The sequence below is a fragment of the Homarus americanus genome, unplaced genomic scaffold, assembly GCF_018991925.1.
Source record: "Homarus americanus isolate GMGI-L3 unplaced genomic scaffold, GMGI_Hamer_2.0 scaffold46583, whole genome shotgun sequence".
Classification (NCBI taxonomy): domain Eukaryota; kingdom Metazoa; phylum Arthropoda; class Malacostraca; order Decapoda; family Nephropidae; genus Homarus; species Homarus americanus.
The window spans coordinates 1104921-1219751 of NW_024731675.1; the positions used below are offsets into that span (position 1 = coordinate 1104921).

The 114831-nt window shown below is 41.3% G+C and overlaps 4 protein-coding genes across 9 annotated transcripts; 2 read left to right on the plus strand and 2 right to left on the minus strand.

Moving 5' to 3' along the window:
- Positions 1 to 3844: 3844 nt before the first annotated feature.
- LOC121867719 (probable glucosamine 6-phosphate N-acetyltransferase) lies at positions 3845 to 12280 on the minus strand. The gene is made up of 6 exons (XM_042367762.1): positions 12132 to 12280; positions 10784 to 10946; positions 9031 to 9093; positions 5428 to 5558; positions 4633 to 4700; positions 3845 to 4202 (listed from the first exon to the last, which is right to left on the minus strand). Exons 1-6 carry the CDS (start codon positions 12153 to 12155, stop codon positions 4055 to 4057), a joined length of 597 nt encoding a protein of 198 aa, XP_042223696.1. The 5' UTR covers positions 12156 to 12280; the 3' UTR covers positions 3845 to 4054.
- Positions 12281 to 13031: 751 nt separating this feature from the next.
- LOC121867718 (probable cardiolipin synthase (CMP-forming)) lies at positions 13032 to 25455 on the plus strand. Of its 4 annotated transcripts, XM_042367759.1 has the most exons (8): positions 13032 to 13388; positions 14313 to 14438; positions 16896 to 17033; positions 17621 to 17734; positions 17797 to 17812; positions 19688 to 19773; positions 20243 to 20403; positions 23081 to 25455. In XM_042367759.1, exons 1-8 carry the CDS (start codon positions 13035 to 13037, stop codon positions 23181 to 23183), a joined length of 1098 nt encoding a protein of 365 aa, XP_042223693.1. In that variant the 5' UTR covers positions 13032 to 13034; the 3' UTR covers positions 23184 to 25455. The 4 variants fall into 4 exon arrangements, with proteins under 4 accessions (XP_042223693.1, XP_042223691.1, XP_042223694.1 ...); XM_042367757.1 differs by lacking the exon at positions 17797 to 17812 and having other exon boundaries at positions 17621 to 17750; XM_042367760.1 differs by lacking the exon at positions 17797 to 17812 and having other exon boundaries at positions 13032 to 13382; positions 17621 to 17750.
- Positions 25456 to 34531: 9076 nt separating this feature from the next.
- Positions 34532 to 84420, plus strand: LOC121867720 (transportin-1-like). Of its 2 annotated transcripts, XM_042367763.1 has the most exons (22): positions 34532 to 34652; positions 47766 to 47841; positions 49823 to 49917; positions 51366 to 51527; positions 53397 to 53527; positions 54369 to 54450; positions 61977 to 62120; positions 62913 to 63071; positions 63410 to 63598; positions 63977 to 64094; positions 64287 to 64489; positions 65188 to 65337; positions 65631 to 65792; positions 65949 to 66056; positions 66659 to 66817; positions 67275 to 67362; positions 68146 to 68244; positions 68757 to 68852; positions 73633 to 73708; positions 76812 to 76986; positions 77183 to 77295; positions 77942 to 84420. In XM_042367763.1, the coding sequence occupies exons 1-21, from the start codon at positions 34554 to 34556 to the stop codon at positions 77288 to 77290; spliced, it is 2679 nt and encodes an 892-aa protein (XP_042223697.1). In that variant the 5' UTR covers positions 34532 to 34553; the 3' UTR covers positions 77291 to 77295; positions 77942 to 84420. The 2 variants fall into 2 exon arrangements, 1 of the variants encoding a protein (XP_042223697.1); XR_006089225.1 differs by lacking the exons at positions 73633 to 73708; positions 77942 to 84420.
- Positions 84421 to 86056: 1636 nt separating this feature from the next.
- On the minus strand, positions 86057 to 90993 carry LOC121867721 (heme-binding protein 1-like). 2 transcript variants are annotated; one of them, XM_042367764.1, is made up of 7 exons: positions 90894 to 90993; positions 88674 to 88781; positions 88455 to 88523; positions 87924 to 88056; positions 87506 to 87677; positions 87053 to 87163; positions 86057 to 86922 (listed from the first exon to the last, which is right to left on the minus strand). In XM_042367764.1, exons 2-7 carry the CDS (start codon positions 88746 to 88748, stop codon positions 86856 to 86858), a joined length of 627 nt encoding a protein of 208 aa, XP_042223698.1. In that variant the 5' UTR covers positions 88749 to 88781; positions 90894 to 90993; the 3' UTR covers positions 86057 to 86855. The 2 variants fall into 2 exon arrangements, with proteins under 2 accessions (XP_042223698.1, XP_042223699.1); XM_042367765.1 differs by lacking the exon at positions 90894 to 90993 and adding an exon at positions 89760 to 89872.
- Positions 90994 to 114831: the final 23838 nt, after the last annotated feature.

Genomic DNA, 114831 nt, shown 5'->3' on the forward strand with positions numbered 1-114831 from the left:
TAATCATCAAAGATAAGAAATAAACTAGAGGTGTCTAATCTTCAGGTAAAATAAACTAGGGGTGTCTAATCTTCAGGTAAAATAAGCTGGTGTGTCTAATCTTCAGGTAAAATAAACTAGGGTGTCTAATCATCAGGTAAAATAAACTGGTGTGTCTAATCTTCAGGTAAAATAAACTAAAGATTGTCTAATCATCAGGTAAAATAAACTTCAGGTGTGTGTCTAATCTTTAGATTGAAATAAATAGGGTGTCTAATCTTCGAATTAAAATAAACTGGTGTAATCTAATCTTCAGATGGAAAATAAACTAGGGTGTCTAATCGTCAGGTAAAATAAACTAAGTGTCTAATCTTCAAAATTAAAATAAACTAGGGTGTCTAATCTTCCAGGTAAAATAAACTACAGGTGTGTCTAATCTTCAGAATTAAAATAAACTAGAAGATTAATACAATGCTTCAGGTAAAAATAAACTGGTGTGTCTAATCTTCAGAGTAAATAAACTAGAAGTGTCTAATCATCAAGGTAAAATAAACTAAGGTGTCACAATCTTCAGGTAAAAATAAACTAAATTGTCTAATCTTCAAGAATTGAAATAAACTGGTGTGTCTAATCTTCAGGTAAAATAAACTAGGTAATACAATCTTCCAGGTAAAATAAACTGGTGTGTCTAATCTTCAAGGTGAAATAAACTAGGGTGTCTAATCTTCCAGAGTAAAATAAACTAGGGTGTCTAATCTTCAGGTGAAATAAACTGGTATTAATCTAATCTTCAGAGTGAGGAAATAAACTAGGGTGTCTAATCTTCAATGTGAAGCAAGCTAGGGTGTCTAATCTTTGAGTAAAATAAACTAAGAATTGATAATCTTCAATTGAAATAAACTGGTGTGTCTAATCTTCAGGTAAAATAAACTAGGGTGTCTAATCTTCAGGTGAAATAAACTAGGGTGTCTAAGCTTCAGGTAAAATAAACTAGGGTGTCTAATCTTCAAATTGAAATAAACTGAAGATTGTCTAATCTTCAGGTGAAATAAACTAGGGTGTGTCTAAGCTTCAGGTAAAAATAAACTAGATTAATCTAATCTTCAAGTGAAATAAACTAGGTGTCTAATCTTCCAGGTAAGAAATAAACTAAATTATCCTAATCTTCAGGTAGAAATAAACTAGGGTGTGTCTAATCTTCAGGTAGAAATAAACTAGGGTGTCTAATCAACTGAGTGAGAAATAAACTAGGGTGTCTAATCATCAGGTAAAATAAACTAGGGTGTCTAATCTTCCGTTAGAAATAAACTGGTGGTATCTAATCTTCAAGTAAAATAAACTAGAATTGTCTAATCTTCAGGTAAAATAAACTGGTGTGTCTAATCTTCAATTGAAATAAACTAGGGTGTCTAATCTTCGGTAAAAATAAACTAAGGGTGTCTAATCTTCCGTTAAAAATAACAACTGAATTGTGTCTAATCTTCAGGTGAAATAAACTAGAATTGTCCATAATCTTCAGGTAAAATAAACTAAGTGTCCTAATCTTCAAATTGAAATAAACTTTAGTGTGTCTAATCTTCAGGTGAAAATAAACTAGGTGTCTAATCTTCAGGTGAAATAAACTGTTAGTAATAATCTTCAAGGTAGGAAATAAACTAGGGTGTCTAATCTTCAAGTAGAAATAAACTAAGGGTGTCTAATCTTCAGAGTAAAATAAACTAGGGTGTCTAATCTTCAGGTGCAAAATAAACTGGTATTGACATCTAATCTTCAGAGTAAAATAAACTAGGGTGTCTAATCTTCAGGTAGAAATAAACTGGTGTAATCTAATCTTCAGAATTAAAAATAAACTTCAAAGATGTCTAATCTTCCAAGTGAAATAAACTAAAAATTGTCTAATCTTCAGGAATAAAAATAAACTAGGAATTTATACAATCTTCCAGGTAAGGAAATAAACTAGAATTGTCTAATCTTCAGGTAAAATAAACTAAAGATTCATCCTAATCTTCAGGTGAAGCAAACTAGAATTGTGTCTAATCTTCCAAGATGAAATAAACTAGAATTGTCTAATCTTCAAAATTAAAATAAACTTGAATTATCTAAGCTTCAAGGTGAAATAAACTAGAATTGTCTAATCTTCAGATAAAAATAAACTTGGGTATTAAACTCAAATTAAGAAAATAAACTAGAATTATTAATCTAATCTTCAGGTAAGGAAAATAAACTAAGTGTCTAATGTAGGAGTAAAATAAACTAGGTGTCTAATCTTCAGGTAAAATAAACTAAATTGTCTAATCTTCAGTAAAAATAAACTAGAGTTATCTAATCTTCAGGTAAAATAAACTAAGGTGTCCTAATCTAACCAGGTAAAATAAACTAAGGGTGTCTAATCTTCAGGTAAAAATAAACTAAGTGTCTAATCATCAAAATTAAAAATAAACTAGGGTGTCTAATCTTCAGGTAAAATAAACTAAGTGTGTCTAATCTTTAAAATTAAAACTAAACTAAATTAGTCTAATGCTGAGTAAAAATAAACTAGAGGTGTCTAATCTTCCAGGTAAAATAAACCTGAGTGTAAATCTAATCATCAGGTAAAATAAACTAGAATTGTCTAATCTTCAAGGTAAAGGTAAACTAGAGATTGTCTAATCATCAGGTAAAATAAACTAAGTTGTCTAATCTTCAGAATGCAAAATAAACTAAATTGTCCTGATCTTCAGGTAAAATAAACTAGGGTGTCTAATCTTCAAGGTAAAATAAACTAAGTGTCTAATCTTCAGGTAAATAAACTAGGGTGTCTAATCATCAAGGTAAAATAAACTAGAATTGTCTAATCTTCAAGGTAAAATAAACTAAGTGTCTAATCTTCGAGTAAAATAAACTAGAATTGTCTAATCTTCAGGTAAAATAAACTAAGTGTCTAATCTTCAGGTAAAATAAACTAGAATTGTCTAATCTAAAATAAAATTAAAAATAAACTAAAGATTGTCTAATCTTCCGTTAAAAATAAACTAGAATTGTCTGATCTTGGAGTACAAAATAAACTAGGGTGTCTAATCTTTCCAGGTAAAATAAACTAGGGTGTCTAATCTTCGGAGTGGGAAATAAACTAGGGTGTCTAATCTTCAGAACAAAATAAACTAAGTGTCTAATCTAGGTAAAATAAACTAGGGTGTCTAATCTTCAGGTGAAATATTCTGATATTAACCTCACCTAACTTACACCTGTCCTATGTTAATCTGACCACTTTTAACATTATCCTCCACTAACTTAACCTTACCTAGCCAAGAAACAACATGTCTGTAGCCATCTTCAGATAAATAAAGGATATTTGCCTCCTGTTCTACACGAGATATTATTGTTTACTCTCTAAAATATTCAAGTAAAGATATTTCATTTGTCTCTATACTCTTTATTTTATTCTGTTTTCGTTTTTTTGGAGGTTATAAATTATCTGAACCTAACTCTTCTTCTAACCTAACCTAACCATACTACCTGTCTCATAAACATGGTGGTTTTATTATGCTTCACTGACAAAGCATAATATTTAGTTTATTGTGGTTCCAACTATAATACTTTTGAGGTTAGGTTAGGTTTGGTTAGGTCAGGTCAGGTCAGGTCAGGTCAGGTTCAGATAACTTATGACACTGTATTATGTTATAGTCAGTGTTGATTTAATATACATAATGTGTTACTGAATTCATGTATGCTAACTGAAGTGTACGTTAACTAGTGTTATGCAGCTAACTGGTGTGTACGTTAACTGAAATTATCGTTAACTAGTATATGCGTTAACTGGAAGTGTACGCTAACAAATTATACGTTAACTGGAAGTATGCGTAACTAATGTGTACGTTAACTGAGTGTACGTTAACTGAAGTGTACGTTAACTGAAGTGTCACGTTAACCGGTATGTACGTTAACTGAAATATTACGTTAACGGATATATATATATCAAGCGAACAGTGGCTACCATATCTTGAAGGCATCACATGAGTTAATTTGCAATCAGAGAGCATTAAGGAACACACAAACCCCCCCCCTAGAGGTGTGACTTATTAACGCCAGGTCTCTGTCAGAAGCGAATAATCATCGTGTTATCATTGCCCTTCTCACTACTGTAGCCGAGGGACCTGTAGAAGAGTTTCATCTCATCTTTACAATCCAATCCCATCTTGTAGCATCCAACTTCTCCTGCTAGTAAGGTGATGGTGGTGACGATCCTGTGTGAGGAGGAGATGGGATTAGTATTCGATCTCTTATTGGTGTTTTTTGTTTTCTTATTGGTGTTTATTGATCCCTTATTAGTATTCGATCCCTTATTGGTGTTTTTTGTTTCCGAATCCTTATTGGTGTTTATTGACCCCTTATTAGTATTCGACCCCTTATTGGTGTTTTTTGATCCCTTATTGGTGTTTTTGATCCTTATTGTGTTTATTGATCTCTTATTGGTGTTTTTTGATCCCTTATTGTTTATTGATTACTTGACACTTATACTTTATTACTTATGGGAAATAGACACAGACAGAGAGATAGAGAGAGAAGAGAACTGAGAGAGAGAAAGAAGAGACTGAGAGAGAGCAGAGAGAAAAGAGACATAGATAAATATTGAGAGTGCGCGAGTGTAACCAAGACAGTATTCTTTTAGTTCACAGTATCATACTTTTTACCCGCTGTTTCCTCTGTTCATTACTGACCACGACATCTTCTAGCCGACCTCGCTTAGGAAGGAAAAACATTGGTTATATACCTGTACTGTCTAGGTTCATTGTTTGTATACCTGCACTGTCTAGGTAGGCCTACATTGTATACCTGCACTGCCTAGGTAAATGACCACACACCAACACCCACCTTTAATTAACCACAGTAAGTCACCACACCACAGTAGACCATCATGAGACTACAGAACAACACGAGGTAAGTTACCCACACTGTAGACAAACTCACAAGGTTCATATTTCTCACTTGTTCAGCCTTTATTTTGAGTTCATGGTATATTTTATTATATTTTCGCTGTTCAGTCTATATATCACCTTATCTCTGTTTATTGCGATACTTACTGATAATAAAGATAATAATAATAATAATAAATGTGCAGACAAGACGGGGGTGAACATGTAAACACACTGGCGGCAAGTCTCACAGCCAAGGTAATACTGAGGGAGGGAGGGAGAGAGGCATACAAGTGTTCAAGTTTTAATGCAGTTGACTCTCTCTCTCTCTCTCTCTCCTTCATAAGTGACTACGTACTGAAAATAGATAGATACATACTTATTGGTTACATGTATCAGGTGTGTAACTCAACTGTGAAATTATATACCTGTCAATTATATATCATAGACACACCTGTACCACACACACACACACACACACTTGTATCACCACACACCTGTACCACACACACACACACGCACCACCACCACCACAACACACCTGCACCCACCCTACCTTAGCACAGTCACGTATAAACTTCAGCTCACAGGCCAAGGTTGCTGAGCCAACTATCTGTCCCAACTGTGTATCCTCTATAACAGTAACGTAATAATGACCTGGGCAGCTCCTCATGGCTTCGAAACGCTCTGAAACGGGATAAGAAGCACTGAAACGGGATATGAAGCACTGAAACGGGATATGAAGCACTGAAACGGGATATGAAGCACTGAAACGGGATATGAAGCACTGAAACGGGATATGAAGCACTGAAATGGGGTATGAAGCACTGAAATGGGATATGAAGCACTGAAACAGGATATGAAGCACTGAAACAGGATATGAAGCACTGAAACAGGATAAGCACTGAAACGGATATAGAAGCACTGAAACAGGATATGAAGCACTGAAACAGGATATGAAGCACTGAAATGGGATATGAAGCACTGAAACGGGATATGAAGCACTGAAACGGGATATGAAGCACTGAAATGGGATATGAAGCACTGAAATGGGATATGAAGCACTGAAACAGGATATGAAGCACTGAAACAGGATATGAAGCACTGAAACAGGATATGAAGCACTGAAATGGGTATGAAGCACTGAAATGGGATATAAAGCACTGAAATGGGATATAAGCACTGAAACAGGATATGAAGCACTCTGAACCGGGGATGAAGCACTGAAACAGGATATAAGAAGCACTGAAACAGGATATGAAGCACTGAAATGGGGTATGAAGCACTGAAATGGGATATAAACCAGAAACGGGATATGAAGCACTGAAACAGGATATAAACCGCAAACAGGATATGAAGCACTGAAACAGGATATGAAGCACTGAAACAGGATATGAAGCACTGAAATGGGATATGAAGCACTGAAATGGGATATGAAGCACTGAAACGGGATATGAAGCACTGAAACGGGATATGAAGCACTGAAACGGGATATGAAGCAATGAAATGGGATATGAAGCACTGAAACGGGATATGAAGCACTCTGTACCGGGGGATGAAGAGCTGAAACACGAAATGAAACGCCATGAAACAGGCAATCACTCACGCCAATAATAAGAATGTTAAATGTAGTTTAGTTGCGTTTCCCCTGTAATATGAGGTTCCATTTTCTTTTGATACTCTCTCTCTCTCTCTCTCTCTCTCTCTCTCTCTCTCTCTACACACACACACACGCTACCACCACCACACGCACACACACACCACTATCAGGTAAGGAGAGAAGGTATTTCACACCTGTAATCAGCTGTAATCAAGACAAGTGATAAGAAAAAATGGCAGACCACCACCATGCCACTGACCGTGTGTGTGTGTGTTAACTCTCTCTCTCTCTCTCTCTCTCTCTCATAAAAGGATTTTGGTTAGGATAGGGTAGTGGGGCCTAATAGAACTGGGGCCTAATAGAACTGGGGCCCACCCGAACACGTCTCACATAGAAAAGCTTTGACCCACATTATTGCAGATAAGAATTTTTCATGTTCGATTCAGGTTAAGTAAGACTGTGGTTGAGTTAGGTTAGGTTAGGTTAGGATTAGGTTGGGGTTGGGTTGGGGTTGGGTTAGGTTGGGTTAGATTGGGTTGAGTTAGGGTTGGGTTAGGTTGGGTTAGGAGGGGTTAGGGTGGGTTGGGTTGGAGGTTAGGGTAGGTTGGGTTGAGTTGGGGTGGGAGTAGGTTAGGTTGGGTTAGGTTGGGTTAGGGTAGGTTATGTTAGGTTGGGGTAGGTTGGGTTGGGTTAGGTTGGGGTAGGTTAGGGTAGGATTGGTTAGGTTAGGGTGGGTTATGTTAGGTTAGGGTAGGTTAGGTTAGGTTAGGTTAGGGTAGGTTAGGGTGGGGTAGGTTAGGTTGGGTTAGGGTGAGTTAGGTTGGAGTGGGGTGGTTGGGGTAGGGTGGGTGGGTTAGGTTAGGTTAGGTTAGGTTAGGTTGGGTTATGTTGGGTTGGGTAGGGTAGGTTAGGTTAGGTTAGGGTGGGTTAGGTTAGGTGGGGTGGGTGGTTAGGTTAGGTTAGGTTGGTTAGGTTATGTTGGTTAGGTAGGTTGGTTAGGTTAGGGGGTTGGGTTAGGGTAGGGTAGGGTGGGTTTCTGGATATGGGTAGGAGAAAATAGTGTGCACGTGGGACAAATGTTGGACACACACACACACACACACCTGTTTTGGCCACACACGCTAACACCAACAGTGGCCAGATGAGGAACCGCTTGTGGCCACATGCAGAGACAGTGGCCCACCTTGAAGACTGGACCAACAGGTAGACCCACCGTCTCGCCCCACCATCCCACCCACCCCTAGCCCACCTCCTTACCCCACCATCCCACCCACCTCTAGCCCACTAACCCTCCTACCCACCCCATCCATCTACCACACCTCTTCCTAGATCTACCTGTATCCCACAAAGCCTATCTCTGCCTTTCTGTCTGTCTGTCTCTGTATGTCTGTCTGCCTTTCTGTCTGTCTGTCTGTCTGCCTTTCTGCCTGTCTGTCTGTCTGCTTGTCAAGAAAGTTATTAGTAGTTGGTAAAGTCACTACACACGACCAAATGTCAGCATCTCGACCTTGTGTGGGGAGGGGTATGGACAAGGTCACCCCCAGCAGGGAAGTAATCAGGTGTCCTACAGGTGTCTAGGTGTCACATGTGTCTAAATAAGGTATCTTACTAAGGAAGGAACTACTGTATATAAGGCACCCGACCCTAGAGAGAGAAAGAGAGAGAGAGAGGCACAAAACTTTACTCTAAATATTAAATACTTATAAAAACTGGTCATAGGAATTTAGAAAGGTCACTTGTAGTCCTACCTTATATCAGAGAACATTAGGCCTACCTTATTTCAGAGACCACTAGAGCTATGTTACTTCAGATACCACGAACAACGAAGCAATGATAAATAACTACTTTCATTTTCGACAATTAAATGGTAAATTAAATATACGTAATTAATTATTAGTTCCATGACGTAGTTTAATATTGATAAAAATAAACTTTGTCTAAGTGAATTTAACCCACTGGTGACGTAGGGCCTAACTATATGACGTCTCTTAATTCTGACTTGTGTTCTCTCGTTTGGGATTAATTAATTTTATCTAATCACAGTTATCTTGATTAATTAAAGTACTGGCCGGAGGTGCTTACTATATTCTAATCAGTTGTTATAGTAATTGTGTTGTTATTAAAGTTTTAATTAATAAAATGCAGTAATAATATAACCAGAAATTCTTAAAATGTCAAATATTAAAGGATTTTGTAAACATCAACATCAAGGGACTTTATAAACACGATATATAGTCTAAGGGCAAGTTAGACGCCATATTGGATTAGTGGTACCATAATTAAACCAAGACCAACTAATTTTAACACACTAATCTATGGATCACCTGATGATTAACCATCCTAATCCAAGCCTAGCCTAACCTAGCCTAGCCTAGCCTAACCTAACCTAACCCAATCCAAGCCTAGCCTAACCTAATCCAAGCCTAACCTAACCTAATCCAAGCCTAGCCTAACCTTACCTAACCTAACCTAACCTAACCTAACCTAACCTAACCTAACCTAACCTAACCTAACCTAACCCCAGCTACAATGTTTACAGAACAAACAGTTGCCACTTACCATTAAATTTCTCTCGAGAGATGTCACCGATTTTCGTCAGTTGGCCCAGCAGCTGTAGGAACCCTGTAGTGAAGATGAAAATAACAGCTACAGATTTACGAATTAAATTACAGATACGTAGATTTTCGTGTTAAATTACAGGTACAGATTAAGAACATAAGAAAATAAGGAGTCTGCAATAGGCTGGCTGACCTGTGCATGGCAGCTCCTGTCGAGAGTTACTACCACTCTCTATCATCCATGAATCTATCTAGCCTCCTTTTAAAACTTTCCAGCGTTCCAGCACTTACTACAAAGTTGGTAAGCTTGTTCCACTCGTCCACCACCCTATTTGTGAACCAGTTCCTTCCTATCACCCTCCTAAACCTAAACTTATCCAACTTGAATCCGTTGCTCCGAGTCCTATCCTGCTCGGATATTATAAGAACTTTATCTATATCCCCTTTATTGATTCCTTTCACCCACTTAAATACTTCTATCATATCTCCCAGCACTCTTCGTCTTTCTAGGGAATGCAAGTTAAGTTTCTTTAACCTATCCTGATATGGAAGGTTTCTAAGTCCCGGAATCATTTTTGTCATTCTTCGCTGCACCGACTCTAGTGAATTTATATCCATTCTATAATAGGGGCACCAGAACTGAACCGCATAATCGAGGTGTGGCCTGACTAGCGCAAGATATAGTTGCAATAAGACCTCTGCACTCTTGTTACTTACACTTCTAGATATAAAACCCAATACTCTGTTTGCCTTATTTCGAACATTAACGCACTGTTTCTAGGCCGTAGGTCCGGGCTAAGTACCCCTAAGTCTCTTTCACAAGTCGACTTCTCTAGGTTGATGTTGTTAAGGCTGTATACATTGACAGTATTTGTTCTTCCAATATTAAGTACGCTGCACTTGCTGGTGTTGAATTTCATTTGCCATTTTTCAGACCACTCCTGCAGTTTATTTAGATCCTCCTGTAATGCATTTGCATCCTGCCCTGAATTAATCTGCCGCCCTATTTTGGTGTCATCCGCAAACTTGCTTATGTCACTGCTGATCCAAGTATCTAGATCGTTTATGTAGATTATGAACAAGAGTGGGCCTAGTACTGACCCCTGGGGAACCCCACTGGTTACACGGCCCCACTCAGATTTAACACCATCTACGCTGACCCTCTGCGTTCTATCGGTGAGCCATGATTTTATCCAATTTAAAACTTTCCCCTCGATACCATGAGCCTTAACTTTTCTCAGAAGCCTCTGATGCGGTACTCTGTCAAACGCTTTGCTAAAGTCTTAAGTAAATAACATCGTAATTTTCGTCATTATCTACTACCTCGAAGACTTTCCTAAAAAACCTCAGCTGATTTGTTAGACAAGATTTTCCCTTTGTAAACCCATGTTGAGAGTCGTAGATTAATTTGCTTTTCTCTAGATGCGATCGGATGCTATTTGCTATAATTGATTCAAGAAATTTCCCCACTACTGACGTCAAACTGATCGGCCGGTAATTTGACTCTGATGCTCTGTCTCCCTTTTTGAATATGGGTACTACATTGGCCTGTTTCCACAACTCTGATTGTAATTATTCGTGTGTGTGTGTGTGTGTGTGTGTGTGTGTGAGAGAGATTCCAATAAGTGACTCAGAAAATCTTACGATATTTTGTGGGTTACACTTTCTACACTCCACCACACACACACACACACACACACACACACACACACAGCCAACTAAAAAGACAGACAGACAGACAGACAGATACTCACCGCGGTCATAATCAGCTTTACACAGCGGCCGCACGAGCAGACCTTCTCCCGGGGTGGCAGAGGTGACCCCGTTCTTCATATGGGTGACCTTTGACCAGTCCAGTTTGGTCAAGATATCGGGGTCATACAAGGTCACCTCCCCTTCCTCGGGTCCTACACTCGGCTGTCGGGACCAATGGTTAGGTTGGGTTAGGTTTGGTTAGGTTTGGTTAGGTTAGGTTAGGTTAGGTTAGGTTAGGTTAGGTTTGGTTAGGTTATTTTCTATTTATCTATATTTCCTAATCTATCTATCTCACAGTAAAGTACACACACAGTAAAGTACACACACAGTAAGGTACACATACAGCAAGGTACACACAGTAAAGTACACACACAGTATGGTACACATACAGCAAGGTACACACACAGTAAAGTCCACACACAGTAAAGTACATACACAGTAAGGTACACATACAGCAAGGTACACACACAGTAAAGTCCACACACAGTAAAGTACATACACAGTAAGGTACACATACAGCAAGGTAATACTACTACCAAAAGCACACACACAGGCACACATACAGCAAGGTACACACACACAGTAAAGTACACACAGCAAAGCACACACAGTAAGGCACACACACAGTAAGGCACACATACAGCAAGGCACACACAAGGCACACACACAGTAGCACACACACAGCACACACACACAGTAAAGTACACACACAGTAAGGTACACATACAGCAAGGTACACACACACACAGTAAAGTACACACACAGTAAAGTACACACACAGTAAGGTACACATACAGCAAGGTACACACAGTAAAGTACACACACAGTAAGGTACACATACAGCAAGGTACACACAGTAAAGTACACACACAGTAAGGTACACATACAGTAAGGTACACACACAGTAAAGTACACACACAGTAAAGTACACACACAGTAAGGTACACATACAGCAAGGTACACACACAGTAAAGTACACACACAGTAAAGTACACACAAATACAGTACACACACAGTAAAGTACACACAAATACAGTACAATACACATACATTACACTACACACATACAGTTCACTACACACACACAATACAGTACACACATACAGCACACTACACACATACAGTTCACTACACACACACAATACAGTACACACATACAGCACACTACACTAATACAGTACACTACACACACTAAACTACGTACAGTGTATTACGTAACGCAGCTCTGTAACACCATAACGAAAAAAATTAGTGAAAGTAAAAAATAAATTCCTAAGTATTGCACAAACACACACACATACACAGGTTCCTTAGCGTCGTTTAAGAATATTTAATGGAAAGACTTACCAGTTGTACATCCGGAGCACCCATGATGAATGAGAGAGGGTCAGCAGGTGTGTAGCAGGTGTGTACAGGTAGCCTTACACAGCTGGTCTGACGTCTAGCCTCCACACTGCTACCACAATCTGACACCTTGCACTACCACACTAGATGCCAGATACTATTTCCATTAACAATCTGGTTATTTTACACTTTTACACCAAACACTGCGCCATAATTAATTTTTATATTTATTTATCCTTCTTCAGTGTCTTGTATTGGTCAATTAATTGTTTTTATCTGATTTTTTTGTGATAATTTAGATAATAAAATAAATTTACTCCAAGTCAACACATCTTGTCTGACCATGAAATTCCGTTACTTCGCGTATTTCCGTTTTTATATCTCTCTAGGAAGTAAATTAACTCTCATTTCCTTATTTTTTTTACTCCATACTGATGTTAGGGATATTTGTCGTTTATTTAGAGGTAATAGAAGAAAGGTTACTACATATAGAGGCAAGACCACTGACACTAGCCATCATCTGTTTACATACTGCTGGGTCAAACATAACTAAAAATACCTATTACTAGCATTAATAACTACAATCCTATTTAAATTAATGTTTATAAATGAATTAGAATATTATATTAATTTTATAAAGATAATTGTGGTGGTGTGGGTATAATAATTTGTATATTAGTCTGAATTTATCTTAAGCTCGCGGACGCCTCAATAACATAAGGGAATAAGTATGTAAAATTATGATCGTATTTATGATTTATTAATTAAATATTTGATTATTTTATATATCTAATAAATTAAATTAAATGATTTACTATAATTTAAGTGATTTAATTAATATATTTAAAGGATAATTGATAAATGTTTGTTAATTTAGGTCATTGATCCCTAGAGCCTGGTGGAGACATGGCGGCTCACATGATATCGTCTGCTCTAACAACACTCCTCATTAACGAACCATTTACTCATCACCTCCTCCGCCACAACCTCCACCGAACCATCCAACAACGGAGAAAAACAAGAGGGATAATCTACACAAGTTTTGAGTTATATTCATCATCATGGCCGCTAAAAACAGACCATAGAAAGACATTGGTTACTGATCGTCTCTCTTCTCCTTTATGTCATTTCTCTCACTCTTATATCAGTGAGGGAGGAGAATTATACACCTACAGGAGAGATAGTTGTTTATCTCACCCCAAGAGAACTTTAAGGTGGTGTGAGAGACAGAGACAGACCAGATCCTTAACGTCGGTAACTGTAATTTCCTTAGTGTTTCCTCATAAGATAATTCCTTTTACATTTCCTCTAAATATGTTCAAGTTTATAAGGGATTCATTCGTCCTAACTTGGAGTACTGCTCTCATATCTGGGGTGGCTCTTCAACTGTTAGATAGGGTGGAATCAAAGGCTTATTAACTCTCCTCCTTTAGTCGACAATTTCTCTCCCCTTTCTCTTCGCCACAATGTTGCTTCACTCTCTCTCTTTTACAGGTACTTTAACGGGCAATGTTCAGTGGATTTGGCATCCTGTGTACCGCCGGCAAGGCCGTGGGCCCTTAACACTAGTCTTGCCCGCGGTGCACACCATTTCTGTGTGGATGTCGGTCACACTATAATAACCCGTTACAGTACCTCCTTCTTTCCTCACACAGCCAAACTGTGGAATGCTCTGCCTTCTTCTGTGTTTCCAGGCTCTTACAATCTGTCTCACTTTAAAAAGATGGTTTTCCGGCATCTTCGTGGTGTAGATTAATACAGTATCACTTTTTTCTTTTCTATTTTTAATTTATTTTTACTCCAACCTTGTCGCCCCCGGGCTCCGTTGTGGGTAGATGACCTGTGCCCGGGTGGACTAATCCCTGTAAAAAACAAAAATAGATTAGGTAAGGTTAGACATCCAATCCAGTTGTTTTTCTGATGGTTTTTGATGTGTTTTGGACTTTTATGTTGGTTGATGATCACTTTTTGTGATTTCCTCGACCCAAAACCCCGGGTTCCCACTGGGGGTCCCCTATTACTGTTGGATAAGGGGGGGGGGAGGGGGCGTATCTCAAAAACTAGTGATTCCCGGTAGAATGAAGGACAAAATCATTCAAAATACGTCAAAAATCATCGAAAAAACAGTTTATAGTTTATCAAATTACAACGATGACTGCAACTCAAATCTTACCTTGTTTACAGAGTGTTGCATCGTGGGAGGCGGTGAAGGAGGAGAAGAAAACGATAAGAGAAGCTGGTCAGGACCTTCTCTTTGACCTCAAGGAGAGAAGGGCAAAAGTCAGGGAGAAGGTCGACGAAATTATTGAGGTCAGTACACAAACGTCTTTTATAAGGGTTTTGTACAGTAAACAATTTTCTGTACAGGTTGTACCTCTCTAGTCCTGCATTCTGTGGTCCAGAAACTCCCGTGGTCCGGAATGATTTTAGTTTGTCCAATAGGTAGATAGGCAGCTTTTTTTTTTTTTTTTTTACTTATCTGAATTATTATTATTATTACAGGAGTATTAAATTTTTGCCCCTCAGGCCCCAATGTGGGTCAGTGACCTATGCCCGGGTGGGCTAATCCCCTTAAAAAAAAAAAGCCGCGGGAAATTAAGGTTTGTTTACATCCGGCAGTTCGGCTGCTCTCTCTCTCTCTCTCTGCTTGTCTATACAGAGTACAACATTTAACCCTTCAATATATATGAGCAGTAAATAAGTGTTGCTTTCATATTCTTATGTAGAGTAATGACGATATGTTTTCACATGTGCGCACTTACATACGCGCAGTCTCACTTTTTTTTTTACCATTAATGGTTAGCTACTTATATTGTTCCATTTATTAACATTAAATAACATTACAGGTACTTCAAACAACCATATTAATTTTTTTACATTAATTTTACTACAGCTAAAATCAGGGTCTTATTTTCTTCAGTTTTATATGTAGAACCAATCAGTCACTGGTTTTGTAAGCTTTAACATAAACAATGCCGGCAGCCGTCTCGTGTCTAATATTCCACGTCTTATTAATAAATTGTATTGTTAATTTTGCACACACAAACATTAATTCAATAAAAACAAATTCAGAAACATTAATTAAAATATATACAGTAGAAGTCCGAAAATCCGGACTGCCCGGGGGTTGGTCGGTCCGGATTTTCGGAATAAAGAAGAAATGAACAGGTAAATTTTGATAGTCTATTCATTAGCAAATACTGAGACAAGGCTGTGAATTCTGGAATTTTATTCTATGCCTTTTTTATATCGTAAATTGTAGACTTTCCGATGTCGTATATTTCCATTAGATCAGTATTGCTCACACCACGTTCTAGTTTCTTAATTATTTAAAGTTTGTCACTCAATTTCAATGTGTTCTTCTTTCTCTTCACCCAACGAAGTTTATCTACTTTAGGAGCCATTATTATGGGCTTGTAAATACGTATGCTATATGTGGTAAATGGAGAGAGTAGAGACACAATATTACCTACATTGTCACAGTTTGATTGCTCGTTTTAAAATGGCGACCGCGTGGTCGCTTGTTGTCGCTGTGCAGCTGTGGCGCTCACGCATGCGCGCGCACACAAAAGCCCACCAAATTAAAAAGTTTAAGTTTTCAAACAGTCCGGATTCTCGGGCGGTTCGGATTTCTGGCATCCGGATTTTTGGACTTCTACTGTATGAACAGTAAATAAGTGTTGCTTTCATATTCTTATGTAAAGTAATGACGATATGTTTTCACGTGTGCGCACTTACATACGCGATCTCTCTTTTTCTTTACCATTATCGTTAGCTACTTCTATTGTTCCATTTATTAACATTAAATAACATTACTTAAAACAACCATATTAATTTTACTACAGCTACAGCCAGGGTCTTATTTTCTTCAGTTTTATATGTAGAACCAGTCAGTCACTGGCTTTGTAATCAACGAAAACAATGCTGTGTCATTTCCTCGTGTGTTTTAATATTCTACGTATTATTAATGAATTGTATTGCTCATTTTGCACACATAAACAATAATTCAATAAAAAAGACATTCAGTAATAAACAATAATGAATCTTTTGTACATAAGAGAAATGACGCTGTTTACACATTATGCACGTCGTCTGCACGTTGGCGGGCCGTTCAAACCCGTCGAAATTCAAGTTTCCGCCGTCAAAATTTTTATTTTTTTTTTTTTTTTGTGTTCCAATAAAATACGTTAAGAATTAAAAACTCGCGAAATTTGAGAAGCTACTATATGACATTTAACCCTTCAATATGTCTTCAAAGAGACCATGATGCAGAGAAAGTGGTGCTAGTGCTTCCAAGCATAAGCACAAGTCACCATCTATCCAGGAAAAGGGTGAATTTCCATGGTCCGGCACCGGTCAGGTCCCGAGGTTGCCGGACTAGAGAGGTACAACCTGTAGTACATTTTATCGGTCAGGAAAATTTAGTTCTGGGAATGAGGTTTCACAATGGCATTAAATTTCTACAAATGGTGGACACTTATGACGGCTGATGTGTAAAAAGCATAAATAAGTTTCATATATGATTAAATACAGCAAGTATATGAGTTAGTCGTAATTAGGTGACAGATAGACGGAAAATAGGAAGAAAATGTGATAAAAGTGTATGAAGAATAGGGAAGAATAAGGAAGGAAAATAGGAAGAAATATGATAAAAAATAGGAAGAAATATGATAAAAGTGGAGGAAGAATGTGAAGAATAAGGAAGTGTTATAACATACCATTGTCTTCCTCTCCGGTAATGCCTAACACTTATCTTGTATTTTACAGCGTGAGAACATCTGGACGGTGCCAAACTTATTGTGTGTGAGCCGCATAGCTTTCTCGCCTGTCCTTGTCCATTTAGTCGTGTCCTCAAACTACAGCTGGGCCCTCGGACTGTTCATGCTCGCTGGCTTCACTGACTTGGTATGTTCCCTCGATGAAACTCAACACTTGATTGTTTATTTTATTTATGGACTTATTTTTACCGTTTATTAGACGTTCGAGTCGTTGGTCTCTCCAGTGTTAGTACGAGAGGAAACTAGAGTGTGGGAAACCTTATGTGTCTGGGCCATGGTGCTGTTCAGAATGGTGGAATAAATCCTGTAATGCTTAAATAAACTCACCATCAGATAAATGAACCGAATTGCAGTACCGATTTGCAGCAAATATTCTTGGCTAGACTCCTGCATCCTCTCTCCACTTGCCTCAACCATCTCAGTCTGCCTCTACTCAAAGCTTCACCAACACTCAGTACTCAGCCACTCTCTTAACTCTCAACAGGACCTCCTCTCACAGTGTCACATCACACATCCACCCTCATTCCACCTCCTCACAATAATTACATAGTGAATTGGACTCCAGATGCTTCCCTCCAGAATTGTATCTTTTAATTATATTCTTCTGGTAAAATAATCATTCCAGTGAGGAAATTAATGATGAGAATGATTCATTGTTGTCTGCCCACAGCTTAATTGTTGTCTGCCCACAGCTTAATTGTTGTCTGTCCACAGCTTGATGGTTGGATCGCCCGGACCTTCCCTGGACAAGCCTCTAACTTGGGGAGTTTTCTGGACCCTCTGGCTGATAAAGTTCTTGTGGCTCTCCTGTTCCTCTCTCTCACCTATGTTGGCCTTATACCATGTGAGTATGTTGTATGTTGGCCTTATACCATGTGAGTATGTTGTATGTTGGCCTTATACCATGTGAGTATGTTGGCATTATACCCTGTGAGTATGTTGTACAGGTATTCCTTGGCAACTGACACATAATGGAACTGTGAAAAAGTCGTGAGTTACTGAAGTAATTAATTCCTTAATAATATAACAAATTCTGGGCTAAGAACCACCCACAACACTCCCATCTAGCTGTTGTACACACTGTCAAGCAAGAAAATAAAGCAGACATAAAGCAAACAATGTAAAGCATAAATGGAGACTGTTATATGTGCTTGTGAAGGTTCAGAAATATTTACTGCTTACCTCTGAAGAGTTAGGTGCTGTCTAGACACTAGTACAGTAGTCTTGGATTATTATCATCAGTACACTAGCTTTAATATTACAATAATTGCTTGTTTGATTAATTACAAGGTCTTTGGCTGGACTCATGTATAATAACTTAGTAACAACAACCTTGCCTGCTTCACCCCTAGATTGTTTATGACTCAGATGAAGATTTATCGATAATTTTCTTTTCATTTGCATCTGTTAACATCGCTGGTGGCATATCTTCACCCCGCTACCCCTTGTGCTACCAGTGGCTGTCTGCTATGTTATGGTTCTTTATCAACTCATAATTTTAGGTGGATGTACATAACTTTATTTATTAATTTATTTATGTTTCAGCTAGGTACAGTATACACAACAGCACAGTACTCGTCTATGATGTGCCACTGGGAAAGATAAACGGAAATATTCACAAGTAACTGCCGTAGTATATTAAGTAGTAAACATATATATATACTGTACACAGAAAGGTGAACATCAACCACAACTGAGAAACAACACCAGGGACAAAGAGACAAGAACCTGTCATGTTACACGTGGAATAAGTGCGAACTGTCACGGTATACATTATAATTATATTCCTTACCCATATAGACAAAGTAAACTAAGCTGTGAGGTGACCACTCAGTAACACAAAACACTTGATAGGTGTACACAGCTCAGGTCAAGAGGCTGGAGGGGGTCAGTGACTGGTACACCTGCCAACTAACCTCACAGTTGCCAGGTTGTTTATTACTCACTACAAGGATGTAAGCACTGACACAAATAATACATAATTTATAATACAGCAATACACTATATAACCTACACTGTATCACAACAAACATAACACAACACATGTAAGATGAAGAAAGAATAAACATGGTGAATAACTCCCTCCTTGAACCACCTGACTACCTCGTTCCCATCACACTGTACACACACAATGTGAAGAAAAGTTATCATAAGGTGTAGGAGAGGGGCGGCGTGAGGGAGCTTCATCACTGGGTGTAGGAGAGGGGCGGCGTGAGGGAGCTTCATCACTGGGTGTAGGAGAGGGGCGGCGTGAGGGAGCTTCATCACTGGGTGTAGGAGAGGGGCGGCGTGAGGGAGCTTCATCACTGGGTGTAGGAGAGGGCGTGAGGGAGCCATCACTGGGTGTAGGAGAGGCGTGAGGGAGCTTCATCACTGGGTGTAGGAGGCGTGAGGGGCTTCATCACTGGGTGTAGGAGAGGGGCGGCGTGAGGGAGCTTCATCACTGGGTGTAGGAGAGGGGCGGCGTGAGGGAGCTTCATCACTGGGTGTAGGAGAGGGGCGGCGTGAGGGAGCTTCATCACTGGGTGTAGACAGAGGCAACATCCCAGCTGGCCCGTGAGTGTTCAGACCAAGGTTATATCTGGAGCCAACAGCTTCACATATAGGACACAGGATGGTGTTGTAGCCATATTTTAGGGATAAAACCTGCTTCTTATATGCTATTAAATACAGTAAGTAAGATACATAATGATAGCAGTAAGAGGTGGAGGTGAAGTACAGTCTGTGGCTGCTGGTGACTCAGTGTCTAATTCTGGTGATGTTTCTCTCTACCACTTGCAGTACCACTGACGGGCCTCATCATCTACCGTGACGTGTTGATCATCGGAGGAGCTTCTTATGTCCGCTACAAGAGTCTCCCGCCGCCTGTTAGTTCGTCTCTTTACCTTTGTTTACCAGTGATTTACGTCGGCACACAATATGATTTTACGCCACACGAGAATTAGCACCCGAGTTTAGTCCACCCGATGAGTTAACACCTTACTCCAACCTGGGGTGTTAAGTTAGACTGGATTAGATTAAATAAGGATACTTAACCCTGACACTATCGGGGTATTAGGTTAGGGTTGAGTAAGTCAGGTCAGGTCACTTTAGGTCAGGTTAAGTTAGGTTAGGTCACTTTAGGTCAGGTTAGGTTAGGTTACCAATAATATTCAATATGATTATAACATTATGAGGAAGTATGCTGTATCATCTTCTCGATGGTCACCCGTTATACCTACTGAGTTTATTTTCCCGTTTATTGCTCGTCGTAAAATATAATAATCGTTTATGGTTCTCGAGTTAAAAAAACCAAATCCCTGTATTAAATATTAAACATGACTAATATTCCAACAGCGAACGGTGACGCGGTACTTCGACGCGACCCACGCCACGGCCAAGCTCGCCCCCACGACCCTGAGTAAGGTCAACACGGCCATACAGCTGAGCCTAATCACGGCCTCCCTCGCGGCCCCGGTCTTCTGCTTCACCGACCACTACTTGCTGAAGGCCATCTGGTACGTCAAAGAGGTTGTGTTGATACAGTAGTTGTGTATATAGAGTCAAGGTATTTACTTAACCCTTAATCAGTGACTCAGGATTCCCCACTCCCCCCTTCCTCCCACTCCCCTTCCCCCTTGCCTCCCCCACTCCCCCTTGCCTCCCCCACTCCCCCACACATACAGAAACAGAAGACAATCAACCCATAGCGTCCACTCATAATGGCCCCCGTCCCTATAGCTGCTGTTTGAAGATTAATGGTAAAATTTCGTAGGTAAAAATATTGAGATTACTTTTATTAATGGAGTTAAGTTCATGTTTTTATTATTGTATATATAACTAACTCATAAAAGACACTTAAAGGTTCTTGAGTGTTGATAAGATATTCAATAGGGAATTAACTTAACCTTGCATTAACTTATTCTTTACAGTACCATAGCAGTTAACTTGTGATGAAAACTCTGTGCATAAAATAAACAAGGTTAGAGGAATTAATAAAATAGTCTATAGAAAAATATTTATTGGAGGAAAACAATTACTGGGCCTTGACTATTTGTACAAGGTGTGTAATAATTGTGTAATGTAAACACCTCCCCCACACAAGGAAGACTCAGCCACCTCCCCCACACAAGGAAGACTCAGCCACCTCCCCCACACAAGGAAGACTCAGCCACCTCCCCCACACAAGGAAGACTCAGCCACCTCCCCCACACAAGGAAGACTCAGCCACCTCCCCCACACAAGGAAGACTCCCCCCCCCCATGAGGTAGTGTAGATGATTGTCACTTTGGTTTAGGATCACAAGACTGAAAATTTTCTGTCCCATCTTAAGCAAAACTGTCATGGGCACTCACTTGGTCTGCCTTGGCTGAGGTGTAACACAGTACAGCAGTAAACTGATGCACTAACGAGGTGGTCACGTAACTTTACATATTGTTACAGTCTCACGTCACATAGTATTCGTGTTTCAGAAATACGTTTTTTTTCTGTATATCCGTGTATTTTCAGGAGCATTTCTCAGTTGCCCTGTTTGTCACTTACCTGCGCTCGTTTGAGAAAAATATAAAAAATCTAATCATTAATCTGTTATGGTTTAGAAATATTAAGAGCATGAGTGTGTATGTGAGAAGTGAATGTGTGTATTGAGGCAGTAAGCTATAACTGTGTTCCCAAGTCTCTGTCAGTTATTCAACTACCTGGCTGAGTTATGTCGTGTCGCCCTGGGGATGGTTGGAGTCTACAGGTGATGGACGGCATTGATAACATTCTGGGGGCTACTGGGAGTGGTGACCCCCAACACTGCTAGGTCCATGTGATGTGGAGGAGCAGCTTTGGGGGGAGGAATCTGCTACACCTTTATCAGTCAACATCTTGAAACAGCTCTCATCAATGTCCATGTTACTGCTGGTTGGATTGTAGAGTAGCATGGTGAAGCTCTCTGAGACTGCACGTTCCTCCGGTGACACCACCTCTGGGGCTTCTCACAATGCTGGTAATGTGTTCTAAAGTTTGCCAGGTGCCCCACACAGACTTTTTCTCCTTGGTTGTGAATGACGATGTGTCTGGTACGAGTGATGTGGCTATCTCATGGGCAGGGATGTACCATAAGTCCTGACACATCCCAAATGCCACACACTGTTCCTTAATGTTAATTGTAGGGACAGACACAAAGACCACTACTAGTACATCAGTATCTAATGTTTATGGTGTAATTTTCTGAAATCCTTGGTTCATGGAATCAGCTGCATGTAGAAGCAGACGGGTATCTGCTTGTTCGTGGTTGCAGGGAACAAGCTGACTTGTATCGTGTGGAAAGTTGCACAAAACCTTGGGTGTACATGTTGTAACCTGCCACAGTCTATCCAACATGTCTTGTGAGAAAGGCAGAATCCTGGCTCGTTTTCTCTCACCCGAAGAAACTGCCGCTAGTTTGTTGGCTGGGGGCTGTTGACCCTCTCACTCTTATTCTGATGCCTTTTCCACGTTGCTCCCTCTACCACACAATGTCTGTTGACGTAGGAAGAAACACCTTCACTGTGTAGTGGTCAAAAGTCTTGGCACCTCTGGGTTTCAGCTCCATTGATAATGATAACATCTGTCTCTGGGCTGTCACTGTGTGTGTGTGTGTGACAACCTTTCTTGAGGCGTCACAGAAGATCAGACTTTATCCTGAAACGGAGACTGCCATTACTTGATATCGATGATGGGTAAACCTGGTTCCCGTGTTTGAAGAAATCGCCAACATTACCATCCAGTGTCTGACGAGCAATAAACAGCTGCGAGAATAAAACGCAATCACTTTTTAATGATGTTTTCTTCAGCTTTGTGGTGGACAGTTCCCTTGCAGGTGGACGATTGAATAATTGAAACTTATTTTCCATGATGGGGCCAGAAATGTGTCTCTTGACCAACAGTCTCTTGGTTACATTGTCTTGGTTCTATCCCATCGTCTCCACCATTCCACTTAACCTTACAACATCTGCATCACATATTTGGTGTCTAATTTCAACAAGTCATTACTCTATCAATGTATTACCTTGCTTATCTTCCAACACAAGAACCATTACATTAACCTGTTCACCAGACCTGCAGTGTATACTTAATGGTGATGTGTTTAATGTGACTCATCTCATCACAGTAGATTAATCAGTAGAGGGACTATCGGCTAAGAGTAAATGTGATGGTCTGTTTCAGGTGGGTGACAGCGGCTACTACCCTCAGTTCTGGCATCAGTTATATCTTCTCTCGAGACACTTACAAGATCCTCAGTAACATGAACAAGTCGCCTCAAAAATAACAGCAAAGGGTCGCCTCAGAGTAACAGCAAAGGGTCGCCTCAGAGTAACAACAAAGGGTCGCCTCAGAGTAACAGCAAAGGGTCGCCTCAGAGTAACATTCACCTGATCATAAAACACCCCATTTATTGCACCTGATTATTAAACGCCCTGATGATACTATTATATATTTTAATATAACCTAACCTAACCCAACCCAACCTAACCTAACCCAACCGCTTAAGATAACATCAGGGTATTTAATCATCAGGTGGATTAAGCTGGGGTGCTATTCTTCAGGTGACCCAATGCTCTAATCTTTAAGTTCCTTGTATATTATTTTTATAAGACAGGAAAGACGATGAAGAATTTTATATTATATCTTAACGTTGAATAAATCGTCTTAGGTTATGTTAACAGATGATGACCACTAAAATTTATAATGTGTTAAATGTCATTATATAGAGGTCTCCCAGAGTTAGTATACAGCGAAACCTCTATATTACGGACTTTAGTTGGCTGACTAACATCTTACATATACTGTAGTTTGTTAAAAGGCTTCATATAGAACGGACGACCCTCTCTCTCTCTCTCTCTCGGGGTGTATTCAAGATCGTTTTACATGGGCTCTCCTCACGGTGCCCAAGCCATGGTTGTTGGTCATACTCTAGGTGGTACAAATAGTGGTGTTTGCGTGGGACTTACTCCAGGTCTGTCAACATAGGAAACTAGAGAATGTTGGTACACAAACAGCTGTTAGTTGTGGCCGGTAAAAACCAAATAAAGATATAAAGAATCACTAGAATTATCATATATACTGTGCTGTACAAAGTGCAAATCTTGTGGTAATTTTTAAATGTGTCTAAAGTCTGTCGAGTCACTGAGTGGTGTTTGGTTACAACCGACCTGCTTGGACCGAGTGTACTCTCGTGCGTACATAACATGTAAAATTACCCCATGACGCTTCAACAAAGTTGCTTTCGTTGGTGCCAGATAACAAAATAAGTATTTCCTGTTTAATATGGCGAGGGTCCGTCCCCCAGGCTAGGAAGTTAGGCAAGGTTACGTTAGGTTTCTTTGGTTGGTTAGGTCGGGTTCTATTACATTCACTATTACTATATTCAGGTTCGACAGAAATGTATAAAATGAAAGGTACTCAAAATGATGAGATATATCTAGAACTGGACCCAGAAATATTGTGGGACATTATGGACATCAGTACTGAGTCCTAGGCTAATGTACTACAAGTATTGAAATATTTCATTATTTTCGGATTAATATATGACCATTAAAAATATTGACAACTAAAGATAAATATCCTGGAGTGTGTCAAACAACCCTTACTGTAATGTTAGTTATGGTCAATAAAACAATAGACGTTTTAAATGTATCTTCTATATTAGAGGCGAGTGAGTCGACACATGTGTTAGATTACAGTTGGTCTAAACACATCAACAAAACTGAAGGGACATTTCTATAGTAAGACCTTCCTCTATATTTACACCAGACTCGTCAATGGGTTTCATATTTGGCCGTCTCTGATGTTCGGTAAACAAACGTGAGATATAAAATGTTGGAGGTGAAGTGTGAATGTGTAAATGCCACATCCGTCCTTGTTCATCAGTGAAATTCATCATGTATGTATGATGATTATTTTTGTCGACTATACTAGAAGCATTGTAACATTTGTCATTATCTTAATAGTCAACGTTGATTTATCCTTGACGTAGGGCTTGCTTAGGGCGCCCACCTCCCCTCTCGTGATAATTCCAGTAGTATCAGTGAACATTCTCCGCGCCTCTTGAATGTAAAACGTGAGGATTTCTCTTGATAAAAGCCCACATAAAATGATCTTCAATACAGCCCACACTACTCTCATGTAATCCATTACATAGAAGTTGGACTCTATTTCTTAATAAACACATTTCTTCCAGTTCAAGAAGATAACAATGGCTGAATTGTTAATATTTTATATAATGAACACTTTATGGGGTGAGTGATTGAGAGAAACATTTTGTATCCCATCAAAAAACACGGTAAGTTCTCAGCCAATGTGGATTCACCCGACAAGCTGTTTTTGAGAGGACAACCCCCTTCTTCCCCTCAATGTTAAAGGAGAGCTTACAGTAGTCCACAAGCTATGGGGTAAAAGTATCGAGGATTTTATATTTATTTATTTTCTTAATATGAGAATTTTATCTTGAAGCGTTTGAAATTATCTTAAAACAAATGGCATTAAAATTACAATATTATTCTTTATTTATTTATTTGTTTATTTTATTAATAATTATTGTCCAAAATTTAATGGTCATAACTGAGTAATATCCTGAGGATGAATTACCATAATGCTAGTGTTAGCAGGGACAACTATACTATGTGACAGGCAACAGGTGTGTGTGTCTATAGAAGTCATCCTTATCAGCCAGACTGTCTAACCCAAGTACCAACTGGAGTATTACTTATGAGAAGCTAGAGTGTGTTGGGTGTGTTGAGGATGTTGAGTGTGTTGGGAATGTTGGGTGTGTTGAGTGTGTTGCAATTTTTGTATATGGCTACAGTATATTTACCTCAAGGGAAATAAAATAGTTTGTTCTAAAAGTTCTAGGTAAACGATATACTCTCTTAAAATAAATAATAATAACTACAATAAAAAACTAAATCATAAATACACAAAATTATAGAGAATATCAGATACATTTCCTGAACATTGTATAGAGAGCAAGAAGGGCATAGGTTAGCGTTTGTTGACATACCTTTACCCTCATTCCTCCCGAGCATTACTTCCTGTACGGCACCAGGGACGAGCAGTACGTTATGTATTAATACGTGTTTACATTGTGGGAATTAATATTAAGTCATAGTTGATAATGATGGAGATTGTATTTCTCTTCGTTACTGAGGGACAGGCAGGTAAATTATACATCAGAACGTCTCTGTATATCGGAAATCGGCTTTATCGGACTGGCCTTCCTCCCCGATATAGCGAGAGTTTAATCTTGTGATCTATTTTACAGTGTTTAAAATGTAAGATCAAATTACATATTATTTACTCCCATAATGAACTGAGATTATGTACACAGATGCATTTGGTATATATTTAACAAGTAAGCAATAGAGATTAATTAAAGGGTATTTTAAGACCATTGTAACACAGATTTTGATTAGTTATTATTTATTTCACGGTAATAAACGCTCACTGTAGGAATTAGTTAAAACAGATTAATTACTAGTACACAATATGAGGAAAACTGGACACTAAAAACATGAAAATAATCTCAAATCTTATATGTTTTTTGAGGAAATTTTAAAGTTTTATTTAATGAAAAAATAATACTGAAGTAGATATGTTTTTTAATACTACATGCAAGGTGAAACAAGGTGCATTAGAATAGACCCCAGAGTTAATGGACCCCTGTCCTAATAGACCCCAGAGTTAATGGACCCCAGAGTTAATAGACCCCAGAGTTAATGGACCCCAGAGTTAATGGACCCCAGAGTTAATAGACCCCAGAGTTAATGGACCGCAGAGTTAATAGACCCCAGAGTTAATGGACCCCAGAGTTAATAGACCCCTGTCCTAATAGACCCCAGAGTTAATAGACCTCAGAGTTAATAGATCCCTGTCCTAATAGACCCCAGAGTTAATAGATCCCTGTCCTAATAGACCCCAGAGTTAATAGACCCCTGTCCTAATAGACCCCAGACCTTAATAGACCCCAGACCTTAATAGACCCCAGACCTTAATAGACCCCAGATCTGATGGTTAATGGGGAAGACTCACAATTAAATCTCGTAACGTGAGTTTAATTAATGATGATAGTACTCAACGCTTGGTCCTCTCTGAGTCCATTCTTACACTCTACCACCCCTTGTTATTTTTAGTCCATTCTGAGTCCATTCTTACACACCTCCCTGTTAAACAACTATTGTACTATGCAATATTCTCATTAAAATACCTTGATATACTTGTATTATTAATGGTTTTGTAAGTTAGTTCAATTAGCAGCATATTATTATTATTAGTAGTAGTAGTAGTAGTATTTTATTATTATTATTATTATTAGTATTTTATTTTTAAAGATGTTAGTTCGGGTTTTTAAATGAGGTAATGTTTATTCAAGTTTAATTATTTATAAACATTCATCATTTAGGAAGACCTCAATAAACTTGCCAACGTCCCGAGAACTGTGTCATGTATAAAATGTATCGTAATAAACACAAGATCATTTATACTGTACAGGTTTATGTATACTGTATAGATAATTAAGATTCAGGTTTATGTATACTGTATAATACTGTATACATAATTAAGATACAAACTTGACAGGGTTTTTTAATGATCATCTTAAGGTATTAGTTTGTCTCGGTAGTGTGAGAAACAAGTGTTAATCATCCTATAGTGAGGTGATTATGTAGTTATGACGGAGTGTAACAATGGTTTACACTCCACCTGTCTCTCCATAGTTAACTTCTCTACTGTAGCTGCTTGTGGTCAGATACAAAGGTGATACATAATATATTTGTAGCTACTGTAAGTTATTTGTGTAATTGTATATATTGTAAGTTTGTAGATAAATGGGGGTTAATTTGTGATATTGGGCATTTGACAATTTGATAATAAAAAATTCTACAGTATGGGGTGTTTTTTTTATGATGCACTGTACTAGTAAATTGCCTTGGTTGTCATAGTGTGCCCTTCCTAACCTAACAATGCATAGGTCTTATAAGAAGGTCATTCAGATATTTAGACAATCCTTCCCACGTAATGATCAACAAGAGTGAAGTGCTTCCCCATCTAGAGTACTGTCACCCCGTCTGCTCCATGAGATATGCCAGGGACTGTCAATTGGTTGAAAAAAATCTACAAGAACTGAAGGTTGTTTGGGACAAATTTGAGGTGTTGGTCTGGCCTTATGTGGGGGATGGTTGGGGTGAAGGCAAAAGATAAGTGCTCCTATGATTAATGTTCCTTGTAATTAGAGATGAAGGATTCCACTTAACTAGTTTGATTACAACACCAAAATGGAGTCTAAATATCGCCTCAAGAATACACCCAGACTCTTAACTTAATCTGATAAGTTAATACCATATAAAGCTAAGTTAATACAGGGTTGCTTTAGTTAATGTTCTGTAAGGTATCATAACTTAGGCTTCTAACTTAGTTTTATTTTTGTACACGATAGTAGTTGTGGTTTAAATTGGTTAATTAGATTTTTTTAATACATCATAAATGAGGTAATTATAGTAGTCTTAACCCCTTGAGTATGATGATTCAACCCCATAATTTAGGTTAGATTAATTTAGTTTAAGTTAGATTAGGTAAATTTAGCCTCCATAATTACTGGACCAAACTCCTAATCATTAGCAAAGTGAGGACTGTGACCCAATTCAAATCATTAGTTTAGGATGAATTAGGCCATAAAGATTGGAAGGCGGGGGTCCAATCATCCAGCTTGAACAGGATTGGATAAGGGTTAGGTAGGTGGGGGGTCTCTAATCATCCAGCTTCAACAGGATTGGATAAGGGTTAGGTAGGTGGGGTTTCTAATCATCCAGCTTCAACAGGATTGGATAAGGGTTAGGTAGGTGGGGTTTCTAATCATCCAGCTTCAACAGGATTGGATAAGGGTTAGGTAGGTGGGGTTTCTAATCATCCAGCTTGAACAGGATTGGATAAGGATTAGGTAGGTGGGGGTCTCTAATCATCCAGCTTAAACAGAATTGGAGTGTTGGGTTATGGCGGACGATAAGTTGGTGTTTTGGCCAATGATTTATTAAGACTGTAAGTACTATGAGGAGCCTCTTACCCTGTGAAGTACTGCTTGGTTGAGGGAATGGCTGTCTGTCTGTCTCTTTCTCTTTGTTCTTCCTTTTTCTCTCTCTCATTCTCTCATTCTTTCATTCCTTTATGCACGCACACTCTCCCTCACTCTCTCATACTGTACACACACTTTCTATGTGGGTGGTAGACTCTCTCTCTTTCTCTGAGTGGGTAGCAGACTCTCTTTATCTGGGTGTGTGGCAGACGCGCTCTCACACTCTGGGTGGGTGGCAGACGCGCTCTCACCTCTGGAGTGGGTGCTTAGACTCTCTATCTCTCTCTCTCTCTGGGTGATTGGCAGACGCACTCTCACTCTCTCTCTGGGTGGGTGGCAGACTCTCTCTCCTCTCTCTCTCTGGGTGGGTGGACGCGCTCCAACTCTCTCTGGGTGGGTAAGCAGGGCAGCGCTCCTCCTCTCTCTGGGTGGGTGGCAGACGCGCTCTCACTCTCTCTCTGCTGGGTGGGTGGCAGACCTTGCTCTCACTCTCTCTCTGGAGTGGGTGGCAGACGCGCTCTCTCTCTCTCTGGGTGGAGTGGCAGACGCTCTCACTCTCTCTCTGGGTGGGTGGCAGACGCGCTCTCACACTCTGGGTGGGTGGATGTAAGATATACTTTATCTCGACTACACAAACACACAAAGGCCACACTGTTCTATTTTCTCTCGAAGTATACTGGCATGTGAGGGGGATACTATACCAGTTTAACCAGTGACTCCATGTGTATATACAACTTAACAATACATCGGTTGTACACATATCTCCCAGGGGGATATATTCTCAAAGACTCTTAGTTTAATATTTCCTCGTAACTAGAAACGAAAGATATCGTAACTAATAAAGAAATTGATGATAAAACATAACGAAATTGCTACTTGAGTTGGTGAGGTAACTAAGCTAACGTGTAGGATTCACTCACAAACAACATACTGTACATCAGTTTATTTAAAAAAAAAGTCGTAATATGATATAGCTAATGACAAAATGGCTTCTAAATTTCACCCAGACTCTACTAAAGGTTTTGATATTCTTATACTTACAGGGAAAGATCAATAGGGTTTAATTGTCATCTTTTATTGGTTAGGATCGTGATTCTGTAAAGTTTCATATTTATTTTTTTACTTTTCTAGACTTGACAATCCTAACACAGAGCAAATACTGTAGATATAGAGACGGGGATAAAGAGGGAGAGAGAAAGAGAGATTTGTATTCAATAAAGTTGTCATGGAAGGTCACACCGACTCATCAGCTCACCACCACCTCACCCCGCCCTCTCTCACTACATCCTCACTTGCCCTATGACCTCCTCCTACAGGTCCCCAGCCGTTACCAACACCTCTTCCCTCCCAGACCAGATATCCCTCCTCCTAGTCACAGGCCTGGCACTTGACATTATTAGGGACCTGCCACGCTTTGCCATAAACAGATGAAATGTACCGGGAACTTTCCCCCCCACACACTCATCATTCTCTCACTTTATGTAACTTGCTGACAAAACCAATGACCCTTCAGGCTTTTACGCCCTTAATGCACGAGTCATGAAGGCAAGCATGAACTCCGCATGCTTCCCAGATGGGCGCTGTAAATGCTTTTGAGCTTCACCTTGCACAGGATGTAAGGGGGTGCCCAATAAACTAGCTCCCTCGGGGGCAATCTAAAAAAAATCTCTCTCAATCTATCTCTCTATCTCACTCTCTCTGACCCCCTCACTCCTCACATCACTCTACCCTGAGATCGAACTAACGTCCCTTAAGATAGGAAGCGAAGACAGTATTCACTCATCCACTATTCCCATTGGCCAAGGTTATCAAGAAATCTCTCTCTCTCTCTCCCTCCCTCACTCTCTCTCCCTCACTCACTCTCTCTCCCTCACTCCAATCTATATTTCACGATGAATTACTGTGTATAAGAATGCTGGGGCTGTCTGAGGTAGATTTTAATACTGTATTCCTACCAAACCTCGTTATCTTATCTTATATAACTCGAAAACAATCCAGCAGTCCTTAGCAGCCCTTTGTGTTAGGTGGGAGAGAGGGGCGTCATCTACCTCTTGTGTTGATACCCCTTCCACCACAAGTCTTCATTAATACTTATTCTCTTCTTTATTTGGGATATTTTCTACCAATTATCATCTAGATTAATATAGATAAAATTGAATTAATATCGATGTGTTTTGAAATGCTGATAAAGACGCCTACTGAATGTGAACAAGGGAGTGAAGCTCTGTGATTTGTTTCAGTGTTTTATTGTTATTTCTGGTGTTTTATTGTTCATTATCTTATTCATTGGTTTATTTATTATTTTTTATATTATTTATTATTCTGAGTTTGTTCTGTATTCCGTCTCTTGCCTGGAAACTTACAATCTCTCTCTCTCTCTTTCTCTCTCTCCCTTACTAGCTTACTAATCTCCCTTACTGACTTTATCCTCCCTTCCTCTCTCTCTTCCCCCCCCCCTCTCTCCCTCGGCTCTGTTTGTTTGTGTGTGTGTGGCGTCTTAAAACAAACAAACAAACACACGGATGTTAGGCCAAGACAGTGTTGCCAAGGATGATTGAGTTGGGTAGACACTGATATACTTGTTCTCTCGTTGGCAGCACTGATACAGCCTTGTGTGTGTGTGTGTGTGTGTCGAAATATTTGTGTCTGTTTTTGCGTGTGTGTGTGTGTGTTTGCTTTCGTGTGTGGTGTGTACGCGTGTGTGTGTGGGTGAACGCCAGTAAAGATGAACGCCAGTGAAAATAAACGCCAGAGAAAATGAGTAAACATGAGAGAAAGAGAAAGAGAGAAAAGAGAGAAAATAGAGAAAGAGACAAAGATACAGAGAAAGATAAAGCAAGAGAGAGAAAAAGACTATCTCACATGATTGGTTGGTGTACAGTATATGACGTCACATCTCTTTGGTAGATTGAGCTCTCTGATTGGTTGGTGTACAGTATATGACGTCACATCTCTTTGGTAGATTGAGCTCCCTGATTCACATCTCTTTGGTGTACAGTATATGACGTCACATCTCTTTGGTACAGATTGAGCTCCCTGATTGGTTGGTGTACAGTATATGACGTCACATCTCTTTGGTAGATTGAGCTCTGATTGGTTGGTGTACAGTCACATCTCTTTATGACTGATTGGTTGGTGTACACATCTCTTTGGTAGATTGAGCTCCTTGATTGGTTGGTGTACAGTATATGACGTCCCTCTCTTTGGTAGATTGAGCTCCCTGATTGGTTGGTGTGTACAGTATATGACGTCACATCTCTTTGGTAGATTGAGCCCCTGATTTGGTTCGTGTACTGTATATGACGTCACATCTCTTTGGTAGATTGAGCTCCCTGATTGGTTGGTGTACAGTATATATTACGTCATCTCTTTGGTAGATTGGGCTCCCTGATTGGTTGGTATACAGTATATGACGTCACATCTCTTTGGTAGATTGAGCTCCCTGATTGGTTGGTGTACAGTATATGACGTCACATCTCTTTGGTAGATTGAGCTCCCTGATTGGTTGGTTTACAGTATATGACGTCACATCTCTTTGGTAGATTGAGCTCCCTGATTGGTTGGTGTACAGTATATGACGTCACATCTCTTTGGTAGATTGAGCTCCCTGATTGGTTGGTGTACAGTATATGACGTCACATCTCTTTGGTAGATTGAGCTCCCTGATTGGTTGGTGTACAGTATATGACGTCACATCTCTTTTGGTAGATTAAGGCTCCTGATTTGGTTGGTGTACCCGGTATATGACGTCACATCCTCTTTAGTAGATTAAGGCTCATGATTGGTTGGTGTACAGTATATGACGTCACATCTCTTTGGTAGATTGAGCTCCTTGATTGGTTGGTGTACAGTATATGACGTCACATCTCTTTGGTAGATTGAGCTCCCTGATTGGTTGGTGTACAGTATATGACGTCACATCTCTTTGGTAGATTGAGCTCCCTGATTGGTTGGTGTACAGTATATGACGTCACATCTCTTTGGTAGATTGAGCTCCCTGATTTGGTTGGTGTACAGTATATGACGTCACATCTCTTTGGTAGATTAAGCTCCCTGATTGGTTGGTGTACAGTATATGACGTCACATCTCTTTGGTAGATTGAGCTCCCTGATTTGGTTGGTGTACAGTATATGACGTCACATCTCTTTGGTAGATTAAGCTCCCTGATTGGTTGGTGTACAGTATATGACGTCACATCTCTTTGGTAGATTGAGCTCCTGATTGGATTTGGTTTACAGTATATGACGTCATCTCTTTTGTTAATTGAGCTCCTGATTGGTTGGTGTACAGTATATGACGTCACATTTCTTTGGTAGATTGAGCTCCCTGATTGGTTGGTGTACAGTATATATTACGTCATCTCTTTGGTAGATTGGGCTCCCTGATTGGTTGGTATACAGTATATGACGTCACATCTCTTTGGTAGATTGAGCTCCCTGATTGGTTGGTGTACAGTATATGACGTCACATCTCTTTGGTAGATTGAGCTCCCTGATTGGTTGGTGTACAGTATATATTACGTCACATCTCTTTGGTTGATTGGGCTCCCTGATTGGTTGAATTTTATTACTATGTCTATGTCTACTAAATAGAATTTTTATCGTTAATTTAATGTATTATTGCCATTATTTCCCCACCATGACGTCATAATGTTTAACCAATCACAAACTGGCTGACGGACGCTCTCTAACCAAGTATTATTGTTAGTATATTTCTAAACCATTTTATATATGTACGTCACTTTAATTTATCTTATATATATTAATATAAGTGTTTTTATACGTATATTTTTTGTATAATAATGTATAGGTGTGATAATGGCGTCTTCTATGGTATTTGAATCGGGGTTTATGATGTGTGATAGTTTAGTGTATTTTAAGGCGTAGAGAATTAATGATAGCGTTTTTATTGGTGATATTTGAGTTAATAGGAATATTTTTAATGAATAAGTTTGTAAATAATGAATAATAGATGAGGATTAACAATGAATAAAAGGTAAAACAAGACCTAACGGCCTGAGGGTAAAGCACGTGGCCCCATCTTAGACATAACTACCGATATTATAACATCTGGTGTATTTTACTCCTATTAACCTCTATTATTAATTAACATAAACCCATATAATTATAGTTAGGTGTTAATAAGTTAATATATATGGTTGTAGTTGAGGTAATTTGTGTTTATTAGGTGTTTTAAGGTAATGGTACACCTGTTTATTTACCTCCATCAGACCGAGGCGACCGATCCTCCAACACAACCATAGTACGAGCTCTCTGATTGGTCCATGTCAGAATGTGCGTGTTCGAAGCAACCAATAGCAAACCAGTATACAAAATAACTCTCTAATCAAATGAAGACTAAGGATAGATCAAACGCTTCCGTATTTCATCGATTATTTAATACACACAATAAATAATTATATAATATAGTTTTTATATAAGGATATTTGTAGTGATATATAAATAAATTAATAGATATGAGGGAAGAGATGGGTTTTATATTTTAATTATGTTGTTCCCATTTGGTATGATAGAGGCTGAGTTGACCCCCTAGAGCCTCCCTCACCGGCCCTAAACATGGGGTGGAATCCAGACACTGATGCTTTAACCCAGATTTTAGGATTACTACGCGAATCACAATCCCCGGACACGGTAGTTCAACAATCAGTGCAACAGGTAGAATATATTTAATTAATAGTGAAGGTGTAATAAGGAGGAGATATGGGTGAAAGTGATGGATATATGTGAGGTGGGAGTGAGGCAGCACCAGCAGCCACCTTAGACCCCCTACAATGTGTTGAGTATTGATTTTTTTATTATATTTAACGATTTATCTGTGTTTTTTTGGGGTTTTATTATTATATTTGTATTATATTTGATTGTGTTTTATAGTATGTTGGTGGGTAGTGTTGGAGGAAGGATTAATGAGGGAGATATTGATGAAGGGAGTAACCCAAGATGGCCTGTTGTATTTAATATATTTTTTATGTTTTTATTAACCTGGGGAATTAATTATAGATAAATGATTAATTATTGGTAGGTATTTTATTATTTTTTATTCTATTCATGTAACGAGGTGAATGTTTTTTTATTTTAATTATCTTATATAATATGAGATTTTGGTTTTGAATTGTTTTATTTTTATTTGTTTTTTTTGAGGTAATTTAACAGTTATGGGGTTGTGTATAAGTTAGGGTGGTTCTGTCATAACGGGAGCTAATTGGTTGGTTATGTCATTACCGGTTCAATATCGCCGAGTGTAGTGGTTATTGGGGTAGAGTCAGAATCGATCAAAACGCATCAAAAACCTAACCTAACCCATCATAACCTAACCTAACCCATCATAACCTAATCTTAACCTAACCTAACCCATCATAACCTAACCCAACCCATCATAACCTAACCCCCTGTAACCTGACCCATCATAACCTAACACAACCCATTTTTCGAATGGTCTGAAAAATGGCAGATGAAATTCAATGTCGACAAATGTAAAGTACTCAGTATAGGAGATGTAAACAGGGAAACCAGATACCAGATGAACAACGATGCCATAGAGAAATCCGACTGCGAGAGAGATTTAGGAGTAATGATAAGTAGGAACCTTAAGCCAAGTAAACAATGTGTTTTTGCTCGTAACAAGGCTAATAAAGTACTTGGGTTCATACAAAGGAGTGTTAGTTACAAGACTAGCGAGGTCATCCTAAAACTGTATCTTGCTCTTGTGAGACCACACCTGGATTACGCAGTTCAGTTCTGGTCACCGTATTACAGAATGGATATAGAATCCTTGGAAAGAATTCAGAGGAGAATGACAAGACTAATCCCGGGCATTAGGAACCTTGAGTACAGAGACAGGTTAAAGCATCTTAATTTGCACTCCCTTGAGAGACGTAGAGCGAGGGGCGACCTGATAGAGGTGTATAAGTGGAAGGCAGGGCTAAACAAAGGGGACATTACAAAAGGTACTCAAATTATCAACCAGGAGCGAACTCGTAACAATGGTTTTAAATTAGACAAATTTAGATTTAGGCGTGAAATAGGTAAACACTAGTTTGGAAACAGAGTAGTGGATGAATGGAACAAGTTACCAAACATCATCATTAACTCTAATACGCTGAATTGCTTCAAACATAGGTTGGATGCTCATATGAGCAATAGGGGTTGGGTGTAAACGGGACTGCCCAGTATGGGCCAATAGGCCCGCTGCAGTTTCCCCCATTCTTATGTTCTTATGTTCATCATAACCTAACCTTAACCTAACCTAACCCATCATAACCTAACCTTAACCTAACCCATCATAACCTAACCACCGTAACCTGACCCATCATAACCTAACACAACCCATCATAACCTAACCTTAACCTAACCTAATGTTTACTAGTGTCAGAAGGCAGTACTCTAGGTCAACAGTCATTACTAATGAGAGTGAAGGTCAGATACACGGCAGTGATGAAGGTCAACCACCGGATAAGTAACTTGGTATAATAAATAATGGACGCCACTGAGTCATTTGGTGACAGTCTGCAACATTGTCCTGCCTTAAGGAGTTAAGTTGGGGAGGATTAATATAGAACTTGTGGTCAAATTTTAGTTTCTAGTCATCCTTGTATTTAAGATATCCAAACTAACTTAACCTAACCATAACCTAACCAAACCAAAGTCTAACCTAACAATAACCTAACCTACTTTGCCTTACCAGAACCTAACTTAACCAATTCCCCAGATGACAAACAAAAATAATACCCGTTGAGCCACTTGTAAAGGCCTGGGACTTGGTGATAAAAATCCCTTACCAGCCTAATGAGGTTCTTAAAAAAGGAAAGTCAAGGACCAGGGTTTTCTGAGGAATAACAAACAACCGTGTGAGATGGACACCACTCAACAAACATGAAAACAATTACGGGAGTCAAACAATTAATGCAGTCAACAGTTAATGGAAGTCCAACAATTAATGGATTCAAACAATTAATGGGAGTCAACAACTGATGAATCAAATAAAAGGGAGTCAGCAATTAATGGAATCAAACAATGAACAGATATTTCCAATGGCAGCAGCCCTGGGGAAGGTTCTGGAACTCAATGATCCACTCTCAGGGGGATGGTCCTCACTCGAGCGACAGCGGCCGATGTCTTGATATGGCAGGAGAACACCGGGGCACAGACGGGGGAGATGAACTGGCGGTCATGGTATGGTGGCCAGAGGATTGACAGTCGATAGGTGAAGGTTTGGGGACACAGCCCACGAGTCCCGAGCCTTGATGAGATCACTGTACTGACGGCTGGTGTGAATCTGCCGGTGGCACGTGTAGCAGCGACGTTCTCACCTCCGTCTAAGCCCCCCCCCCCATCGCGCCAGCAAACGAGCGAGTGAAATGCGGTAACGAGCAGGAAGATCGTTTCCGCCCTTACAGCCACATATGCGGTCTTATTTACGATTTGCTCGATAAGTCTTGTTCGTTCATATCACCGAAAAAATAAACCCGGACTTATTCTGGTAATACATTAAATGGTCCCAGGTTCACCAGTAGCTGTAAAGAAATGTTCCACTGAGGTCACTTCTTCCTTATGTCAAGAATATCTCAAAACAGGCGTTGGGTTTGCATTATTATTTTTTCGGTAAAATATATAGTTTGTCATCTTGTGTTTTTTGAACGGTATTTAACTTATTTTGGGTGATTTTGATCTTACATAACCCTATTTTTATCAACCTAACCTAACCTCACCTAACCATAACTTACAGTACAGTCATCCACAAGAGTGCTGTAGCCTCTTCTCCCGAACTACGAACCCCGAGATTCATACTAGTGAACCCGAAGCCTTAGACTGATGCATTATTCTGTCCGTAAATGCTTCGGGATCACGGGTTCGAATCTCAGGGTTGGTGGTTCAGAAGGGGTGACTGGACTGTGCTGTACTTCCATCTTATTCAGGACAGGTAAGGTTTAGATGCTATACCTGATCTGATAGTGAAGTCTTGTAGTCTAAACCGCTGGATGTTTTCTTGGAACGATCGCTGTGTGTTCCCATTGGTGTAATATCCCAATAACGGGCAATGTGGTGGTGCCATGAGGATTGAAAATATTAATCTACAGTAAATACTCTGGAAAAACAGATCCACGGAAAATTCTAATCGTACTCTGCCATTTTTTGGGGATATTCTTGAGGTGCGGAGGAAGTTAATAATTTATTTTAATCGTTTCTGGTTAATATGAGAACAAATTATTGATTATTAACTTAAATTTGTGTGTAAAATTTCCCTCTATATGTTAGGAAAAATGTCAAATGAGCAACTAAACTTATTTATTTAAGCAGGTTTCTCAAGGCCTAGGGTAGATTTGGTTCATACGGTGTACCTCGACCTTGGTCCATCTTAAATAACCAACTCGGCCCACACATTACCAACTCGGCCCACCTTGCACACTTCAAACAAGTAGCCGACTAGAGGTTCAGGAATGAGTGAGATTTGGTTTAAGTCTTTTGGTTCACTGAAATACAAAGAGTGAACACTGATGGTTGAGACGGTGTGAAGGACGAATTTTATGAGATTATGATAGTAGAACTTGATCAATGAACCATGATTCACTTTCATAACTTGTGCTTCTCTGGGTGATTTTGAATAGGGTTTGAAATTATTGCTTCCAGTAATTTGCCTACAATTGATGTTAGACTGATTGGACGGTAGTTAGAGGATAGTGATCTATCTCCCTTCTTGAAATAGGTATTACATTCACTATCCTCATTTCTCCGTCGTTATCAGTCAGCTCGCCGGTATCTGACTGTATTGGTCCAATCTTTTCTCGTGTTTTGTTTGATACATTTGATAGAATCCCTTGGGGTTTGACTTCGCCTCCCTTGCTATCTTCAGTTCATTATTCCTCTTTCCTTATCTCGGTCTTAACCCTACCGGCCAATTCCTTATAATAATCTCGGAGGTAAACTTCACCCCGATTTATTCTCCTACCTATAGCCTTCCTTTGTCCAATAATATTCCTTAAATAATTATTTATCCATTTAGGGTCATTGTTGTTTGATCTGAGTTTTCTGTATGGTATGTTCTGCCTTTAAGTAACTCATTATTTACATTGTCGTGGAACTCATCAACCTCAGCTCTAGTGATCAGGTCATCCTCTACCGATATATTTGTCGTTGTCAGGCCTCCAGGTAAAGCGATCTTAATTGTGAAATAAATATAAAATAAATTGTATAAATAAAAGAGAAAGGATCATCTCTTCCACACATGTACATTGATATATTAATAAGATAGAATGGAAAGATAAATAATAACAAATCAATTTCCTCCTTTTAATCTATGCTGCTTGTATTATTGCATCTTTATCATTCACGCAAAAATGTGTAAACTTTTACTTTTTAGTCCGAGTTCTTTAACCTAAGAAGTCCGAGTTGGTTATCCGAGCTGGGCCGAGTTGGATGTGGGCCGAGTTGGTAATGGGCCGAGGTGGACTGTAACCGGTTATTCATATCCCACAAGAAATAAACAACAAACGCCACAGCCAAGTTTGTCTGACATAAAACACCCTCGTTGTGGTGTGTGGGACGTACCGTACCCTAAACTGAGGTGCTGGCCGAGTCGTTCTTCAGGCAGGCGGTGTTGGGGGTCATACCACCTCACTCTTATGCTTCACGTGGGTAGGGAGATTTATGGGAATATATTGGGAAAAAACCGTGATAGGAAAAATGACATTGTTTCACAGGTTAACCCGGGTCACTGGCAATGAGGGGATAAAAGTCCATTATATTGAGGGTCTGTTAGATGTGAAACCTCAATATAACGAACTACTTAGATGAAAGTTCATTATATTGAGGGTTTGTTAGATGTGAAACCTCAATATAACGAACTGCTTAGATGAAAGTTCATTATATTGAGGGTTTGTTAGATGTGAAGCCTCAATATAACAAACTATATAAATGTAGAGATGAGAGTCCATTGTATCGAGGGTCCGTTAGATGTGAAACCTCAATATAACGAACTATATGGAGAGAGAAGTCTATTGTATCGAGGTTTTACCCTATAGCTGTAGGTTTGCCAGTTGTCAGTGGTTCGTTGAGGCTAAAGTCGGGCATTAATCAATGACGATGTTTTTCCAAAGACTCTAGTGATGGGTGTGTCTGTGTAAGGGGGTTAAAGCCATCGTGCTCTAGGGTTAAATCCATCGTGCTCTAGGGTTAAATCCATCGTGCTCTAGGGTTAAATCCATCGTACTCTAGGGTTAAAGCCATCGTACTCTAGGGTTAAAGCCATCGTACTCTAGGGTTAAAGCCATCGTGCTCTAGGGTTAAAGCCATCGTACTCGAGGGTTAAAGCCATCGTACTCTAGGGTTAAAGCCATCGTACTCTAGGGTTAAAGCCATCGTACACTAGGGTTAAAGCCATTGTTTCTGTACTCTACTGTAGAGTTAAAGCCATCGTTCTCTAGGGTTAAAGCCATCGTACTCTAGGATTAAAGCCATTGTTTCTGTACTCTAGGGTTAAAGTCATCGTACTGTACTCGATGCTTAAAGCTATCATACTGTACTCTAGGGTTAAAGCCACCGTACTCAAGGAGATAAAACCATCGTACTCTGAGGGTTGAAGATCCTGTCCATTTGATTAAGGGGGGGGGCGTATAGGAAGTCCATTAGGCTCCAGGTACACATAACCGAACTCGTCCATAATATATCGTCGTGTCTGGTTAGTTCGTAGACTAGGTCCTCGGGTGCTTCAGTAGACGGTGTACTGTACTGGACACGCTTACATCTTCACTACAGGGATGCCACTATTAATATTTTTATTTTGTCAGGTGATTTTATTCAGATCGGAGTGGACACCATACATAAGGCGTTAAGTTAGGATTATCGTTATTATTGGTTTTATTATTATTATCGTTGTTTTTATTGTTGTTATTATTATTATTATTATTATTATTATTATTATTATTGTTATTATTGTTTCATGACCATTTTCCACACTTGGGTTAGCTTGGTCAGTCCTGTAAAGTCTTTTGTTAGGCAGATACCATTTTGCCGTAGAAGGCGACAAACGCTACAATGACAATAACTTCCCCGAAACAACATCTCGGCTCGCCACCAATCACGATACACGCTCCCTCTGGAAGGTATCTTTACGGGGGCGGCCGATGAATTTCCAAATGAACGCTGCGACTCCAGTTGTCTCGGCAGTGTTGTCATATTGTCTCGTAACAAAGTCATAGGTATGTCTTTTGGTGTGAGTACAGTGAAGAATCGTATAGTAATTACCGGTATATTTTAATCGCATAGGCTTGTTCTCGGTCAAAATATAAGTCAACCCTCGTTAATTCGGACCCCTTTAATCCGGATTTTGGATAATTCGGACAATTTTTTTTTTTTTTTTTTGAAGATTTGTAGGAATATTACCTATGCGGACCTTAAGCTAAAATGCTGGTCCACCCACTGCTGGGATAAAACATGTAACATCTCCACCACTAGTGTGGGGAGGGGATGCAACTTTTAGCTTCAGACATGAAAAATATTTACCATTTACTGCCAGTAAACAATGGAAACGTAAAATATGTACCAATTAGTAATGAAAAGTTGTGCAGTTCCTTCAGTAAGTGAAGCTCACCAACTTAAAATAGGTTAAATTACCTTACAACGTGTTTTCAGTAGTCTATGTTGAAGTTCTTAGCACAGGCTAACTTATCATGTTATATACGGTATCACAGTTCTCATTGATCTACAAAAAATACCGGTAATAAAAACCATTTAGATATTTCACGCTTAATATAATACCCGGTAATCTACTTCAATCTCCTATTGTTTACAACGACGCATGATGCACCACCAGCTGTTGAGTATCAGCTAGACGGCACACTTGTTTTTCGACTCGTTTTCAGTTAAAAAACATTTACATCACACGTATATTTTACCTTAACTGTGCCTGAATGAATATATTCTCGGAAATAAATAGTAGTTTTGCTGAAACGTGATGTATTTTAATATAAAATAGGATAAAATACATGACGAAAACAAAAGATTTTACCTAACCTTCCGATGTTCAAGAGAAGTTACTCGTTTTTTTAATAGTTTTCGGTTAAAATACTGTTACAGTATATTACAATGGTATTCTATTCATACTGTGCTTGATGTAATGCATTCACGTATGTGTAATATTTTTCTGAAATGACGTACGTATTACAGTGGAAAGTGGGATAAAATCGTGACGACAACAATGACTTTGAAATATAATGCAATATTAACCCCTAAATCGGTTAATTCGGACAATCGGCTAAAACGGACACCCTTCCCCCCCTATTAGTCCGAATTAACGAGGGTCGACTGAATTAGGATAAAGTGATCTAACGTTAACCAAATATCGTTGACTCTGATGACGCTCTAGGTAATCATACACAGGTGAGTCTCTTCGTTCCAGACAAGTGTTATTATTTTCCTCGAGCGGATTTTGTCCATTCGTTCGATCTTCGTTCCCGGAGATTAAACACTGAATCTAGTGCACGACAGATAACCTGATTTAAATCTTGTAAACAAATTGGTGTCAGGCTTGTGAAGAGGAGCTTGTGTTTAGAAAATTCCTCTAATCTCGGTGTTTTTTCCGGGGGGGGGGGGGCTGTTATGCTGGGTACCTCTTTAAACACACAGTATTTGTTGATTGTATCCGATACTGATTTGTCTTGACTGGTGATCCTAGAGTGCTAAAAATATCTGGGACAAACGCACGGTTAAAAGGCATCGTGTGGGGAAGTTAGAATTGAGGTTAATCCAATTTACTGGTGATGAAACGTGCTCCTTGGCAGTGAGTACAGAATCACCCCTTGTTAAAGAAGGTGGTCGTTGTGGCATCTCCAGGTTTGGGGATTTTTCTCTACGACTGTGTGTGTGTGTGTGTGTGTGTGTGTGTGTGTGTGTGTGTGTGTGAGAGAGAGATATATTCCCACACTTCAATATATTTACAAAACTCAGACTTCATTTTTCACTGGCCACTTCTTTTTACCTTTTAGAATGCTTTAAATACCATAGGCCCTTCCTGGTTCTTGTGTGCTGTCTCCTTTATCACCGCTGTGGGCTGGGTTAAGGGAGAGAGAAGCATGAATGGGGTATGGTGGAAGGAGGAAGATTTGATACCAAGAGGCCCTGTCCTGTTGAACCAGTCACAAGTTTGACCTGACCTGACCTGACCTGAAGAGTAAATATAGGACTGCATTAGTGGATATACAGGTCACACACACACACACACACACACACACACACACACACACACACCAGAGGCATTTGTGGGAATAGAATGATGTTTGTGAATGTTGAATCTCGACCTTATTTGAAACATCGGCTCTGAGATGGTTTTGATTTTTTGATGCTTATATGGGATATGTTGTGTCAGATGCTGTTTGTGGGTGGAGGGTGGTGATGTGGGTGGAGTATAGGAGGTGTGGGTGGAGGGAGGTGGTGGTGGTGTGGGTGGAGGGAGGTGAGTGGTGGTGGAGGAGGTGGTGGTGGTGGTGGTGGAGGTGGTGGTGTGTGGGTGGAGGAGGAGGTGGTGAGTGTGGGTGGGTGGGTGGAGGGAGGTGGTGTGTGTCAAGGAAAGTCATTGGCATTGTGCAGTTGTTGTTGTTGTTGTTAGGTGATTGTTCTTTCTTCACTGCTGAGTTTTTTGTGTTTAAGATGCTCACTTGTTTTTGTTTTGTTGTGGAGTGCCATCTGGTGAGGTTATTTGACCATGCCATTAGCAGAAGGTAACTGGCTGCCATTAACCTTGCAGAGACACACACACTCTCACCACTCTCACACACACACTAAACACACACACAACACACACACACACACACACACACACACACACACACACACACTCCCTCACTCACACACACTCCTCCTCACTCCTCACTCACTCACTCACTCACTCCTCACTCACACTCACTCACTCACACACACACACACACACACACACACACACATTCACTCCTCCACACTTTTCACCCTAACAAACAAAGTAATGGGAACGTTATTTAACTATCGGCGGCCGTAAGAGCACGTCAGGGGATCGTTTCTCGGGAGTTCTTACCCAGACGTACGGTAGAGATGAGTGGTCGCAGTGACTCCGTGTCGACATAGGTCAAGGGTCGGGCAACTTTTTTGGGTATTACTTAAATTTTTTTTTTGAGTAAAATGGAATTACCCCCATACTTCAAAGTACACTAGTACAGTAACAAAAACAAGCCAATTTGCTCCTAAAATTGTTGGATATGGTATATGTACGAAATATTCAAATTCAATAAATGTTTATTGGATCCTTTATCATGGAGATATAAAAAAGGCCACACATTCTGGCATAAGAATAACACACAAACAAAATTATTAAAAACAATTGGGGAACTGAAGAATTTCCTTCAAATCATCTCCACTTAAGGTTTTGGAAAAATGATGCTGTTTCATTTTTGATACAACAGCATCAAAATCAGGGATTTTTGATGTCACAGCAACTTGGATGCTGTCTTCAGGGTCCAACCGATTTCTATACTGTACTTTGTTTTCAAGTTCACAAGGGTAGAAAATCCTTGTTCACAAAGGTAGGTTGTTGCAAAAGGCAGCAGCATTTTTGTCGCTTCCAAATGTGCAATTTTAAAAGCCTTTGCAGCTTTTGACATCCAAAAAGACGAGGGATCTGACTTGTTCTGAAATTCCATGTGTGCTTCACTGTTGGGGCGAAGTTCAAGAAGCGCCTCTGCCAATCCTTCAGGCTCTTCAGGCACATCTACAAGTTCACAGTTAAAGGGATTCACAACCCAACTGACAGTATGTGAATCAAGCTCTGGAAAGTAATCAGAGAACCGCTGTTGAGTTTGGTCAGGTGCCTTGTAACTGACTCCTTGATGTCACCAAGACTGAAATATTCACAATCTTCCAAAAACTCTAATAGCTTTGTTTTGACTCACTCACATTCATGTTTTTCCTTGCAATTCCTCGTTCAATTCATTCACATGCCCAAAAATGTCTGCTAAATGTGCGAGAAGTGCAAGCCAAGTGGAGTTTCTGAACTTATCTGCAAGGACATGTTTTTGATCAACCAGAAACATTTCAAGTTCGGTCGTGAGAGCCCACACACTGTTGAGGACATTCCCACATGAAAGCCACCTAACATCTGTGTGAAAAGGGAGGCCTGAATATTCAGCCTCCCCATCCTCACATATCAGGAAACAGCCACGTGTTTAGTTCATGCCCTTTCACAGCATTGACAATCTTGATCCCATCATTCATGACAGCTTCCAGTTCTGGTTCCAACTGCTTCACAACCAATGCTTGGCAATGTATCATACAGTGGGAAACTCAATTTTTGGAATCTGCTCTTTGGCCAAAGCCACTGACATGACCCAACATGGCTGGAGCTCCATCAACAGACACAGCAATACAGTCTTCCCACTTCAAATCAACCCTTGGTTTTTTGAAGTGTGCATCAACCTTGTTGAAGACATCAATTCCACGAGATCTCTACAAGAGGAGAACATAAAATTTCTTCTTTAATTGCATCAGCACCCCTGTATCGAGCATATACCATTAGCTGCGAATTGCTACTGACATCTGTAGTCTCATCAAGTTGAATAGCAAAATCTTTGGTTTCGTTTATTGAAGAAATCACTTGTTCTCTCACATTTTCTGCTAAGATGGAATTTCTCTCTCTCACAACTCTTGCAGACAAAGGCACTGAACCCAGTTGCATGGCTTCTTTCTGCCCACACATGATTTCTGCCATTCTCACAGCTGCAGGTTTGACTAATTCTTCGCCAATAGTATGCGGCTGCTTGTTTCGACCAATCGACCAGGCCACTTCAAAGCTAGCTTTTGATGCTGAACGTTGATCAAGTGTTGCTCTCTTGTTGCTATCCAATCTCTGCCTTTTGACAGCTCTTTCCAAATTCTCAAAGTATTCCTGTGGTTTGGAAGACAGATGTGAGTGCAAATTGTCCAAGTGTTTCTTCAGGTGATTATTTTTGAAAGACCCTGTAGTCAGCACGACACATTGTGGCTTCATTTGTCCTTTGTTCTCTATTCCTGTGAAGCCATAATTGAGGATCTCTGCCTGGTATGACCTTTTCCTCATTGATGCCATCTGAACAAAAAATTAAGACATATGTACACACCTGTCAATATTTCGCTTGACTTATGTTTCTGTGTATTATACTGTACTAGTGTACTCTTACTTTTCTGTAGATATGACTGAATAAAGCAGAAAAGATATACCATAACACAACAGGTCCACTTCGTATGACTTCTTATGAAAAGCCGTAACTGTGCCAAATTTCCCCACCTTTTTGAGTCACAGTTTTCTGGGATGTAATTATTATTTATTTAGTTTTATCTTAATGTAATGAGAATTTCAATACCGACTCATAATTTATCATTGTTCCCCATCGTAAAAAATAGTTAAAGGGGTAACTCCACTATATACACGGCAGCTAAAATTTTTTGGATTACACTGGAAATAATCATTTTAAAAATAGTTTCCTGATTTTTTATATATACAAGATACTAATTTTGAGGAAGATAAATCACTAGTTTTATATAGCTGTTTATAATAAGAGTACATAAAAATGTCTGAATATTGCTTGAAATTCACGACAGAACTGAAGGAATGATTGAGAATTATTTCATCTTCAAGGTCACACATAATGACATCGATCATCTTTTGAGGACATTTTGTACCGCTCTTTACAGTAATCTTCGAAAATCAGTGACCTCTTATTTCAGATACATAGTTTTACATCTTGTTCACTAAAACTTACGGTTCATCCGGAAATAAACGTTTTTCAAGAAATCGACTAAATCAACTGCTAGAGTAGGATCCAAGTCAGATGTGTTCCTTTCTCGACGGAACGGTAACTTAATTACACCACAGATGGAAACAACCGTGATATCAGACTACCACGAAACTTTAGTGACGTCCACCATGCCAAAGTGCCGGAGTAAACTGAGAGCTCTGATGGAAGGAGTCTCTCACACCATCATCATTACCTTACCCCTGTTCCCCGACCTCTGACAGGTGATTTACTCGTGCTTGCGGAAAATATTTGGCTTTTTTTTGTGGATTTTGATTATTGTTATTAATATTTTTTTGGGAGGGGGGTTTAATTTATTTTAATTGTTTATTTCAGATGATGTATTTTTATATTTTATTATTTTGTTATACTAATTGTTATTATTACATTATTATTATTGTTGCTGTGTGTGTGTGTGTATGTACTTGTTGTCTGTAATTGGTGGTACACTCCTCCTGTACACCTGGTAAACACTTTAATTACACCTAACAATGTGTATATACAGGTAATGCATTTATTATAATTTATTATTTGTTTTGCAGAGTAATCCCCCCCTTATTGACTATTGCCGACACCAGTTGATTATATTGTTGTTGGTGTCGCGTGTGCAGTATGAGGAGGTTTGAGGCCTTAAGTTAACCTGATCCATAGACCCATTATGATTGGTGGCCGCCATAAGCTAAGGAGCTCCAATCTTAGTGGTTTTATTGTAGGTTAGGTTAGGGCCTGTGAGGACGATCATAAGCCCATTGGAGACTTAAAACCAAAACCCGTGTAGATGTATGTGTAGTGTTGTCTGTGTGTATACTGTGCGTACATGCATGTAGACATAGTGTTACCGAGGATGAGTTTTACAGTTTCTATAGTAAGATTATTTTTGTTAATAGGTGTAAGTTATGTAACTGTTTGATATGAGATTGACAAGCACCATGCAAGTCTTGTAGCTGAGCCTAGTACTATGCAAATTTTTTTTCTTTTTCAGAAACTAGAAGAACTCAACAAATTCACAGACTTCAACAAATATCTTATATTTGTCCTCACAAAACTAACTTCCGAAGGTAATTATGTGACCCGTAGGCAGTTGAGGCGCTCTCCACAAGGTAATTATGTGACCGTGGAAGCAGTTGAGTGGGCGCTCCCACACAAATGTGACCCGTAATTATGTGACTTCCGATGAGGCAGTTGAGGCGCTCCACACAAGGTAAGCGACCCGTGAGCCCAGTTGAGGTGCTCCACACAAAGGTAATTATGACCCGTGGGCACAAAGTAATTGACCCGTGAAGCAGTTGAGAATTGTAGGCAGTTAGGCAGTTGAGGTGCTCCACACAAGGTAATTATGACCTGTGGGCAGTTGAGGTGCTCCACTACAAGGTAGGCAGTTGAGGGCTCACACAAGGTAATTATGACCCGTAGGCAGTTGGCGCTCCACACACCAAGGTAGCGCTCACACAAATGATTATGTGACAGAAGTAGGCAGTTGGCGCTCCACACCAGGTAATTATGACACGTAGGCAGTTGGTAGCTCCACACAAGGTAATTATGTGACCCGTGGGCAGTTGAGGCGCTCCACACAAAGGTAATGTGACACGTATGAAGCGGTTGAGGCGCTCCCACAAAGGTGACCCGTAGTTGAGGTAGCTCCACATAAGGTAATTATGACCCGTGGGCGGTTGGTAGCTCCACACAAAGAATGATTATGACCCGTAGGCAGTTGCGCTCACACAAGGTAATTATGACCCGTGAGCAGGGCGGTTGAGGTGCTCCACACAAGGTAATTATGACCGTGGTAGTTAGGCAGTTGCAGTTGAGGTGCTCCACACAAAGTATATGACCTGTAGGCAGTTGAGGGTGCTCCACAAAGGTAATTATGACCTGTAGGCAGTTGAGGTGCTCCACACAAGGTAATTATGACCCGTGAGGCAGTTGAGGCGCTCCCACACAAGGTATTAGGACACGTAGGCGTAGGCAGTAATTTGAGGCGCTCACAAAGGTAGTGCATATATGTGACCGTGAAGCAGTTCCACACAAGGTAATTATGACGCGTGAGGCAGTTGAGGCGCTCCACACAAGGTAATTATGACCGTGGGCAGTTGAGGCGCTCCACACAAGGTAATGTGACCCGTAGGCAGTTGAGGCGCTCCACACAAGTAGTAATTATGACCCGTAGGCAGAAGTTGGTAGCTCCACAAGGTAATTATGACCGTGGAGCAGTTGGGCGCTCACACAAGGTAATTATGACCCATTAGAGCGGTTGAGCGCCCGCACAAAGGTAATTATGACTGAAGTGGCAGTTGAGGCGCTCCACACAAGGTAATTATGTGACCCGTAGGCAGTTGAGGCGCTCCACACAAGGTAATTATGACCCGTAGGCAGTTGAGGCGCTCCACACAAGGTAATTATGACCCGTAGGCAGGTATGTAACACTGTATGGTACGTAGGCATCAATTAATTCTTCCAAAAACATACGTTATCCTAGATTGACTCCGTCTCTGGTTAGTAGCAGTTTGTTTATTTATTTTCATACCTATTCTAACCTGCATAATTCCATAGTACAGTATTTATATACATATTATTGGGGGTCGAGGTCAAGTTGAGGTCATAGGTCAAGTTGAGGTCATTTTCTAGAGTATGTAATGTAGTTCTATATTTTATTATCACTGAATTTGCTGTCCCCAGTTTTTTTTTATTTATTTATTACGATAACTCCTTTACCTTACTTGGTTAGAATGCTTGGTTTTATTATACTTCATTTATTATTAGTCAAACCCTCACCGTCATTATGCCTCATTGGTTAAGAATTATTATTATTTTTTGTATAATTCGTCATACATTTCTTGTTTATTTCCCGCACAATACGTTTTTTTTTTACGTCTCTTTTTTTTCCTTATCATAGATCATCTCTTTTTTCTTTCGTCTCCTGTTTTTGTTACCTATTCTGCCTCTTCTTATTTTTTACCTACCATAGATCTTCATTTGTTTTTTATTATACATCCCCTCTCTTATTTCTTACCATAGATTCTCTTTTGTTTTTTTTGCCAGATGAACCTACGAGATCTCTCAGTGGGCTAATTTTGAAGAATAATGTCAAGGCACATTTTCACCAGTTCCCCCCTGATGTGGCACAATTTATTAAGGTTAGTATTAGTTATTTTACCTTTTTGTTCACGGCTTTTTGTTTTTTGGGGGGTGTGTTTACCGGCTTTTGTTTATCCCGATTTGTGTGGCTTTTGGTTGGGTTGTGTGTGCGGCTTTTGTTTGGAGTGTGTGTACGGCTTTTGTTTGGGTTGTGTGTGTGCGGCTTTTGTTTGGAATGCGTGTGTGTATGGCTTTTGTTTGGGATGTGTGTACGGTTTTTGTTTGGAATGTAAAATGCTTTTGTTTGGATATGTGTGTGTATGGCTTTTGCTTTGAATGTGTGTGTGGTAACGCTTTGGTTTGGGATGTGTGTGTGTACGGTTTTGTTTGGGGATGTGTGTATGGCTTTGTTTGGGATGTGTGTAACGCTTTTAGTTTTGAATGTAAAATGGCTTGTTTGGGTTGTGTGGTACATGGCTTTTGTTTGGGATGTGTGTGGCACGGTTTTGTTTGATGTGTGTTATTTATTTTTGTTTAGATATGTGTGTGTATATTTTGTTTGAAATTGTGTAACGGGTTTTGTTTGGGTTGCAGTGCTGGTTTTGTTTGAATGTGTGTACAGCTTTTTGTTTGGGATGTGTAACGTTTTAGTTTGGGATGTATCGGCTTTTGTTTGGAAATGTGTGTACGGTTTTGTTTGGTTGTGTGTAACGGGTTTTTGTTTGAAATGTGTAACAGCTTTGTTTCGGTTGTGTGTACGGCTTTTAGTTGTCGTGTAACGTTTTTTGTTTGGGATGTGTGTACGGCTTTTGTTTGGGATGTGTGTACGGCTTTTGTTTGGAATGTGTGTACGGCTTTTGTTTGGGATGTGTGTACGGCTTTTGTTTGGAATGTGTGTGTACGGCTTTTGTTTGGAATGTGTGTACGGCTTTTGTTTACCACTTCATCTTTCTCTGCATTTTGCTTTACCTTGCTCTTGCGGCTGTGTGATGCCCCAATGCCCTAATGCCCAGTCTTAACAAAATGCCTAAATGTAATTCTTCAAGTTAGCGGTCCAGTTAATAGTGAAATGGGCCTCTGTCTATGGAACCTTGATATAATGGAGTTTGATCACTAGTTCCTTACATCCAGGTTTCATTTCTAATTGAACCTTGATATAATGGACTTTCACGTCTCTAGCCCGTTAAATAGAGGTTCCGTGGAGATTAATTACTGTATCGTTCGACACCTTGAAAGACCTTACCTTGGGGGGTCTAGATGAAGGACGTGTTTTCTGTAACATTTCTCTACGTTATGACCTGTATTTATTATCTATTGTGAGCTGTGTTGTCCTATGCTTTATCCCCCACGCACTCTTGCTAGCTAGGGGTGGTGGTGGTGGGGGGGAGAGAAATGGTGGTGAATGAGGGAGTTTTGGCGCTGTTTTCTCCGACTGCCTAACTTAACCCCATAGAAGGAAATGGCCGCTGATGTATTAATTGACGCTTGTTTTTGTGTTTACCATCAGGCGGAATGTTTGTCGGCCGTGGGGGATCCGTCTCCTCTCATCCGGGCGACGGTGGGCATCCTCATCACGACGACAGCATCCAAAGGCGAACTATCCACGTGGCCCGAGCTCCTCCCTAGACTATGCGAGATGCTGGACTCTGCGGACTACAACGTGTGCGAGGTAAGCTACTCTACGGTACTCTGGGTTGGTCGTGTGTGTGTTTTGAGTGTTAGCAAGTCTCTGTGTTTGTGATTTGTGTGTTAGTGAGTGTGTGTGAGTGAGTGATTTGAGTGAGTGTGTGTGTGCATGCATAAATGAGAGAGAGAGAGAGAGATTCTTCACAAGTGGAACCCAGGACACCAAATACAGTACATCATCCCTGTACCCCATAGATGTATATACCGTGTTCTTCGGGCGGTGATGCCAATGGGCCGAGGCGCCATGTGTGATAAACATTACCCCCCAATAGCCGTGGGAAAATGTCCGTTAGCCAATGAAAAAAGAGTTATCGATTAACCCCACCTTCCCACCACCACCAGTCAGGCGAAATCTTTTGAATCCCTATTTTTTTTACTTTAGAATTCTTCTTTCTTACATGCAGCCACACACACACACACACTCCCTACAGCCACACACACACTCACACACACACTCCCTACAGCCACACACACACTCCCTACAGCCACACACACTCTCCCTACAGCCACACACACACACTACAACTACACACCCTACAAGCCACACACACACACACACACACACACACACACACACACACACACACACACACACACACACACACACACACACTTCCTACAGCCACACCCTACTATCTTCCTATTGGCTGGCCCGGGTCGAAGCTGTGGGTCTCTTTGTTAAAGCTTGGAAAGAGTGCCGAGCTGATTTGGTAGGAAGCTGTCTTGTCATGTCGTTAGGTTAGGGATTGTGTGGGTTAGGTAACTTAGGTTAGGTTGAGTTAGGTTAGGGTTTGGTTGGGTTAGGCTAAGTTTTGGTTAGGTTAGGTTACATTAGGACTGTGATTTACTTGACTGCTCCTACGTAGTCATCCTCTTCCGGGGTCGGATTTTTAACGCCGGGGGAAAACACACCCAATGAAACGAGGTCGAAGCACATCCGGGGTAACAACATATCCCCGATACTAGTGTTTTGACGGCTCTCGTGGGTGTAGGTGTGAAGTGTTGCATCGTGGGTGGGGGGGAGGGAGAGACTAAAGAGGTTTAAAGGTGTGCGGTCCATGTGTCAGTTGTGTGGTGGTCCCCGGTCAAAAATCAATATCCAAGGGGGTGACTGTTTCTCCCTCTTAGTGGTGTGTGTGGGTGGTGTGTCAGCTGGCTGGCTCTCAGGCGGTGTGGGTGGGGTGGTGTCTGGCTGGCTGGCTGGGTCTGAGGGCATGTAGACTAGGCTGACTGGCTCTTAGGCATTGTGGGTGGTGCCTGGCTGGCTCTTAGGGCATGTAGACTAGGCTGACTGGCTCTTAGGCGGTGTGGGTGTGGTGGTGTCTGGCTGGCTTTAGGGCATGTAGACTGGGTTTGGCTGGGCTGGCTGGGAGAGTTGGTGGGGGTCACATGTGTATCTCACCTAACTTAACCTAACACTAACTTAACCGAACTTAACCTAACCCAACACTAATCTAACACTATCCTAATCAAACCTAACCTAACCCAACCCCCAGGCAGGCTTAGGGTGTTTAAATATCATATATGAAATAAGTTAATGTGAGGGGTGGTGGTTAATCTACAGCTGACGGCATTACCTAACGGCCCCCCAACACAATCGGCCGCACGAGCTGAACTGACATCACTGATACAGGCTTCAATGCACGTCCCTACCGAGGAATCTTGTGGGTTAAAATTTTGTCTTGTGGAAGGGGAATTTACGTGTGTGTGTGTGTGTGTCTGTGTGTGTTTTTTTTTTCCAAGAGTACCCTACAGGAAAGTGCTCTAAGTGGCAGTAACAAGATAACAATGATAATAACCTTTATACTTGTTCTTTTCTAATCATTTGTGTCGTGTTTCTCTCTCACCACAGGGAGCGTTCGGGGCGCTACAGAAGATATGTGAGGACAGCGCTGAATTCCTAGAGAAGTCCCCCGATCGGCCGCTAGACTCGCTAATTCCTAAGTTTCTTCAGTTCTTCAAACACACGTCATCGAAAATTAGGTAAATATTGGAACTTTTTATGAGAACTTTGGTGTTGGTGTAAAATTTGGGTTATTGGAACTTTTTAATGAGAACTTTTATGTCAGTGTAAAATTAAGGGTCTTTCACACAACAACAAAACAAATACAACTTTCTTTATTTTTCCTAATTAAAAGTAAACATTGAAAGTTTTTATTAAAGATTTGAAAGTCTTGGAAAAAAATACTTTTATCATTGGAGTGATAAGTTTTTTTAAATTTGATATCAGTTATGGATATCCTGTGTGTGTGTGTTATCAGATCATTTGAGATAACAGGTTGAGTCAAGATCGATCTGTCAATTGCCTCATTCCTATTAGGTTAGGTCAGGATCCCAAGTTAGGTCAGGTCAAGTCCCAAGTTAGGTTAGATTCCAAGTTCGGTCTGGAGAGGTCCCAAGTTAGGTCAGGTCAGGTCCCAAGTTTGGTCAGGTCAGGAGAGGTCACATCAGGTTAGGTTCCAAGTAAACTGTAGCCTTGGGGGTCTTGTTGATTATTATGCTAAAAAATAGTGGAAGGAAGAACAGGTTGCTAATGTGTGTATATAAATTGTGTTAGTCTGTTTGTCTAGATGTCTCTTGCTTATATGAGAGAGGCAGAGAAAGAGAAGGGAAGGGTAGAGAGAGACAGAAAGAGATGATAAAGCAAGGGAGAGAGAGCCAGAGAATATAAATCCACTTATTTCTACAGTAAACCTCCTTGGTTACATAGGGTTAGGTTAGGTAGGTGGATAAAATACCCACTTAACCTGTAGTGACTTAATCCACCTGACCATCCATCCGACTTAGACACATTCCTAACACCATTCTCTCTCTCCTTCCACAGATCTCATGCCATTGCCTGCGTCAATCAGTTTATAATTAGCAAAACTCAAGCTCTCATGGCAAACATTGACCCCTTTCTACAGGTAAGTTGGAGTTTAATTAGTTTTATTGTGGTATTTATCGGGTAACTGGGGGTGGCAGCCTGTTAAATTGGCTCCACAGTCAGGATAAACTGGTAACTGGGGGTGGCAGCCTGTTAAATTGGTTCCACAGTCATGAGAAACTGGTAACTGGGGGTGGCAGCCTGTTAAATTGACTCCACAGTCAGGATAAACTGGTAACTGGTGGTGGCAGCCTGTTAAATTGACCCCACAGTCATGATTAACTGGTAACTGGGGGTGGCAGCCTGTTAAATTGTCTCCACAGTCATGAGAAACTGGTAACTGGGGGTGGCAGCCTGTTAAATTGGACCTCACAGTCATGATTAACTGGTAACTAGGGTGGCAGCCTGTTAAATTGGCTCCACAGTCATGTGAAACTGGTAACTGGGGGTGGCAGCCTGTTAAATTGTTCCACAGTCAAGGATACCTGGTAACTGGGGGTAGCAGCCTGTTAAATTGACCCCCACAGTCATGATTAACTGGTAACTGGGGTGGCAGTCGTTAAATTGACCCCACAGTCATGATTAAATGGTAACTGGGTGGTGCCTGTTAAATTGGTTCCACAGCCATGAGAAACTGGAAAATCAGGGGTGGCAGCCTGTTAAATTGACCCTCCCACAGTCATGATAAACTGGTAATTGGGGGTGGCAGCTGTTGTCTGACCCCACAGTCATGATTAACTGGTAACTGTGTGGTAGCCTGTTAAATTGGACCTCGCGTCATGATTAATTGGTAACTGGGGTGGCAGCTCTGAAAAAGCAATTGACCCCACAGTCATGATTAACTGGTAACTGGGGGTGGCAGCATGTTAATTGTCTCCACAGTCATGATTAACTGAAAATCGGGGGTGGCAGTTGTTAAATTGACCCCCACAGTCATGATTAACTGGGTAACTGGGGGTGGCAGCTCTGTTAAATTGACCCCACCAGTCATGCGATTAATCTGGTAACTGGGGTGGCAGCAGCCTGTTAAATTGGCTCCACAGTCATGAGAAACTGGTAACTGGGGGTGGCAGCCTGTTAAATTAACCCCACAGTCATGATTAACTGGTAATTGGGGGTGGCAGCCTGTTAAATTGACCCCACAGTCATGATTAACTGGTAACTGGGAGTGGCAGCCTGTTAAATTGACCCCACTGTCATGATTAACTGGTAACTGGGGGTGGCAGCCTGTTAAATTGACCCCACAGTCATGATTAACTGGTAACTGGGGGTGGCAGCCTGTTAAATTGACCCCAGCTTAGTCATCGCCCTTACGTGTGCCGCAAAGCCTTGTTTAAGATGCGCCCCTTATGGTGAGGGAAGATAAGGTTGGCCTCTGAAAGTTTCCAGTAAAGGTAAGATAGAAAATTCACCTGTGCTAATTGACCAATGTATCTGGGTCTTGTAAGGTTGGGTTAGGTTGGGTTGGGTTGGTTAAGGTTGGGTTGGTTAAGGTTGGGTTGGGTTGGTTGCTGCTGCTGGTTACGTTGGTTGCTGGTTGCTGGTTAAGGCTGGGTTGCTGGTTAAGGTTGGTTAAGGCTGCTGGTTACGTTAGGTTGGTTATGCTGGGTTGCTGGTTAAGGTTGGTTAAGGTTGCTGGTTGCTGCTGGTTAAGGTTGCTGGTTAAGGTTGCTGATAAGGTTGCTGCTGGTTGCTGCTGCTGGGTTGGTTAAGGTTGGGTTGGGTTGGTTAAGGTTGGGTTGGGTTGGTTAAGGTTGGGTGGCAGGTGAAAATATTGACCAACTAATGCCAGACTGAACACGGCTTATAAAACACCTTATGTTGAAACGCACTTGTGGAGCCTTATGACGAAAGAGCTAATTTTACATTAAATCAATATGAGAAACAAGCAAGTAAAAGATAACTGTGTAAATGGCTCAATAAATAATTGGGTGATAATTATTAAAAAGAACTATTTTCATGGGTGTGCCGCGTTAGTTTTATTAAGGGTGAATTAATTATCTTTGTATATTTATGTATGGAGGAATTACCCATTAAATCTGTAATGTGATAAGTAGGTGTGTGTGGGGGGAGGGGGGAGGGACAGTAAGTTATTTTATTTAAGGTGAATTGAAAAAAAAAACCCGGACTTTCTTTCAATTTTCCGTTCCTTCTTTCCTCCTCAACTCGAACACGCACTTGTTAATTTTGTTATTGATATAAAGTAAAAAAAAAATAGATTGATAAATAAATATATACTGTAGAGCCAAGGATTAGTGTTATTCCTGGTTCAAGACAACTCGTTAACAAACCCGTCATGCTCGGGGTGTGTGTGACGGGGGCTGCTTGTGGATGTCATGGCGAAAAAATCCACACGCACACTAACTCACACTCCACACACACACACACACACTCCTCACACACACACACACTCACTCACTCACTACGTCGTCCCCTCACATTTAATTGCGTGGTTACCGTTATCCAAATTCCTAACCATGAATCTGTACAGTGTGTTCCAACTGACAAACACTTACATACTTACTTAGCTCTGGACAGTGAATTTATTACTTTGAGAAGAGATTAATGTTTATTATTTTTAGTTTACGATTTTTAAGTAGATTTTAGGTCAATGAATTTTATACTGTTTAAAAGACGATAATTTTGGTGGGAAGTTTACCCTGATGATACAAAATTTTTGAGTGTAGTTATGTCAAGTATTTCATCACTATATATATACATTAGTGAGGGAAGTTAATAAATATTTATATAAACTATGACAAGGTTGGGGGAGGGGGGGAGGGGTGATGTATATACCAGCTAGTCAGTGTAGAAGTGTTGGCTGGCTCTCTGCCAACTCCTGCCTCACGTATGAGAACTTCCAACCACTTTCTATCACTTAGCTCATAATATTTCTACACTTCATCCCAATATAGGAAATCAATATATAGATTATAAAAGTATGAATTTATAGAGGAATTATGGGGAAAAAATGGACGGTTCTAGATATAAAGTAGTAAATAAAATGATGGAATTTTTTGAGTCGTGTGGTGGCGTTGGGAGAACCTGTTCCCTCGGTGTTGCAACGAAGGGTCACCGTGTTTTTTCTCTCTCTATCTCGTTTTTCACTCTCCCTCTCTCTCCTCTTTCGTCTCCTTCCCTCCCCCCTCTTCTTCTCCTCCTTCCTTCCTTCCCCTCCTCCCTTCCTCCCTTCCTTCCTCACTCCCTCCCAATACACAGATCTTGGAGGAGGCGGCCACAGTTTTACACACAAAGATATAATATATTTCTTAAAGTTACTACCAGTCCCCGTGAAGTATTTATTTAAGCTGATCAGAAAGAATATTGTCAATGGTGTTAACTAACTTGCTTAACGACACCTTGGCTGCCCCGCTCACTGACGCAGTTAAGTGAGATTTTTATTTTTTATTTTTTTTTACTATTTTTTTATCTCAGTTGGTCAAGAGTTGTTTTTTTTTATTGGTGTTTAGTACAGATGTTACTTTTACTTTGTCTTAGATGTTACTTATTACGTTGTCTTAGATGTTACTTATATGTGTATACTTGGAAACGCTTACACACACATACGCTCATTCTTAGACACACTTATTCTTACACACGCACACGCACTTATACAACCACACCTACACACGCATTTACACTCCTTACACACACACACACACACACACACACACACACACAGGGTGAATGATGATTTGGCGGATAAAGCAGCAGTTTGTGGTGGTTATAGGGGGTAGGGTTGGTTGAGGCACTTATGAGAGCTTTAAGTGTCTCGGGCAGCACCGTTGAGCCACTTGAGAAACATTCCCTCTAAATTTTGCACCTTGTTGGGACAGTGTGTGTGTGTGTGTGTGTGTGGTTAGGTTAAGTTTGATTTTGTCCATTGTTGGGTAGGTTTTGTTTAATGGTAGACCCTGCTGCCATATGTGACCAAGTCCCAGGTTGATGATCTGACTTTGTGCCTCATTTACACACAGGGTCTCAATTGTTTCTCTGACAATACACCACAACACATATATTATATCTCAATCTTGATCTGTTTTATTAGTTAACATTTCTGTATTTATTTATTTTATTTATCAAAAGTAGTGTTGGTTTCTTCTCTTGTATGGGGTCCCTGGAGCCCTCAGACTAATCCTCACCCAACCTGTCCCCTTATCTGTGTGTACAATTCTGTTTGATAAAAGTTGTAAACAGCCTGTGTGTGTGTGTGTGTGTGTGTGTGTGTGTGTGTGTGTGTGTTGCTACCTGCCAACCTCACCCAAGGCTTATATACTTTCTGCAACACCTACTTTCTGCAACACCTACTTTCTGCAACACCTACGTTCTGCAACACCTACGTTCTGCAACACCTACGTTCTGCAACACCTACGTTCTGCAACACCTACTTTCTGCAACACCTACTTTCTGCAACACCTACTTTCTGCAACACCTACTTTCTGCAACACCTACTTTCTGCAACACCTACTTTCTGCAACACCTACTTTCTGTTCTGCTACTTTCTGCACCATACTTTCTGCATACTTTCTGCAACACCTTTCTGTTCTCCTACTTTCTGCAACACCTACTTTCTGCAACACCTACTTTCTGCAACACCTACTTTCTGCAACACCTACTTTCTGCAACACCTACTTTCTGCAACACCTACTTTCTGCAACACCTACGTTCTGCAACACCTACGTTCTGCAACACCTACTTTCTGTAACACCTACTTTCTGTAACACATACTTTCTGCAACACCTACTTTCTTTCTACACCTTAAAAAATTGTACCAGAGGAACTGAAATAATAAATATAAAAATTAACTCAACTTGTGTAACCAAAAATTTACTGTACCAAGATCCCGTGTAACCAAATCTAGGCATGATGGGGTGTCCAGTCGCTCATAATAAGGGCCCCAGACATGATAGGTTTGGGGTCTAGTAAGACAGAGGGGGTGAGGGTTTGGGGTCTAGTTGGACAGAGGGGTGAAGGGGGCCTAGTCACAGTCGTAATAGGTTTGGGGGTCTAGTAGGAGTGGGAGGTTGAAGGGCCCAATGGAACCTACAGCCAGAAAATAAACGAGGTCTTTGGCCCTCCCCTTGCATGATGCCTTCCTGCTGTAACGTGTTTGATGGCACTTACGGCAGCTACTGTGGCAATAGATGCAGCTGTCTCCATGTGTGTATGTATGTGTGTGTGTGTGTGTACGGTAGTTCAGTGGCCCCTTGAGTGGTGTGTGTGTGTGTGTGTCAGTCAGTCAGTCAGTCAAAGCTTAAGTTGGGACAGAGATGTATCCTCCTCAAGCTTAGTTCATCCCCTTCAAGCTTATCTCACCTAATTCAAACACACAAATCTTTACCTGTGTGGAGGGGGGAGGTTAGGTTAAATGGGGTGGTTAATCTTCAGGTGAAATAATCGGGAAGAGGAGGTAATCTTCACGTGATGTTTGTCCACTCTTATCGGGTTTCTTCAGTTTGTTTACATCTAGGAGCTGGTTAAAGGGACGGACGTGAATATCAATAAGGGGGCAGGGGTGGGTAGGGGAGAATGATACGTACATACATACATACAGACACACATACATAGATTAGACTTCCTAGACACACACACTACACATTATGTACTACACACACACACACACACACTCATAGTTTACAAATTGAACCACCAAACCACCTCAATTAATTCACCTAGGGGGACTGTTAACTACCTAACCATACTAAATGGGTCTCAATTTCCAGGGCGATATTTTTCAGTTATATATTTCTCGACGGTTCCTTATCGAGCTGTTTTTTGGCCTTAACCTTTTCTTTCGATCTTTCGCTTTAATTTATTATTTTAATTTTTTAATTTTTTTCATTCAGGTTTAATACTTATCAATAAATATTCCCTTTTCAAACTTGTAACTTAACCTTACCTGTATGTTTCAATGTTCCTCTAATCATTCCCTTTAAAACTTGTACCACCTAACCTTACCTGTGTCTTGTTGTGACGTGTTCAGCCGTGATAAGCTCCCGTTATCTGAGCCCAGCTGTTGACATTAAGCTTGTTGTGGGGGGTGGGGGGGTGGGAGGGAGAAAGTTGTGTAAGTTCCAATAAGAGTTGTGAAACCAGTGACTCATCCACACACAACTGGACATGTACAGTCTAGCCGGCCATGCTTGTTGGGGACATGTTAAGAGAACCATTTAACACCTACCATTGTTCTTGTCCTTGTAGGGGGGGGGTTTGGGATGTCTCGGGATGTGTGTATATGTATTATGTATGTTGTATGAGGCTTGTGTATGTTAAGTGAGATAGGCAGGGGGGAGTTGTTTGGTATGATATCTCACCTTGTTGGGACATGTCTGGTGCTGGGGGCCCCACATGATCATCACCAGTGCGCCCCTCAGTACCGGTGATAACTGTGTAGGCTCTAGTGGTAGTGTGTAGTAGTGGGGGTAACACAACAACACTCGGTACAACGCACGGTACAACACTCGGTACAAAGTGTTCCATACTTCCTTTTTCGTGTTATAGTGAAATCTTTGGAATACAATATTAATCCCAGGAAATAACTCTGCCAGGATTGTAGATACAGAACTTCTACATCACACCATATGTTACCACCCATAGCAGGAAATAAGCTCCTGGAGTGTTTATATTACACTTTAGAAAGCACCATATGTGTCAGACTGTTCAATATTAAGCAACATATGGTATTAGTGCACAGTCATCATCAACAGAACAGCAGAAAACTTTTAGGGAACAATTACTCGTGTAAATAACCAACCGACGTGTTATTGACCAGCTGTGATATCTCCATGATCTCTCGACAGTGGGAGTACATAGGGACCTTTAAACCCGGCAAGGTCTTGGGTCTTTAAATCCCCCCAGCCTGGTCAAGGGGACACAGTACATGGGATAAGGTGTGGCTGACTTAAGACCTGTGTGTTGTAACCTTATTCTCTTAACCCATGGCTGAAATTATGAAACAAGTGGAGGTAAGTATTATGAAACGTATAGAATATTTTTGTAATGTTTATTTTGATTGAATAATTGAGACGACACAAATTGTTTTAAGTTTGTGAATTGAGATTGAAGCTTGTGCCGGTTAAATTTTTCCTTATTTGTGAAGAATTTACTATGATGCCTTAATGATTAGTGTTTTAATTGTGTTTTATTGAGTATAGTTTGATTGATTCTTATAATGGTCGTGGGTTTAATTATAATTGTCCTTTGAGTATTATTGAAATTGTCTTCAAATCTTTCCTATCAGTATTGTGTGAAGGGAAGTGTTAATGCATGGGTTTGTTTTACTGTACTCTAGTGTTTTGAGTACATTACACTGGTGGTTATATTGAGTACATTGAGATTTCATATAGCGTACTGTACCCGTTAGATTGGTGGGCCTTAAATGGAGAAGCTACTGTATTTGGTTAGTTTTTGGTTAGGTTAGGTTTGATTTGGTTAGTTTTTGGTTAGGTTAGGTTTGATTTGGTTAGTTTTTGGTTAGGTTTGGTTTGATTTGGTTAGTTTTTGGTTAGGTTTGGTTATGCTAGGTTAGGTAAGACAAATCACTAACCTCCTCTGTTTTGTTTGCAGAATCTGTTCCACCTGGCGATGGACGATGACCCCGACGTGCGGAAGAACGTGTGCCGGGCGCTGGTCATGTTGCTGGACGCTCACATCTCCTCCCTCATTCCTCATATGCACAACATTATTGAATATATGATGATTAGAACACAGGTAAGGCTTGGTGGTGAGGGGTAGTGGTGGTGATGGTGAGGGGTACTAGTGGTGATGGTATCTTTCCGATGTTGTGTGCGATACAATATGACGCAACGGGCGAAGTATTTTGTGTTTAATCGATACAGGTTCATGTTTTGTAACTGCTGGACTGTAATACCCAAATCACCCAGATACAGAGGGAATACAGAATTATAATTACAGTTTTTGTCTTGTATTTGGTCTCTTGAAGCAACATAAATTTGTATTGGAGTTTAGTGTTTGTGTGACTTTGTAATAGTCAGGGGCTCTTGTCCTTGTAATAGTCAGGGGCTCTTGTCCTTGCAATAGTCAGAGGCTCTCGTCCTTGTAATAGTCAGGGGCTCTTGTCCTTGCAATAGTCAGAGGCTCTCGTCCTTGTAATAGTCAGGGGCTCTCGTCCTTGTAATAGTCAGGGGCTCTTGTCTTTGTAATAGTCAGGGGCTTTTGTCCTTGCAATAGTCAGAGCTCTCGTCCTTGCAATAGTCAGGGGCTCTAGTCAGGGGTCTTTGTAATAGTCAGGGGCTCTTGTCCTTGTAATAGTCAGGGGCTCTTGTCCTTGCAATAGTCAGAGGCTCTCGTCCTTGTAATAGTCAGGGGCTCTTGTCCTTGCAATAGTCAGAGGCTCTCGTCCTTGTAATAGTCAGGGGCTCTCGTCCTTGCCATAGTCAACATTCAATGACCCTTGTGTCTACGTGACAAATAATAAACAGCCCTTAACACTGGGAAAACTAAGACTACGACGACATTAACCGCTTCTCCCTCGATTTACAGGACCCCGACGAGAACGTGGCTCTGGAAGCGTGCGAGTTCTGGCTCTCCCTGGCAGAACACCCCATCTGTAAAGAGGCCCTCAAGCCGCACCTACCCAAGTTGATACCCATCCTAGTCAGGGGGATGAAGTACTCTGAGATTGACATCATTCTTCTGAAGGTGTGTGTGTGGGGAGGTGGAGGGGGGGGATTGGTCGGTTAGATAATTGTGAATGTTTTTTGTTAGTTTATGTGGAGTTTGGTCTCAATTTCTATTGGTGACTCTAGATTTCAAGCTATTTCTATTAGTGACTTTAGATTTCAAGCTATTTCTATTAACTGTCCAGATTTCAAGCTATTTCTATTAATGACTGTATACACCTTTAAGTATTTCTATTATTGTATATCAAATTTAGTTCGATTTTAAGTCATTTTGGGTTAATTTTATATTAAGCCGAGAATATTCCGAAATTGTTTTAATCCACCGTAAAGAACTCTAAAAAAACGTGTGGTATCCAGGGCGACGTGGAGGAGGACGAGAGTGTGCCGGACCGCAGTGAAGACATCAAGCCCAGGTTCCACAAGTCTAGGCACACGATCCGACACGAGCCTATGGAGAACGGTGGCAGCGGAGAGGAGTTCCCCGACGATGAATCGGACGACGGCCTGGACGACGATTCCTCCTTATCGGACTGGAATTTGAGAAAGGTACGACGGGAAAGAGAGAAAGAGAGAGTGATGTATATATAAGCCATGTTGATGTGAATTTTGTGTTGTGGTTTAATCTTAGGTTGGGTTGGATTAGGCTAGGCTGGGTTGGGTTAGGTTAGATATACACACTTGTTTTTCCGTTGTTGTTTTTTACGTGTTTTGAACGATTTGAACCTTGATATCTGCCGGAAACCAGATCCGTGAAGTAGTCCAGTTCACGAAGGGGTCATTTCACAACAGGGTTTAATGTATAGTGTATGCAGATAAGCCTCATGTATGTCTTCCTGATCTTGTGATGTTCCTGACCTAAATACTCTGTTTACGTTACCGGATGTCGTAATACCGAGGTCGTTTTTTTTTTTTTTTACCCCCCAGTGCTCGGCGGCTGCCCTAGACGTGCTGGCCAACGTGTTCCGGGAAGATATGTTGCCAGTCATCCTCCCCATACTGAAGGAGACGCTGTTTCACCAGGAGTGGGAGATACGCGAATCGGGTAATAGTGATGATGATGTTTCCGTAAATCACTCGGGCTCGTAGGTGTGAATACAAACGGATATAAATAAGAAAGATGTTTTGTTCCTCTGGGTTGTAACACTAAATATTCCTCAAGATGCACCAGAGACTAAAATATATTTGTATTTATCATTAATTTTGTGTTTATATTTGTTCATTTATTTGTCTTCAGGAATCCTCGCTCTAGGGGCTATCGCAGAAGGGTGTATGAATGGTATGACCCAACACCTGCCTGAGCTGATCCCTTACCTGATCAGTTGCCTCCAGGACAGGAAGGCGCTGGTCCGCTCCATCACCTGCTGGACTCTCTCTCGTTACTGTCACTGGGCGGTGGTGCTCCCCGATCACACCTTCCTCAAGCCTTTAATGTATGAGGTCGGTAGACATGTTCACGTAGTTGACTGTATTCTTTTGTGTATTGTAGAGTTGTTGTTTTGTGTGGTAGTAGTAGTAGTAGTGGAGATAAAACGTCACTTATTGGTTAACCCGAATGCTCTAGATTTTGAGGATTCGGTATTTTTTTTCCCCACACGGCAATTTGTTGGTCGGTAATGCCAATGGGTTAGAAGCCTCGGGGATAATGAATTAGTGATGTTTTGGTGTTTATAGTGTAACGAGTAGTAGTATTTTACCGTAGTAGGGTATTGTCTGCTGGGGGTTGTAAGATGAGAACTACAGTCTTTGGTTTGTTCTGTGAGTGACTGTGATGGACCCCTTGGATTAGTTAGTACAGGGGTCCCTGGATTATGAGCAGGTTCCATTATGAGGACATCATTAAGTTGGACCACATACTACCTATGTTCATACTGTACTTGTAGAACAATGTTTAAAGTCCCACTACATCAGAGCTTAAGTCATTATATACATGTAAAGTTAATTAATTTAAATCAAAAGAAGAAATTGAATGACAAAATACAGTAAATGAAAGTAAAAAAAAATTTCATCGGGTAAATAAAATATTGTAAGTTTAAAGTTTAACCTTGTTTGTATCGGTGGGCGATCGTGAGTCGGGGATCCCCATATATGTGTGTGTAGGTTCGGAGAGTTGAGCCTAACTCCCGACATCTTTCCAGCTCCTGAAATGCGTTTTGGACAGCAACAAGCGAGTGCAGGAGGCAGCGTGCTCAGCCTTCGCCACCCTAGAGGAGGAAGCGTGCACGGAGTTAGTCCCTTACCTGGCCGACATCCTCAAAACATTAGTCTTTGCTTTTAAGAAATATCAGGTGAGTAAACGAGTCTCCTTATTTTTTCAGTAATATTTGGTCTACCTTGTCACACCTCGTCCCCTTCACTACTGGACGACACACTTGATATTTGGGTAACGTCAGATGGTTTTATTCAGCACAGGGTAGAGAGGACGGGTAAGTCAGAATGCGTAGAGAGGATTCCATAATTGAGAACATAATTTATTTTTTCATTTTTTATCCTTATAATTGAGATTTTTTCATTTTTTATTATATTATCCTTAACATTTCTACCCATTTCTTACATCATTGTCCCCCTCCCCCGTCCCCAGGCCAAAAATCTGTTGATACTGTACGACGCAATTGGGACGTTAGCGGACTCGGTGGGGAACTATCTGAACAAGGAAGAGTACATTCAGATGCTGATGCCTCCTCTGATCGAGAAGTGGAACGTACTCAAGGACGAGGATAAGGACTTGTTCCCCCTACTGGAGGTATTGTGGTGGTGTTGTCTTGTGGTAGTGGTGGTGTCTTGTGGTTCACTGATTTATATATACGATCACGGTCAAGTATATAAACGTATTCTGGTGATAATTTTATAGTTTACTAATTTATATATATGTTAAACTATCACCAATATGTGTTCACAGTGTCTGTCCAGTGTGGCTACGGCTCTCCAGTCTGGCTTCTTGCCATATTGTGGACCAGTGTATCAGAGGTGTGTGTCCCTAGTGGAGCAAACACTCAATCAGACAATGGTAAGTCACTCTGTTGTGTGGGGGTGGGTGGGTGGGTGTGTCTTTTTTCTTGAGATGTACAGGGTGTCTCATTAGGTGTAGTGTGTGTGTGTGTTCTTGAGATATACAGGGCGTCTCATTAATAATAATAATAATAATAATAATTAACGGTTTATTGAAAGAGCTTGGCAGCCAGAAGGCTGAAAATATACAGTTACATATTTGGGGAATGGCTTACGAATTACAAATAATATACAAGTAACATGAGTGACACATTAGTTGTAGTGTGTGTGTGTGTGTTCTTCTTGAGAGAGAGATGTACAGGGTGCCTCCTAATGGTTTGTAGGGCCCATTAAGTTTCCACCCACCTACCCATTAGCCCCTTACCTCCCACTTAGTGTTATTTCACCTACAGATAAACCATTCATGCCTATCTGACCTGACCCTACACCTAAATGTCAGCAGTTAGCATTACACGGCCATTTTCCACATTTCCATGTCTTTACCTGTGATTACCTGCACTGTACTCTTGCCACCTTGTGTTTTCATGTTATACACAGCCCCTAGTGACATGTTATATACAGCTCCCAAAATTTTTATCCACTGTTGTTATTGACCTCCAGGCTCACGCGCAGAACCCGGGGCAGTTCGAGGCGGCCGATAAGGACTTCATGATAGTGTCCCTTGATCTGCTGTCGGGACTAGCGGAGGGTCTGAACGGGCATGTGGGGCAGCTGGTCCAGCAGTCGAACATCATGCAGCTGCTGTATCAGGCCATGCAGGTACAACAGTTTGCGTGAGGGAGTGCATGAGTGATTCATTTATTTCCGTCACACGAAACAGATGGATTAAATTTTTTTCTTAATATAGGTTTTTTGTTTTTTTCAATGGGTCTTTTTTAGTGGGTGTGAGTTAGTCTGTGTTATGGTATATTGACATACATATTGTGTTGCTTTCATAGTGAAGATTGTCGTTGTCGTCGTCGTTTTTTTTTTACACACGTTCGTAGGCTAAATTTTTTTTTTTTTTTTTTTTTTAATATTTTGGTTAGCTATCGACTAATACCTACTCTGATTGTATTTAGAAATGACTCCCTTCCCCTAATTTATTTTTGGTGCACAGTATGAAGCTACGGTTTTATTTAATCATTAGAGTTTAATTTAAAGAACAAATACAAAACGAAAACTCCCTCCCCCCCTCCAGAAGTTCTAAATCTAACCCAATGATAATTTCTAACAGGACCCCATGCCAGAAGTTAGACAAAGCTCCTTTGCTCTACTCGGTGATCTGACCAAAGCATGTTTCCAGTATGTGGCTCCTTGTATATGTAAGTAGATTGAAGTCTTTTGATTTAGTTTTTTGTATTTTTAGAGTTTAATCATTTTTTTTGATATATGTACGTAGATCGAGGTATTTTTATTTTTTTTTACGTGCGGTGAAATCTCTATTTAAAGGACTGTATAGAGATGAAAGTCTATTATATCGAGGGTCCGTTAGATGTGAAACCCCCATTTAACGAACTACATAGAGATGAGAGCCCTTTGTATCGAGGGTCCGTCAGATGTGAAACCCCCATCTGTTACCTGTATAGAGAGAAGTCCTTTATATGGAGGTTTCACTGTATATTAACAACTTTTTTTTTTTAAACTACGAAGTGATTCTGGTAGTGAATTATTATGGTAGGGAGGGAGGGGGGGGAAGGACCTGTTAATACTGAAATATATATATATATCAAGTCTTCCAATTTTTTCTAGTTTAATGGTTATTTCTTTGAGAGATTGATTAATATATTGGTGTTATCACTATTATTACCACTATCCTCGTATGTATGTTTTATACCCTAGTTAAAATTTCTAATTATTTAAAGACAAAAGATTATTACCACACTGAGGATTTTAAAAGTGTGTGTGTGTTTGTGTTTGTGATAGTATGTGTCTGTCTGTCTGTCTAAGATAGTGTGTTACATCAGCCACCTACACCAATATGCTCAACAGACCTTCAAATACAACTCCCCAGTAATCCTCCTCCTACACTGAACAATAAAACAACCTAACGCTACTCCAGGAATATTTTTCGTCACTGTCTAACGTAATCTTTCCTCTTTTTACAGCTGAATTTATGCCTATTCTTGGTCAGAACTTGAACCCTGAGTTAATATCAGTGTGCAACAACGCGACCTGGGCCATAGGTGAAATTTCAGTTAAACTAGGTGAGTAACGTTCCTGTGCGAGATGTATGTAGCTGGTTAGGGCCAAGTAGCGTTAGTGCTGTCAGACAAGTAGCGTTAGTTCTGTCAGACAAGTAGCGTTAGTTCTGTCAGCCAGTTAGCATTAGTCAGCCACGATTGTTTTGTGGTAGTTATTGTAGGACAGGGATTGGCGTCCATAGTGTAGTTAGTGGTGGGTCGAGCGTTTTATTCAATTATGTCTTGTGGTTTTTTTTTTATGTATTTTGTGGGTACAGGAGGGGGTAGGTGCTTAATTGTAGGGAGTAGGTCTTAAATTTCAGGGGTCTTTAATTCCAGAGGGGTAGGTCTTTAATTCCAGAGGGGTAGGTCTTTAATTCCAGAGGGGTAGGTCTTTAATTCCAGAGGGGTAGGTCTTTAATTCCAGAGGGGTAGGTCTTTAACACCAGAGGGGTAGGTCTTTAATTCCAGAGGGGTAGGAGGCAGATCCTTAAGAAACACCTAACATGTTATTAACCAATCTGTATTTGTTTCAGGGCCAGAAATGCGTGTGTATATAAATCTCGTCCTGAACGACCTGATCTTCATCATTAACAAACCTAACACGCCCAAGACCTTGCTGGAGAACACAGGTATGTATGTTAACCTGTGCCACGGACGCCCGGCTGTATCACACCCGCTGGTTCACACCCCCCACCCACCACCCACACCCTCAGTCAAAATTAAACCTGGAGACAATCTTTTTATGCCTAATTCCAGCCACCCTGCATCTAGTGGGATAAGGCTTGGGAGAATTATTATACCTTGACGGTCACGTAGATATGTTATTCACTATTGTTAATCCCATTGGTCATTCACTGGCCCCCAATTAAGATTATAAACAATTTTGAATCGTTTGAAATAGTTTTTTTTGGCCGAAAGTCACGATTGATATTTATTTGTTTTTGTTTTTTTAGAGGTGCTTCATGATACACTTGGTCTGCTACTCAAATACGGTAACGAGGACGCCCCCCGTTGATTGACTACGTGTGTTTTGGTCTTTAAAGGTCACTCTCTGTTGTCCTAGAGAGTTGTTTAGGTGTTCTTGCATCTTTGCCGGGTCATCAGCCTTCTCTGTTTTAATCATGGAGTTTTATTATTGTCAGATATTCTAGTTTAGATGGGGGAGATTCCTGTGGTTGGGTCTTGTCCCTTCCTTTCCTTTCCTTTCCTTTCCTTCCTTTCCTTCCTTCCTTCCCTCCCTTTCCTTCCTTCCCTCCCTTTCCTTCTTTCCTTCCCTCCCTTTCCTTCCTTCCTTCCCTCCATTTCCTTCCTTCCTTCCCTCCATTTCCTTCCTTCCTCCTCCTCCCTCCCTCCCTCCCCCTCCTCCCCTCCCTCCCTCCCTCCCCTCCCTCCCCCTCCCTCCCTCCCTCCCCTCCCCTCCCTCCCTCCCTCCCTCCTCCCCTCCCTCCCTCCCTCCCCTTCCTTCCTTCCCTCCCTCCCTTCCTTCCTTCCTCCCCTTTCTCCTTCCTTCCTCCCCTTCTTCCTTCCCTCCTTCCTTCCTTCCCTCCTTCCTTCCTTCCTCCCTTCCTTCCTTCCCTTTTTCCTTCCTTCCTTTTTCCTTCCTTCCCCTTTTCCTTCCTTCCCTCCTTTCCTTCCTTCCTTCCTTCCCTCCCCCTTTCTCCTTCCTTTCCTTCCTTCCCTCCCCCTCCCTCCTCCCTCTCTCTCACTTACCTTCCGATGATTTACTTTCACCCACCCACCCACCTCTGACCCACTAACCCCCAATTATAACCAAGAAGGTTGGTAAAGGTTTTAATCGATGCCCCAAGAACTAGTTGTAACTCATTCTCCCTCTCTCTCTCACTTACTCGATTGATTCTACTTTCACCCACCCACCCACCTCTGACCCACTAACCCCCCCCCCTATAACCAAGAAGGCTGGTAAAGGTTTTTAATCGATGCCCCAAGAACTAGTTGTAACGTAGCGAAGAACCAGCGGGGGTCCTCCTCGTGGCCTGAAACACTGGTCAGGGGGTGAGAGAGGACAAGGTAGAACTGAACTGGTCACTTGATTGCCTGCCGATGATGAAGTCTTGGTACACAGTGGAAGCTCTATTTAACGGTTCGCTATATCGAGGGTCCGTTAGATAATGACCCCCGGATTATAGGGGAGAGATGTTCGTTATATAGAGGTTTCACTGTATATATATATATATTTTCTATTAAATTAGCCAAGTTAATTTTGTAGCAGGTTGGGCTGAGCTGTTAACTTACTTACCATAGATACTGCTTGTATTATCCTGTTGTAGTAGCTGAAGCACAGTTGACTCCACCTGGTAACCTCTTTCATTTGTTTTAATTATGTCATTTGGTTTAGAATTACACTGTTGAGGAATTTGGATTTGTTTTCTGTGACCGAGTCATACGAGCTCCAGTTCTGACCAGTTCGCGGAGTGCCGAGACCCGACTCGACCTAACCGTCAGTGACGGAGTGGGTACCAGACCAGATCCAGTCTACCCCCAGTCAGAGTGGTTTGGTTTAGGGTTCCAGCACGTCGGGAACGTCCGAACGGGGCTCGTGTGACCCGCAATCGTACCGTCGACCGGTTTCACGCGACGACTCGATTAGACAACTGACGGAATTTTACCGCCAGATTTGATAACTTAACGTGCGGTGTTATACATCCAAATTTGCTATTGTGTTTAAAAAAGGGGTTAATACTTTGGCCCACACCAGCCCAATCAGTATTAACTAGTTGCTGTTTTACCTGCATCCTGTTGCTGCTCTACCTTATCCTGTCTCCCACTAATGTGTAGAGAGAAAACTTGAATGGTATTGAAGTTAACTAAGAGAGAGTAATGTGTTGCGTCTCACTTTATGACCCAGCCACCCTGCTGTAGTGGTAAAGGTTCTGTACTGTTCTTTATACCTGCTGTAGTGGTAAAGGTCCTGTACTGTTCTTTATACCTGCTGTAGTGGTAAAGGTTCTGGACTGTTCTTTATACCTGCTGTAGTGGTAAAGGTTCTGTACTGTTCTTTATACCTGCTGTAGTGGTAAAGGTTCTGTACTGTTCTTTATACCTGCTGTAGTGGTAAAGGTTCTGTACTGTTCTTTATACCTGCTGTAGTGGTAAAGGTTCTGTACTGTTCTTTATACCTGCTGTAGTGGTAAAGGTTCTGTACTGTTCTTTATACCTGCTGTAGTGGTAAAGGTTCTGTACTGTTCTTTATACCTGCTGTAGTGGTAAAGGTTCTGTACTGTTCTTTATACCTGCTGTAGTGGTAAAGGTTCTGTACTGTTCTTTATACCTGCTGTAGTGGTAAAGGTTCTGTACTGTTCTTTATACCTGCTGTAGTGGTAAAGGTTCTGTACTGTTCTTTATACCTGCTGTAGTGGTAAAGGTTCTGTTCTGTTCTTTATACCTGCTGTAGTGGTAAAGGTTCTGTACTGTTCTTTATACCTGCTGTAGTGGTAAAGGTTCTGTACTGTTCTTTATACCTGCTGTAGTGGTAAAGGTTCTGTTCTGTTCTTTATACCTGCTGTAGTGGTAAAGGTTCTGTACTGTTCTTTATACCTGCTGTAGTGGTAAAGGTTCTGTACTGTTCTTTATACCTGCTGTAGTGGTAAAGGTTCTGTACTGTTCTTTATACCTGCTGTAGTGGTAAAGGTTCTGTACTGTTCTTTATACCTGCTGTAGTGGTAAAGGTTCTGTACTGTTCTTTATACCTGCTGTAGTGGTAAAGGTTCTGTACTGTTCTTTATACCTGCTGTAGTGGTAAAGGTTCTGTACTGTTCTTTATACCTGCTGTAGTGGTAAAGGTTCTGTACTGTTCTTTATACCTGCTGTAGTGGTAAAGGTTCTGTACTGTTCTTTATACCTGCTGTAGTGGTAAAGGTTCTGTTCTGTTCTTTATACCTGCTGTAGTGGTAAAGGTTCTGTACTGTTCTTTATACCTGCTGTAGTGGTAAAGGTTCTGTACTGTTCTTTATACCTGCTGTAGTGGTAAAGGTTCTGTTCTGTTCTTTATACCTGCTGTAGTGGTAAAGGTTCTGTACTGTTCTTTATACCTGCTGTAGTGGTAAAGGTTCTGTACTGTTCTTTATACCTGCTGTAGTGGTAAAGGTTCTGTACTGTTCTTTATACCTGCTGTAGTGGTAAAGGTTCTGTACTGTTCTTTATACCTGCTGTAGTGGTAAAGGTTCTGTACTGTTCTTTATACCTGCTGTAGTGGTAAAGGTTCTGTACTGTTCTTTATACCTGCTGTAGTGGTAAAGGTTCTGTACTGTTCTTTATACCTGCTGTAGTGGTAAAGGTTCTGTACTGTTCTTTATACCTGCTGTAGTGGTAAAGGTTCTGTACTGTTCTTTATACCTGCTGTAGTGGTAAAGGTTCTGTACTGTTCTTTATACCTGCTGTAGTGGTAAAGGTTCTGTACTGTTCTTTATACCTGTAGTGGTAAAGGTTCTGTACTGTTCTTTATACCTGCTGTAGTGGTAAAGGTTCTGTACTGTTCTTTATACCTGCTGTAGTGGTAAAGGTTCTGTTCTGTTCTTTATACCTGCTGTAGTGGTAAAGGTTCAGTACTGTTCTTTATACCTGCTGTAGTGGTAAAGGTTCTGTACTGTTCTTTATACCTGCTGTAGTGGTAAAGGTTCTGTACTGTTCTTTATACCTGCTGTAGTGGTAAAGGTTCTGTACTGTTCTTTATACCTACTGTAGTGGTAAAGGTTCTGTACTGCTCTTAAGAGACACAATAAACTAACCCTATTCACCACGTCAAATGCTTCTCTCGGCACGGTCGCTAACTTGCCGAGGCGGCGTCCCAGTTCAGGGTTTCTCTCTTAGGTACGAGGTAATTTTGACACATTAAAGTGATATGTTTTGCCTGTATAGATACTTATTCTAGTAATGAGTTTACCTCTGATTATAAGATTATTTTTTGTGTACAGTACTTAATTTGGGAGAGGGTAGCTGTCTCTCCCAAAGGCCCTCTGATCCCTTAGGTTTAGTGGTGGTTAAACTCTACCGAACACAGGACCTGTTGGTAGTTAGCCTGACCTGTCTAGCACTTGAGTATTGATTCACCTATTTCACTAATTTGAGGATGATATTAATTTTTAAGTTTGTCAACAGCCTCTTTTTGTAGGGAGTCTAATATGTCCACTTAATTAAGGTTTAATCGTCAGACCAGTTTATATATAATAGCATATTGTTGTTTTGATTCATCAGTAATTGGTAATTTTGTATATCATTACTGCCTTGTGTCACTGAGTTATTTTATTATTATTATTATTATTATTATTATTATTATTCTTATTATTATTCTTATTATTGTTATTGTTACCAATCTCCCCATGGGTTTGTTATTATTATGTCATGGTTTTCTTTCTCCTTTTCTTTTTTCCTGCGTGTTGCTGTGCTCTTTAGCCATTACAATTGGACGCCTAGGCTATGTGTGCCCCAATGAAGTGGCCCCCCTGTTGCAACAGTTTATCAGGCAGTGGTGTGTAAACCCTCAGTTTCAGTTGTATATTTGACTTCCATTTAGCATTATCTCCACAGTAATGTTTCTAGTACTATATTATTTTTTTTTTAATTATTATTATTTTTTTTTAATCAATGCCTCTTCACTGTAACACTTAAGCTCTTTATATATCTATTTTTTGCTAAAGTTGTTGTATATTTAGTGAATCTTTTTACACATGTTATATTAACATTAGTATCAGTCATTCATTTTGGTTCTTGATGTGGCTACAACACTAGAGGAGGAAGGGTAGCTGCTGTTGCCTCTCATCTGGCTTACTCGGCCTCACAGTGTCGCTCATTCCCCCCCTCGTGGGTGCCAAGGTTCTGGGGCGGTCGTACGCACGGCCAAAACAGTATCTTTACCGAGGTGTCCGAGGAATTTCAAATTGAACGCTGCGGCTCCCGTCCTCGCGGTAGTGTCGTCGTAATCCTTCGTCCACCGTGTCCTGTTGCCCGACACGAACTTGTAAAGATACTTGTTTTGGTTTTGTGTAACGGGAAGGATTTACTCTTGACGTGATGGTCGATCTCGGAGGTGAAACGCACATTAAGAGGAAGAATCTTGCTTGTGTTTTGACGTGATATTCTTCCATTTTAACTTGCGTTTCATTTCCTCTGGGCTGTTGCAAAAAATAAAGCGAGTCTTGCCACCTACTGAGGGAATCTGATGAGATCTAAAGGTGACTTTCTTGATGACAGCTTAAAAAAAAAGGTTGAAATTAATGCATTTTTTCTTATACAATACAAAGTTAAGCTGTGGTCAAGATAGTCTCGCTTGATTAAGCTGTGGTCAAGCTAGTCTCCCTTGGCACAGCTGAGAGTTAAGCTGTGGTCAAGATAGTCTCCCTTGGTTAAGCTGTGGTCAAGCTAGTCTCCCTTGGTACAGCACAGAGTTAAGCTGTGGTCAAGATAGTCTTCCTTGGCACAGCTGAGAGTTAAGCTGTGGTCAAGGTAGTCTCCCTTGGCACAGCTGAGAGTTAAGCTGTGGTCAAGATAGTCTCCCTTGGCACAGCTGAGAGTTAAGCTGTGGTCAAGATAGTCTCCCTTGGCACAGCTGAGAGTTAAGCTGTGGTCAAGATAGTCTCCCTTGGTACAGCACAGAGTTAAGCAGAGATGAAGCGCCCTCCTCCTCTTGGGTTGTATCACATGTGGTGCTTTAGTGAGGCTCCCACAGTCTAGTAAGCTTTAAATATTTGCCATAAAGAGTGTGGGTTTAATAACACCCACCTACCTACCCTGGGTTGATGGTTCACTACAACCTCACTTACATTATTTTTGGCCAAATCGTTTTCTTTAGCATGAAGTTTTTAGAATTTGTGATTTATATATTTAGTTGAGTGAACCCGTGCGCCCAGGTTAGGTACATTTTGTTGCTAGTAATATAGCTTATGTGTTTTTGTCTTTTAGATGAAAATAGTTTAAAATGTAGAATTAAACCTTAGTTTTTAAGTTCACTTTTCATTGAATTTTGTTTTAATTTGGTGTGTTTGTATACGTGCTTCTGTTGTGTGCGTGTGTGTGTCAGTGACCGCTCAATCACACTTGTTCACATGTGTGTAGTATGTTTGTGCATGCATGTATTGGTGTACATGCTCTTATGTACACACATGTTCATACTTGTTTGGTGAGGTACATGTGCACACTGTGTAAGCATGCATCTGTGTATGTTGAGCATCTAGGGATGAATCCGCACAAGAAGACTCAAGCAGTTGTGCTGCAGTGGTTATGACTGAGTGGGAAGCAGTTTTGCAGCAGTGGTTATGACTGAGTGGGAAGCAGTTGTGCTGCAGTGGTTATGACTGAGTGGGAAGCAGTTTTGCAGCAGTGGTTATGACTGAGTGGGAAGCAGTTTTGCAGCAGTGGTTATGACTGAGTGGGAAGCAGTTGTGCTGCAGTGGTTATGACCGAGTGGGAAGCAGTTGTGCTGCAGTGGTCATGACCGAGTGGGAAGCAGTTGTGCTGCAGTGGTTATGACTGAGTGGGAAGCAGTTTTGCAGCAGTGGTTATGACTGAGTGGGAAGCAGTTGTGCTGCAGTGGTTATGACTGAGTGGGAAGCAGTTGTGGTTATGACTGATCCATCATGTTGTTGGTTACTTCACAACTGTTGTGTGTACAGTGTTCCCAGTAAGGCCCGACTCACCACTTGTTAGTTGTTCCTGCATTTGAGTGTCCAGACAGTGTTGTTGTAGCACCCAACTACTGCACTGTGCTGTATGGTTCTGCAGCACTCGCCCCATTAACACCTGCCTCCACTAGTGCTCTTACTGTAAAGTCTTTGGCCAAGGATGTTTGTCACGTCACCTCCCCACTACTTGACTGAGTGAGTGTGTGTGTGCGTGTATGGACGTTGCTAAGTATTTGATTAATTAATTATTTTTTACAGCTTCTTTCATTGGCAGTAATTAAGAAATTATTATCATTATTATTATTATCATTATTATTATTATTATTATTATTATTTTAGCTCTCCCTCCATTTATATTTTTAGTTAAATTGGTTTTCCCCGAAGGCACTGAATTTGTTTACCCTATTATTGCTTTACGGTGTTTTGTCACTGTACAATATGCCGCTGCCTCCCCATCCTAGTTTGGAATCACGTGCTTGTTGCTCATCATCTAGTGCCCCCATCCTCTCTCCCCTCCCTAACCATCCCCACCCGTGCTTTGTCTTTAGCACGAAACAAAATTCTGTTGATTTTTAATGGTTTCAGATTAGCAATGTCTGTCAGTGTCCCAATATATTTCTCAGAAGTTTTGTTACCTGTAGGCTTATATTTTTCTTCCATACAAACCTCATTGGACTTAAATGTAGTTGCAGTAGAGAGGCTTGTTTGTTGAGCTCTTTTTTATTTAGTAGCCCTTAGTACACGTGACCGGGGAAGACATCTTGTTAAAACACTGTCCACGGAGGTTTGAGCGGAGGCCCTTCCTGTGTGTTAGTACGTAGTCAACGGCAACTTGAGACGCCCATAACCGACCCTTTCTCTCTCTCTCTTCTCTCCTCTCTCTCCTCTCCTCCCCTCCCCTCCCCCACCCCTTCGTCGGCGACCATTCCCGTCACTGGTCGGCTCGTCGTGCAGGTGCATCTCCTTGCGCAACATCCGAGACAACGAGGAGAAGGACTCGGCGTTCCGCGGGGTGTGTAACATGATCAGCGTCAACCCCGGGGGTGTAGTGGAGGACTTCATATTCTTCTGTGATGCCATAGCCTCCTGGATCAACCCCAAGCAAGACCTTAAAGAAATGTTCCATAAGGTCAGTTGCCCCCGCCTCCACGTTATGTTGCACACACACACACACACACCCAATACACCTTTATCTCTGGAGTATAACCCTGAAGTAATAGTCATGGTATATGACCATGGGCCACGTGTTGTCTCTACCACCTATCATGTTACCTCCCCACCTATCATGTTATCTCCACCTCCTATCATGTTATTTGTTCCTGCAGATACTCCACTGTTTCAAGGAACAGGTGGGAGAGGAGAACTGGAAGCGCTTTACGGAACAGTTCCCGCCTCCACTGAAGGAACGCTTGACTCAGCATTACGGAGTGTGAAGCAGGTATGGCTCTAAGACCGGTCAGCGACGAGAGATTATTTCATCGTCTGTTTTTGGTTTAGGGTGGTGTGTGGTTTAGGGTGGTGTGTGGTTTAGGGTGGTGTGGTTAGGGTAGTGTTTGGTTTAGGGTGTTGTGTGGTTTACAGTTTTAGGGTACGGAGTGTGGTTAGGGTTTAGTTTAGTGGTATAGGGTAGTGTGTGGTTTAGGGTGGTGTGTGGTTTAGGGTGTAGTTTGGTTTAGGGTGGTGTGGTTTAGGGTAGTGTTTGGTTTAGGGTGTGTGTGGTTTACGTTTTAGTGTTTGGTTTAGGGTGGAGTGTGGTTTGAACTGTACCTCTGTGTGTGTGTTACTGTACCTCTGGGTTGTTAATGGCTGTAGTCACTAATACATGGGTACAGAGACTTGCTGTATCACGGTTTAATGGCACCAGCACAGGACACACTCAGCTTACCTTATTACCAGGAATTTTTTATACTTGTCAGATTATTATTGTTAGGGTTTAATCCATCTTCCTCAAAGGTTTAATCCATTATCTTCATAGGATTAACAAGTCATAAATTTCTGTTCCAACTGATGGGACTGTTTGTTAAGTAGGTTATGGTAGGTTTATCAGTTTGGTGTTATTACTGACAGTTTTGTTTGTTCAACAGGTGGTGCTGCAATCATGTGGAGATCAGAGCCCAGGATGAGGGTATTAGAGTCCTGGCCGAGCTCTGTGGTGTATGCAGTTAGGAGGCCCAGGTATCCCCAAATGGTCGGACCCTGCGAGCCTGGGTGGGGGGAGGGGTTAACTTCTTCTCTCAGCCACTCTCCTCAGCTTGCCCGCCTGCCCGCCCGCCTGCCGTACGGTGTTGTCGCGCTACGAAGAACGCTGGCGAATAATTAACCGGACCACCAGGCAGGCGTGGCCGGGGCAAGGAAGAAGTGGGTGCTAGCTAGAGGTGGCTGCCGCGCGCATCGTCGAGGGAGGGACTTCGCGGACTGGGTGGGAGGGACGCGGAGGGAGGGGGGTGGTCAGCCCCTGGTGGGAGGGACTCCGGGTGGGAGGCTTAGTCCCCAGCACAGAACATCAACGCCCACCCACGCGCCCGTCTGCCGGCCTCGCCCTACCCGGACGTGGAGGCGGACGGGCGCGTGGGTGTAACACATAGAGGCTGCTCCACTCGGTCTATGCACTCCTGCCACGCACCACGTCACCTCTTGTGCAGGTGGCGATGGTCTGTATTATGTAAGATATGTAAATACGTGGAAGCTTTTATTTTCTACATGATCACGTACTGTAATAAGTCTTTCCTTGTGCCAATCATGGTATCCATGACCATATTTTCTCACAAGTCATTGCTGTTTAGGTCATGTATTAATGATTTTTATTTTATCTTGTTTATCCCCATGTAAGCAGTGAGGGCAAGATTCCTACTGCAGGGTGGCAGGAGTGATAGAGGGAGTGTGAAGTAGCGTGTGCCTCTCAACAGTAATTCTACCAGCCTGGGGCTTCTACTGTCGCTTGTGTGTTGGAATAACCAAAACTCTACCCCAATATGGTGCTACTTTGACTTTGCTCGGGTGTCTGTATGAACGGCAGACGACCCCGATTTAATTGTAGATTATCAGCGGTGACGGCTAGGCCGGCGACGTCACCGGTCACCGCATCCGTAAAGACTCAATACGGCGTTTAAGACGTCTCTATTATTCTTTATGCGGTCCGGCGCGATGTCTCTGGCGTAGTGAGAAGCGGCTTCAGTAGGCTTGAGTGGTGCTCAGGCTGGTGGCTATACTGTGCCTTAGTGGTTTAACCTTCAGTAACAGGATCCAGCCAAAGGGTTCATATCAGCAGTCAAGTCGCTTAGTCACTTGCAGTTTTTTGACAGTGCCGCAGACACTTATGCTTTCCCTCGTGGGGGTCGTGTTGCCGAAGGGTAAACCACAACTTGTTTTCCCAGTGCACACATAGGACTTAATGGAAACGACTGTGATCATAGTGATTTCTTTGATTTTTGTACTGTTATGCAAAGTAAGTTAAATATCACTTTTTTCTCTGAAAGTCTCTACATTTGAATCATTGATAGGTGGGATACATGCTGTGCAATAGATGTTTATGAGTGGGGCATGTTGTGGGTGGCTGAAAATAATGTTAGTATTATTTATAGAACAGGGGGACCTTACCTGTACTAGAGGGGGGGGGGGTTAGGGTCACACACATTTTAAACCCAACACAATACAAAATTATTAGGTTTAAGAGCCAAAGAGAGTTATATGCAGCATTTCTCCAGACCATTTTCACATTTAAGTCACCTTCCAGAGATAAACATATCAACTTTGTATACACACAAAACTCTTTGGTTCTTGGTACGGGGGCTGAACAAGATATCATATTTTAAAAGTATATGAAACTATATAGGCTATGGGCTAATACTAAGGGGCATTTTTTTTTTTTTTTATTGGTTCATTCTGATTTTTCTCTGTTTTGAGAAGCAGGAACCATCGGGGGCAAAAAATAAGAAAAATAATATATCCTTATGGGGCATCTTCAAAGTTTCTGGGTTCAACGTTTTGAAAACCGTAAATTCTGTAGGGGTCGAGTTGGCAGTCAGAGCACGGGCTAATAGGTAATAACGATATATATCTCTTTTTTTTATTATAATATTTTTTTTTCTGTAGGTGCATCCATGTGTATTTGGATCGTAGCAAACCTCCGAGATCACCGTGCTGTGACTGTCGGCGTCGAGCCTGGTAGCAGTTTGTTTGGTGTATCTGTAGGCGAAATATTGTCATAGTAGTGTTGTTAATTGCAGTGTTTCTTGCATGCCCTCAGTATGTCATATAAGTACTACTTGCATATGTATCGGTGATTTGTTAGTCGGGTACCGGGCAACGAGAAAGAGCTAGAGATTCCGCGTCCTCGCCCGCCGTACGTCGGGGGAGACGATGCCCCTCCCGTCGATCGTCCCCGCGAAGCCATTTAAACCGGAGTTGGGTCGCGTAACGTACGAGCACGGTACGGGAACGTTCGAATATATTTGCGATTAAACAAAAAAAATGAATCTATTAACCCGAGTCTCTATGGAAGAATATTTGTCTGATTTTGAGGCGATCTGCTCCTGGTTTCAATGTTCGGACGGGACTACCGACGGCAGCGACGTTTACTCTCCGACGCGTCCACCAGCCGCTCCAATGCATGATCTATTTTGCAGAAATATTAAGTTGTAGAAGGGAGAAATTTGTGAAAGGTTTGGGATAAGATATTAGTTTCTCTTAACATTTTAAAACTTTTATAAACTTTCATTATTGATGAACATTTCCCGATTACCCAAATTTGTTTACATATATAAAAAAAAAATTACCACGTAGAAATGAAAACCAACCGTCAAAAAACGACCAATTCATCGAGCGATCGGAGTCATTTCAATAAACAAACATTTTGGTCCACTGTATAGGAATGGATAACACTGTCCCAAACTTTGCCTCCCCTCCCCCTAACTGTTTGGAGTCTGGTCGGGTCGTGTACGGCGGCGACGGATGGACTTTTGCCTACCATTATGAAGAGATAAACTGTGTCACTGCTGCTTCCTCCTCTCACTGCTCGGGGCCCGGTCGAGCCTTTGAGGGGCCCCTGACCACGAGCAGCGGGGCCTGAAAACTTTTATCTTGTTTTGTACCTTTATTGGTATTTAAAGTTCTTGATGATTATTTCCTTTCCCCCCTCTCTCTCTCCCTCCCTCCCTCCAAGTATGTTTGATTTTTTCATCTCTCCTCCCCTCTCCCTTTCTTTCCTCAAATTCCTCCCCAGATATTATCTTTCTGTTGTGGTATATATACAGTCTTGCCTATATATATATTTAGTTACCAACCTTGTGTGTTGTGTCTCTCCAAACGTTTCAGGCCCTGAGAGAGAGTTTTAGCAGTGATGTTGGAACCTTCTTGGGAGTATCAACAAAATGCATGCATAACCATTTAGTGTATAACTATGATCTTGGTGTAGCCCCAATCTTGCCCAATTCTAGCTGCCCAAAATTGTAAAATCATGAAATACAACCTTCTGATGTTCTGATGATTTCCTTGTGATAGGGAAAAAAAAAGGAATTATTTTTCTCTTCCTATCTTGGCTGCTTATATTGTATAGCTGCCATGGTTTTTTGAGCATTATTTTGGTATGATCCTAAACTTAGATTGGTAATAAGGATGAAGTTTGTCACCCTTTTTGGAGCTCTGTCTGTTTTGTCCTAGACTGTGCCTTAAAGTTGTAATATTCCCCTGACAGTCAATTGGTTTATTTGTTCGCTCTCTGTGAACACATTGCATGCCAGTGTTGATAGTTGCGCCATTAACTGAAAAATGACATGGGCTGGTGTGCTCGGAGGGACGTCTCCGGAGTTCCGGACGCGTCCGCTCCGAGCGGAGTCAAACCGGCATTTACTAACGGCCGAGCGATGGCGTCACGCACACCTATGCATCTTATTTACGGCTCGGGGTTGAGGCTCGAGGGGATCTGGTAGAGCCGGCACTGCGTGTGTCTCGGGCGAGAGATGGAGGTGTTTGCTGCAATAAGAAGGAAAGTTTCTATCCATTTTATCACCTTGCAATATGATTCTCATTTGTGATAGGCCCAGTCAAATGACTATGCGACAGGATAGGAAAATTTGCTAGGCTGATTATCGTGTCATTTGGCAGTTAGGATGTCGCCGTTCCGGGCGTCCCGGCGCCTCTTAACTAGCGGCTAGGAAAATTGTTAGGTCGAAGCGCCGCGGACGCCGGAGACCATTATCAGAGCGTCTCTCAAATATTGCGGATAGGTTCAGGATAGGTCGTAGGAGTAGGGAGGGATGGAGTGGTCAGAGACACGAGCTATGGCTAGGTAAAAGTTAGGAGCCGGGTGGGTGCTCAGTCAGTCTGTACACCGGCACTAGTGTCACCTTCACCTTTATTAACATCATTTTAATGTTTAATCATTCAGGTGGATGTTCATAATATGGAGTTGTCACTAATGGCGTTGTACAGTTAATTTTATTATTTAATTTATTGTTCACTCTGTTGAGTGGATGGAGGGTGTGTGTATGACAGCTGTATCTTTGGATGATTGATTCTTCTCCACGAATTCGTGTTTTACGAATTTATTTTAATGCGGGTGTTCTCTTAGTTTCTGATCGTGCTCAGTGATGATAAGAGTTTAATAGTTATGGTTTTAACTAGTCATTAATATGTTAGGGATATAATACAGTCTTATACTATTTTTATTTCAGATGTTATTAGGAGTTAGGTTAATTTTATCCTATATTTTGCTCATTTGCTGATGTTCTAGTACAAATATTGTTGTTGATATCAATTTTTAATGATGTTTTGAGACGAGCGAGGAAACCTCCCGGGTTGTTAACCCCGAGCCTACGAGTGCGTCCGTTGAAGAAGAACGCGGCGGAGTCGTCTCTCCACTGTTGCGTAGACCCGTCGGTGGGTCCCCTCTGCCCGACCATGTTTTCTTGTACAAATTGTTGGTTTTTGCTGTGATAGACGTAAATCCTGATTTGTAAATCCATTGTGATATGATCTTTGCACAAATCTAGGCTTGAGTGGTAGGATTCTCTTTTGATAGGGCTTGTTGGTGGTTATTGTAGTCTGTGGTTATTGTGCACCCTCAGAGGACTACCTTGTTGCCATACATTCATTGTAATATATTGTACATAGGAAGATTTATTTTTTTGTTTATATCACTTGGCGCAGTTCTGTCTCACCCTTTCTTTACACACGTACATCCTGTAATTTTTTAACACGTCTCTTTCCGCTTGTTTCGCCGTAGGTTAGGGACTCTCGTGGCGTATTCCATTAGATCTTTATTATTTTGATAGTTATTACGGTCGTGGGCGTCGGCGCGGTGTCCGTCCCGTCCCGGGCAACCGGCCGGCGGACGGGATGTCGCGTCGGCGCCCGAGTATTTATTGTTATTACCCGTCGACTCGGCCTCGGTATGTGAAGTATGGTAGTGTTATTGTTTGTTGGAGTCACTGACACGGTCGCCACACATACTACAGTTAAGGTTTGCCAGGGCTTTTTAGCAGTTGCGAGTTTTTGTGTCTAGGATTTTGAATAACCTGACAGGCTATAAGGATCTATTGTTATCTCTTTTATACTAAATACTTATAACTGTATTAGTACCCAAGTAACTTTGTTTGTACATTAAGAATTCCATTTCACTTGCGGGCAGAGACGTAGATACGGCGACCCCCCGACGGCTACCTCATAAATCTTTCCTCGAGCTGTGTAACTTGTACTCTTTTATAAAGAATTTTGTAAGATAACGTAGGTATCCAACAACAGATGTCGGTTTAATTTTTATTTTATTTTTTTCTCGAGATGCAAAGGTGTCGGGTGATCTGGCCAAAAAGAGTTCTCCCATGTTTGTGTTTTTTACAATTTATCGAGTTGTGAAAATATTCGAGCCAATGTTTTATTTTCACGATTGTTCTTAGGAAAATGCCAAAATTCATTTAAAAAAAGGGATAAAGGTTTATTTTACCCTGATTGCGGGGATTGTTTGTTTTAAACGCCTGTCGACCATGGTACATTATTTTCTGTAAAAGTCTTCCTGTGAATTAAATCAAAGATGTCAACAGAGACAGGTCAAGTGTTTTTATAACTTTTAGTTCTATTTGTGAAAAGAATTTCTCCGAGTTGGCTCCATTTGCATTGTGTGTAACGTAATTCGACTACGACTTGGGAGGATTCACGTCACGCAGGTGTTACGAGAAAATCAGCCATGTCGCATTTCCTATCGCTGTGGTGAGGGAGTAAGAGGGGGGGGGGACAGCTGGGGCCCCACAAGTGATGTAATCCCTTCCACCAATAATAATTTTGTGCTCAGGGAATCACTGCTCTTTGATTATTAAGTAAAGGGGGATTTTCTGGGATGAGAATTAGAGGGGGATTGGAATTGGTACACGGTATTAAAACTCCGTTGTAGGGATTTTTACGATAGGGATCTTAAAAGTTAATGGATAATTTTTAACTCGAATGTTTTTAATGCTGTTGACGTGGAGGGATGCAGGTCACCGGGTCCCACAGCTGTTAACGCCTCCGCCTTACCCTAGTATTCACTGTGTTGTTAAAAGTAGTGGTGCATCAGTATAAATGGAATGGTGAAGAAATGAGTTTTATTTAATCCACAATAGTATAATGTATATTTATTTTTATCTATGTTACTGTACACTCACCCATACAACTCCTGGCACCTCTCCTTCTGAACCACGAACCCCGGGATTCAGACTCGTGAATCCGAATCACCTAGAGTAATGAATCTCTTGCTTTGGGTTCATGAGTTAATCTTGAGGTTTGTGGTTCAGGTGAGGAGAGACAGTGAAGTGGGTGAAACAAGAAGGGTGTTTTGAAGAGACCTTGAGGTGAATGACAGCCACCATAGGAATGAGGGACTTTTCTGGGTTTATATGAGGCACTCGGGGTAAAATGGATGATTCAACCAACTTAGATGAGATTATGGGGGAAAAAATAGAGATAGTCTGTAAGTACATTAAATTTCTTATTGAAACCAGATTATTTTGTGGTGTTTTATAGATACACAATTAAATGTGTATGAAGCTAAACCTAGTATCTTGAAGCATGATTTTGGTCGAGTCATCTCTAACCCCCCATGGCTGCTTATGTTATACAAGATGGGTGTTTGGCTGTGGACTGAAGCATAAAGTTCAGTTGGTATTTTAATATGGGAATACTCATGTGTACAGTTCTTAGGTGTGGCACAAACCATTAACTTTACATTGTTGAGCTTAGCATAAAATGGGATTTGTTGAGTAAAATGACATATAGTACTTACCTGCCATACAATATTGTTCAAAGTTTGTTAGGTCGGAACCTCAAAAACTTTACACTGGTTTTGAAGAGTCCTCCCATATTGGTGAACTGAGCAATGTGTGTGTACTGTATGTTGTGAAGGGGACTTTAACAATGCTTTCAGAAATTGATGTGATGATTAATCCCAGTCTTTTGAGAACCCACTATGGAGGTGATGAGCTTTGTAGTCAATGGTTGGTGAGTTCTTGTACTTTGAAAAGCCAAGTGTGGTGACTATTGTGCTGAGCTAGGTAGTTGTCTGGTGTACAGTACATGGCTAAACCTGCATTTATTTTTGTTACTTGTTCAAACCCATTTACTGGGGCTTGTCAAGATTTGTGCAGTATGGCAGCCTTGTGTGTGTTTACAGTAGACAAGAATAATTGCAATAGTAAACATACTATGGAATCAAAGTAAAACCTTAAAATAAATATCTCATTGTAATGGTTAGTGGAGCGTTAATATGACGAGGCCCTGTAAACGCACTAGTGAAGGAGACTACAGTAGTGGGGAAGAGGATACAACACCTACCTCACATCCATAGGTGCTCTGGTGTGGGGCCAGGGCTAGATTGTACAGTAAACGGTAAATGCGTATTTAGCAATTAAAAACATGTATGCAGGGGAAAAATTACTTCACATTGTTCATCTTAAAGGATGGGGTGTAGGGGCCAGATGCTTAGAATGAGGAGGGAGGGTCCAGGCTGCCACTAATGGTGCTGGATGCAAGTTCTCCATGATAGCAAAGGCAGCCCAGTGCCCTACTGAGGTGGCTAGATGAACAGATCTACTGGGACTACGATTTGAAGGCTATCATGAGGGCCGTTGAAGTCAACCCTCATGAGGCTAATCAACCAACTGCTTTACCTTGTGTGTTAGTATTTAGGGACCTCATTATTAACTGGTAACGAACATGTTTAAATTAAAAATCGGTCCAGTAGTTTCTTATATATTTGACCAAAAGTAATATTATATGTTCATAAAAATTTATGTGGGTTTTGTTGAAATTTATGGGCCAAGAATCTCAAAGATAGTTAGGTTATATTTTCTCATTGTTATTAGAACATGTATTGTACAGCTAAACGGGTTCCTCGAGTCAACTGGCTGACGTGATAGAATACAAAAGTTACAGGTAATTCCCAAAAAAGGCTTTAGAATTACACTCAAGACTCGACCTTAACTAGATACCTTCACTGAGGGTGTCTAGTTAAGGTAGTCTCATTGTTTAGTGGAGGTATAAAGTTACAGTAGTCTCTCAGTGTAATGTTGATGCTCTTTTGTTGTTTGTATACTTTTAACATGAGTAAATTAGTAGGGCAGATTCTTAGTTTCAGTCATGGAAAGTATTCATCATATTTCAAAACAATGGAGCTGGATTTGGGGGAGACAGCATTACAAACTATACCTCAGGATGCATATGACCCCAAAATATCTCGATAATCTGACAATATAACAACGTATGATTTTGACAACCCATTGTATTTTCTCTCATAATTGACTAACATCATTACTCACTTGGCTAACTATAACTACCACTTAACTATAGTCTATTCAATATTACTTTTTTTTTTTTAATCTGTTATGATCTGGATAAAACCTGCCATTATTGATAATTGTCACACTGGATAACACCTTCCCCAGGACATAGTATGAAAGATACCCGCATTATCCCCTGTACCAGTGGAGTCTTTGTATATTCCAGGTATTCCAGAATTCTTGCATAGGTCCATTGTTATTCCTTCACCAACCAAACTTCATTCCTACGATTCCAGAATTTGAAGGGAGGGTCGTAGGCGTTCCTGAAATAAGATGGTTAATAGTTAATACAGCGTAATGAGATTTTTGAGATCTGTAAGTACAAAGAAATATATTAAATACCGAGGGATCTATAAGGACAAAAGAATAAAGATTGAAGGCTTTGATACTAACCAGAAGACGTGGTTGGGAATAACATGTTCACCAGCTGCTGTTATAATGCTTGTTAGTTTCTCCGTCTCTGTGTTCCAGGTAGTCTCGTCTGTAGCGTACCCCCCAAGGCGTCTGTGGAGGAAAGAAGAGAAACACTATGGTCAATAGGTAAGACTCTTTAGGTTCCTGGTGATGATAAATATGTCCAGGTAGTTAATCTCAAAACAGGATCACTGAGGAGGTTTGTTAGTTATTTATCTGTCACAATTGAACCATGAAGACTTCAAGGGGGATATGGGAACTCCTTTTATTTTACGAAGATGTTAAGCGTTTCTCGTACCATTACCCATTTGATCACGTCCTGGCCCCAGTTGGATTGATTCCCAAATGCACTTATTCTGGTATGGTAAAACTGGGACCCATTACAACTAAGCCCCATTATAACTTAGCCCCAATTAACCTGTTGATCCCCACCTGGTGAGGATGGTCATCTGAGGGCGAAGTGTTATATGGACATTGGGATCAGTGGGTGTAGGTGGGTCAGCCTGGGCAGCCTCTGGGATGAAGAAGCAGGCGTTGAAAATGTGTTCTTCGTCACTAATGTTGTGCTCTATTGATACAGGAATCCCCAGCACCAGTTTTTCTCCTGAAGGTGGAAAATGTGATTAGCTCTGTAAACATATATATTTGATCAGCTCTGTAAATAAGAACATTTGATTAGCTATGTAAACAAGAACATTTGATTAACTTTGGTAAACACTACATATCAAAACCAATTAATGCTGATACTAACCACACCAATTAATGCTGACAACTAAAAACCAAACAAGACTGGCATTCACATCAGACACCCTACCAGGACCCACCAACTACTGTACTGTACTATACCCACCCTTTGAATTCTTGCCACCAATGTAGGCAAAGAGGCGATAGAACAACTCCAATTTGTCATCGATGGTGTACTGTGCTCCATGGTGCTCTGTACACGCCCAGAATTTAGCTTGGTACAGTCTCTCTTCGTAATCCTGTCCAGAGTTCATTATTGTGCAGGTGAGATATTAATTGGATGATAGGTAATTATTATTATTACTGGTACTACTACTGTTAATAATAGTAATAAAGATGGTAGTAGTAATAATAATAGCAATACTACTACTAATAATAATAACTACAGTCCTATAATTATCTTAGCCAATAGAATAACAGTAAAGTGACGTGACCTAACCAAACCAATATTTTATTTCATTCTAAAATTTGGCAAATTCTGTAGAGGCGTGGTAGAGAAGGTAGGTGAAATAATTACAAGTGAAGGGATAATGGCTGCTAAGGGGCTATGGGTGTCGACTAAAGGGTAAGGGGTGACTAAGGGCTAAAGGGTGACTATTAAAGGGTAAAGGGTGACTACTAAGGGGTAAGTACTCACCCCAGCACGGCGGACTGTAGTAAAAGTCACTGGTTCCGTCGGGCCGAAACTCCGAGAGAAGGCGGTGAACTACAGGGTCAGGAGGAATGCTTATTAGTGTACAGTATAATGACCCTCTTGGCTAATGGGTCTCCTACCACTTGGCTTCAGTGTCAATAAGTTAATGGGTGTTCACTATAAGACTCTTAATACTAATGGCGTTTCCTCTATTACACGTACCAGGTTGGCTCCATTTGTTGGTTGACAGGAGAACACTGTAACCCCCACCATTATCACCACCACCAGGTCTTTCATCGTTGTTTTGTCTACTGTCTGTCTGTCGTCAACCTGTAAGAAAAAATATATCTTTATCCTGGTATTATGTTCTCCAATACACGTCTCTTATGTTGGCTTCCAGTAGATACCCCGCTGAGTCAGGTATATAAACAATGTACCTAGACAGTGCAGGTATATAATGTACCTAGACAGTGCAGGTATATAAACAATAGGAATAAAGACAAACAATAGGAATACAGACACACGAACACACCTTCCAGGATATGTATACTCTTAAGACATGGCCGTGTCCTTAATCATACACGTACAGGTACCTAACCGTGTCCCAATTCAACATGTATATCAAAGTATCTGACAAGAACATAGACTTATAACAACTCGGAGCTATTGAAGTATGTTTATATCAACGTAGTAATATTTTGTATGTAGTTGAAGCGTGGAAGAAGGAAGCCAAGATCTTCACGCCACCCGGACCCAAGGACGTCTAGCCTTGGGAGGGATGACTTACAATAGGGTTGGGGGGATTTCCTGTACAGCCTCTACCCCCCCTCTTTTACAATACAGGTACATGTAATTCAGAAGGAAAAAGAAATCCCATTATTTTAACGTTACCTGGTGGGGAGGGGTTAGGTTAGATGAAATATAAGGAAATACTACTTCACACAGGCTGGTCGACCTATGGCATCCTTCCCTCGGCATGGCCACTCACGAGATATGTACAGTAATTAACCTAATATATAACAAATGTAGAATATTTATCCTCATTATTTCATGGTTTAAATGTCGTAAATTATAAGATAACGTTGTAGTGAAATTCCTAAAACTATTCAGAAGACACGAGGTTAATGGTACAACAGTTCAGAAAGCTCAGAACATAACCTGACTGACTCTAATTATTATGTAACACCAACACCAATACCGTCACTTTAATGACTTAATTAAAAAAAATAAAACAAAATAGTAAGGAGAGCACTTACTTGAAACACCTCAGCCACTGTCTTAATGTTACACTGTGTAGATAATATTTACCTTCAAAACAGGTGTTGGTGGCTTACTATTTCCTTCTCCTTCACGCAGGAAAACTTTAATAAGAAAACTAATCGTAAAATAAAGAAAAAAAGTTGGAGGGAACGACGAGGTGCTGTCTGTGAGAACGTTAAAGGGAGACTGTGAATTATGCCATGGTCAGTCAGTGTCGAGCGAGCATCGGCTGCTGGCGGAAGGAAGTCTGTTAAACCTTTATTTTTGTTCCTAATATTACGATTACTGTTTTCTTACAATAGTTTTCCTGTTTGAAGAAGGATTTGATAGTACTCCACCAAGACCTGTGTAATGGTAAAGTAAATATTATCTTTTTCCTAATGTTACTTTACAATGAAGTATTATGATGGCTGGTGAGGTGGTTAAGTAACTTCTCGCCTCTAATTTAGTATTATTTAAAATCATTAATGTACAAAACACAAATCAAATAACCATTTTACATTATATAGAACTGAGTGTTATAGATAATTATTAAGTAGAAAGCAATTTATTAACAGTTGGGAAAATAAGAATGAGGTATTTTAAGCTAGAGTTGTCTTAGGAATATAATTAACTTTATTTATTGTCCGTATGTATGAGTGGAAGATCATTATATATTTTTACAGCCCTTATCTGATACTAATACGAAAGTACTCAGCTAATTGAAACAAATATCAGAAAATGAGAATAAATTTTAATGATAATAAATTCTCCGTAACTTTCCTATATAAAATAGATTAAGATAATAAGAAAAATTTAGAGATTAACTTTGAAACATAAGACACAGTGAAGACGGCAATTAGTGTTTTAGGCGATATAACAGGAATTTGGTGAATTTAACATACGAATTAACCTAACCTAACGATATAACTTTAACCTAACATAACCTAACGTAACTCTAACCTAACCTAACCTAGCTTGATATAACTAACTTTAACCTAACATAACCTAACGTAACTCTAACCTAACCTAACCTAGATATAACTAACTTTAACCTAACACAAACACCATCCTACCTACGAGGCAAACCATAAGGGTATTAATAAATCCGATGAAATAAACTGAAATAAACACAAATACATCATTATTTTTTTACTATTAAGACGAGTTAAAGTCACTAAACACCTGAAACATCTGACTTACCTAATAAACAGATGATCTCCCTTGCTTGGTTACAGCCATGTGTTTACAGTACGTGTCGTGGGGTGCTTGTTGTCTGGTCTTAACTGATAACCAATCGGTAATCAGATAACGAGATAGATTATAGCATTCGTAATTACTGGCTTGTGAACGATAGCCACGATACTTAAAGAGATCGTTATTGATATTGTGGTGTAATGACATTGTTATTGTTTTGATAGTGTTATTATTATCGTTGTTATTATTATTATTATTGTTGTTGTTATAATCGTTACTATTATTGTTGTTATAAGATTATTATTGTTATTATCTGTCATTGTTGTTATTATTATTACAGTATTATTAGTGTTATTGTTGTTATTAAATACAGTTCTTGACAGTGATTAGAGAGGCTGACTGGTGCGTATGTCTTATCTTGACTAAGTGAATCAGTATAAAGTGCTGGTACTCAGAACCTAAGCAGGCCACAAGGAGGAACACATGATGTTTATACTAGACTTATGGTCATAGATAGATAGGTAAACAGTATGTCCCTAGCGAATGTCAATTGGGTTTTTAACTAAGACATCATAGGACATTTTTTTTTACATGTTGTTTGATATCTATTAGGATATACTGTTTTCGGTGACAATTAATTACCAGTACTAAAAAAAAATAATTCCTGAAATGTCACAATGGGTGTATCTGCCCCCGTCAGACATTGGTATTTTGTATTTTGATTCGAGTTGTTTTGTTGTAGAAGGTAGCTAAGTATACTATCTTGTTATTTTTATATATTTTTGAGTAGCTGAGTGTGTTATATGGGCCTTCCTTTGGTTAGATTGTAGGTATTGAGGAAAGTTGTTGGCTGAGGAAGATTTGGGTGAGGTCTCCCCTATCAAGCCTCCGTTTTCTTTGTATTAATATTTACTTTTATCTTCATTGATCGGCTCGTTATTATTATTATTATTATTAGTATTATAATTAGTATTATTATTATTATTATTACTATTTATTATTAGTATTATTATTTAATTTTCATAGCTAAAACACATTGCTATAGTACACACGTTTCCCTTGTAACTATCAGAGCCAAATAGAAAACGGAATTTAATCAACTAGCAACGGGGACTCAGGTAAACGTGAATTTTCCATCGAGGTGTATTATGAAAATTCACATGACATTTATAGTAATACTAAGACTTCGTAATCTACATGAAAGCAGTGAGACTAAATATTTTTGTTTTAGATTATTGATAATTAGTTAGCACGCTTTCTTACTGATATAATAAACCTATGATTATTATATATGGTGGAACATTTTCTTACATGAAGGTACATCTAATGATTCAGTCGAGGAATAATGAGATCAGCGTGAGGATGCATTTATCTGAGTCAGCCCTCACCGCTACACCACCAAAGAAAACGTGAGGGATATCCTGATCTCTTAGGGAGAATAATATAGTGAATTGATATAATATAGAGGTTTATTTAAATATTTTTAATTGTTGATGGACGAGTTTAATTATTAGCCGTGTTGCGAGTTTAAAAACCTTAGTTCTTGAAGTGCAGTGATAACATAGGAGCTCTCGCGTACTGTACTATCACCCATTAATAGTCAAGAACAATGGAAGGATCTTGCATGTCATTGGTCACCTTCCCTAAGCTTGGTCACCTCTAGTGGGTAACCATTAGGTAAAATTAAGGTAATATATTGCTGTCTATAGATATATAACAGTTATTCCAGAAGTTTGGGTTAACAACAGAAAATGTGTTCCTTGCTGCGATAACTAGCAAATTTCTTTATCCTCTTCCCCACTCATAAACTCGTTAGTCAATTAGGCGGTCGGTCATGTCTCTGTTACACACTGTTGGCAAGTACTGGGCATGTACTGGCTCTGTTACACACTGTTGGCAAGTACTGGGCATGTACTGGCTCTGTTACACACTGTTGGCAAGTACTGGGCATGTACCGGCTCTCTGTTATACACTGTTGGCAAGTACTGGGCATGTACTGGCTCTGTTGCACACTGTTGGCAAGTACTGGGCATGTACTGGCTCTGTTACACACTTTTGGCAAGTACTGGGCATGTACTGGCACTGTTGTACACTCTGTTGCAAGTACTGGGCATGTACTGGCTCTGCTACACTTTAGTACTGCATGTACTGGCTCTGTTGCACTGTTGGCAAGTACTGGGCATGTACTGGCTCTGTTACACACTGTTGACAAGTACTGGGCATGTACTGGCTCTCTGTTACACACTGTTGGCAAGTACTGGGCATGTACTGGCTCTCTGTTACACACTGTTGGCAAGTACTGGGCATGTACTGGCTCTCTGTTACGCACTGTTGGCAAGTACTGGGCATGTACTGGCTCTCTGTTACGCACTGTTGGCAAGTACTGGTATACTGCCAGACTGGGGGTCACTAATTCTAAGGGTAAATACTTAACTCCAATCTTAATTTCTAAGGGTCGCTGCCACCAGACCCCCTCTGGACAGCATGTAGCTCGTCAGGTAGCGTGCAGAGTGGACTAGGCATTGGGTTAGGTTTTTCATTAACCAGATCGATAAGGGGAAGGAAGGGTGAAACCAATAACATGTCTTAATTAATTTATTCCTTATCAAGCATACTGGTAAAAAACATACAAATGAATTGGTCTTCCTCAGAAGAACAACGAAAATGTTGGTTACCCAGACGGGCACCAGACGTCTTACATTAATGGCGTGTCATCCACCTACTTATTGCATAACAATCTGTGACCACCTTACCTCGGTCATTCCTTCTTACACTATCCCTTAACACATCAGACTGCTCCACCTGTATGGAATATAGCACCGTCGGTTATCATACATAGTAGCACCATCTCAACACACCTGTTACACTCCACACCTGCAGGTATAGGACTCCTTGTAACTTGTAGGTATACACAACAGGCACCTCGTTCGCACACCGCCCTCGGTGGGTAAAGACGAGGGCTTCACCAAGAGACATACCAGTACTATTTCTTCTCCTGGTATTGTAGGTCGCTCCAAGTGACGACCGCAGAGTTTCTCACGGTCTCCTTATTTGTTACTACTCATTTGGAGTGAGGTGCTGGGAATCCACAGGTTCACAGTGGATTGGCATAGCTAGGAGTAGTCACCACCTGTTGGGATGCTTAGAGGGATAATGGCTGCCGCGCAGCAAGGCACTCCGACTGCAAGGGACCTGAGGTGACGGTAGAACGGAGGGTAATCAGAAATAATGCCTGACGGGCGGTTATCACACCCCCTAACACATTACTATTACACTTATACATCAGGCAAAGCTTTAAACTGTAATAACTTCTATATAAGCCTTAATTATAGGGCGGGATATAGCCCGATAGGACACTGACCTGAGGTGACGGTAGGACGGAGGGTACTGAGTGCAGTGCCCTGCCGCTCCTCACTGAGTAGGCCTACAGTTTCCAATCTTAAATTTTTACTTTTGTTTCTTATGGTTCTCACCTGAACACTTTTCGGTATATTGTAACTCATGCCTTATAAACACATATTTTAATCCTAAATTACACACTAAGGTAAGGTTCTGGTTTGCTAATTCGTGGGTAAATTCATTGGGTTATAATATCAACGCGGCACACTCGAGGCGGGTACATGACGCGCCTTAAAACAAAGGCTGAATGTTCATGGCGGGGGTGTATCAACTTCACTTAAAACTGTAATTAGGGATCCTCCTCTCACACATTGCACTATTTGAACACAGACATAAGATTCTCTGATCACTGTACCTGTAGTGGGTATATGTCACGTGAGGCTACGAGGTGTATTAAGTTCATACCGATGCATACAAGATATTTCCTTTCAAGTATAGTTTCTGGGTCACTTCCAACACCTCACATAGTTCTGATACATTTATCCTTTTTCCAGATCATTGTTCTCATGTATTTTCATATATCTATGTAAGTTATGTTCGCTACACGCTCACAGACGTAAATAGTATGACCTTCAAACCCTGATCCACACTTAGTCCTACAGTACACTAGTCCGGCTCAACTGGACTTTAACATTCATCTTATGGATACCCTGAGTTCTCCTTAATGCTATGAATACATACAATTAATATGATATAACTGTACCTGGGTACAATACAACACATGGTCTAGTAACATTGAGTAGGTGAGTTATCCTTTATCAATGTTTCCCGTTTTCTGAAGTTCTACAAGCGCGGTGGATTTGAATGTTATACAGCGTAATATGAATTAAATGGGGTTTTAGGAATGACAATGATGTGTGCAGTACACTGGGCATGTACTGGCTCTCTGTTACGCACTGTTGGCAAGTACTGGGCATGTACTGGCTCCTGAATGTACCTGAACCTGCTCCAGTGTTGGTCAAGTCTGGTCTTGAAACAGCTCACACTCGGTGCCGTCACAACACTCTCTGGCAGGTTGTTCCAACAGTTCACAATTCTCACTCCGAAAAAGTTTGCCCTCACAGTTTTCTGGACTTGTGGCTTCTTCAACCTTGAGCTGTGACCCCTTGTGGGGCGAGCGTCCGCCAGCTCCAGGTCAGGACACTCGACTGAGTAGTGCCCTTTGAGATGTTTATACACCTCAATTAGGTCCCCCCTTGCCCGTCTGTAGTATAAGCTGGGCAGTTGCAGGCGTTCCAATCTCTCAGGGTAGCTGAGGTGCCGTAGTGCAGGCACCAGTCTGGTGGCCCTCCTTTGGACATTTTCAATCAACTGACAGTCCCTGGTATATCTCGGGGACCAGACGGGGTGACAGTACTCCAGACGGGGAAGCACTTCACTCTTGATGATCGTTACGAGGGACGGACCGTGTAGGTGTGCTTATGGTCGGTCCTAAGGCTCTCAGTGTGTCTTGTACTGTATACAGTACTTCAGGAGGTCTCCATGCCTGTATACAGTACTTCAGGAGGTCTCCATGCCTGTATACAGTACTTCAGGAGGTCTCCATGCCTGTATACAGTACTTCAGTAGGTCTCCATGCCTGTATACAGTACTTCAGGAGGTCTCCATGCCTGTACAGTACTTGGGAATCTCCATGCTGTATACAGTAGGTCTCCATGCCTGTATACAGTACTTCAGGAGGAGGTCTCCATGCCTGTATACAGTACTTCAGTAGGTCTCCATGCCTGTAGTACTTCAGGAGGTCTCCATGCCTGTATAGATACTTCAGGAGGTCTCCATGCCTGTATACAGTACTTCAGGAGGGTCTCCATGCCTGTACTACAGTACTTCAGGAGGTTCCATGCCTATACAGTACTTCAGGAGGTCTCCATGCCTGTATACAGTACTTCAGGAGGAATCTCCATGCCTGTATACAGTACTTCAGGAGGTCTCCATGCCTATACACAGTACTTCAGGAGTCTCCATGCCTGTATACAGTACTTCAGGAGGGTCTCATGCCTATATACAGTACTTCAGGGAGGTCTCCATGCCTGTATACAGTACTTCAGGAGGTCTCCCATGCCTGTATACAGTACTTCAGGAGGTCTCCATGCCTGTATACAGTCAGGGTCTCCATGCCTGTATACAGTACTTCAGGAATCTCCATGCCTGTATACAGTATTTCGAGGTCTCCATGCCTGTATACAGTACTTCAGGGGTCTCCATGCCTGTATACAGTATTTCAGGAGTCTCATGCAATCTACTTCGGGGGGTCTCCATGCCTGTATAGAAAGTACTTCAGGAGGGTCTCCATGCCTGTATAAAGTACTTCAGAAGGTCTCATACCTGTATACAGTACTTCAGGAGGTCTCCATGCCTGTATACAGTACTTCAGGAGGTCTCCATGCATGTATACAGTACTTCAGGAGGTCTCCATGCCTGTATGCAGTACTTCAGGAGGTCTCCATGCCTGTATACAGTACTTCAGGAGGTCTCCATGCCTGTATACAGTACTTCAGTAGGTCTCCATGCCTGTATACAGTACTTCAGGAGGTCTCCATGCCTGTATACAGTACTTCAGGAGGTCTCCATGCCTGTATACAGTACTTCAGGAGGTCTCCATGTCTGTAAGTTCGTCTGGACTCTTAATCCACTGTATTGCACTTGCGACGCTGTCAGCTGGTGTGTCTCAAGTAACAAAGACAGTCGTTCTTTTCCTCTTTAACAGTATACAAGTCGTGCTATTAATAAACACTTGTGAGGTTGTTAGAAGAAGAATATAATATTAATATTTATAGAACTGTGTGTCCAAGTATTAAGTAAATTATTTTATTTTGTAGAGCAGGACATATATTCTTGATTCTGGTCGAGTTCTTGAATAAATAAACAATATAAATTTAATTAAAACTTTCAAAGGTGATAGTTTATCTGTACGAGTATGTGAATAATATAGTTTTTAATTATTGGATTAGTTTAATTATGAAGTGTAATTGATAAAAAGCAGAAATAACTGAAAATTTCGTCAATAACTCCCGGGATAAAATTACACCAACATTTTTATTCGACAAACGATAGGATTTTATTGAACTTAATTTAACACAAGCACACCCCAATACCCATAAGGTTAAACCAGGCCGCCATTTACAGCAGGGGTAGACTGGGAGTGCCCCTCCATCGATCCAGCAGTGACCTTTTAAAGAAGCTGCCTCACTTTGGTTCCTAGAAAACAAGAAAACGGGTTTCAGTACGTCGCTTGCTGCTGATCTAGAGATGCGTGGAGAACGTCATCACCCGTTAAATCTGTTCCCTCAAACATTATTTTATGATAGGGGAACATTTTATACTCTGGTGGACTGAATAACGAAGAGAGAGAGAGCATATATAACGTACTTTGTGAAGCCAATTGAATATTTATCTATATATTTATCATAACCGCCCTATCCCCTCCCACCCCCTGACAGCTTTCAAGAATCAATCAACGTTCGCAGATAGCTGTTACCATGACAAACATTCGACTTTGATAACGACAACGGACTAATCATCATCGCTTATCTCCTGCGATTAAACCCTGACTGATAAAATTTATATACACCATGACACAACAGGTATATACAGGGCCGTCCCGAGGAGGGTGCGGGGCCCGGGGGGAACTCAGCCACTGCGGGGCCCCAGGACAGGACACAACCTGATCTCACTGGTTACTGACCTTGGTGGACTGGCTGTGTGGAGTGGAGTGCAATGAATTATGGAGTCAGGTTATGCGGTCACCACCACCACCAATCACCATGGGACTGTCGCTATGGATGGTAAGGTCACGGTCATGATGGTGGAGTAAGCCGTCAGGTCAGATTAACCAGTCAACAGGTAATGTGTCCGAGGTCACTGGGTCTAGTGCTGGGCCCCTGTTCGACCCCCCCCCCCCCTAAAGGACGGGCCTCGGTATATACGTAGATAAGACATCAGACACATATACACGAAACGTTTTGGTATCGTTTACGTAACGTGGAAATATATGCGTTGACGTGGGATCAAATTTCAGGAATATTAGGCTATGGTTATTTATATACTGTATATATGACCACCACCTACTCAGTTCTTTTGTCCACTCAGAACCTAACCGTACCACCAGTTCGTACCCCGACACCATTCCTTTATGACGTGTCCTAAGATAATCTCTCTCTCTCTCTCAGCTAATTACAAACTAATAGCTTGTGCTCATTAGTCTAACATTACCAAAACATTGATAACTACAAGTACAACAGTTAGTAGTAGTAGTAGTAGTAGTAGTATTTATTATTATGAAAACCCAAGTAAATATTTATTGACAGACATCGTTCTGATCATTGAATCCGTTTTGGGATCCGCCTGTGGTTTCCCGCCTTTGTGATGTTAACCAAGAACGGGATATCCTGTTGGGTGCTTGTTTACAACACACACACACACACACACACACACGTAAGAACATAAGAATGGAGGAAACAGCAGCGGGTCTATACTGGGCAGTCACGTTTACACCCAACCCCTATCGCTCATATATCCATCCAGCCTCTGTTTGAAGCTATCCAGCGTATTAGAGTTAATGATGATGTTTGGTAACTTGTTCCACTCATCCACTACTCTATTTCCAAACCAGTGTTTACCTATCTCGCGCCTAAATCTAAATTTGTCTAATTTAAAACCATTGTTAAGAGTTCGCTCCTGGTTGGATAGTTTGAGTACCTTTGTAATGTCCCCTTTGTTTAACCCTGACTTCCATTTATACACCTCTATCAGGTCGCCCCTCGCCCTACGTCTCTCGAGGGAGTGCAAATTAAGATGCTTTAACCTGTCTCTGTACTCAAGATTCCTAATGCCCGGGATTCGTCTTGTCATTCTCCTCTGAATTCTTTAGTACGGTGACCGTAACTGAACTGCGTAATCTAAGTGAGGTCTCACAAGCGCTAGATATAGTTTTAGGATGACCGCGCTAGTCTTGTAACTAACACTCCTTTGTATGAACCCAAGTACTTTGGTAGCCTTGTTTCGACACATTGTTTACTTGGCTTAAGATTCCTACTTATAAGAACATAAGAATGGAGGAAACTGCAGCGGGCCTATTGGCCCATACTGGGCAGCCGCATTTACACCCAAACCCTATTGCTCATATAAGCATCCAACCTATGTTTGAAGCTATTCAGCGTATTCGAGTTAATGATGATATTTGGTAACTTGTTCCATTCATCCACTACTCTGTTTCCAAACCAGTGTTTACCTATTTCCCTCCTAAATCTAAATTTGTCTAATTTAAAACCATGGCATCGTTGTTCATCTGGTATCTGGTTTCCCTGTTTACATCTCCTATACTGAGTACTTTACATTTGTCCACGTTGAATTTCATCTGCCATTTTTCAGACCATTCGAAAACTTTGTTTAGATCTTCCTGTAGTTTTGCTGAGTCCTCGTCAGATTTAATAACACGTCCTATTTTAGTGTCATCAGCAAATTTACTTATGTTGCTGTCTATGCCGATATCTATGTCGTTTATGTATATAATAAATAATAATGGTCCAAGTACTGAGCCTTGGGGAACTCCACTTGTGACGTTGCTCCAATGGGACTTAGTGCCGTTAATGCTCACTCGCTGTTTCCTGTCCTGTAACCACGCCCTAATCCATTTAAGGATGTTACCTTTGATGCCATGAGCTTCTACCTTTCTAATTAGTCTTTCGTGAGGGACTCTGTCGAAGGCTTTGCTAAAGTCGAGATATACCACATCATAATTGTGCCCCTCGTCCACCGATTCGAAAACTGATGAAAAGAATGTTTATAGATTAGTTAGACAAGAACGTCCGCTTGTGAAGCCATGCTGGGAATCATTGATCAATCGGTGCTTCTCCAGGTGATATCAATCGGTGCTTACTCCTAAATCTTTCTCACAGTCGGATTTCTCTAAAACATCGTTGTTCATCTGGTATCTGGTTTCCCTGTTTACATCTCCTATACTGAGTACTTTACATTTGTCCACATTGAATTTCATCTGCCATCTTCCTGACCATTCGAAAAATTTGTTTAGATCTTCCTGTAGTTTTGCGGAGTCCTCGTCAGATTTAATTACACGTCCTATTTTAGTGTCATCAGCAAATTTACTTATGTTGCAGTGTACGCCGATATCTATGTCGTTTATGTATATAATAAATAATAATGGTCCAAGTACACACACACACTACTACTACTACTACTACTACTACTACTACTACTACTACTACTACTACTACTACTACTACCACCACCATTTTTTAACGTGGCCTCTAGCCTCCCCCAATAGCCACACCTAAGCAGAGAGAAGGACAGTCGACATCTCATCCAGGCTGTAACATAACTTCTGGGCTGCTGCTTCTGTTCGGAGATCAACTCCGCGAGTCTGGCGTAGAAACATCTTGCACTTGGTCCCATCCCACCAGAGGTTGTGAACACTAGAGGAGTGAAGCTGCCTTGATCAACGTTCTGAATTCTCTCCCCATATGCCCATCTCTTGTCGTTCTCGTTCCTCCTGTGTGCAACATCGAGAGCTAGGTTACGGTGACATGCGGCCATGGGGTCAAAAATCCTTATGCCAAAGAAAACGCTCTGGCCCCGCGTCCAGAATCCTCGAGCACTGACGTCAACACGGGCTTCGTTGGATGTGTTTGAAGTCCTATGTTGGAAATTCTCACCGTCCAATGAAAGGAGGATCGGTTCTACCATGACATCTATACGATCTACTACCATACTGATATACCCAAAAGTGAAAAAAAACCCTCATCAGGACAAGACTGGAAACAAGTGTAGCGTAGTGACGTAAGCTCAGGCGACTGCACTTGGTAACTGGAGGAAGGAACAAGGGAATGTCCTGACTTAACCTGTAAGCCTATTGTGGGAAAGAAATTATCAACCTCACAACCCAGACCACAAACCAGTGTGTATGGTGAACTAGTGAGGAGTTTATTTGTCTGTTTCATCTGATAGCTGTTGTTGTGTTGAAAGTTTCCGTTAACCAAGTGTGTCATCAGCCCGCGTCACCTTATGTAACTTGTAATAGTGGTAGTAGTAGTATTGTTAACAAAGTATTCCCTCCAAAAATATCTTTATAATTTTGTGTGAGGCAATATTTACGATGATGTTGTAGGCACGCCCAGGGCCCCCCCTACATCTATGGCCAGCCCTAAACATTGTAAAAAAAAAAGTTTGACAAACCTTTACCACAGAGCGATGAACAAGTGGAACAGATTGCCTAACACTCCACCAGGCCGCCACAAATATTTCCTCATGTTTGGTGAACTAATTTAACTTATTTAACAGAGATTATAATAAAAAAGGCTGTATAAATTAGTGAATCATTACACCAAACAAACTTCTTCAAGATCCAAAACTTATTCTTCAATCAGCAGTAAATTCGTTGGTTTCCTTGAAATGTTTTGTTGAAGGAAAGCGAGACGAAAGATCTGGCAGGAGGCACTGAGTTCGTCCATTCAGGTCGTCAGAGGCTATTTCCGAACAAAATGCTTCCTCGCAGTCATTGATCACCTCGTGGTATCCCTAAACCAAAGGATTTCTTCATTTCTGCAAACTTATGGAAAATATATCGCTGAAAACATCTCCAATGAAATATGATTCAATTCTCGTCTCTGGTAAAGTTGTATGCAAAAGCCGCGGATGAGCCCAATGGGTCGTTTTATTACAGAATTATAAAGGAAAACGATGGCTTACAATCACCATTTCCAAATGTAGAAACGGTTTTGAGGATTTATCTGGTGTTAATGGTCTCTACCGGGGAGCGTCCCTACTCCCGGACAGGCTGTGGACCACGATGCGCCAGGAGAGACTCAACAATATGATACTTTTACTTTTATCCTCTTCGCCACTGATCGGCTTGTTAGCCGCTTGGGCGATCGGTCACGACTCTTTTCCTTTATATTCTTCACCAAAAGGTCGGCTCGCTAGCCGCCCGGGCGATCGGTCACGTCTCTGTCACGCACTGTTGGCAAATACTGGGCATGCACCGGCTCCTGAATGTACCTGAACCCGCTCCAGTGTTGGTCAAGTCTTCTCTTGAAAGAGCTCACACTCGGTGCCGTCACAACACTTTCTGGTAGATTGTTCCAAGAGTTTACAACCCTCACTCCGAAAAAGTTTGCCCTCACGGTTTTCCGGACTTGCGGCTTCTTCAATCTTGAGCTGTGACCCCTTGTGGGGCGAGCGTCCGCCAGCTCCAAGTAAGGACACTCAACTGAGTAGTGCCCCCTGAGATGCTTATAAACCTCAACTAGGTCCCCCCTTGCCCGTCTGTAGTATAAGCTAGGCAAGTTCAGGCGCTCCAATCTCGCAGGGTAGCTGAGATGCCGAAGTGCAGGCACCAGCTTGGTGGCCCTCCTTTGAACATTTTCAACCAACTGACAGTCCCTAGCATATCTCGGGGACCAGATGGGGTGACAGTACTCCAGATGGGGAAGCACTTCACTCCTGAAGATCGTCACGAGGGACGGACCGTCTAGATATCTGAACGACCTTCTTATAAGACCCAATAATTTATTTGCCTGATTTACCTTCTTCTCACAATGGCCCGAGAACTTCAGCTCATTGTCAACATACACACCTAGGTCCTTCTCACACACAGTCTCAACTAGTACATTTTCTTCATCCCGTTGGGACATATGGTACGCCTCCTTACCGTTGGTACGCCCCAGGTGCATCCTCTTACACTTCGTGACATTGAATCTCAGCAGCCATTCCTTCGACCATTCCTGGAGCCCACAGAGGTCCTTCTGCAGCTCTTCACAGTCCGCTTGGTTCTTAATTTCCCGAAATAACTTGGCGTCATCGGCAAACATTTGTATGGAGGAGTGTACAACGTCAGGCATATCATTTATGAAACAAACAAACAACAGCGGGCCCAATACACTACCCTGCGGTACCCCACTTGTTACAGGTACAGATGACGATTTCGTGCCATTAATCACCACACATTGCTTGCGGTCATGTAGAAAGTCTTCTATCCACGCTAGGACATTTCCCCGAATTCCGTACCCTTCCAGTTTGATTTTCAGCCTTTCGTGGGGTACACTGTCGAAAGCCTTGGCAAAATCTAGGTAAATATTGTCGATATTACCACCCCGTTCTAGAATATGGGTCCAAATATCCAATACCTTGAGCAATTGTGTCAAGCAAGAGCGCCCCGGCATAAAACCGTGTTGGCAATCTTTTACAAGGTTGTTTCGTAGTAGATGTTCCATCGCTGCATCTCTGATAATACTCTCAAGTACTTTACATATTATGCTGGTCAGGCTCACCGGTCTATAGTTGTTCGTGGAGTGCCTATCGCCCTTCTTGAAGATAGGACTCACATAAGCCACTTTCCATTCACTGGGGACCATTTGTTCATCCAGGCATTTACAAAACAGAATCTTCAGGGGCTCTGCAAGCTCGTTGCACAGCTCCCTTAGCACTCTAGGATGCACCATGTCAGGTCCAGGACTCTTATGGACCTTTAGCCTGGACAGTTTATTTCTAATACCCTCTTCTGTGAACACAATGTGGGTCAGTGCTGTGTCGAACCGTCTGTCCTCAAACGCAGGAAGGTTAGTTGCATCCTCTCTTGTGAACACTGAGGAAAAGAAGCTGTTCAATGCCTCAGCTTTATCCTGGTCAGAATCTGCGTAACTACCATCTTCAAGCCTCAGGTCTGATACTCCTACTCGCGTTTTCAATTTCGACTTTGCATAGCGGTAAAACGCCTTTGGGTTTGACTTGACCTCGCGTGCAACCAGCCTTTGGAACTCCTTTTCAGCCCTCCTACACTCTATCTTTGCTTGGTTTCTGGCTCTTGCATACATCCTCCTGTCTTGCTCATCGTTTGACCCAACCCACGTCTTGAATTTCTGGGTTTTCTTCTTAATTTTGTCGACCGCCGCATGGTTCATGTGTAGGGATCCCCTCGTATTCCTAGAAGCACTGGGTTTGGTCTTGGGTATATATTTATCGATCAAATGGGTCATTTTACTAGTTATGATATTCAGCGTAGTGTCTGCGTTCTTGTACCTTAATAAGTCAGGCCAGTTGATACCCCTCATCTCTTCCCTCATCCCATTGTAATTTCCCTTGTAATATTTGCACCTTGGCCTGGCCTTATCTTGAACTAGGTAACAGTTAAATCTGAATGACAACACTGTATGGTGACTGGTGCCAACTGGGGCAAGGTGTTCCAGTTTGGCCACCATACCCTCCTCGTTTGTTATGATGAGGTCAAGTGGCTTGGGTGTTTGTTCCCCTCTGTAATGTGTCGGGTCTCTCACATGTTGGAACAGAAAATTATCTCTCAGAGTTTCTACAAAAAGAGTAGCAGGATTATTCAAGTCATTCGGGGTTGACTCGTTTCTCCAGTCGATGTCGCCATAGTTAAAGTCCCCCATGATAAGGAGGTGGCTGGGGTTGAGCATCGCCGCATTGTTTATTAAGGTTCTTAAGTTCCTTTGATTTAGTGGGCCACAGTTCGGGGATCTGTAGATACACCCGACGATAAGCAAGTCCCCTCCCTTTAATTTAATTTTACACCACTTGGACTCTTCAAAGACATCCTCTCCCTGTACCCTCGCCTGGCTGGCTCTAAGGTCTTGCCTAGCGTAGATAACCACACCCCTCCTGCAGGATTCTTGAGTTAGGTTCGTAAATGAGTCATATCCAGCAATACTGAACTCACATTCCTCTGGGTCGATTCTCCTGTTCTTGTACAACAGTTCTACAACTCCTACAATATCTGGTTGGTGTACTCTTAGTAGTGTTTCAAACTCCTCCCTCTTATCAAGGAACGTGTCGGTATTAGTGTACATGACATTCAAGCCAGAATTTGTTCTCGGTAACGTCTCTGCTCTTAGTAATAAACCCGCTCCACCCACATTCTCAGAAGCTGCAGCATTTGCTAAGTACACTGTATTTTGCAGGGTGTGGTTAAAAATTTCATTGTTTACACGGCGCTCGTTCCCCGAGTCAGACATTTCAAGAGAACTTCCATTTGACAATGTGATACGTTTATTTGCTAGAAAAAAAATCACGAAAAGTGCATTTGTAAATGAATGTATACACTTTCTTTGAATGGAATAAATATTTGTAAATGTGTCATTATTACTAGATTTTATTGTTTCTATTGACCTTGGATATTACCTATATTTATTTTCAGTTGTCAGCAGGGGACCCCCCACTGCTAGGTGTCGCCCAGGGCCCCCCAACCCCTTAATCCGGTTCTGGCTGTAGGGGTAAACGGTACAAAATGTTTTCCCGCTTGCCGCCAGTCCCAACTCATTATGTCGCTACTAACTTAATTTACGTATTTCTGTAATGTTTTCTTCTTATATGCAACACAGGAATTTTTCTTTTTTTACGAAATATTGTTTTTCTTCGTATTAATGAATTAAGATAAAATTATAGTGTTTTATATGGTCAGAATCTCCGTGTGAAAAGGTGACGTAATATGTTAATGCACAAGCTTATTGCTGACATTCCAGTTCAGCCAAACGAGGCTGTAATATGCTATGCTGATGATATCTGCATTATGACACAGACCAAGCTCAGGCTCCAAGCCTTGCTGGATGTATTTGCTCAGAGGACTGTGGAATGTGGTCTCATAATATCTGTTGACAAGACGAGGGTCCTCAATCCTCGTCCTGCTCACCCTCTGCCTCTTGACTATAACATTAACAGCATGCCCTTGGAACTATGTAGCTCTTATAAATATCTTGGAATTTGTGTGAATGATGCAAACTTTGTCGGCAACCTTCGTGCCAAACTAATGCAGCGCATTAAACCCCTCAGAACCCTTGTTGGCAAGGGCTATGGAATTAACATCACCTATGCTCGTACTTTCTATCTTCACTTCATTCGTTCTGTAGTTGACTATCATAAGAGTAATAATAATAATTAACGGTTTTATTGAAAAGAGTCACGCACTGTTGGCAAATACCGGGCATGTACTGACTCCTGAATGTACCTGAACCTGCTCCAGTGTTGGTCAAGTCTGGTCTTGAAACAGCTCACACTCGGTGCCGTCACAACACTCTCTGGCAGGTTGTTCCAACAGTTCACAATTCTCACTCCGAAAAAGTTTGCCCTCACAGTTTTCTGGACTTGTGGCTTCTTCAACCTTGAGCTGTGACCCCTTGTGGGGCGAGCGTCCGCCAGCTCCAGGTCAGGACACTCGACTGAGTAGTGCCCCCTGAGATGCTTATAAACCTCAACTAGGTCCCCCCTTGCCCGTCTGTAGTATAAGCTAGGCAAGTTCAGGCGCTCCAATCTCTCAGGGTAGCTGAGGTGCCGAAGTGCAGGCACCAGTTTGGTGGCCCTCCTTTGGACATTTTCAACCAACTGACAGTTCCTAGCATATCTCGGGGACCAGATGGGGTGACAGTACTCCAGATGGGGAAGCACTTCACTCCTGAAGATCGTCACGAGGGACAGACCGTCTAGATATCTGAACGACCTTCTTATAAGACCCAATAATTTATTTGCCTGATTTACCTTCTTCTCACAATGGCCCGAGAAATTCAGCTCATTGTCAGCATACACACCTAGGTCCTTCTCACACACAGTCTCAACTAGTACATTTTCTTCATCCCGTTGGGACATATGGTACGCCTCCTTACCGTTGGTACGCCCCAGGTGCATCCTCTTACACTTCGTGACATTGAATCTCAGCAGCCATTCCTTCGACCATTCCTGGAGCCCACAGAGGTCCTTCTGCAGCTCTTCACAGTCTGCTTGGTTCTTAATTTCCCGAAATAACTTGGCGTCATCGGCAAACATTTGTATGGAGGAGTGTACAACGTCAGGCATGTCATTTATGAAACAAACAAACAACAGCGGGCCCAATACACTGCCCTGTGGTACCCCACTTGTGACAGGTACAGATGATGATTTCGTGCCATTAATCACCACACACTGCTTGCGGTCATGTAGAAAGTCTTCTATCCACGCTAGGACATTTCCCCGAATTCCGTACCCTTCCAGTTTGATTTTCAGCCTTTCGTGGGGTACACTGTCGAAAGCCTTGGCAAAATCTAGGTAAATATTGTCGATATTACCACCCTGTTCCAGAATATGGGTCCAAATATCCAATACCAATTCCCCAGCCTACGCCTCCGGAGCGGGGGTCAACTATCAACCCACGCCTACCCCCGCCTTATAAGACCTGACACCGCTGTGACCACCCTGATTTTCTACCCAGTGCCACCGGCAAGCAACACCTCCTCGGGCTCCCGTTCCCGCCGGCGACCTTGGCGTCCCTCAAGCCGCGTGTCCCTCCTCTGGGCACCCTCACCACCCAGCTCTCTCTACTCAACACTTATTACTAGGGCCCGGATAGTTATGCACTAAAAAACCATGAAATATGCATGCAAATATGCACTAAAAACAGGGGAAATATGCATTTATATGCACTAAAAAATCGCTTATAAAGCCAAGAATGCAGGTTATACGGAAACAAAATAGTTAATATAAACTAATGTTAATGTTTATTAAGCAATATACGTAATGTATTTAACATATCTATGTGAAAGTGCTTCAAAAAATATATATGAACATGTATTTACATTATAGACTGACATATTTTCAGACATTACAGATTGTGGTTGCATTTGATGATGACATGGTGGCGTAAGTTCTCAAAGTTAAAACCCCGCCTGTTGTCTGTCAGCATAGCTTTATATTCTGAGAACGCCCTTTCTACATCACACGAGACGATTGGTGCATGTTTCATACATAGGAGGTCTGACCTAGTGAGTGGCTGTACCGTCTCGTCAATAATAGCATCACCAGACATTATCTGACTGACTTTTTTCAGCTTTTCAAATCCCTTGTTTTTGTACAACACGTTACTCAGTTTACCATAGTAAGCATCAGACTGCAAACTTTTCAGTTCATCAAGAACACCATTAACCAACAGATTAAAGCGACGTGACCTCACCTCACTTCACCTAACCACACCTCACCTCACCTCCCAGTACCACGTGTGCTCATTCAGTGGCAACAAAGAGATACTGCCAGATGAATATTTTACCAAAATATGCATTTATATGCAGTTATCTAGGTAATATGCACTTATCATAGAAATCACGCAAAATATGCATTTGCATATGAAATATGCAAATGCATAACTATCCGGGCCCTACTTATTACCATGCTACCTACCCAGCACCAAGCTGCACTGTACATCCAATACAACATGTATACAGTGAGCACATTGTGAGTTTCCTTTCTCCATCCCATCCTGAGTGTGAACCAATACCTCATAACCCCACATCTCACTCACTAGTGTGATCCTGAGGGGGCGAGGCTTATCCCCCTGCTTTTGTCCCAGCCTCCTCACATCCTGAGGGGTTGATGGAATCTTCAGAACCTCTGTAGAAATATTTTGAAACAGCATCTTATCGTGTGTTACCTTAATCACAGTTCCCTCCGCCTGCCTCTCGGGGATTCCAAAAACTATTACATTGTTCCTGCGCTGGAGACGTTCCTGGTGTTCCTCCTCTCCCCTAACAGTAGGTTCGTTAATTTTCATTTCTTCGACACACTTCTTCAGAGTCCCTAGCTGCTGTAGAACCTGTACTGATCCTGCATTACTCTCCACCCCCTCCCGTGGCCCTCCTAATACGTCAGCATAGTTTTAGTTTAACAAATTTATTGGCAAAGCTTGTAATACAGTTTGCCTATTCTGAGTAATTCAGTCAGGTCTTGACACTGAGGGTGGTATCACTTCTCACTGCCAGGCAGGACAGAGGTTCACACACAAAGAAATACATCATATTCATTAACAGCTATAAATGTATAGAGGTCAGATTCATATGGGTAATGTCACTGTTCACTGCCATGCAGGACAGAGGTTCGTACACAAAGAGTTGCATCATATTCATTGACAGTACATATACAAATATGTAAACACACACACACACATATACATACATATACGTATATACATACACATATACATGTACACGTACATATACATGCTCACACGCACACATACATACATATACGTCGGTCAGATTCATGTGGGTAATGTCACTGTTCACTGCCACGCAGGACAGAGGTTCGTACACAAAGAAGGAAATACATCACATTCACCAGCAGCATATATAGGTCAGTGGATCACATACATTGGAGTCATACTCTAATTGAAGACTAATCAGTGTGGGCTAGCAAATTTGGGATAAACAGCAAGAATGTCCTCAAGCACACCTGATTCAATGAAGTAATTACATAGTTCAAGATACAGTAAGTCAGGTGGCCTGAAGTCTTTGACAGTGTCACATTCAATAATATAGTGTTCAAGTGTATTCTTTAAAGGTTTATCACAAAGTTTACATGCTGAGTGTTCCGGTATAGGTACAGCGTTACTAACTTGCCAGATGTGTCTGTATCCTAGCCTAATTCTGGCCACAACTATATCACATTGTCTGGTTCTGTCCTTATGCTGGCCATACCGGTACCTCTTGTTACAAAATTTGTCATATTTACTAATGCTACAACTGTCAGGTCTCTCTGCATTTCTCACTTCTTTTAGATCAGAGTTCATGATTCTGACTTGAATGTTTTTAATTACAGCATTGGACAGGTCAAGGTCACGGTCAATATTTTCTTTCTTACATGCCTCATTGGCCAGTCTATCAGCACGGTCTTGATACCTGATTCCAACATGGGACGGAATCCACACAAATTCGATACGACAGTTGTTCTCATTGGCAGTTATCACATTCCTTTTAATATCACATGCAACTTTAGACATAGAGCACTTTGAGAGTCACAGAATATCACCCACCTCCATTTTCTTTAAGGTAGTCTGTGGCTAAGTTGATTCCAGTTAGTTCAGTTTGTGTTGTGCTGGCCCAGTTGTTCAGCCTTTGTTTGTTTGACACTATCATCTCTTTTACTTTATATATTACAACTACACAGCCTGTTCTACCTGTGTTTGTCTGCACAACCACCAGTAAAAGCATAACATTCACTTGATTTAATACTCTCTATGTGGCTGTTAATAGTGTGACGCATCTCACCACATCGGTGTTTAACATTTGCTTACTACCAACAGGAGTGTAAGTAATAGGAACTGTTAGCATAACTCCTCTGGCTCTTAGCAACCACCTCAGGTACCTTCCTCAGTCTTAGCAAGGATCTCTTTCCCAACTTGCTCCAGTTTGTCAACCAGCAGGGCTCCAGCTTCATCTATTTTCGTCCCTAGAGAACTCGTTCCCTTATGGCTTGCAATCGCCTCATTCACCTTGACTGTGCAGCCAGGGCAACACCAGCAACAGTCCTCATAGTTAAAGTCCCCCGTGATGAGCAGGTGGTTAGGGTTGTCAACTAGTTCCTTTGGTTTAATAACCTACAGTTTGGGGATCTGTAGATACATCCAATAATGACTCAGTCTCTGTCTGTCTATCTGTCTGTCTGTGTGTCTTAGTCCGTGAAGCCAGCGGTGGAGAGGAGTAGCAAGAACGTTTTGTCCACCCTGCATGTAGTATCAGCCACACGCAATAGGTTATTACCACAAGGGAAAACCCATGCACGATAAGAAATTTTTGGTGATTAAGGAAATATTTCTCAGCCTTACAAACCCCCAGTGAAAGTATATTTAATTTATTGTTTTTGTTTCTCCATGGTGTAGACCCGTGACGTCACCGCTTTAGTGCGTCTGAATATGCAGCAAAGGTTTAAGCTTCCCTAATAATTATCCTAATACAGCTTAGTGATAACTGCTTTCGTCTTATTTAATAATTCACTCATATTGAATTTTTTATGGCATATAGTTAGTGTGTGTAATTTCTTATTTTGGAATCCATTAGAAATATTATTAGCTAATATATATATTTTGTTGGACGCATCCATCCCTGCGTTCTGGCATATGAAAGTAAAGCGAATTATCTTTACATCTTGTTAAATTCTTATTTCCTCTTATTTTTATCTCACCTTATTTTTTTTTACAAACATAAAATAATTTTTACTATTAAAACATTGTCATATAAGCAGCTTTTAATTAAATATTTTCAACCAAGTGCGTTCGAGCATGAGAAGGTAAACAAATTATACCTCTATATTTGGATAGATTTATAAATACCTGATGTTAATTCGTTTTCTCTGATATATCAAGTTATGTCTGCACCCTTAACATACATACACAATACACTAAAAGAAGTCAATGGCATAAGGACAAACATATATTTTAGAAAACTGTATAAAAAACCCACAAATGTTAGACACTTGGCGAAAGATTAGAACGGATTATGAGATGGATGGGAGGAGGAACATTAGGAGGAATGCACAAGTACTGTAGTGGTGCGAGAGAACGAACTGGCTGTTTAGTAGTTAAGCCTGACGACTCTCTGAACTGAGCGCCAAAAGGAAAATTTTATCACATCTTTATTCAGTCATAGATGTTGTCTTTTAACATTTCCTAGGGACTATTTATAGGGAGACAGTGTAAGTATACAGACTACTGTATATATATAGTCAGTAGAGGTAAACATGACAAAGGAATATGTCCAGAAAGTTGTATGCTATTTCCTGTCGGGTTGGGTTATCGAAACACACACACACACACACACACACAGGTTCCAGCATGTAAACACACTCAACCTCACGCGCACAGAAAATTCACATAAGCAATTTGGCACACACACACACACACACACACACACGCCCACACACACACACTACTACTTTGCTGTCACTGGTAATCGAGGCTGACGATCATCCAGCTATGATACAATGATCTGAGTTATTAAGGATGTCACCTACAGTAGGTTGGTGAGTTCTGGGGTGACTAAAGAGACCGATACGGGACCGGCAGAGTCGTCCACAGATGTTGCACGTGTGGGGGGCTACATCTAGTGCGGGAGGGGCGGTGGCAGTTTCTTTCCGGCGTTGGCGCTTGTCTGCCTCGGTATACAGTCGGGCTAACTCGAAAGTATTGACACCTTCTCGTGTGGTGCTCCTCCAAGCGTTACGGTGTGCAGTAATCGTCTCCCAGGTGAGGGGGTCCATTTGGCACCTTTTCAGGTTTGTCTTAAGACTATCCTTATACCTTTTCAGTTGCCCGCCAGCGTTACGTTTACTATTCGTTAGGTGACTGTAAAGTAGCTGCTTTGGCAGTCTACTGTCGTCCATGTGGGCATGGCCAGTCCAGCGTAGTTGTTCATGGATAATGGTAGCCTCGATGCTCCTACAGTTGGTGTCAGCAAGAATACTGGCATTTGTTCTCTGTCTTCCCAGTGAACCCAGAGGATGGAACGTAGACTACGTTGGTGAAAGTTTTCTAGTGCTTTGAGGTGCCTCCTGTATGTGACCCATGTCTCGCTGCCATATAGCAGGGTGGGGAGGACCACTGCTCGATATATGTGCAACTTTGTAGATAATTTGAGCTCCCTACAGCTGTAGACACGGGTACGGAGTCTGCCAAAGGCTTGAGATGCACATCTGATCCTGTGCTGAATCTCTTCATTGATGTCCCCGGTGATGGACAGGTGGGAGCCGAGATACTGAAAGTGGGTAACATTAGAGAGGGTAGTACTGTTAAGCTGGATGGATGGTGGAGGTGTGGCTGAACCAGGGGCAGGCTGGAAGAGAATCTGAGTCTCATGTGCATTCACCCCAAGGCCGAAGTGTGCATATGCATCAGTGTAGGTGTTCAGGATCTCCTGTAGGTTGTGTTCAGTGTGAGCACCAAGAGTGAGGTCGTCTGCATACTGAAGTTCAGTGATGGAAGCCTCCGACACCTTTGTTCTTGCATGTTTTTGTGCTTCACATGCTTTATTTTTAAGCCAGTCATTCTTTCGTTTGCGAAGTTCCCGCTGGGCCGCCGCTTTCTTCTTGTGGAAGGTATTGACTTTGGTCCGAGACTGAGGGTCGTTTTGCCAGTCAGTTAAAGCAGCACGTTTATCATCGATGAGTACTTTGATTGCCGGGTCATTTTCATCAAACCAGTCCTGGTGTATTCTATTGACCTGGCCGAGGGTCTCTGCAGGTTTTTGTCATAACAGTATTAAGAGTATCCCATTCAGCACTGGGATTCACGTTGTTTGCTGTTGGGTTGTTTATAAGCCCAGGTTCAAGCTGCTCTCTGAAAGCATGTCCTACCGCAGGTTGTTCCAACAGTTCACAATTCTCACTCCGAAAAAGTTTGCCCTCACAGTTTTCTGGACTTGTGGCTTCTTCAACCTTGAGCTGTGACCCCTTGTGGGGCGAGCGTCCGCCAGCTCCAGGTCAGGACACTCGACTGAGTAGTGCCCTTTGAGATGCTTATACACCAATTAGGTCACTTCCTGCCCTACTGTAGTATAATCTCTCAGGGTAACTGAGGTGCCGGTGCTGGCAACAGCCTGATGGCCCGTAAGGTTAGCTGAGGCTAGTGATTAATCTTGTGATGAAATAAGGAGAGATGGTTCAAATATACAGGTGAACTGTTGAACGTGATTATTAGTTGTGTCTCGCCTCCTGTGTCACACCACCGCTCTCATACTAAAGGGCGTCTCTCACCTGTACACGGTCTCTCCTACAGATTATTTTCACAGTTCTGCAGCTCCTGGTCTGAGTCTTGGACAACTGCATGGTACTCTTTACTAACTATATTAAATTAAATAATCGATAAGTTTTGTCTTTAACCTAACCCAAACTAACCTAATCTAACCCAGCGAGGAAAGAGGTATGTTGATGTCCTCAATACAGTATAACAGGATGTGATTTACGGCTCCTGTTATTTCCACACTTACACATTGTTGACAGTATTGCCTCAGCGCTAATAACAACACACACACACACACACCACTTCCTGACACTCAACATAACTTTGCTTCTTATTACAGAATTTACAGCGACAACAACACCCCCTAGTACTGTGCCCACCTCTGGTCGGGGGATAAATGGCAACATATTAATTTAAAGGAAAATAAGTCACAGAAGAGCCTCCTTGACGTGACGTGGGTTACGGGAAAAATACAAACTAGGAGGAAAATCCCTCATAAGACGCTTGGAGGATGTGGGGAAAACGAACTGAACAGGAATGGCTCTAGGTAAGGAATGGCTCTGTTGGTCTGTTGGTATTAGTTACAACATGATTCAGCCATGGTAGAGATATTAATGGGTAAAGGTGATGGTAGGAGAGCCAGGGGATAATGGTAGAGATATTAATGGGTAAAGGTGATGGTAGGAGAGCCAGGGGATAATGGTAGAGATATTAATGGGTAAAGGTGATGGTAGGAGAGCCAGGGATAATGGTAGAGATATTAATGGGTAAAGGTGATGGTAGGAGAGCCAGGGGATAATGGTAGAGATATTAATGGGTAAAGGTGATGGTAGGAGAGCCAGGGGATAATGGTAGAGATATTAATGGGTAAAGGTGATGGTAGGAGAGCCAGGGGATAATGGTAGAGATATTAATGGGTAAAGGTGATGGTAGGAAGCCAGGGAGGATAATGGTAGAGATATTAATGGGTAAAAGGTGATGGTAGGAGAGCCAGGGGATAATGGTAGAGATATTAATGGGTAAAGACGTGGTAGGAGAGCCGGGGATAAT

What these genes read in the sequence shown, in the direction of transcription:
- LOC121867720 (XM_042367763.1), top strand. Translation starts at nt 34,554, where the DNA reads ATGGGGTGGAATCCAGACACTGATGCTTTAACCCAGATTTTAGGATTA. An exon ending in ATATGATGATTAGAACACAG is followed by an intron (nt 62,121 to 62,912) that starts GTAAGGCTTGGT and finishes CTCGATTTACAG; the next exon opens with GACCCCGACGAGAACGTGGC. An exon ending in CGGACTGGAATTTGAGAAAG is followed by an intron (nt 63,599 to 63,976) that starts GTACGACGGGAA and finishes TTTACCCCCCAG; the next exon opens with TGCTCGGCGGCTGCCCTAGA.
- LOC121867719 (XM_042367762.1), bottom strand. Translation starts at nt 12,155, where the DNA reads ATGGGTGCTCCGGATGTACAACTG. An exon ending in GTGCTCCGGATGTACAACTG is followed by an intron (nt 10,947 to 12,131) that starts GTAAGTCTTTCC and finishes TGGTCCCGACAG; the next exon opens with CCGAGTGTAGGACCCGAGGA. An exon ending in CGGGTAAAAAGTATGATACT is followed by an intron (nt 4,203 to 4,632) that starts GTGAACTAAAAG and finishes CTCCTCACACAG; the next exon opens with GATCGTCACCACCATCACCT.
- LOC121867718 (XM_042367757.1), top strand. Translation starts at nt 13,035, where the DNA reads ATGGCGGCTCACATGATATCGTCTGCTCTAACAACACTCCTCATTAAC. An exon ending in TCGCTGGCTTCACTGACTTG is followed by an intron (nt 17,034 to 17,620) that starts GTATGTTCCCTC and finishes GTCTGTCCACAG; the next exon opens with CTTGATGGTTGGATCGCCCG. An exon ending in TACTTGCTGAAGGCCATCTG is followed by an intron (nt 20,404 to 23,080) that starts GTACGTCAAAGA and finishes GGTCTGTTTCAG; the next exon opens with GTGGGTGACAGCGGCTACTA.
- LOC121867721 (XM_042367764.1), bottom strand. Translation starts at nt 88,748, where the DNA reads ATGAAAGACCTGGTGGTGGTGATAATGGTGGGGGTTACAGTGTTCTCC. An exon ending in CTACAGTCCGCCGTGCTGGG is followed by an intron (nt 88,057 to 88,454) that starts GTGAGTACTTAC and finishes AACTCTGGACAG; the next exon opens with GATTACGAAGAGAGACTGTA. An exon ending in TGGTGGCAAGAATTCAAAGG is followed by an intron (nt 87,678 to 87,923) that starts GTGGGTATAGTA and finishes TTCCACCTTCAG; the next exon opens with GAGAAAAACTGGTGCTGGGG.